Source organism: Dromiciops gliroides, chromosome 3 (assembly GCF_019393635.1).
Source record: "Dromiciops gliroides isolate mDroGli1 chromosome 3, mDroGli1.pri, whole genome shotgun sequence".
NCBI classification, from domain to species: domain Eukaryota; kingdom Metazoa; phylum Chordata; class Mammalia; order Microbiotheria; family Microbiotheriidae; genus Dromiciops; species Dromiciops gliroides.
The window spans coordinates 528,635,741-528,779,919 of record NC_057863.1 but is presented as its reverse complement, the minus strand read 5'-3'; the positions used below and the strand labels follow the sequence as shown (position 1 = coordinate 528,779,919).

The 144,179-nt window shown below is 37.7% G+C and overlaps 2 protein-coding genes and 1 pseudogene across 4 annotated transcripts in view; 2 read left to right on the top strand and 1 right to left on the bottom strand.

Moving 5' to 3' along the window:
• SLN (sarcolipin) overlaps positions 1–2,716 on the top strand; it is a 4,394-nt gene extending 1,678 nt beyond the window's left edge. The window contains exon 2 of the mRNA XM_043997075.1: positions 1,923–2,716. Coding sequence (XP_043853010.1) covers positions 1,987–2,082 — 96 coding nt within the window. The 5' untranslated portion in view covers positions 1,923–1,986 and the 3' untranslated portion in view covers positions 2,083–2,716. The remainder of the gene's footprint in view (positions 1–1,922) is intronic.
• Positions 2,717–46,360: 43,644 nt separating this feature from the next.
• Positions 46,361–126,853, bottom strand: ELMOD1 (ELMO domain containing 1). Of its 3 annotated transcripts, XM_043994715.1 has the most exons (13): positions 126,473–126,853; positions 114,510–114,590; positions 101,281–101,383; positions 81,148–81,293; positions 80,774–80,802; positions 80,069–80,166; positions 72,824–72,953; positions 67,129–67,262; positions 64,201–64,269; positions 63,564–63,587; positions 60,215–60,265; positions 59,404–59,537; positions 46,361–51,220 (listed from the first exon to the last, which is right to left on the bottom strand). In XM_043994715.1, exons 3-13 carry the CDS (start codon positions 101,295–101,297, stop codon positions 51,048–51,050), a joined length of 1,005 nt encoding a protein of 334 aa, XP_043850650.1. In that variant the 5' UTR covers positions 101,298–101,383; positions 114,510–114,590; positions 126,473–126,853; the 3' UTR covers positions 46,361–51,047. The 3 variants fall into 3 exon arrangements, with proteins under 3 accessions (XP_043850650.1, XP_043850649.1, XP_043850651.1); XM_043994714.1 differs by lacking the exon at positions 114,510–114,590; XM_043994716.1 differs by lacking the exons at positions 63,564–63,587; positions 114,510–114,590 and having other exon boundaries at positions 126,473–126,852.
• On the top strand, positions 51,630–52,182 carry LOC122746179 (annotated as a pseudogene).
• Positions 126,854–144,179: the final 17,326 nt, after the last annotated feature.

Here is a 144,179-nt window from a genome sequence, read left to right as displayed (position 1 = left end):
TTACTGACTTTGCTTCATGCCACATGAGGAAAGATGGCTATGTGAAAATGACCTAAGGAGTTCTTAAAAACTGTCAGTCTGATAACTTTCAATATTTTGTTGGTTTCCAAGGAAAGTGCCCTTGCACTACATTTTCTTAGGTTTAATGATGAAAATACTTTAAAAATTGTTTTCAACTACGAGAATGCAAGATGCTTTATGATGCATAGTAATAAGTCTATTCAAGGTCACTCTCCAAAAGCAAGTAATTCTGCAAGATAAACATCAAGAAAGAGGCAATATGTCAGCCAGCCTATCAGAAGAGAATGCTCTGTTGGGAATTTACAGTTATTCTATTCTACTAAACTTGTTAATCCCAGAAGTCAGTCATCACAGCATTTCAGAGCTGGAAAGGCCCTCATAGTTTATCTGACCTCAAATCATTTTTTTAGATTGACTATTGTCATATTCAGTTCTGTTCAAGAAATGGGCTTGGTTAAAGCTCAGTGCTTGTATTCAAGATCTAGAGCTGAAAGGGACCTTAGAAATAATTTATCTAGCCCCATTCATTTTACAGTGGAGGAAACTGAGACCCAAAAAAGCAAAGTGATTTGCCCAAGGTCATCCAGGTCCTCTGACATCAAATCCAGTTCTCTTCCCATGTCACACTGCCTCTCTTGCTAAGTGAGTGAACTTTAGACCAATTATTCAATCTCTCTCAGACTCTGTTTTCTCAATTGGAAACCTGGGATGATACTTACACAGCCTGCATTATAAGGTTGTCATGAGTATTAAATGAGATGAGTATGTAAAAATTCTCTGAAAACTATAAATTGCCCCCACACATCTAAGGTATTAGAATGATTACCTTTGCCTCCAAGAAGTTCAACTAACCCACTGCTATCTTTAAGATGACAGAATAAAAATGGCAGCAGATATTCAGTAGAACTTTACAAATATGTTCTTATTTGATCCATACAACCACCCGGTTAGGTAGGAAGGGTAGGTCTTATCATTCTTAATTTGCAACTGAAAAATGAAGGCTTACAGAGTTCAAGTGTTGGGACTTAGGTCATGTAGTTTGTAAAATGGAATGGTGGGATTTGAACCTAGGTCTTCTGACTTCAAATCCAATATTCTTTCCCTTTCATTCTTCTATTAGTTAGTTGAGCAGAAAAATAAATCTAATGAAGATGTTAATTTAACTGTTATTTTTAAAATAAATTTTTATTGATATCTTCTATTTTTACATTGCTTTACCTTATAAGTTGCCCTTGTATTCCTTTATCTAACGGATTTTAAAAAAAACAACAACAGAATTGACTTTTTGGTTTTTGTTATTTTTGGTGGCCTATAGAGAGAGTAATCATGGTTCTGGACTCAGAGGATTTGGATTCAGGTCTTGCCTTTAACATTGCCTAATTATAGCTGTCCCAATTTATTTGGTTTATGTGGAGAGACTATATAGCCATCGTGTCATCTACATCATGTGTGGTTAGTAAGTGATTGGATATGATCAAATGCATAAAGTGTGTTAGTATGATACTATCCTTTAATATTTCTTAAGCACCCCCAAAATACATCAGACACTGTGCAACATGTGACATCAAGATAAAGCCCCACCCCCAACCTTGTTTGAGAAGCTTGTAATCTTAATGCAATATGGCTAAAATTAGGTGGCACAAACTCTTATTAAAATAGGAGTGCAATCCAAATTTAGCACTTACTCCCTAGGATTGGCTATTCTGTGAGAGGTGTTTTCAGGATTATATGGATGTGATGTTTGCAAAATCTCAGACATTGGAGAAGGTGGGAAACTGTTCTGTACTCCCGGCTTTGGAACTGCATCCATAAACTTCTAAGAAAGAAATAGCATTCACTCCAAGCAATCTAAGGGGCTCTAGAGTCTCAGTGTGTGTGTTTCTTTCTTTGTTTACATACAGGAGGCAAAGGACAGGCAGTTGCCCAGGAAGGTTCTGTCCAGATTCCTGTTGATCCATTTTGAGCATGGAGAGATCCACGAGGGAGCTGTTTCTCAACTTCACAGTGGTTCTCATAACTGTGATCCTCATGTGGCTGCTGGTGAGATCGTATCAATACTAAGAGGCTGAAGCTGGAGTCTCTGGGATTGGCCAGCACAGAAGAACCCTCAAGAACATGGGAGCTCTCCTGTGCTGCTGTATGCCTTAGGGTGCCCTTGCCTGCGATTACGTATACCTGGATGTCACTAGGATAGGTCGAGTGTTTTCCCACTGCAGAATCATCTCTGTCCCGTGCTAATGCTGTGGTCTAGGGCTCTAGGGCTGTGATCCAGGCTTCTTTTGATCTGTGGCAATGTGATTTATTTTTCCCAAAATTCCTTTGACAAAAGTTTGGCCAAAGTTGTTTTCAAGTGAGCATTGGTTGTTTCCTGAAACCACGGATATTGATAAAAACTACCTGTTTGAAGTGGGGATCATTGTGAAACTGGATTGTACCATGTGCCATTTCCGTCCCTCCACAGCTCCCTATGCGTCAGCCCCTTTGCCAGCCTCTCTCCCCAATGCTGTTTCTAAATCAAATTAAGAATCAACTCTCTGGTAGAAAAAAAGTGATGTAATTAGTCACTATGGCTTCCATTTAAATAAAAATTGAAAAACTTGAAAAACATCATTTGCCATTCTCTTTACTTTCTACTAACATCATATCTTCTGACTACAACCTGGGATTAGTCAGTGGAGAGGGATCTACACTGGGAAGAGAACCGGGATCTGGTCCTGAGTGGGCATGGACAAGTCACTTCTGCTAAATTTAAAAACAAAGCCAACAGACCTTGTATTAAGTATCTACTACTTAAAAAAATCTTCAATGACTCCCTATTCAATCAATAAACCAATAAGCATTTATTAAGCATCTTCTGTGTCAGGCACTTATTTATTCAACACCCAGTACTGATTAAGCACCTACTTTGTGACTTTATTGTATTATGTGCCAATGATGAAAAAACCAAAAAGGAGATAATCCCAACCCTCAGGGAGCTTATATTTAATAGGCAGATACAATCAATCAATTAATAAACATTTTTTTAAGTGAGGCAATTGGGGTTAAGTGACTTGCCCAGGGTCACACAGCTAGTAAGTGTTAAGTGTCTGAGGCTGGATTTGAACTCAGGTACTCCTGACTCCAGAGCCGGTGCTCTATCCACTATGCCACCTAGCTGCCCCAATTAATAAATATTTAAATACTATATATTGGGTCTGCCAGCTAGGTGGTGCAATGGATAGAGTGCCAGGCCTGGAGTCAGGAAGACTCATCTTCTTGAGTTCAAGTTTGACCCCAGACATTTACTAGCTGTGTGACCATGGGCAAGTCACTTAACAGTGTATACCTCAGTTTCTTCATCTGTAAAATGAGCTGGAGAAGGAAATGGCAAACTATTCTAGTATCCTTGCCAAGAAAGCTCCAAATGTCGTCACAAAGAATCAGATATGACTTGAAACAACTGAACAACAACAATGCATTAGGCAAGTTGCTAAGTGCTGGGGATAAGAAAAGAGAGGTGAAAATATATTAATAATTAGGTACATACAAAATATGCGCAGTAGATGGAGGATAACTTTGGAGGGGAAGCCTCTAGCATCTGGAGGGTGAGGGGCTGGTTCAGAGGAAGGTTTCCTATATAAGGTGGAGTTTTGAAAGAAAGCTAGAGATTCTAAGATGTGGAGAGGAAGAAGCAGAGGATCCTAGTGCAAAAGCACCTAGTTGGAAGAGGGAGTGTGAGAAATGGAGAGCACCTTCATTTTACAGAACTGAGGCCCAGAGAGGTTGCTTACAGTCACATGGGCAGTGAGTGGCAGAACCAGGCTTCAAACTCATGTCCTCTGATTTCAACTTCAACATTTTCCCCGCTATACCACACTGCTAGTCAAAACACAAAGAACATAGTACTTTCCCTCTGTTAATTATTCCTGTTTATCCTTTATATAGCTTGTCTGTACATATTTGTTTGCTTGTTGTCTCCCATCACATTGTGAGCTCCTTGAGGAGAGTATCTTTTGCTTCTTTTTGTATCCGCAACACTTAGCACAGTGCCTGACACATAGTAAGTGCTTAATAAATGCTTATTGACTGACCAATGGATTGAAGTAATTTCATGATGTAATGAGAACTAAAAACTGGAAGAATAAGGACAGGGTTTTTGGGGTTTTTTTGTATGAAATAAGACTGTAGGGGGAAGCTAGGTGGCACAGTGGATAAAGCACTGGCCCTGGATTCAGGAGGACCTGAGTTCAAATCCGGCCTCAGACACTTGACACTTACTTACTAGCTGTATGACTGAGCAAGTCACTTAACCCTCATTGCCCTGAAAAACAAAAGACTGTAAAGGTAGGTGGGAGCTAGACTGTGGAGGGCATTAAATGCCAAGGTTTTGAATTTTATTCTATTGGCAATAAAATGCAAATAGAATGTAGCTCCTAATAGGCATGCATTATTCCCCTTTTGTCTTTGTATGCTGGGTGACAAAGGAGAGAGAGGGAATAAGCATTTATTAAGTTTCTACTATGAGCCAGGAACTATATTAAGTACTTTGCAAATATTATCTCATTTGATCCTTAACAAAAACTGTGAAGCAGGTACTATTATTATCTCCGTTTAACAGTTGAGGAAACCAAGGCAAGCAGAGTTTTAGTGATTTGCCCAGTGTTTCAGAGCTCCTGAGCATCTGAGGCTGGATTTGAACTCAGATGTTTGTAACCCTAGACCCAGAGTTATATCCATTAGCTGCCTCCTAAGTCACTTTCACAGTGACTTTCACATATTAGATACTTAATCAATGCTTTTTGATTATTGAGTGAATTAGTGAATTTTAGTTAGTGAATTTTTGAGTAGGAAAAGGACATTATTGGTTCTGTGTTTTAAGAAAATAATTTCTTTTGACATCATATTCTTTATTTTTTCTTTTTAAATTATTATCATTATTATTATTATTATTATCATCATCATCATCAGGGCAATGAGGGTTAAGTGAGTTGCCCAGGGTCACACAGTTAGTGTCAAGTGTCTGAGGCTGGATTTGAACTCAGGTCCTCCTGAATCCAGGGCCAGTGCTTTATCCACTGTGCCATCTAATTGCCCCCAGCATTGTATTCTTTAACTCTAAAATGACAAGATTAGACCAGATGATCTCTAAGCTTCCTTTCTAGCTCTAGATTTTATCATTCTATGGTCCACTATGCAATATAACATTTGACATCAGTTAAGTTTTGCCAGCTACCCAGGATTTAAGCTGAGGCCAACTTGGAGTGTCAGGACTACACTTCTATTAATTTATGTGTGTGTATTTTAGTATTTTAAAAATTTATGCTCATGGTTATTTGCTATCATTATGCAAATAAAGTTAATCACTAGCTGAATAAAAGTCTAAAAACTGGGATTGATCCCTTCTATATGGTGTAGCCAAAGCACAGAGAACACATTTATTAGTTTTACTTGACTCTTGGGCTTGACTAAAGACACAACTCGAGGATCATTAGATTTCTTCTTCCATTTGAGAAATAGCCTTTCCACAGGACGGCTAGGTGGCACAGTGGATGGAGTGCCAGGCCTGGAATCAGGAAGACTCATCTTCCTGAGTTCAAAACTGACCTCAGACACTTACTAGCTGTGTGACCCTAGGCAAGTCACTTAATCTTGTTTGTCTCAGTTTCCTCATCTGTAAAATGAGCTGGAGAAGAAAATTGCAAACCAGTGCAGTACTTTTGCCAGGAAAACCCCAAAATGAAGTCACAAAGAATCAAACGCAACTGAAATGATTCAAAAACAACAGCAACATTGCTGAGAATTATCAATAAGGCCATATCTACATAGACAAAATAGAAAAAAAAATCAAGAAATTACATAGATAATTCAGGTCTCAAAGTATGCTATTAGAGGCAAAACAAACCCTGAAATACTTCAGATTGGCTATCCACAATGATCCAGTCCACTAGTCAGTTGCTCAGGGCAGTTTTTCTCTGTCTATTAGACACAGCTAAAGTTTCACAGAAAAGCTTATAGAGAGTATTAGTATCTTTTGTTGTCCATGGTAGTTCCTGCCACTGTGTCACTACATTTTAAACATTTTCTTCCCTTCCCCCAAATACTTCAGTCTCTTTCTTTTCTGAAAAAATATGCCCAATTCTTTCACTGAATAATTCTGTCTTAATTTTTCAGTTACCCTTAGGGACCATTCAATCTACCCTTCATCTCCAAATGTATTTTTCCTCTATCTCCTCTAATTTTTTTTATTACCTAATATCTCCCTTTGCTCTACTCCAGCACAATTCCATCTGGGTAATATTATCTTGAAATAAGCAGTTGATAAAAAAAGGAAAAAGTTCCTACTTATACAAAAATATTTATATCGGCTCTTTTTTGTGATGGCAAAGAAATGGAAAGTGAGGGTATGTCTATCAATTGGGGAATGACTGATCAAGTTGTGGTATGCAAATGTAATGGAACACTATTGTGTTAAAAGAAATGATGAACAGGTGGATTTCAGAACAATCTGGACTTACATGAACTGATGCTGAGTGAAGTGAGCAGAACCAGGAGAACATTGTACACAGTAACAGCAACATTGTGCAATGATCAACTATGAATGTCTTAGCTATTTTCATCAATGTAATGATCAAAGACAATTCCAAAAGTCTCATGAGGAAAAATGCTATTAATATTTAGAGAAAGAGCTAATGGAGCCTTAATGCAGAGTGAAGCATATTATTTTCATTTTATTTTTCATGTTTTTTTCCTTTTGTTTGGTTCCTTCTTTCACAACATGACTAATATGGAAATATGTTTTACATGATTGCACATATGTAACCTATGTCAAATTGCTTAGCATCTTAGGAAGGGGGAGGGGAGAGAGGGAGAGAATTTGGAACTCAAATTTTTTAAATGAATGTTAAAATTTTAAATGTAAATGTAAATGTAAAATGTAATTAGAAAAAATAAAATGCTTAAAAAAAAAAGCAGTTGATGGCATATCCAGGGAAACTGACTTGGTTCCTTCTTTATCCTAAATTTATTTATCCCCATCCTGGGTTGTTTTTGTTGTTTTATTGCCTGTGGAGATGCATAGATATTTTGGAAGTACTTTCATTTGTTTAGGGCCAAGATACATGGTCTGTGCTGGGGCACACAATTAATGCTGTTGGACAGTAACAATAAAGGAGGGATTGCTTGCCTTATTCTTAAAGGCAGTGGAAAGATAATCAGATGCTGCCTTCTCATTTAATCATTGGAAAAGAAAGACAGTTTGTATATCTAACAGCTATTTCTTCATGAAATATGAATTGTTTCACTTTCTTTTGATCTCTCAAGTCATTATCAGCCTTCCTAGCATTGCGAGTGTTTATAAAACTATTCAACATTGCCTGATGAGTTGGGCATGCTTTGAAGGTTAGCCATCAAAAAAGTACAATGAGTGGAGCTGGACTATTGTACTAAACTAGGGTCAAATTACTGCTATAAAGCAGACTGGGCAATTTTTGCCTATGTCGGAGTCCAGACTTTCCTAATCTTAATTGTATATTGTTCTAAAAGGACACAAAGTTTGATTTATTTATTTCAGAGTAACAAATTCAATTCAACAAACATCTTTTCTTTTTAAAAATTTGATTGATGATTTGGCTTTCTATATCATTCACTTACCAACTAAAACACAGTTAAGCAAAAACAAGAACACAGTGACCACACTGGGATAATATGCCATCGTCTATCATTTTCTCCCCTCCCCTCTTTGCGAAGATCTCTTGAAATACCATGGAACAAGTGATTTTACCCAAGGACATACTTCTTTTTTTTTTAAATCACCAATTTATTTTATTTTCAATTCATGGAGCAAAACAAACATTTTCATAACATAGTACAATAAAAATGATGACTATAATAAAACCGTAAATCTACCATGTACAACTTTGTGTTCCTTTTAAGCATATAATAATATTATCATGTAATTTCTTTCTTTTTTCTTCCCTCCCCTGCCCTAGAAATGGCTACTATTAGACATATAGGTATATATACATATATATGTATATGTAAAATTATTCTATACATATTTATATTTATCAGTTCTTTCTCTGTATACAGATAGCATCTTTCTTCATATGTCCAAGGACATACTTCCAATGTGTACTTTTCTGTATTACATTAAAAAATGTGTGCATTGTAGAAGAGGCTATGTGTTTAGACTACATTGGATTCATGAAATCAGCTTGGGGGATACTTGCTATACCGTGCAAATGATAGCTCATTTATGCCTTTTCTTTTTGTGAGATTCTTGTCCATATCTTCTCACAGTTTCTTTAAAGGACAACCACCTAATGTGCTGGGGCCTCCCTTTAAGGGTCTTTTAGTATTATATGGATATTAATAGGACACTTGGACTGTTCAACTGTGGTCCCTTCCTTTTGAAATAGGACTGCTCCACCTCCTTTCCTAGGCATCTAGACCTTTTAAACAACATGTTGAACTTAAGTCTTCCTTGGTAAAGATACCCAGCATGGTAAATACTTGGACATGATGTTTTCAAGGAAGTTGTTAGCTCTGACATTCAGAATCAGTGCCTCAGTAGCTTTAGGAACTGATAAAAACCAATAGTTCTTCCAGGCTCCTGGAAGACCTCAGTTTTCCCTCTCTACCTTTTTTATCATGTACTTTATGGAGTCCACTCTGTACCTAAGGATTGGAAACTTGACATTACAAGTCATTTTAATGTAGTCCCAGTCCCAGGTGGGTTTGGAAGTCCCCTGAAGAATAGACCCATGACCCTGTATATGTGAAATTATATGCTACTGTCTTGATTGGCTGAGATTCTTTCTGGTATGGAGAAGTGAAGGAAGAGAGAGAGAGAGAGAGAGAGAGAGAGAGAGAGAGAGAGAGAGAGAGAGAGAGAGAGAGAGAGAGAGAGAGAGAAGGCATTGACTTTGAATAGCAAATGGGCTACAGGTATTTGGGGAAAAGCCAGCAATCAACATGTCCCTCGATTGACAGTGTGTACTCCAGAGACTAAGAGTGGACACCTTGGGTAAGCTATCTCTCTCTCTATTTGAGCTGAGATTTTGTTTCACTTGTGGGTCAGAGCCCCCTAATTCTTTTGTATTTTATCACTTAAACCAGTCTTCATGGCTTGCTCAAGTAATATTTTACTTGCTTTGATAAATATATTTGCTCATTATTTGTGATTGTCTTTTGAGTAATAAATGTGGTAATTTTGTTGTTGTTCAGTTGTGTCCAACTCTTCATAACCCCATTTGGGGTTTTCTTGGCAAAGATACTGGAGGGGTTTGCCATTTCCTTCTCCAGCTCATTTTACCAATATGGCAGAGATTAGATCAATTTATCCCAACGTCTGAGGCAGAAACACTTCTCTCCCTAAAGTAACCAAGGAAAGTGGTTTCTATCCTAAAACCACCAAAGAATCATTCCTCTATACTTCAAATATCTGATATGTATTGGATGGATATAATTCTAAGCCCAATACCCCCTCTTAAAGATAGAAAAGTGAGGAAGTGATTGCTTAGCTAGGGCCATTTATCTGCTTCCCACAAAGGTAGAACTAAAGTCTCCCTGAGAGGTCTGGTAGGGCATTCCAGATCTACCTCTCTCTCTGTCTGTCTCTGTCTCTCCCAATGAGCCATGGACCACCTGTTCTAGCTCTTTAGGAAAAAAAGATTATGGGTGTTTTTTTTCTGAGAAAATAAAATGAAAATTACTTTTAGTAGCAGCTATACTCTATATAGTTCATGCATGAAAGGACAGTAGCATATAACTCAAACTCTAGCCAATGGCATCTGATAGAGATCTTGCTTGTAAATTGCCTGATTTCCATTCATTTACACACTTTATATTCAAATGCAGAAATGAGATTCACAGACAAATCCTGGAATATGATGGAAAAACATCTATTTTCAGCACACTGAATATTGTATCTATGTGGTACCAGACCTCTAGTTACAAATGAACAATAGTAACAAAAACCAATGACAAAAAAGCAAGATATTTTGTTTACACTTACTTCTGGAGGTGGTACGTTTTAAGGACATTGCGGGGCAGGTAGGTGGTGCAGTGGATAGAGCACCAGCCCTGGAGTCAGGAGGACCTGAGTTCAAATCTGGCCTCAGACACTTAACACTTACTAGCTGCGTGACCCTGGGCAAGTCACTTAACCCCAATTGCCTCACTAAAAAAAAAAAACAAACAAACAAAACCAAAAAACAAACAAAACAAAAAAGAAGGACATCGATAAGCTACAAATTTCCAGGGGAGGGTGAGAAAGATACTGAAAGATCTCAAGATCATCCCATGTGAGAATTGGTTGAAAGAAGTGAGAATGGTTATCCTGGTGTAGTGAAAACTGGGATCGGAGGGGAAGGGGGAAGGATATGATGGCCATGTTTAGTTCTTGAAAGCTGTCATATAGAAGAGAAATCAGGCTTGTTCTTCTTGGCCCTAGAGGGCAGAAGTAGTCATTAAAGAGGCAAACTTAGACTTCATATAAGGGAAAACTACCCAACAACTAGAGCTCAAGTGGAATGTGCTGCCTCAGGAGGCAGTGGGTTGCCACTCTTAGGAAGTCTTTAATCAAAGACTAGGTGATAACTTGTTGGGGATGTCATAGCACAGCTTCTTGTTCAGACTTGATTGACAGTTGAACTAGATTGACAGTTCTAACTCTGAAATTCTGTTACTGTGACATCATCACTGTGTTTATTTCCTTCACTAATGCTGATCATGGCCCAACTGTGCCTACTCATTTTGTGTGTTTCTTGCTCAAGACATATTGCAAATACCTTTAGAGCAGAGGTTCTTAACCTTGGTCTGTGAGCTTTTAAAAAATTAATAAATATATTTAATAATTAATACGTTTCAATATAATTGAATTCCTCTGCAATTTTATGTCTTTCATTTTGTGCATTTAAAAACATTCTGAAAGGGGTCCATGGTCCTCATTGGCCAGATCATCAAAGAAAAGGTGAGGAATCTCAGTTAAAAGAATCTACCCAAAGCATCAGGGAAGCTAGGTGGTACATTGGATAAAGCACTGGCCATGAAGTTGGGAGGACCTGAGTTCAAATCTGACCTCAGACACTTACTATCTGTGTGACTCTGCGCAAGCCATTTAACCCCAATTGCCTTAAACATCTGAGGACATTTCCAGTTTTTCTGATATATATCTTGCCCTGTACCCAGATGGCTCTGGAGGAGAGAGTGAGGTTAGTGACTTTGCACAGCCCTCCTTCACTTAAATACAATTCAGTGCAAGTCATGACGTCTCCTCCAAATGTCACAGTCCTCTTCAAGAATGAAGGACAAATACAACAACCCAAAGCATCTGGGGTCCTCCTTTGATTCTTTGACTAGTTCATGGCTTGATCTCAGTGTTCTACTCAGACTGTCTATCTGTTATCTCACTCTTGCTATATGACTGGCTTGCTTTCTTTTGCACGTTTGTCCTTAATGATACCATTTATACTACTTCCAGATGGTAACATGCTCTAGTTGCCCAGCTTCCCACGACTCTTTGAGTTGCCAGAAATTTTGATTCCTATGAAGTCACAGCAATCTACAATTCATAGGCATAGAATTATCAATCAATCAATTCACTGGTCAACAAGCATTTACTAAGCACCTATTAGGTGCTAGGCACTGCTATAGGTATTAAAGTTACAAAAACAAAAATGAAAGGTTTCTGCCCCAGGGGACTGTTCTACATCCAATAGTAGGAGATAATATATACATATTTTGTACACATGTAAGTATACAAAATATAATTATATAGAAAATAAATGCAAATTCTGAATTGTCTCCCTTCCCTTTCCCTCCCATATAAATTGAAAAGGCAAGAAAAATAAAACCTAAGTATATGTGTGTGTGTGAAATAAATTTCCACATTAGCCATGTCTAAAAGAAAGAAAGGGAAGAAAGAAAAAGGGAGAAAGAAAGAGAAGGAAGAAAAAGAAAGAACAGGAAGAAAGAAAAAGAAAGAGAGGGAAATATGCTTCAGTTTTTAATCCGACTCCATCGGCTTTCTATCTCAAGGTGTACAGCACATTTCCCAAGGTCTTTTCATGAATATTCTGGAATTATGGTTGGTCATCATGTTGATGAGCTACTAGGTCTTTCAAAGCTGATTATCTTTACAACATTGCTGTTGTATGAATTGTTCTCCTGGTTCTGCTCACTTCATTTTGCATCAATTCATACACGTTTTTCCATATTTTTCTGAAGCCATCCCTTTCATTATTTCTTATGGCACAATAGTGTTCCATCATATTAATTCATTATATTATAATTTGTTCAGCCATTCCTCAATTGATGGGCATTGCTTCGCTGCCCTGAGTATTGTATAATGAGACTGGAAAGGTAGGCTGGAGTTAGGTTACCAAGGGTTTAAATGCCAGATGGAAGAGTTTTTATTTAATTTTTACAGGTAATAGGGAATCACTGGTGTTTATTGGATAGGGGAGTGGCATGGTCAGATTTGTTCCTTAGGAATATCACTTTGGCAATAGGGTGGAGGATGTATTGGAATGGGGAGCAGAGGCAAGGATGCTAAATATGATACTAGAGCAATAAACTGGGCAAGAAGTAATGAGGACCTGAACTATGGTGATGGCCCTGTGAGAAGAATTTTTTTTTTAACTACAGCTGTGATTTTCTCAGTATAAGGATGCGCAGTGAGGAAGCTCCTTTGATCAATGCAGACTGGCCTGTATTCTTCAATTTGTAGTCTTAGAGAACTGCCTGAGGACACTGAGAGGTTGGGTCTTGCTTGACCAGGGTCACACTGCTTGTATTTGTCAGAATTGGGGCTTGGACCTATTTGGGAATTCTCTCAAATGAGAGAAAGGGGATCATTTCCAAGAAGTATACCTGTAGGTAGTGGGGTCCAGTGATTGTGGATCAAAGATAGAAGACCAAACTGAAAGCAGAGAAATTTATTACCATGCTAAAGAAAACTATTCATACTGAATAATTTGTGTTTCTTATAGTACAGATTTTATTTTTGTAACCTTCCAGGCCTTCTTAGAGAACGCCACAAATCATCAGCATTGTGCAGCAACTTGGAATGGATAAGTAAAGTACTTCATTGGAGGGGGTGGAGAGTAGAAAATGACTTATCAGCCAAGGGGGAAAGAGGAACTATTTGGAATTCAATTGGTGGAATTTATTATCAGAATAAGAAAACAGTCCCTGTTCAAGGGCAGAAGATGAGGCAAAGTTATCAAGTACTCATAATTGTGGAAGAAATCCTTTTAGACAAAAGTGCAGGTTCTCTCATCCAAGGACAAGTATATGTTACAATAGGAGATGGGACTGTCTGCTTTAACATGCCCTTGTATAGTCTGTCAATGTGGTTTTTTTTTTCTCCTTCAGTAGGAGTTGGGTACTTTCTAGTATTAGGCCACCATGTGGTTGGGAGTTTAGCACATTAAACGCATTGTCATTCCTATTTTTCCCCTACAAACCCAAGTTCATGCTAAAAAGATTGGCTTTTGTGGGGCAGCTAGGTGGCACAGTGGATAAAGCAGTGGCCCTGGATTCAGGAGGACCTGAGTTCAAATCTGGCCTGAGACACTTGACACTTACTAGCTGTGTGACCCTGGGCAAGTCACTTAACCCTCATTGCCCCACCAAAAAAAAAAAAAAAAGAAAAAGAAACAAAAAAAAAAGATTGGCTCTTATAACAGAGATCATGTTAGGTTCATTGAAAATGCTATGTCCTTTCCCACAACACTCCAGCCTGTCTTCCTCTTATTTAGTTATGGAATCTATTTGGTACCTTTCTGCAGTAACTGAACCATATGGACTAACTCAATGGCCTATTCTTCTGAGAGAATGCCATAATCTAGGCAACAAGTTTTTTCATTTGGTTTATTTTTCCAATGTGGATGACTAAACTGACCTATTTTGACTGTGTATTTCACTGGTAGGCATTCCAATGTTCTAGTGTTTGATGAAATTAACATGCTGTTATCCCAGTGCAGATAGAATAATAATAACAACAACAACAACAACATTGTAGCTCATTTTCCTATGACTTTAAGGTTTACAAAGTGATTTTCCCCCCCACAGTGACCCTATGAGGCAGGTATTAGTATTGTTGTTGTTGTCGTCACTGTTGCCGTTTTATATATGAAGAGTCTGAGGTTCAGAGAAATTAAGTAACTCATCCAGGATCACACAACTAGCAATGTTTGAAGTAAGACCTAATATGCACAGGTCTTTAAATTCAAAGACCTTGTTCTTTCCACTCTACTATGCTGACTTTCATGCCACTGCTAAATATTTCATGTCTCCCTGCTTTATGCCTCGATTGATGTTTGTACTCAGTGGATTGTTAAGATTATTTCCATGGTTGCACCTGTCATGGAAGCCTGCATGATGTTAATATGTGCATATTAGCCATCTTTCAAGAAAGGTTTTAAGGTTGAATTTTGTTTGGCTATGTTAAAGTTAATTTAAAATCAACAAATAACAGACAGTGAGATTCTATAGTCTCTACACCTCTAAGAGAGTTGTGAAATTTAAAAGATTTCAAGAGAATATAAGCATCTTGCAGCAAGGGTACCCACAATAAATGAATAGGTCATTCTCATAAAGATTGTATAGAGAAGAATAAGCAGTCACATAGGTTCATAATTACTGATGTCCTTTTAATCACCTTTTGTTGTTGTTGATAGTACCATGCATGACCTTTTCTGTTCTTTTCATTTTTTTTCCTCTTGGAGATATACTGAGAATTAATTGCCTTTGATTCAAGATTCTTTAAAATGTGTATCATCCAGCACAGATTTCTGCTGTTTATTTTGAATGTATGTAGTAGAATTAAAAAAAAATAGTTGCTTATTCTACTACAAAAAGAACTGCTATAAATATTTTTGGACATATGGATCCCTTTCTTCTTTCTTTGATCTCCTTGGTATATTGATGTAGTAGTGGCATTTCTAGGTTAAAGAATATGCACAGTTTAGTGAATTTGGGGGTATAGTTCCAATTTGCTTTCCACAAGAGCTTAATTAATTCACAGTAGTATATCTATTTTTTTGCAACCCTTCTAACATTTGTCATTTTCTTTTTATATCATCTTTGCCAAACTGATGTGTATGAGATAGAAACTCAGAGTTGCTTTAATTCACATTTCTCTAATTACTTGGGATTTGGAGCATTTTACAATTTGGTTATTGATAGCTTGAATTTCTTCCTCTGAAGACTGTCCATTGGTATTCTTTGATCATTTATCTATTGGGGAATGGATCTTGTTTTTTTTATAAATCTGAAGCAGTTTCTTTTAGTTCCTTACATGTAACGCATACTTCTGAAATAAGATTTGCACATCAAAATACATTTCCTTAAGGTCCTTTGCGCTTATTGACTTCTTTCCGTCTCTCTCTTTTCTTTCATCACCCTGACATTTCAGTTGCCCTAAATATGTTTACTCTAATACCACAGGGGTTAAAAGTGCCTTTAACTGGATCTCCTTTCAAGCCAAGATTCTTTTATCCGCAGCCAATTGGCTCTCCAAAATAAATATGCATTCTTTCCAACTTCTTAACCTACTGTACAAAGTAAGAGCACAAGTCTTCTAGTCTGAGTTATATAAATACATGGGCACTGACCTACAAGATTCTGGAATAAGGCACTTCTACAAAAAAGCATTAGGATTTGGGGAAAATCAAAAGGAACTTGGGGTCCAACATGATGGAAAACCAATCTATTGGTCTATTTATTGGCCATTGGATTTGGCATTTAAAAGGTCATTGGTTACTTAGAAGAAGGTAGCTTCAGTTGAAGCATGAGGTTGGAAGCCAGATAGTTTAGAATAGAGTGAAAGAAGAAAAAGTAAAGGTCAAAGGTATTTTTTTTCCTAGAAATTTTGCTGTGATAGGAATGGGAGATATACTATTTCTTGAGGAAATGTTAGGAGTACTATGGCCAAGTAAATGGTTTGGTTTTGTTTTTAAGGAAAGGAGAAGTAATAGAGATAAGGAGTATAGACAGTTTTTTCTAGGAGTTTGGCTGTGGAAAGGAAAAGTCATCTAGAATAATAGCTTGAGGGGGTGGTGAGGGCAAATGAAAGTTTCTTAAGGATAGGAGATAGGAAATCTAATCTGTTTTCAGGCCTACACTTGAAGTCTTTCTGGTTTAGTAGACATTTTCAAAGCTTACTCTTAACTGGCACAGCATCTGAAAATCTGTGAGCTTTCATGGAATAGTAGAAAAAACTCTAATTGGGAGTCAGAGGATATGTGTTCAACTCTCAGCTCTATTATTTGCTACCTGTGTGACCTTGGGTAAGCCATCTACCTTCTTTGGACCCCAGCTTTCTCATCTGTAAAATGAAGGGGTTGAGGGGCACCTAGGTGGTGCGGTGGATAAAGCACTAGCCCTGGATTCAGGAGGACCTGAGTTCAAATTTGACCTCAGACACTTGACACTTACTAGTTTTGTGACCCTGAACAAGCCACTTAACCATCATTGCCCCGAAAAAAAAATGAAGGGGTTGGACTAGATTTAGGATTCTTAAACTTGGATCCCTGAACTAGCTAGATGGTGCAGTGGATAGAATGCTGGACCTGAGGTCAAAAAGATATGAGTTCAAATGTGGCCTCAGACACTTATTGTGGAACCCTGGGACAATCCTTTAACTTCTGTCCACCTCTGTTTACTCATTTTTAAAATGAGGGTAACATAGCACTTCCCTCCCAGGATTGTTACAAGGATAAAATGAGATATTTGTAAAGCACTATGCAAACCTTAAAACACTATGTAAAATGCTATCATAGAAATTGGCTTAAAAAGTTAATAACTATATTTCAGCATAATTAGTTCTATTTTATGCACTTAAAAACATTATTTGGAGAAGGGATCCATATGATTTAGCACACTGCCAGAGGGATCCATGATACAAAAAAAGGTTAAGAACTTGGGGATGGTCTCTAAGGTTTCTCCCAACTCTAAGTATGGTGATTATGAGAATGCATTCCAGGTAAGCAGGGCAGCCTGTCAAAGACAGAAGCCACATATACCAAGGAGACAGGAGAGAGTGGAGTATATCTGGAAAGATACTTCTCTTTTAAACTCCTATTCCTTTCTTCCCTATAACTATTTTGTTTTGTTTTGGTTTTGGTGAGGCAATTGGGGTTAAGTGACTTGCCCAGGGTCACAAAGCTAATAAGTTGTCAAGTGTTTGAGGCTGGATTTGAACTCAGGTCCTCCTGACTCCAGGGCTGGTGCCCTATCCACTGTGCCACGTAGCTGCCCTCTCTTCCCTATAACTATTAAAGGCACCACCATCCTCCCAGGTACCCAGGTGTGTGACCTAGGCATCATCTTTGACTTTTCATTCTCCCCCCCCCCACCCCACCAGCTAATCAATGGTCAAATCCTGTTGCATCTACATTTGCAATATCCCCTATACATGCTCCCTCTCTCCTCTGTCACTGCCATCACCCTGGCCCTTCATCACCTCACACCTGTAGTATTGTAATAGCAAACTGGCTGACCTCCTTACTTCCTCTCTCCCCAGTCCAGTCCATCTTTCATTCAACTGTCATATTGTTGTTTCTAAGGGGCAGATCTGACCATGTCACCCCCATTCAATAGACTCCAGGGACTCCCTATTACCTCTGGAGTCACATATAAAATCCCCTGCTTCACTTTTTTTTTTTTTTAATGGCAGGGCAATGAGAGTTAAGTGAATTGCCCAGAGTCACACAGCTAGTAAGTGTTAAGTGTCTGAGGCTGGATTTGAACTCAGGTCCTCCTGAATCCAAGGCCGGTGCTCTATCCACTGCGCCACCTAGCTGCCCCCCTTCACTTTTAATACCCATTACAACCTGTTCCCTTCCTACTTTTCTTGTCTTCTTAAACCTTATTACCCTGCACATGCTGTATGAGCAAGTGATGCAGGGCTCCTTGCTGTTCCTCACACAAGACAATCCAGCTCTCAACTCTGCATTTTTATTGGTCGTTTCCCATGCTAGAGTGATCTCTTCCTTCATCTCTGACTCCTGGATTTCCTGGTTTCTTTTAAGGCACAACGACTAAAACCCCACCTTCTGTAAGAGGCCTTTCCCAGTTTCCCTAAATACTATTTCTCTCTGGGATTGCCTCTGTTTTGCCCTGTCTATATCCTGTTTGTCCCTATTGTTCACATCTTGTCTCTCCCATTAGATTTCGAGCTCCTAGGTAAGAGGGACAGTTTTTTCCCTTTCTTCATATTCGTGGCATTTAGCATGGAACTTGGCACAAAGTAAGGCCTTAATTGTTTGTTTTCTTGAGTTGTTGAATTGTATGGTGTCTTTCACAAATTAGGTACTCAGAAAGACTGTTAAATTGAATTGAATGAACTTTTCTGACTTCTTCCCATTGCCTGCGAATAAACTAAAGCTCCCCTTATCTCAAAAGAATCCTTCCGCCCCCTCCAGCTATCAGCCTAAATCTCTCTTCCTCCTGCTAAGCTTCCTTAATGACTAGTCTGTGTTTTCTGCCTCCTCTTATTCATCGCCCACTCATTCCTTAACTGGGATTCTGTACTGCTAAACTTTCTAGTGAAAGTTTCTGTGGAAATTATTCTCTCCAGTCACCACTTTCCTTGTGACTTCCAGGCCAAATCCAATTACCTTTTTCAGTCTCCATTCTACTTGACCTGTCTTCACTATTTGCTAGTATTGATGGAACCTTAAAATTCTTATGGTACTTCTCTTGGTTCCCTTCTATCTACTTGTCTATTTCTTCCATATTTTTCTTATCTTTCCTTCCAACTATGGATTTTCCCCAAGGTGGTGTCTTGGGCACTCTAATTTTATTACACTCTCCTTTAGTGAGGAAGTTAGGGTTCAATGGAGAATTCTGCCAGGATCCGAAGGCAGAGGACCTAGCTTCTGATCCTGCCTTTGACACTAGCTATCTGACCTTGGATAAGTCACTGCAACTTGTTACACTTCAATTTCTTAATCTGTAAAATCCGAGGAGTGAACTAGATGACGTTCAGACTCCCTTCTGGTTCTAAAACTAGAATTTGAGCTCCTTGAGAGTGGGGTTCCTTTCATTCTTTCTTTTTTCTTTTTTGTATTTATATTCCCAGTGCCTAGCATGGTGACCCTGAGCAAGCCACTTAACTGTCATTGCCCTGGAAAAAAAATGAAGGGGTTGGACTAGATTTGGGATTCTTAAACTTGGATCCCTGAACTAGCTAGATGGTGCAATGGATAGAATGCTGGCACATAGTGGGAATTTAATGTGTTTGTTGATTGATGATCCTGTGATCTTTTTCATTCTCATGATTTCAATTATTATCTCTATTTGGATGAAAAGCTGCCCATGAGGAATTTAAGCCTACTAGCCCAGATAACTACATCTTTTAGTATTAACAATAACAATGATAATACTAAATAACTAGCATTTATATAGAGCTTTAAGGTTTATTAAATACTTTATGGTATTCTCTCATTTGATCCTTACTACAACCCTGTAAGCAGGTGCTATTATTTTCACTTTACAGAAAAAGGAACTGAGGCCCAGAATGGTCCTGACTTGCCCAGATTCACAGCCAGTAAATATCTAAGGTAAGATTTGAATTCAGTTCTTTGTGGACCCCCTATGATGCCTAGAATTGCCAGATTTGATTGTTAAGTCATCACTAGAGATCTTGGAAACATCACGGAAAATGGAAGATTTATTGCAGAATTGGAGAAGGGCAAATGTTGACCCAATTTGTTTAAAGTTACACAACTACTCAGTGTCACAATTTGGATCAGGGTCCAGCTCTCCTGACTCACAGCTCTTAGATTAAGTTACTAAATGAAGATATTCCTAGCAGAAAGGGTGATATGAAAGAGGGTTTTCTGGAAGGGATACTAGAGACCATCTAATTTAACCCCCTTCTTTTTCAGATGAAGAAATGGAAACTTAAATGAAATTAAATGACTGACTCAAAGTCCCATCACAGAAGAAAGAGGCCCTTCCCTCCAATGCCTGTATTCCCCCCCCCCCCCATTTGTTTGTTTAACACACAGGACGTCAGAAAATTGGGTTGTTTTGGAGGGGGAGGAAGAGGAAGGAGATGGCTATATTTTTACAAATTGCAGGTGCTCACATTGTTAGCTAGTAGCTGTTTATCTCCCCCTCCCCCTTGCTCTCAAGGAATATGATCTAAATGTGAACTATTTGGAGCCTTGTAGTCTTGGCCAAGCATGCTTCCCAAATGAAATAGTATCCTTCTCCCTTAAGGAGCCAAAGGAATTCTTTCCACAGCTTCCCTTTACTGAAGAGTGGAAAATGGACTTGACTGCCAGAATGAAGCCTCACTTCCCTGCTGACACTTCCTCTCCTTTCACCATGCAGGAATCTATGAATTCAATCAATCCTGAACATAATCTGACCTTAATAAATATTTTTATTTATAGTTTGGGGTTCCAATTTTTATCCCTCTTTCCCTCCCTCCCCTCCCCACTTCCTGAGGTGGCAAACAGTCAGATATGGATTATACCATGTATGATTATGTAAAACATTACCATATTTGTCATTTTGTACAAGAAAACTTGATTAAAGGGAAAAATGAAAGAGTGAAAAATAGCCTGCTTCAGTCTGTTCCATCAATATCAGTTCTTTCTTTAGAGGAGGATAGTATGTTTCATCAATAGTCCTTTGGGATTGTCTTGGATCATCTATATTGTTGAGAATTGTCAAGTCATTCACAGTTCTTCATCAAACAATATTGCTGTCTCTGTGTACAATGTTCTCTTGGTTCTGCTCACTTCACTATACATCATTTCATACATGTCTTTCCAGGCTTTTATAAAGTCATCCTGAGGGGCAGCTAGGTGGTGCAGTGGATAAAGCACCGGCCCTGGATTCAGGACTCCCTGAGTTCAAATCTGGCCTCAGCCACTTGACACTTAACTAGCTGTGTGACCATGGGCAAGTCACTTAACCCTCATTCTCCTGCAAAAAATAAAGTCATCCTGCTTGTCATTTTTTATAGCACAATAATATTCCTTCACCATCATAAAACACAACTTGTTTATCCATTCCCCAGTGGATGGGCATTCCTTTGATTTCCAATTCTTAGCCACCACAAAAAGAGCTGCTATAAATATTTTTGTACAAATAGATCTTTTTCTCTTTTTGGAGGTGTCTTTGGGATATAAACCTAGGAATGGTATTGCTAGATCAAAGGGTATTGTGTAATTTAAGATTCTAAATGTGGGTTCTAATCTGTTCCCCCAGTTTGGGGGGAAACTGACTAAAATCACTGATAAAACGAGTTTAGGTTTTGTAATGATTGGAATGACGCCACCTACTGGAGACTTGCTGTGGAAAGCTCCACCATGAGGAAAATGCCTCAGAGGCATTGTGGCTTTTCCTTGGTGTCAGGAAATGACGTTTGCTCATGGATGCTGTCTATCAAGGCTACCAGTCAATCAACTTGAGAAGCCTCCTATGGTCTGGGAGGAGACAGGAAGGAGGAAAGGGAGCCTGCGCAGAGAGCGCTGGCCTTTTTTGGCTTCCTGACTTGATGGTGGTGGCGGCAGAGGACTTCACAGGAAATTTGAGGAAAGATAGGAATGCCAGGCTGTTAGAATTCTGTTCTCAATCTTTTTCTTTCTATTTTCCAATAAACCCTTAAAAACCTAAACTCGTTTTATCAGTGATTTTTAGTCAGTTTCCCCCAAACTGGGGGAACAGATTAGAATCCACATTTAGAATCTTAAATTACACAGTTTTTAAGGGTTTATTGAAAGATAGAAAGAGAAATATTGAGAACAGAATTCCAACAGCCTGGCATTCCTATCTTTCCTCAAATTTCCTGTGATGTCCTCTGCTGCCACCACCACCATCAAGTCAGGAACCCAAAAGAGACAGCCCTCTCCATGCAGGCCCTCCTTCCTCCTTCCTGTCCCCTCCCAGAAAATGGGAGGCTCCTCAAGTTGATTGGCTGGTAGCCTTGGTGGACAGTACCCATGCGCAAACGTTACTTCCTGACACCAAGGAAAAGCCGCATGGCCTTGCTCTCTGAGGCATTCTCCTCATGGTGGAGCTTTCCTATAGTAAGTCTCCAGTAGGTGGCGGCATTCCAATCATTACAGTATGCACAGTTCAATAGCCCTTTGGGCACAGTTCCAAATTGCTCTCCAGAATGGTTATGTCTTTTCACAGCTCCACCAACAGTGAATTAGCATCCCAGCTTTCTCACATCCCCTCCAACATCCAATATTTTCCATTTTTGTTATATTTGCCACTCTGATAATTGTGAAGTGACACCTCAGAATTCTTTTAATTTGCACTTCTCTGACTGAGTGATCTAGAGCATTTTTTTCATATGATTATAGATAGCTTTGATTTCTTTATCTGAAAACTGCTTGTTCCTATCCTTTGACCATTTATCAATTGGGAAATGACTTGTATTTTTATAAATTTGACTCAGTTCTCTATATATTTGAGAAATGAAGTCTTTGGCAGAGATATTTGTTTGAAAAATTCTTTCCCAGTTTTCTATTTCCCTTGTAATCTTGGTTACATTAGTTTTGTTTCTGCAAAAGTTTTTTAATTTTATATAATCCAAATGATCTATTTTATATTTAATTTTACTCTCTAGATCTTCTTTGATCCTAAATTCTTCCTCTGCCCATTAATCTGACAGATAAATTATTCCATACTCTCTTAATTTGCTTATGGTATCATCCTTTTATGTATAAATCATGTACCCATTTTGACCTTAATTTAGTATATGGTGTGAGATGTTGATCTATGCCTAGTTTCTGCCATACTGTTTTCCAATTTTCCCAGCAGTTTTTGTCAGATAATGAATTTTTGTTCCAAAAGGTTGGATTTGGGGGTTTATAATATACTAGATTACTATAGTCATTTACTCTAGTGTAATTTATATCTATTCTTTTCCACTGATCTACCTCTCTATTTCTTAGCCAGTACCAGATTGTTTTGATAATTACCACTTTATAATACAGTATGAGATCTAGTACTGCTAGACCACCTTCTTTCTTATTTTTTTTTCACTGATTCCCATGATATCCTTGAACTTTTGTTTTTCAGATGAATTTTTTTTTTGTGGGTGCAATGAGGGTTAAATGACTTGCCCAGGGTCACACAGCTAGTAAGTGTCAAGTGTTCCAGTCTAGATTTGAACTCAGGTCCTCCTGAATCCAGGGCTGATGCTTTATCCACTGCGCCACCTAGCTGCCCCCATCAGATGAATTTTGTTATTATTTTTTCTAGCTCTATAAAATATTTTTAATAGTTTGATTGTTATAGCACTAAATAAATAAATTAGGTAGGATTGTCATTTTTATTATATTGGCTCTGCCTATCCATGAGCATTTAATATTTTCCCAATTGTTTAGATCTGACTTTATTTCTGTGAAAAGTGTTTTGTAGTTCTGGTCATATAGTTGTTGGGCTTGTCTTGGGAGGTAGACTCCCAAGTATTTTATATTGCCCATAGTTATTTTAAATGGAATTTCTCTATCTGTTGTTGCTGGACTTTATTGGTAATATATAGAAATGCTGATGATTTCTGTGGGTTTATTTTGTATCCTGCAACTTTGCTAAAGTTGTTCATAATTTCAAGTAGCTTTTTAGTTGATACTCTAGGATTTTTAAAGTATAACATCATATCATCTGCAAAGAGTGATATTTTTGTTTCCTCATTACCTATTCTAATTCCTTTAATTTCTTTTTCTTCTCTTATTGCTATAGCTAACATTTCTAATACATTATTAAATAATAGAGGTGATAATGAGCATATTTGCTTTACTCCTGATTGTATTGGGAAAGCTTAGGTTATCCCCATTACAGATTATGCTTGTTGATGGTTTTAGATAAATAGTACTTATCATTTTAAGGTAAGTTCCTTTTATTCCTATGCTTTCTAGTGTTTTTAATAGGAATGTGTGATGTATTTTGTCAAAGACCTTTTCTGCATCTTTTGAGATAATTATATTATTTCTGTTGTTGTTGTTATTTATATGGTCGATTATGCTGATAGTTTTCCTAATATTGAACCAGCCCTGCATTCCTGGTATAAATATAGCCTGCCCTTAAGCAGGAAGATAAACAAATAGTTTGGGACAGCTAGGTGGCACAGTAGATAGAGCACTGGGCCTGGAGTCAGGAAGAAATAAGTTCATATCTGGCCTCAGACATTTACTAGGTGTGTGACCCTGAGCAAGTCACTTAACCTTTGGCCTCAGTTTTCTCATCTGTTAAATGAGGGTAATAATAGCACTTATCTCCCAGGGTTGTTGTGAGGATCAAATGAGGTAACTTATGTAAAGTGCTTAGCATAGTGCCTAGTACATAGTAGGTGCTGTATAAATGCTACCTATTATTGTTTTATTTAAGTCAACATTTTTCAGTAGTGGCAAATTTGCCTTTGCACATTGATTTCTGTTTATATTGACTTGATTACATTAGAAAAGTCTTTGCTTGTTTCTAGGTAGCTTGAATATACTGTCTGGAAGCCAAACTTTATTCTGGTCATCTTTCCAACAATACAATTCAATAAACAACTACTGTTTCTAAGGAATAGAGTGGGAGTATATTGTATTGAGGAAGAAACTGGCTTCAGAGTCAGGAAGACCTTGGTACAAGAGTCCTTCCTCAGTCCCATGTTGGTTGTGTGACTCTGGGCAAGTCACTTAACCTCTTAACAATCTTAATTGGTTATATGACCCAGACAAATCTCTAAATTACTGAGTAATTGACAGTTTGCATTGGGAGAGGGAGTTTCTTATATCAATAAAATCACAGGTCTAACTGCACCCTCCACTCCTCACCCCCCCACCCCCCGCCAAATGTAGGAAGTATTGAGGATAAAAAGACAAAATGAAAAATAGTCCCTCTATAATTCTACCTGTCCCCATCCACAGGGAGCTCAAATTCTACAGGAACATAATTTTCTCACTTTGCTTTCTTGGTAGTTTGGTGTGTGTGTGTGTGTGTGTGTGTGTGTGTGTGTGTGTGTGTGTGTGTGTGTGTGTGTGTGATGCTGTTTTGGTTGTGTTCAACTCCCATGAATCCATTTGAGATTTTCTTAATAAAGATACTGGAGTGATTTGCCACTTCCTTTAGCTCATTTTACAGATAAGGAAATTGAGGCAAACAGGGTTAAGTGACTTGCCAAGGTTCACTAGTAAGTATATGAGGCTGAATTTGAAATCACGTCTTTTTTACTCCAGACGTGGCACTCCATCCACTGCACCACCTAGCTACCTTTCAGTAGTTTGCTTTGGACCCATTTAACTCTCTTTGTGCTTCTGTTTCATCTGTTTGCCTCAATTCCACTTGCCCTGCTGGGTCTGAAAATAATTCTTCTCAAAGCCCTGTCACTCAGCTCAGAGAATGATTAAAAAAACCTAAACACAAAAACAAAAGAACCCCAATCTGCTACTGCAGTTATTAACCTTCCACTATTTCCTAGCTGGCACAAGCTGTCAATTCTTGTCAAAACAACTGTAGGAAATCTGTCGTACAATTCTAGCAGGAATAGAGAAGAAGAAAGGGACTAATTCCTGCAGAAATTGCAAACGTCTGTAACTGGGTCATCTCAGTTTCTACTTTTTGCTCTTAAAGACATAGTATAGCTTTACTCTTGCTACAAGTGCACAGCAAGCCATTTCCACTAAAACTTCATCTGTTGCAAAGATGTAAACAGAGCATTTAAGAAATATTGTTTGCAGAACACCTTAAGTGTCACCTAGGCAGATATAAAGATCATTTGACCCCATCTTCATGGAGCTGACAATCTAATTGTCCTTCTGGGCTCTCACCTATGAGAGTCATGAGTTTTCAGGCTGGGTCTTCAGAAAGGTGACTATACTCCAAAATTCCATGGTTTAGAGATACTCTGTGGGTCCACATTCCAAAAACTATAGTTGATGTGCCCCTCACCAGTAAGTTTATCTGAAATAGTCAGCCAATAGATATAATTAGCTCAAAGCAAAAACTTTTCCTAAGATGACCTAGTAAGAACAATAGCTACACAGCATTTCCCCTATAAAACTGGGGTATACTCTCCCACAAATATATACAGTATCAATTGGCCCAATGAGTATAAACTCAAAGTATACTGGTAGAGAGGCAAATGTGTAGGGGACACATGTGGCCAAGAAAACTCATTCCTTTTGCACTGAAGGGGCCCCAATTTCCTTTCCCTTCTCATTCTGTCCTTATTCTGCTCCATGCTGGGAGCAACATTTTTGCTAGGTGTGTCAACTGGCTGGGCTCCCTGGGACTGCTTCTCTCCATAGCTCTACTCTCACTGCCAGGGGAAGATATCTTGAATCTAAAGTCAGTTATCTTCTGATATTCTCTGTTGCTGATACCCACCTATGAAGTTCTGTGTCTGTATCTCCTTAGAATGTCTTGTCTTTTTAAAAAGGTACCATGGATGTTGCTTATTTTTATCCAGTTAGTAGATAGCTTGGCAGCTAGGTGGTACAATATATGGAGTACTGGGTGTGGAGTCAGGAAGATTAGAGTTCAAATCTTGTCTCAAACATTGACTAGCTGTGTGACTCAGGCAAGTTACTTAACCCCTATTTGTCTCAGTTTTCTCATCTCTAAAATGGTGATAATAATAGCACCTACCTCCCAGAGTTATTGTGAAGATCAAAGGCGTTGACAATTGTAAAGTGCTTTGTACATACTATGTACTATATAAATGTTAGCTATTGTTGTTAATTATTATTATTATTATTTTTTTAATGGGGCAATGGGGGTTAAGTGACTTGCCCAGGGTCACACAGCTAGTACATGCCAAGTGTCTGAGGCCGGATTTGAACTCAGGTACTCCTGAATCCAGGGCTGGTGCTTTATCCACTGCGCCACCTAGACGCCCCTGTTAATTATTATTATAGTTGTTCTCTAATGGCTTCAAAATTCTTATTTTTCTTTAAATCAAAGTACATGTTTTGAAAAGGGCAGAAACATATCTTCGCATTAAATTTTTTCTCCTCTCCGTAGATTCAGAGAAATCGGCATTTAATTTGGGTCTTAAAACTGATTTCGAATCAGAAGACCAAAGTTTGAATGATGCACTGAGTGACTTTGGATTGAGTCACTTTGTTTTTCTGAGGTCCTTTTCAGGTCTAAGTGCTATCTTATATTTAAGTAAGAATTGGGTAGATGATATTTATGGGGAAAGGGAACTTTAGGTAAAGAGAATCCTGAGAGTAGAGACAATGAAAACACAAGGTACATATGGTGAATAGCAAATTTAGTAATTATCACAGGTGAGAGGTGCTGGTCCTTAGGTATCCTTTAATAAAGAATTACACTTTTGCACACAGTCCAATTAGAATTAAAATAGTTTTATTTATTTGGCATGAGGGAAAGTGACCAAGAAGAAGGTCCAATACCTAGCCTCCCAGGGAAGAAGAATTGGAAAGCACTTCCTCAAAAGATAGTGGGAAGGGCAAGGCTTTTTATAGAGTATGGATGTGTGTGTGTGTGTGGGGGGGGGGGGTCACTTGAAAACTTGAAAACCCTTTTAGGGTGAGGTGGGGAAAGCTTGGATACTTGTCATATTCCTGAGAGTCAAGGGAGATTCTTTTGAAATGTTGTCCTGACCTTCATTCATTTCTGTCTCCTGGCTCCAGCCAGGTTTGTAGGCACACCCAGCCAGCATTCCTGATATAAATTATTGTCTCCCCTTGCTTCCTCAGCATGTCTGTCCTGCTATCTGGTTATCTTTGAGTTCACTTCTCACAGCAGAAGCCCCCTCTGATTCCAAGCCCATGTAATTCTAAGCCTGTGTCAATAATAATAACCAATATAAGCACTTTTAAGTTTGCAAAATACAAACATACATTATTTCATTTGAACTTTATAACACCACTCTGAAGTAGGTACTATGGAGATTATTAATCCCATTTTACAGATGAGGAAAGCAAGGCTGAGAGACTTTAAGTTATTTGCCCAAGTTCACACAGTTATTATGAGAGATTTTGATCCTAGGTTTTCTTACTCAATCTATCAGTGCAGCACTCTACCTGACAATTTGGCTAGAATAATCTCCTAAAGGAGAACTGTGGGAAATAAGGCTTTCAGGGTAGATGGGGAAAGATTTTGGAAGGCTATATATAGAGCTTGGACTGTATTCAGTAGTATATAGTGGATCATTGAAGATTTTCAAGTAAAAGAGTGACATGATCAGAACTATGTATTAGGAAGAGTCATCTGGCAATTATGGATGGATTGTAGGACAAGAGACATTAGGCAGGGAGGTAAATTGTAAGGCTGCTGAAGTAATTGTTTGTTGTTGTGAATGTTGTTTGTCCTTCATTTTTTTGTGTGTTTTTAGTGAGGCAACTGGGATTAAGTGACTTGCCCAGGGTCACATGGCTAGTAAGTGTTAAGTGTCTGAGGCCAGATTTGAACTCAGGTCCTCTTGAATCCAGGACCAGTGCTCTATCCACTGCGCCACCTAGCTGCGCCTGTTTGTCCTTCATTTTCAAAGAAAACCAATGACATCAAGAAGGGGATATCATGACTTGCAAGTGAATTAAATTTAATTGAGGTGGGGGTGTGCAAAATCACCAGCCTCATTCTCTCTTCTAGAGTTATCTGGGTCCAGTGGCAAGATATAGGTCAGGATTGCAGATTGCCCCCATGCAGTGGGAGACCTTGGTCTTTTTAGACTAAGGTCTTCCCTAGGTCTCAGTTTGTCTAAGGCAAAACCCATTCAGTCATTAAGCCTAGGTAAGTAATGAGACAAAAATGGCTTCTTTTACCTCATTTAAAAAAAACCAATCTGGGAGGGGAAGACCCTCAGGGTTTCTGGCCAAACAGAAACAATTACTATTAACTCTCACTCTGAGCTGTCAGAACCCAAACAATGACCAAGTGAGGCTTGGGCTAGGACGTATTGTTGGCCAATATGTGAGAGCCAGAGACATTTGCGTTTAAGGCATGATCCTTAAAAGGAAATCTAGGGGGCAGCCAGGTGGCACAGTGGATAAAGCACTGGCCCTGGATTCAGGAGGACTTGAGTTCAAATCTGGCCTCAGACATTTGACACTTACTAATTGTGTGACCCTGGACAAGTCACTTAACCCTCATTGCCCCACAAAAAAAATATATATATATAGCCCATAAGCCCCAAGGTGTCTTTTGAGGTTTCAGTGATAAAAATTTATATTTCTTTGGGCAGAGCACCCACAGGTAAGGGCATCATTCCCTATCTGGACAGAAGGAGAGGAAGAAGAGGAGGGAAGAGAGGAAGGGAAATACTTAACAATGAAATTCTGAAGATACAAGGAGGAACAATTCCAATAAAGAGGAAAAATTGAATTTTTCTGAGGAAAAAAAACCTGTTATGAATGCCTAGGGAACTCAATAATCAACCCAGTTTTTAAAAAGAAATATATAGACATTATGAGAAGCAAAGTCAGGTAACAAAAAATAGGCATAAGAGCCAGGCTTGATGTGATCTTGTAAAAAATAGTGTCAGAAACATTAAATCTCAGAGTAAGTGTAGGCTGTGGAGGGAATCTAAGGGCAAAACTAAGTTAAGGTTTTAGATATAATGTGATAAAAAGAGAATCAAATAAGGAATTTGACTTTCGGGTAGATAAGGTGATGATAACTGAAAACAGAAAGAAGGTGGAATTGGTCAATTTTTAATTTTCACTGTAAGGAAAATAAAAACTTTAATTGTTCTTTCCATCCCTACTAATTATTCCCTATATCTCTTCTGCCATATGTGGCTAAACTCCTTGAAAAGGCCATCCATAATAGGTGTCTCCAGTTTCTCTCCTCTCACTCATTTATTAATCCTTTACAATCTGACTTTTGACCTAATTATTTCACTGAAACTTCTTTCTCCAAAGGTATCAGTGGTCTCTTAATTGTCAAGTCCAATTGTATTGTTGCAATTCTTGTTCTCCTTGACCTTTTTGCAGCCTATGACATTGTTGATCATTCTCTCCTCCCCGAGACTCTCTTCTCTCTAGGTTTTTAGGATACCACTTTCTCCTGCTTCTCCTACCTATCTGACTGCTTCTCTGTTTCCGTTGCTGGATCTTTTACCAAATCATGCCCTTTAACTGTAGATATGACATAGGGTTCTGTCTTGGACCCACTTCTTTGTTTCCTCTATTCCATTTCACTTGGTGATCTCAGCAGCTCCTATGAATCTAATTATCGTCTCTATCCTGTCCCACTCTCTCCCTCCCCTGATCTCTAATCTCACATTTCCAACTGCCTTTCATACATCTCAAACTGGACATCCAGCAGACATCTTAAACTCAATATCTGAAGTCATTATCTTTCCTCCTAAACCCGTCCCCTCCCTACCTTCTCAATTACTGTAGAGGGCAAAAACATTTTCCCAGTCCCCCAGGATCACAACCTAGGTGTTATCCTTGATTCCTCACTATATCTTGCCTCACATATCCAAACAGTTGCCAAGGCCAGCTGATTTCACCTTTGAAACCTCTCTTGAATATGCCCTTTTCTTTCTTCTGAAACCATTCTGGTGCATGCCCTCATCAGCTCATTCCTGGAGTATACTGAGTTGCAAATTTGATTTGACTAGGCATTTGTTTGAACAATAAGTGTTTTCTGAGGAATAATAAAAACACATTTCTATCGTGCCTTATGATTTTATAAAAAAACTTTGTGATATAGGTAATATCAGCATGATTATTCCCATTTTATAGATGAGACAATGAGGTTCAAAGAAATGAAGTGACCTAGTGACTAGAGTACAATTATCAAGGAAATAGTAGGGAGGGCTAGAGTTTGGTCTTCCATTTCCAATTGGTTTTCATTCCATGGTGTCATAAAAGATCACATTTATGTAACACTGTACAGTTTCCAAAGTGTTCTAAAATATATAATCTCCTTGGATCTTCCAAACAACCAATGAGGTAAATACTGCTTTTATTATTCCCATTTTATAAATGAAGAAACTGAGGCTCTGAGAAGTTAAACAGTTCACCCAGGTCACCCAGCAGGTTTTTTTTTTTTTAGTGAGGCAATTGGGGTTAAGTGACTTGCCCAGGGTCACACAGCTAGTTAAGTGTTAAGTGTCTGAGGCCGGATTTGAATGTGATCTTGTAAGAAATAGTGTCAGAAACATTAAATCTCAGAGTAAGTGTAGGCTGTGGAGGGAATCTAAGGGCAAAACTAAGTTAAGGTTTTAGATATAATGTGATAAAAAGAGAATCAAATAAGGAATTTGACTTTTGGGTAGATAAGGTGATGATAACTGGAAACTTCTGATAATGATGCCTCCATCCTCCTCCATATGTCCTCCCCAAGCAAGTATATAGTCTTTGATAGTCTTCAATGCTCAAGTACATTCTCAGGTAATCTGTTAAATGAATCCATGTCAATGTGAATGCACATACTAGTAGATTGGCCTATTTTCAGTCTTCTTGATATATGAGGCTCTGTGCAGAAAAGTTCCATTATATAGAGAAGTCCTTGGTATGGGGGCACTATAATGGAAGTTAGATTTGGGGTGGGGTTTGGGGAGTTAGACACTGCAGCTAGGGCTCTGATCATTAAGCAGTCAGCGGAAGGGTCAGGGACCTGGAAAGTGGTTAAGATGCACTGAGATAGGGGCAGCTAGGTGGCGCAGTGGATAGAGCACCGGCCCTGGAGTCAGGAGTACCTGGGTTCAAATCTGGCCTCCAACACTTAACACTTACTAGCTGTGTGACCCTGGGCAAGTCACTTAACCCCAATTGCCTCACTAAAAAAAAAAAAAAAAAAAGAGGCATTGAGATAAAAAACCCCAAATGGAAGTATTTGGGTGGCCAAAATTAATGAAAGCAATTTTATAGATATCATAGATATCACAGCAGTGACTGTAAAGGGACACAGGTTTATTTCCTTAGTAACTCTTTACAAAGTGCTATCTGATAGTTACCCATTGGGTAACTTTTTGTTTACATATGAGGTTATCCAGGGACACCCCCAAAGTCCTGCCTAAAATTTGTGGATGATGATAATAGCTTAGTGGTGGATCATAGCTTGGAGGCAGATCAGATGTCTGCAGGATGTGCTACGGATACCTATCTTCATCCTTTCCACTTCTTTCAAGTTATGATTCCTTATACTCATCCTCCAAAAAAATTTTTTTAATTGCTTCATGAAAATGTCACTGTTATATGAAATAACACAGAGTCCCTATACTTTTCCCATGGAGATAATCCTTCTAACAGCAAGAATATTCAGGAATGGCCTATTATCTGTACAAGGGTCCTGGGTTTTGTTTGTAGTTATTATTATGAGTCACACTTGTGAATATTTTTTATAGTAGATAGAGTGCTGGACTTGTAATCAGGAAGACCCAATTACTTCTAACCTGCTTCTAAATGAACAGCTGTGTGACCATGGGCAAGTCATGTAATAATTTTAAACCTCAAATTCCTCAACTATGAAATAGAGATAACAATAGCAGCTACTTCACAGGGTTGCTGTGAGGATCAAATGAAGTAATCCATACTAGGAGCTTTACAAACTTCAAAGTACTCCATAAATATCAGTTATTATTGTTATTATTATCATAATCTTGAAACCTTCTCACATAGACCTTTTCCTGTCTTCTGAATGGCTGTAGTTAGCCTGGAAGGAAGGAAGGAAGCAAGCAAACAAGCAAAGAAAGAAACAAGCATTAATTAGCACTCACTATATACCAGGCACTATATGCCATCTCATCTGACCCTCACAACCACCCTGGGAGGTAGGTGCTGTTATTATCCTTATTTTACAGAGGGGGTAACTGAAGTAAACAGAAGTTAAATGACTCACCCACAGTCATACAGCTAGTAAGTGTCTGTGGCTGGATTTGAGCTCAGATCACCTAAACTCCAGGCACATAGCTCTATTCATTGTGCCAACTAGCTGCACGGACCATTCTTCTCCTCTAGGTCCTAGAGTCCATGGGAATAGAAAGAAGTCTCTTAATAAAGAGCATAGTAGGGCAGCTAGATGGTGCAGCGGTAAAGCACCGGCCCTGGATTCAGGAGTACCTGAGTTCAGATCCGGCCTCAGACACTTAACACTTACTAGCTGTGTGACCCTGGGCAAGTCACTTAACCCCAATTGCCTCACTAAAAACAAACAAACAAAAAAAAAATAAAGAGCATAGGGCATATAATCTTAATGGTATAGAGGGAAGAGAAGTGGATTTGGAGTCAAAAGGTCAAGATTCAGATCCTGCTTCTGATGATTACTCCCTGGGTGACCTTGGTCGAGTCAATTAACCTTTCTGGGCCTCAGTTTCCTCATTTCTAAAACAAGGGGATTGAATTAGATTATTTTTGAGGCTCCTTCCAGCTCTAAAGTCTATGTAGTAGGGAAATCTTCTTATATAACTAAACCTCAACTGCTCAGAATGGTGAAATGACAGGATTGAACAGTGAGAAAGAAATGAATAGGGTCATGTGCTAGAACAGGTTCTCTTGGCAGTAGTGAAAGTATGAAAGCAATAAATATTTGTGGTGCCATTTTTCATAGAATCTTAGATTTAGAGTTGGAAGGAACTTTAGAGGCTATCTCATTTTATGGATGGGGAAAATGAGGATCAGGGAGTTTAAATGATTTTCCATGTTTACACAGGTATTAAGTGGCAGAGGAAAGATTTATACTCCTTTCTCTTATGTGATGTTTAAAATCTAGTGTGTGTGTCCTTATCTCCCCTCACCCCCACAGTGTGGGGGGAGAATTAGCTAAGGTTTACTTATAAATTCAGCAATAGTTTAGGCTTTTAAGCTTTTATTAAAGTATATTAGGGGTTAGCAAAAAGAGAGAGAGAAAGCCACCTTCACCTAGCTATCCAAGAGAGTAAATTTCCAAAAGTTTAGGAAACCTGGCTACCTTCCTCCTTCTTCTGCCACCATGAGCTCCTTTCCAAATCAAAGAGACAGTTTCTCAGTCTGTTCAAGTGGAAGGTCCCCACACACAGCTCCAAGCTAATTGGCTGGTAGCATTGATTGACATGACTTACAGGCGGTTCTATGAATAGAGGCAACTTCTGGGTGCCAGGCAATTTCTGGGATGCTAGTCACATGCTTCTCATCAGGGGGCAGTGCCCTGGTTCTCACAATGTCTTTTTCAGCAGGGGGTGGCACCCTGGTTCTCACACTTAGCACCAGGTTGTCTGATTCCAAATCAAGAATTTTTACATAGTACTTTAAAGTTTGCAAAATGCTTTACAAAAACTATCTTATTTGACCTTCACAAAAACCCTGGGACATAGGTTCCATTATTCTCATGTTTATAGATGAGGAAACTGACTCAGACTGAGGTTAAGGGACTTGTCCAACATCATACAACTAGTAAGTGTCATAGGCTAGATTTGAACTCAAGTCTTCTTGATTTCAGATCTAGTTCTCTATCTAATGTGCCACCTACCCTCAAGAAGCTTGCCATGTAATTTTGTTGGTAATAGTTTTAGAAAAACCTAATTGTTTCTGGAAGGAATGACAGGTTATGAGAAAAATTGCAATTCTCTGTGAATGACTAGTTGAAAGGAGGGAACTGCACATCAAACATGTTTGTGCTGGTACCTATAGTATATCAACATGATCTACAAAGGCATTACTCACTGGGAGTATAGTTAAGCTTTCTCATACCTTCTTGGTAACTGGGTCTGGTTATTTAAATCATATTGCTCACTCCTGTCAAAGAACATGAATATAGTTTAGATTCTTGGTCAATTCCTATCCCCCCACAATTGGTCTAATTTGGCCAATTTTAGCTAAGTGGTACAGTGGAGCAGAGTCTGGACAACCTGAGTTCAAATTCTGCCTCAGATACCTACTAGCTGTGTGACCCTGAACGAGTCCCTTAATCTCTCTGTCTCTCAGTTTCCTCATCTGCAGAGTGGGGAGAACAATAGCACTCACCTCATAAGGCTTATATGAGGATCAATTGATTTGATATATTTAAGGTGCTTTGCAAACCTTAAAGCATTATATAAATGTTAGCTATTATTGTTTTTCTCCTGGAACCACAAATGTAAGCCAGGAACAGAGGTAATAACACTTTACCAGCCTCCTCTCAGACATAAGCCAAATCATACCTTTATTTAAAGAAGGCATTATATAATCTCTGATAAAGGATGAGAACACCAGCAAGAATTCATGGCTTGTATAATGAAAAAACCTACAAGCACTTAAAACCCCTCCAAACATATTGGTTGAAGAGCAAATAGGGTATGCCAAAAAGTCCCTGGAGCGTAAAGAGAATCTTATTGTTCATTCTGCAATTATTGAACGAGTTGATCTCAAACCTGATGACATATGTACTACCTTTGTTGATTATCACAAAGCCTTTGACACAGTTCCATTCTCAGTGCTTAACCACAAGTTGCAAGTTTATAAAATAGATTCAGGCATAGAGTGCTAAGAGTATTTCTCTGATGTTCACGTGGAAAATGATTTCATATATAAAACACGCTACCAATATAATAATGTCAAAAACAATTCATATAAAATGTGGAATTCTTCACAAAGATACTTTAAGCCCATCATGGGGTAGTCTTAAATCTGCTATCATTTCCCCTAGATAGAACTAAGTATGTCTTTTGAATATGAAGTAGTTAGACTAATACCTACAGTCAGAATTATATAGTAGGTAGTATACTGGCCCTGGAATTAGGAAGACCTGGGTCCAAATCCCACTTAGGACACTCACTTACCATGTGATTCTGAGCAAGTCATCTAAGTTCTCTGTTTTGGTTTCCTCATCTATTAAAATAAAATTTAAAAAAATATTGTACTCAATAACCTCTAAGGTCTCTTACATCTAAATCTGTTATCCTGTGATATCATTAACCAGTTGAACAGGTATAGCATCAAGCTATATGATTCTACTGAAAGGCAAATTAAGTAAGTCCATCTTGTGGAATCTTTCTCCAATTCTATCAAAATATCATTTGGACTCAAAAAAGTACACAATTCATAATGTATGCCAAAGAAAGATAGAGATTAAAGGCTTTAATCTTGAATTCACAGTGAGGTCATACTGAATCAATAATAAAGGTTGTGAGATTTAAAATTGGATATTAGATCATAAATCTCCCCTACTTAACCTTTCCATTAATTTATCTCCCAGACTAGTAAGTGGAAGAAGCTTCTGGTTTTCTAGTTAGAGCTTTTATTGTATGGTAGTCACAAGGTGATGTTGATTAGAAGGTTAGGAAAGTAGAAATACAATACAAATTGTCTTAAGTCTAAGCTTAGTCTATATTCCGTATAAAACTCACCAAAACCCAAGGCCACCTTTGGGGAGAGAGAGAGACTGTGTCAAGGCGTGCTGTTGCTAACCACGAGCCGGGCCGTTTCGAACTCCAGTCAGTGTCTGTCTGTGCAGCGTAGCCAGGAGACCAGTGGAGCAGGAAAAAGTTCCCACTCCCGTTCTCTCCTTGCCTTTTAAGCTCGCACCCCAGAAGTCAAGTGCTCAGTAGGCAATCTGGCGTGCGTCGCAGGCGGGCTGGTGTGCGTAGCTCATGCTGTTGGTCTCCTCCCCAAAAGGGTGGTCCTAAAAAAAACTGGTGGCTCTCCATTATCTAACCGACTATTAAAACTTTTTACCACAAGGTGATGCCTACAGGTAGTTTGATCTCCTCCAGGAAAGAGATATCTAGCACAATCATATCAAGGAGAAGTTTGTGGTTGAATTTACTAAGAGAATAGCTGGCACATGGGAATCAAAGTTGAATGGAAAGAACATATTCAAAGCTATTAACACATATACAATACCAGGCTTAATATACATCTCCAGAGCTATAAAATGTCTCACATTATATTTGGAAAGTATTTCAATAAAAACCCACATAATAGAAATATAACATAGGATCCATCTCCTTGGGGCAGCTATGGAAAAAACAATACTTCCATAACAAAGAAAGGAAGAAAATGATTGACAAAAAGAAAAGCACATGACAAACAGGTCAAAATCCCTTCAGAAATATTTTTGCCATAAGCAAACATCAGTTTGCTTTTAACTTTTCAACTTTGGAACTCTTTCCCTTTTCCCTATACCATCTCCTGATGGGTGAATTTCTTATGTTGTCCTTAATATCTGGTGGGCCTCAGACTTGATCCATATTGATAGCCATCTTTCCTTCTTATCCACACCTCTCAATTTCCAGCCATGGAGCCATATTAAAATCATTACTGTCATTTCTACTTGGGACCTTGTTTCAATCCACTCATCATCTCATAATTTTTCAAACCAAAGAACTCCACTTTACCCTCAGGGAGTTATCACCCTCATTGAGATATAAACTCTTTGGGAATAGGGACTATCTCTGATTTTGTATTTGTATCTCCAGCACTTAGCATTATGCTTGGCACATAGTATGTGTTTGGTACATTTTTTAGTAATTATTCATTCATACTTTCTTTCACTGAGCAACATACCATTGCATTTGTCAAAGGTAGTCCGAAATGGGTTACTTCCAGATGGTGCCCAAGAAATGACTAAGATCCAGGAGCGGACTCAAAAGGTCCCTTTAAAACAAGATGTGAGTAAATTTAGCCAACAACCAATGTGTTGACAATTGAAGCATTGAATAATTGGCTGAGTCATGTGGATTGGCTTGTGGAAATGGAGGAGTTTATGATGGCAATTCAGCACCAGGTCCTTGCTACCAGAAATGATAGTAGGGTTAATATTAAGGAACCCAGGCTTAGTGATCAATACAGATTATGCAAGGATAATGATTGGGACAGTGCAATATATAACTGCAGGCTACCAAAATTTGGCACTACTACTACTTACTACTACTACTACTACTACTACTACTACTACTACTACTACTACTACTACTACTACTACTACTACTACTACTACTACTACTACTATTACTACTACCACCTGAGACATGACCTGGTGGATAGGATTAGACATCAGAAACCCACTGTCTGACAAAGAAATCAATACTACAAATATAGACCCCCAAAATATCTTGGAGTAACCAACCAATAAACTGTATTGGGACCAGACTCACTGGCCAAAGTCTGTCTCATAATTGACTGCATATAACATTGATTCATAAAACTTAAGTCCAATGTTTTTAATAGATACCATCTCCCAAATACTCAATCTCCAAGCTACATGAAATGAAAAACTTTCAAAAAGTAAAGACTTGGTTGAGGAGATCAAGGTTATGAGGAAACAGAATGAGAGGCATATCATCTCCATGGTCCTGTCTGCTACCAAAACTGTACCAAGGATACTTTGAGCCTGTGGAGAAGGAGCTTACATCTGAATAGTTTTAGTCGACTCTAAAGAGCAGCTTATCTTATCTATCTGTGTAATAGCCCATAGAACAGTGAATATAAAAGAATAATAGCAAGGTAACTTACTCTACAATTTCTATATGAACTTCACTGAAAAGGCTGAGAATGAGAAGACAATGGTTGGTATTTTTATAATGCTTTAAGTTTTGCAAAGCACTTTAATGTATTATTTCCTTTTGTCTTCACAACACTCCCTCTTGGGCAGAGGTCACAGGTATTGTCTTCTTTGTAAAGATGAGAAAGCTGAGGTTGTATGGAGAGGTCAAGTGACTTGTCAAGTCATTTAACACAATAAGAAAGTAAGATGGGATTTGAATCTGGTCTTCTAACTTTGAGGCTAGCTTTCCATCTACTATGTCAGACTAAAAGAGGTCTTCTTACTTATGCTAGAAAACTAGCTCTCTGACTTAAGAGTTTTACAATTGGGAAGATACATCTATTCCAAAGCTCTGTGGTTGTGTATAGTATTCCTGTTATTTCCATTCTCACTGATCAATTCTCCAAACTGACTTGAATGAATTATCTTTGTACTAGGTAATTGAAGAAATGTTCAATTCAGCTAGTTGTTGCCTTGTGTTCAACCAATTTCTCTATTGATTTAAGGATTGGCTCTGCTTCAGTCTCCAAATTTACTAATTACTTTCTTGAAATAGAGGCAGAGGGGGCAGCTAGGTGGCACAGTGGATAAAGCACTGGCCCTTGATTCAGGAGTACCTGAGTTCAAATCCGGCCTCAGACACTTGACACTTACTAGCTGTGTGACCCTGGGCAAGTCACTTAACTCCCATTGCCAGGCAAAAAAAAAAAAAGAAAAGAAAAAAAAAAGAAAGAGGTAGAAACTGCATGTGCAGATGGCCAGGGCTCCCAAGATAGATATACTTGGTTCCATTAATTTTGGGGGTGTTTTCTTGGAAGAACAGTCTGGGATCACAGGACTATCAACTCCAAACCTGACCCCCTTAGCAAAATCTCCAGATTTTAAACAGGACTTTTATGGGGAAGGCCACAGAAGTTCAGTCCTGAGGCTCAACATTGTCAGAATGAAAAAAAATTAAGTAATTCATTCCTTCAGCATTTGTTGGATGCCTACTATATGTAACACATCGCACATGTTGGGTGGGTTTCATGATGAGTCCTCCAAAAGTGTCTCTTTCTTGATCAAAGTTGACAAGGGCCTGGAAAGGGTAAGGCTGTAGCCTTGCCTATTAGAATAAAGGTAAAATTCTTTTTTTTTTTTTTTTTTGTGAGGCAATTGGGGTTAAGTGACTTGCCGAGGGTCACACAGCTAGTAAATGTCAAGGGTCTGAGGCCAGATCCGAACCCAGGTCCTCTTGAATCCAGGGCAGGTGCTCTATCCACTGCACCACCTAGCTGCCCCGGTAAATTTTTTTTTTTTTTTTTTGCGGGGCAATGGGGGTTAAGTGACTTGCCCAGGGTCACACAACCAGTTAGTATCAAGTGTCTGAGGTCAGATTTGAACTCAGGAACTCCTGAATCCAGGGCCGGTGCTCTATCCACTGCGCCACCTAGCCACCCCCTGGTAAAATTCTTAATATGTAATCTGCCATAAAAAAATGAGAGTTCTTTCCACCAGGGTCAGAAGGATACAGGAAATCCCAGTTTCTGCAGCTCAGTTCAGATATGCCAATTTGTGTTGAAGACTAGTTTTGAGAGCATTGGTGGTGTGGGCCCCAAATTTGGATTTATAAGATATGACCTCAATTCCTCGGTCTGCCACTTGCTTCCCAGACTCTATTCCTCATCTGTGAAATGGAGCTAATAATCCCTATACTACCTTCATTGTTATGAAGACCACAACTAAGATAGTTGTAATATGCCATTACAAGCACAAAGAACTACACAAATGTAAGGTATTATTATTATTCAAATTGATTAGAAGTTAACACCCAGTAAATACTCATAGTCTAGGAAACCTCATTGAAATTCATATCACCTGGAATCAGGTGGTCTAGGCTATAAGTAACAAAACAATACCCCATCCTCCAGAGTTGTATCATATTCAGATGGCTGGTGATGAGATCTTGTTACTCAGAGTGTAGTGGTATTCATTCATTCAGTAAACATTTATTAAACACTTGTCTATATGAGGCTCTATGAGGAGCAAACCTCACTCTCAGGAAACTCACAATATATGTGTGTGGTAGCTATAGGAGCACAAGTGTATTTGGGTTTCTTTTGGATCTCAAAAAAAAATTTATATATATAAAATACCTTCTAAGTACCAGACACTGTGCTAAATGTTGAAGATGCAGGAAAAAAAAGGCAAAACATAGTCCCTGCTCCCAAGGAACTCTTGCAGTTTATGATTCTATCTGTTATCTAGAAATCTCTTTAGGAATAGCAGATTCCATGTCTATTCCACTGTGGAGGTTGTCCATGAGCTCAGGACTTTCTCATTAATGGGCCAAGTTCACAGAGGATGACTCACTACTTTTCCCTTCTGGGTTGTGGATCTCACAGGAAGATACCTCATGAATGGGACCCAGGAAGTAAAATTTTAGTCCTGGGGATATTCTAGATCATGGTTTTTAAGTGTTTCAATTAAGTTAGCTGCTCAGCTGTCAGCTCTCATCCCAAGTGGAGAGAAAGCACACTAATGGCATGGGAAGAAGGGGAAGAATTCTTTGAAGTCTGATCTTAGTGTTTTGGTTACCCCTTAGACTTGAAGAAGGAACTGTGAGTTGTGACCTCTAGTGACAGAAGTAACACCCACCCCAATGAATAACAGGTCTTTGAAGTATTGAATTAAATATAAAATCTATAGCTTTTTATCATTTGGGGTTATTGGTCGTCCTATTGCCATCTCTAAACTTGTTGAAAGTGTTGAAAGGGCTAATGGGAAATTAACAACTTTTCAAGTTGTGTATTTGTGGGAATATTGACATTATAATTAAGTTCTTCCCTATCTTTCATTACCCTTGTAGATTATGTTTTTTCTTTTTTCTCACTAGAATTCTATGTCCATCTAACTCATAAATCCACATGAGGAATGGATTTTCTTCCCATCTTTTATTAAAATTCTCACTCATCCCTTTGAGTAGCGAGGGATTATAACATTATAAATTGAACAGGTAGCTCGCTCACCCCATTTTTTTAGCACATTGTCACAAAATATCCTTAAAATTATCTGAGCACATAGAATTGTGAGGGTGGTGTGACTTTTCTATGTTCCTGAAGGACAATTCCATGGGTCATAGTTGACAACTTCAGACCCTGTGCTTGAATGTTTTCTTTGTGTCAAAGGAAAAAAAGTTCTTTTTGTCCCTGTGAATAGGAAAATGGACCATTCTAGCCACTTCACTGGTCTGTTAGTGTTGCTCTCCTATGCCTTGTTAGACTCACCAGTACATATCTACTCAATGACCACATTAATTTCCAAGAAGGGAATCCTCAGAGAAACCTGCAAGGATTTACATGAACTGATGCTGAGTGAGTTGAGCAGAACCAGGAGAACATTTTACACAGTAAAATCAACTGTGGTAGACTTGGCTTTTCCAAAAACAATTTCAAAGAACTCATGATAGAAAATGTTCTCAACATCCAGAAAAAAGAACTGTGGATTCTGAATGCAGATTGAACCATACGGTTTCTACTTTTTGGCTGTTTTCTTCTTCTTTTTTTGAGGTTTTCCCCTTGTGTTCTGATTCTTCTTTCACAATATAACTAATGCAGAAATATGTTTAATGAGATTATACATATATAACCTATAACAGGTTGCTTTTTGTCTTGGAGAGGGGGGAGGGAAGGGAGGGTGGGAGAAAAATTTGGAAGTAAAAATCCTATGAAAACAAATGTTGAAAACTATCTTTACATGTAACTGGAAAATAACAAAATACTTTAAAAAATAAAATAAAAAAATAAAGTGAAAACAAAAATACCAAACAAACAAAAAAGGGAATCCTCCAACCCCCTGGACTAAAAAATCTCATTTCCACTTGAACTAAATCTACTGGATACCTTTTTTTTTTTTTTTTTTTTTTTTTTTTTTTTTTTTTTTTTTAGTGAGGCAATTGGGGTTAAGTGACTTGCCCAGGGTCACACAGCTAGTAAGTGTTAAGTGTCTGAGGCCGGATTTGAACTCAGGTACTCCTGACTCCAAGGCCAGTGCTCTATCCACTGCGCCGTCTAGCTGCCCCTGGATACCTTTTTAACTCACTCTTAAGGCTGAAGTTTTGTTGTGGGAACATCTTACTTTACTGATATTTTGTGCTATAGTTAGAGGGAAATTAATCTTTCTTTTTTAAAAAAAAGTATTTAAATTTCCCCCAGTTACATGTTATAGACAATTTTAACATTTTTAAAAATAATTTTGAGCTACAAATTTTTTCCTTCCCTCCCTTCCCTGAGATGGTACCATATTAGTCATGGTGTAAAAGAAGACACAGACCCAAAGGGAAAAACACACAAAAAATTGAAGTGAAAAATAGTATTCTTTGCTCCGCATTCAGACTCCATCAGTTCTTTTTCTGGAGGTAGATAGCATTTTTCAACATGAGTCCTTTGGAAATGTACTGGATCACTTTATTGGTGAGAATAGCTAAGTCATTCACAGTTTACCATCAACCAAGTATTGCTGTTACTGTGTACAATGTTCTCCTGGTTCTGCTCAATCACTTTGCATCAGTTTGTGTTAGTCTTTCCAGGTTTTTCTGAAATCAACCTGCTCATCATTTCTTATAGGCCAGTAGAATTCCATTAAAATCTATACCACAACTTGTTCAGGCATTTGATGGGCATCCCTTCAATTTCCAATTCTTTGCTATCAGCAAGCATTTCTCAAGTACCTCTTATAATCATCACTCTGTGCTAGGTACTAAGGAGACTAAGATAAATAAAGTGTGATCTCTGCTGTCAAGGGGTTGATGAGGGTGATGATATTTATATAAAAACCAGTGACTATAATTCAAAATAAAATATGGAGTAGTAGTGTGATATACTGAAAAGAGTACATGATTTGGAGCCAGAAAACCTGGGTTTGAACTCCACTTATACGTACTATGAGTCACTTCTTTATGCCTCAGTACATCATTTGTAAAATGAGGAGATGGGATTAGTTTACTTCTAAGGTCCCTTCTGGCTTTAAATCTATGATACCATGAAACTATGATTTGACTAGATGGTCTCTGAGTTTCCTTAAACTCTAAATCTTTGTTCCTATTTTCACAGTTCTTGCCCCCAGCATGTGTGGTAATCTATTTGACCATGTGGGAACTTGGGGAGTTGGTTGTGGGATTCATCCATTCCAGGATTTACCAATGACCTATAACAAAAGGGGCAACATATTCCTTTTATTTATTTTTTTTCCTTACTAGTATTTTATTTTTTCCAGTTACATGTAAAGATAATTTACAACATTCATTTTTATAAGATTTTGAACTCCAAATTTTTCTCCCTCCCTCCCTTCCCACCCCCCTCCCCCAGATGGAAAACAATCTGAAAAAGGTTATATATGTACAATCACATTAAATACATTTCTACATTAGTCATGTTGTAAAAGAAGAATCAGAACAAAAGGGAAAAACTTCAAGAAAAAAAAGTAAAAATAGTATGGTTCTATCTGCATTCATATTCCACAGTTCCTTTTCTGGATGTGGAGAGCATTTTCCATCATGGGTCCCTTGGAATTGTCTTGGATTATTGCATTGCTGAGAAGAGCTACATCCATCACAGCTGATCATAACACAATGGGAGTAACATATTCCATGCCATTCTCTTTATTTCCTATTTTCAAAGCATATGGACCTCTTGGACCTGTGATTAATAGATCAGCCTCAAGCACTATACATCTTAGCAAGTCTGTGCCTGGGATGGGACCATCTCTCTATTTCTCTCCATCTCTGTCTTTCTTTTTCTCTGTCTCCTCCTCTTCCATCACTTTCTCCTCCTTCTCCTCCTCTTTCTGTTTCTCTCTCTCTTTGGTGGTCTCTGTTTCTCTCAGTTTCTGTTTCTCTATCTGTCTCCTGCCCTCCTTTCACAACAAAGTGGCTGGACAACTGCATTTAACACAAGCCAAAACCCCCCCAGTACCATATTCTCTCTAAGAAAGAACACATGGACCCAAGCACAGTTCAGAAGTCCTACATTACCTAGAGAGAGGGCTACTGGACAGCCTTTCTCACCTAGACTGTTTTCTGGAAATTAATCTATTTTATGCCTCCTGAGGAGGGGGGGAGTTCAATTCAATTTAATTCATATTTCTTGAGTGTTAGTTCCTGAGGATACAAATATGGAACAATTCCAGGGTCTTCTTTTCCCCAACTAGCACTCTCATTTGTGGGCCAAGTACCCAGGGGATGATGCAGTACTTTTGCCCTTGGGTTTCTAGAGGTAACCCTAAGAGAGTAGGGGCTATTATTGTTCATGAACCCAATCCAGTGTACTCTCCACTGATTTTTTATCCAGAGTTAACTACCTTTTAGCAAAAGGTATTTACCAAGCAGGTATAGCAGGGCTACTTTTTATAAAAATATTCCCCCAGACCTGGCTTACAATCTCCCCTTGTATAAAAGTTCTCTGGGGAGAGAGGATCTCAACTTTGAGAGCACATCTGGCCAAAAGGTAAACACACAGCTCCCAGTAATTGGGCATCTTTTTCTCCTTTCATGGAGTCCTTATAAAGTTTCCTTTGGGTCTCATTCTCGCTGAGCTCTGAGGGTTGGAGCTCTGGTAGAATTCTGCAGCTGCCTTTCTAAGTGTGTTTAATCTGTCTGCAGTGTTTCTCTCAGTGTCAGATACAGAAGCTGTGACCAGCCATTTCTGCTGTGCGGACATTGCTACTGACTCCCATTGATAATGAGACCTATGATGGCTCCAAAGAATCACCTTCCTTCCCTTCAGGGGCTTGGTTAGAGCTGGTCTACTACTGTTGGAATGTTTGCTTATGAACTAGATTGGTGTGTTCAAGATAGGCCCAGGGGTATGTCTGATTTTTTTTCCAGACAATCCTAAGAAATTTCCCATCGAATGTCATTTCCCTTTATCCAATGATAAAAGCACTTCATTCCTCCCAAGTTGATTAAAGACTTGTTTGTACCTAATTTAGGCCTTGTATTGATTCAATGAAGAATTCTATCTCTTCTGTACTTTCTTTGGTGGGGGGTGGGGTAGAAGCCAGCATCCTTACACAGAGATGGAAAAGTGCTTAACCCAATCTTTCAAGAAACTTATAGTTCAGGGGGAGTAGATACAACATATACTCTGATACAAGGTAGGTGATAGGAGAAAATGAGAGCTCAAAACAAAATGATCTAAGGAAATTTGGCAGGCGTTATAGTACAATAAATTTGCAGTTGGGAAGCTCTGGATTCCAATTCTGCCTCGGATACTCACTAGAGCTGTGATCACAGAAAAATCACTTTCCTTCTCTTAATCTCAGTTTTCTCATATGCAAATGGGGATAATAACTAATACTTGTAGTACTTGGCTTATTGGATTGTCCCAAAATTCAAATAAGATGGTATATGTAAAACTCTTTGTCACAGATACCATTTATTATTAACTGATCACTTGAGCTGGCATGACTGGGGAAGGCTTCATGGAGGAGATGGCACCTAAGCTGGGACTTGAAGGAAGCTAAGGATTTCAACAGGCAGAGGTGAGGAGAGAGGATTCTACTACAAGAGATGTGCGCTATAGGAATGCATCAAGATGGGAAGGGCCAGAACAAGATCCAGCAAGAGTTAGTACCCCCATTTGCCTACAATATTCCATGTGTGAAGGAGAGAAGCCTAGTATAAGAATAGAAAGGTAGGTGGGAATCATATTGTAGGGGACCTTAGCTGCCAAATTAAGAAGTTTGTATTTTATTCTATAAATAGTAGGGAAGCACTGATGGTGTTTGAGCAAAAGAATGATAGATATGGTTAGACCTGTGCAGTAGGCAGGTAGGCAGGAAACAAGCATTTATTAAACACCCACTGTGTGCCAGGTAGTGTGCTAAGCACTTTATAAATATAATCTCATTTTATTCCCTCAACAACCCTGGGAGGTAGGAGCTATTATTATACCAACTTTACAGTTGAGATAACTGAGGCAAAAAGAGATTAAGTGACTTGCCCAGGACCACACAGTGTTTGAGGCTGGATTTGAACACAGGTTTTACTACCTCCAACCCTGGCACTCACTGTGCCACCTAGTTGCAGGAAAACTACAGGAAGATTATTTTGGCAGCTGTATGAAAGAAGCATTGGAAAGTTGGAAGACCAGAGGCAAGGAAGCCAATGAGGAGGCTATTGCAATAGGACTTTCACAAAAGAAGTGGGCTGGCCAGCAATGCTAATAGCAATAGTCCTTTATTTGGGGTTTGTTTTAACTCTCACAAGGGAAAAGCATAAGGCCAAATCTTGCCCTACCCCGGAAGCAGGGGCAGTCAGGGATACTACAGACACCTAACACAGGGCTGATTGAAATGCCACAGTATTGATGTATCTGTGTCTGAAGTGTAATACTTATGCAAGCTCTTTGCCTCAGGGAATGTACAGGAAAGAGAACATTAAGGACAGAGTCTGAAGTAAACTCTTCTCTGCTTCCTCTGGCCCTAACAATATTATATGCAGATAGGGCAGAAGACTGGGGAGAAGTTAAAGTAGCATTCAAACTCTTTCATCTTATAGACAATGGATAATTCCTGAGGAATCCAGGATGCATCTAAAACTTCATATTCAAGCTAAGCCCATGTTTTGATAATTTCATAAAGTCTCAGGTGCTTGCCTTTCCTGGTCTTTAAGGTAAAACTTGAGCCTCTGCAGGCCTCCCTCCTCCCCACTTCTACCAGTCCTACTAGGGGTTAGGAAGTGAAAAATGTGCTTCATAGAAATGAAAACCCTCTGTTTTCTGTATCTAGTGTGGGTAGGCCTGCAATCAACCCAACTTGGTGCCTGTGAAAATGCCTATATCAGTCAAGAAGCAGAGCTGTTCCCTTGCCAGAGGATAGAGGAGTAGAATGGCTTTTGCTTGAGATGAATGAGCTTGCACAGAGAATTGAGAAGGATATTACTTGCTTGTCTCCAGTTGATGGAGGAGCCTAAAAGGGTTAACAGACTTGAGTCATCAATAGTAGTCAGAAGGGTTAACAGAGAAACTAAGGTTTATATTCTTATCAATATGCACAAAATGACCAAATATGTCCTTAGGTTCACCTTATGATGTTTAAACCCCCAAAACACACCTCCAGGGGAAAAGGTACCTGCCTCGGGGGATGTCTTAGGACCCCAAGAATTCCAAATTAAGATATGAACCTCCCTAAGGAGGAGATTAAGATAATGAGGAGATAACCTACTTTTTCTCACTATAAATATAACCATTTTCCTTGAATTCTCCCTGTGGCCACCAGTCTTCTAACAAAACTTGGGAAACTGAGTCATTGAGTCTTGTGATTCTTTGGGACGCCTCACAATTAATTTGATCGATTCAACCAATCCCCCACATCACAGTGGCATAAAGAACAAAACAAGCTGAATGATCTGCTGTGAATTTAGTCCCTAAGAAATCAAATGCAATAAATGATGACCAGGTCAGTGGTATGGTGGTATATGCCTGAAACCTAGACCTAATGAGGAAGTCAAGATTGGTGAAGCATTTATACCAAGAAGTTCTGAGCCGCAGTAGGTCTAAAGCTGATTAGGTGTCTATACTAAAGCTGGTACTAATATTTTAAGCACCAGACAACAGTGAGGCCACCAGGCTGCCTGAGGAGGGGGTGAACCAGCCTTGGTCAGGAATAGAACAGGTAAAAGCTTCCATGCAGATCAGTAAAGAGATCAGGTCTGTGAGTGGTCACTGCACTTCCAGCCTGGGTGAGATGGGGAGACTTAATCTCAACCCCCTCCCCAAAACAAACAAATAAACAAATACACAAAAACTACTCAAGCTATTAGGTAAGCACAAAATCTTAACTCACTCTGATATCTGATGGCTCTACCCTGTCATAATGTTCAATAACCATGGATCCAAATGAATAAAATGATTGATAATGACTATCTAGGAGGCAGGGACTGCCTCAAAGTCTGGTTATATTTGTCTTTCTGCACACATGGGAGGCCTGCAATGCAAGAAGACCTTTACTAAAGAACAAATGTGTTCATCTTCCATAGAGAGAGATGGAATATGCTTATAGTATAGCTAGGGGTGTTTGGGTAGAACTCTCCTTCTTTGGCCCATAGTTACAATTTTAAGTGGCCATCCTCCACTAAGAGAGAATGTGGCCACAGAAGCAGAGCAACTCATTCAGGATGCTGGGGAAGAACAAAGTTACACATTTTCTTTCTTTTTTTTTAAACTTTTTTTTTTTTTTAATGAGGCAATTGGGGTCAAGTGACTTGCCCAGGGTCACACAGCTAGTAAGTGTTAAGTGTCTGAGGCCGGATCCGAACCCAGGTACTCCTGACTCCAGGGCCGGTGCTTTATCCACTGCGCCACCTAGCTGCCCCCTAAAGTTACACATTTTCAATGCTTTTCACCTTTTACATTCCTCTCCCTCCCGGTCCCCGAAGTGTTGTTGATGAAAATGCACGTTCCCCAAAAAGGTGTGAATGAGGATTCTAATAATTCTAATTATACACCTGGAGTCAGTCAGTCTCCATTCATCTCAAAATATGCACAGCCTTGTTAAGGAACAATAGAAAGGTCCCACTCATGGAGCCAGAGGAAAAAATGGGAATGAACTTGAGTCTTTCATGTCATCAGCTATAGAAATCTGAATAGAGAAAGACAAGAACTTGTTGAAGTGACAAACAAGATAAGAAGCATTTCACACTGAAACAGGCCAGCGAGAAATTGGAAAGGACAATAGACACATATGACTGTCAAGAGCTGAATGTGTGTATGAAGTGATACCTTAGTTCTCACAGGGAGGTTAAAGGAATTAGAGATACTGAGGAAATGAGCTCCCAAGATGGATCATTTGCAGTGTGCACCAGCTTTCCCAATTACCTCCTATCTGTGCTGGGCTACTCAGGTATCAGTGCATATTACTGCCTCCTTCTCTTACCCACTCTCAGAAGGTCACAGAGCAGGCAGTAACAGATGTGATGAAAAATAAAGCCACCTGGTGTTTGAATGATACTAAGAAGAGAACCTAAGAGACTTGGAAAAGGTAAAGCAGCCAGGAAGCAGATAAATGTTCACTAAGGGCCATAGCAGTGCCCAGCTCAGTTGTGGAGGAGAATAAGGTTTTTCTGCTACATCCTCATTCACTCTTTCCCCCTACATGAGATAATCTTGGTAGATATTAAGAAAAACAGACTGAATTCCATTCCTTCATTAAAACACCACCTGGCCTAGATAATAGTTGGAACAGAGAGCTTCTCTCTGAAACAAAGATATTTTGTCTCTAAGAATTACTATATGATGTATAATCGACTCCCATTTTCCTTCTTTTGAACCTCTCACTCACTTCCCACATGCATATCCAGGAATCCTATGTGAACAAATGAAGAAAAAACAAACCCACTAAGCTCTCTTTTAGAATGACATGTAATTTATTCATATAACTGACAATTACTTGGTCAGTACTCAAAAGTCATTTTCATATGCTATTGATTACACAAACTTCTAATAATACTAAAATTGATAGAAGGTATAAAATACCATGGGTATGAAATGCCATGGTAAACACCAGTTGACAGACTATACAGTCATCGTTCCAAACTAAATGGGGGAAGGTGGGATTTTTTGTTTGTTTGGGTTTTTTTCCAAAAGATTTTACTTTATTTTCTCCTTTTAATTGTTACCAGTTTGGGAATCTGGTTTTTCCCTTCTTTTAAGGAACATCATGATAGAGGATTAAACTTTTAATTTAAAGCAAAATCTGCAGAAAGGATACTTCTAGGTTTCTCCTTTGCCACCAATTTCCACACACAATATTAGCATGTGCTCCCTCCCTCCCAACACAGTAAGCTGTCCCATTCAGCACTCAGTTCCCCAAACACAGGAGTGTGGATCAGAACCAGGCTGTAGACTAACCCTAAGTGTCAACAGGAGTCAGGCAGTGGAAAAAATCCTTTAGAAGGGATCCATCTTTTGTTAGTGTTCAGGCATCACAGATGGATTTAGGCCTCTCAGCCGATGAAATAATGGAAGTAAGATAATTTGATATTTAGATGGCTACGATGCGGATCATGACTAGGAGACGTCACAATGGAATTCTGCCTTCTTTTGAATGAGCAGCCCCTACAAAAGCTTGTATCTGGTAAGCCTCATTACATTTTCATGAAGCGCAACTAAGCTTGCAAGGAAGAGTTTGGCTTATCATGTGTCTGCCTGCATTACATTAAAGTGATATACATCATTGGAATGAGGCCCAAGCATGGACTTGGCTTGAAATGTCAATAGCAGCAGTCAAAAAAAAAATATCAATAAGTTAAAAGGCTTTCACAGTACAAGATTCAGCTAGTTATTTCACATATACAAAACACAGCTATAGAGAAATACAATTCTTTGATGATGAATTATGAGGGGGGATAATCTAAAAAAATAGAAAAAACTCTCTTCGTACCTGGATGTCAAGATGTAACACTGCAAATTGCCACAATATGAGCACGAATTTGATGGCAGATGCCCCAGAAATAGTATCTGGGGATCTGATACATATAATAACCAAAAGAGATAAAAATACTGCACCAAAAAGCATGCATACAATTGCCATGTTCATTCAGTATGGGAGTTGTGACTTAAGCAGAGCTCTAACACAGGAAGTGAGGCAGTGTCCCAAGTATTTTCCAGTAGAATAATAAGGATTGACTACATATTGATTAAACCTTCTGAGGCAGCAAAGTGGGGGCATAATGCCATGTCTGGATTCTGCAGCTGTTTTAAGATCCTCTTGCGGAATTTTTCCCGCACGCGATTGAACTCCATTATATCCATGGGGTCCTCTTCAATCCAGAACTTGTGAAATTCATGCATCAAATAACCTGGGAGAGAGAAAACAATGTTAAGAAAATGGGGTGGGGGGAATCCCCTCATTAATCTCTAATTCAGAATCACCTTGTTTGTCAGAAAAGGGGGATAAAATCCCAATGACAGCATACTTCTTTCATAGAATGGGACTTATTCATATAATGGATCAGAATGGAAGGGATCGGAATGGATCAGAAAGGAATGAAGAGTTACTGTTGGACTGGCCTATGATAGATCCATGAATTCATGAGAATGGATACTGGCCTTCTACTATTACTGATAATGCCTACCCATTCTATCTATACACGTCTTATTCATGGGTTCCCTATCAATCCTCTAAAGAAACTCTACTAAAGCTATTGAAGGTCTTTTATTGAAAAAAATTTTGCTCTTCCCTTGAGCCATCCCAGGTAATCAGTTAAAATGGTGAGGTATTCTCTTGATCCAGAGAACCCCACAAAATCATGCAAGTCAAGGGGTTCAAATCTCCGGGTCCACTTCAAGAATACCCGTGAAAAGCTCAAGCTATCAAGAGCATGCATATCTGAAAAGCTGCCAAGTATTTGAAAGATGTCACATTGAAGAAACAATGTGTTCCCTTCCATCAATACAATGGTGGAGTTGGCAGGTGTACCTAGGCTAAGCAGTGGGGTTGGACATGGGTTGTTGGCCCCCAAAGAGTGCTAAGTTCTTGCTGCATATGTTTAAAAATGCAGAAAGTAATGCTGAACTGAAGGGTTTGGATGTGGATTTTCTTGTCATTGAGCATATCCAGGTTAACAAGGCCCCCAAAATGCGACGGCGTACTTAGAGGGCTCATGGTTGAATCAACCCATACATGAGGTCCCCTTGCCATATTGAGATGATACTGACTGAAAAGGAATAAACCAGGCCTAAACCAGAAGAGGAGGTTGCTCAAAAGAAAAAGATATCCCAAAAGAAGCTGAAGACACAAAAGCTTATGGCATGGAGGTAAATGTGACATTAATATGCAAATAAAAATGAAATTAAGCCATCTGTTACAATAAAGAATAAATAAATATAAAACATCTCATGGGATACCAGATACAACTTTATGAGCCTTTAAATGGAACTGTGATCTCATAGATGTGGGTAGTTCCTCCAAAGGTGCAGAATACAATTAATCCATGTCTTCATCCTATGTGACTTGTCTATGTCCTCCCACAAACGATCCATTGTAGACCTTCCTCTATACCAAACTTTTTGGTCCCAGGACCTCTTTACATATTTAAAATTACTGAGCACCCCAAAGAACTTCTGCTTATATGTTTTATAACCATTGATATTTACTACATTAGAAATTTAAACTAATGGCATTAAAATATTTATAAATTCATATAAAATAATAACAAACTCTTTACATGTTAACTAAAATAACATAGTTTAATTTAAAAATAACTATGTTTACCAAAACAAAAAAATAGCAAGAAGAGTGGCATTGTTTTATATATGTGGTACAGTGAGTAAGAATGTTGGACTTCATGGAAGAAAATAAATGAAAAAAAGAATGTTGGACTTGGAATCAGAAAGACGAGTTCAAATTCAGCCTCAGATATTTATTCTCTGTGTGACCCTGGACAAGTCACTTATTCTCTCTCAGCCTCAATCTCTCATCTGTAAAATGGGGATAATAATAACACTTACCCCATAGGATTGTTATAAAGATCAACTAAGATAACATATATATATATATATATATATATATATATATATATATATATGTGTGTGTGTGTGTGTATGTACAGTGCTTTGCAAATCTTAAAGTACTATATAAATGATAGCTGTTTATTATTATTATTATTATTATTGTACTTTTGCAAATCTCTTTAATGTCTGGATTAAGAAAAGACAGATTCTCATATCTGCTTCTAGATACAATCTGTTGCTATATATTGTTTTGGTTGAAGTATATGAAGAAAATCTGGCCTTGTATAGATACGTAGTTGGAAAAGGGAAGATTATATTAATAGGTAAATAACATCTTAGCATTATTATGAAAATGCTCTTGACCTTGTGGACTCCCTGAAAGGATCTTAGGGACACTTTAAGAGCCTGTCCAAGATATATGTACTGATGAAATATTTCTACGGACTCTATCCATATGTATCTCATATTCTCAACAATACACACTGTTCATTCACTTTTTTTTTTTTTTAGAGAGAGGTCAAACTCTTTAGTGATCATGAATTTCAATTTAGGAGGCTCTGCAGTGTTCTATAGCTTTATGCAATCAACACAATGTTTTCAACAAAAAGAAGCATTGGGAAGACCTCCCCATAGACAGGGAATCCTTCCATTTGTACTCTGTACTAGATATTCTCCATGATAGTGGCAAATGCTTCTGAGCTTCACTTAATGTTAATATTTAGAGGGATGTAAAGTAAAATTATCATTGTTATTATAGTTTTCAAGGAATCTTGTATGAACTTATTACATACACATGGGAAGCCCCTTTTTGGAAGAAAGCCATTAGGGAACATTTTGTGCTACTTAATCAAATTTTAAAAGAAAAAAAGAAGCTCCCAAACAATAAACTCCATGTGATTTCCTTTTTTTCTAAACCTTTCAGCAAATTTCAGCATAAATATGTGATCTGTTATAAATGTCATTTGCAAACATCTACCTATTCCTTTTTCATACTTTTATTAGATGTTCTTGATATATGTAGAGACTATCACCATAAAGATCTTATAGAGATGGAAAGTATGCATGCAGTTCATTGGTTAAGGATATTCTCTTGGCTACCCTTTTAAGGTAAAAATGAGATCCATGATTGTTCCCAAGTGTATTGTACTCCCCAGTCCCATTTCAGATATCTTGTGAATTAACTCCTCAATTCTCTTAAAATTACGTTACCTCCCCCCATGGATTTATCTAACTGCTTAGCCCATCTTTCTTTTCTTTTCTTTTTCTTTTTTTGGTGGGGCAATGAGGGTTGTGACTTGCCCAGGGTCACACAGCTAGTAATTATCAAGTGTCTGAGGCTGGATTTGAACTCAGGTCCTCCTGAATCCAGGGACAGTGCTTTATCCACTGCTCCACCTAGCTGCCCCCATCTTTATTTTCTTTAATGGAAATTAATTTCCTTTAAGGAAAACCCTTCATGTATTGTAGTGTTTAGAGTCCAACTGTGGTAACCCTACTATTATTGATGGTGAGATGAGTTGCTATATAAATATTTACAGATCTTTCTATTATTATTTTGTTCATTATCATTCTAATTTCATTATTAAATGTTTTCTTGAAGATCTGGTTTAATTCAGTCTCTTCTCAAGTTTTCTATAAACTTTTTTTCCCTTTGAGCATTCTCACTTTTTTGGTAAGGTGGTATTGCTAATAGTCTTTCATCATCCTCTTTAATAGGTTTAAATTCTAAACTGGTGTTGCCCTTGGCTGCCATATATCTGTGTTTGGCAAGGAGATAAAATGTTAGTTGGTTGATGTAATTTTTTTTTATGAGGCAATTGGGGTTAAGTGACTTGCCTAGGGTCACACAGCTACTAATTGTTAAGTGTCTGAAGCCGGATTTGAACTCAGGTCCTCCTGAATCCAGGGCTGATGCTCTATTCACTGTGCCACCTAGCTGCTCCGGTTGATGTAATTAAAATTTTTTTTGCTGTTATCTCTGTGTTGATTTTTATCCATTTAATTCCCTTAGGAAATGATTATGGTCTGTGTCAATGTCTGTTTTGATATCTATTTCCCATTTTTTTTTTTACTGCCAACAACTTATTTAAGCAGGCCAAATTAGAGTCATATCACCTGCATGCCATATCTTAGATTCTTTTTATATTGTTTTTTTTTCTAACTAAATATTAATTTTAATCTTTGCTCTAATAAAGTGGTAGTCTGGTGGCAAACCAACAGCTTTATTGGAAAAGACTACCACATTGATAACCAGTTATTTACTGTCCATTAAAATATAATCAATATAATTTTTTGTGATAAATTTGGTACTATATTCAGTGACTCTTGACAAAAATATTTATGACATATATTCATGTGGCTTCTGAATTGTTCACAAACACTTGTCCTCTCATTTCTCATTCCTAAAACATGATTTTCATTGTATCTTTCACCATCCTCCCCTATGCCCATCTTTGCATTGAAGTAATTGAGTTTCAGTGAATTTATTAATATAATTTAGAGGTTCTTTCGGGGGGGGCTGGGCAATGAGGGTTAAGTGACTTGCCCAAGGTCACACAGCTAGTAAATGTCAAGTGTCTGAGGCCAGATTTGAATTCAGGTACTCCTGAATCCAGGGCTGGTGCTTTATCCATTGCACCACCTAGCTGCCCCCTAATTTAGAGGTTCTTATTAAGTTCCTCATAGAATTTCTCTTTCTCCTTACCCTCTGCATCAGATATTGGCATAAGCTACCATTATTTTCATAGTGGCTTTTGAAGCAAATAGTTATGAACATTGCAATATGATACAACTAAATGTCCATGAAATGTCTCTTGTTGACTTTAGATTCAAGATATGATCAACTACACCAACTCCTCTATTTTCCTCTCTAGGAGAAGCTGTGAATCATCCTTCCATTTAGTGGAAACTCTCTTCTGGCCTTCTGGTTTCATTTATAGCAAGAATGCAAAGATCGATAAAATTCTGTTTTTGCAGTAATGTTTCCACTTATTAAACAAAGTTCTCACACTTAGAATACCAATGGTTAAATTAATGTTGAGAGAAATAATTACCTCTCTCAAATATTAATAACCAATCACTGAGTTAGGACTAAGGTTTTTCCTCTTTCTATTTTCTCATTCAGAAATCAGCCCCTTTGTAGGTTACTCAGCCAGCATCTGAAGGACATTGCAGATGATGATATTGGATTAACTTCCTCTTCAATCTTGTTCAGACCCCACCCTATTAGGGAAGACCATTGTGTTCTCCTCAGGTGTGAGTGGGGGGTAGATCCTTTGTCTAGACTGCCTAAGGCTGGGGGTGGTCTGGGAGTAAAAGTGACACAAAATCATGGTTTCCCCCAGCCCCTCATTAGAATAGGTCCATATCTCATAATATTAATTATTCTCTTTAATTAATTGTTATCCAAACAGAATTGATTGCTACCTCTTCCAAAAGCATATGTGTCAAGAAGCTGCCATGGTCTACTTTTGGTTCACAAGAGATGGCCAACTGACTAATCCTTTTATTAATTATTCACTAGGCATAATTAATAAAATGATGAATTATCCAGAAATTGTCTCTCGAACTTTTCATTCATCACATATTTATATATGATTTTAAAACTGTGATTCTTAGCATTCTCTGTTCCCTTTACTGATATTTTGCTGTGATCACTACAGAAGCAAAAGGTGACTACAACAGATCTGAGGATCATTTTGTATTTTTTATAGGTTGCCTACGCTAAAGAATTCATCACTCGATCATTGGTCTACTGGTGATAAGTCTCTCCATACATGTGCTCAGAAAGTACTCTGTTTTGGGGATCATGCTTGAAGACTCTGCAGTGGTATTTGTGTTCTGTTGGCATAGTCAATGAGAACTCAGGGTAAACTTCCTGAAAGGAGACAACAGAGTATGAAGACCTTTAAACAATTATTTAAAATGTAGGCTCTTTAAATAAAATTGAACATTGTCTTTAGAGGAGGTTGTAAGATTAGTACAATTTCTTTTATAGTAGAAGGACACATATATTTTGTAACTTCTGGATTATGGATTATGTTTGGGATAACTTTTGAGGGACCAACAACCCTATTTCACCTTTTTCATCATAATTAAATTAACATAATGGTCTAATTTTTCAAAATTACTCAGTTTTCTCTCTTGACATTTGCTTGATTGAAATTTTAAATTATACTCAGACAGATAAAAAACATTCATTCTGACAATTTATTAAGAGAAAATAAGAAAGATGTTTCCATTATGAACAATACAGTCATTATGAAACATAATTGTTAGTAAGACATAATCACTATAAAGCATCATTTGTTCATTGTCAATTACCCTTGTGATCCAAAAAAGTTACTTATAAAATCATGATCTAGATTAGAAAATCTCTTAGAAGAATAAATTCTAAATACTTAATAAAATAGACCTTTCATTTTATTCCTTTTAAAACTTAAAATTCACATTTAAGTAGTTAAAATAAAGATGAAGGCATTTTACTTAGTAAACTTACAGAAAACTGAAGTAATTTAAAGCACTCCACAATTTTAATGTTGAGAGAAATAATTACCTCTCTCATATATTAATAACTAATCACTGAGTTAGGGCTAAGGTTTTTCCCCTTTCTAGTTCCTCATTCATAAATCAGCCGCTTTTAAGAAATTATCCTAGCTAGTATTTCCAAGGACCTACCATGATACAGAAGTGACTTTGAATTCTCAAAGACTATATATATTCTAGTGCAGTGGTTCTTAAATGTGGACTGTGGAGCTTTAGGAATCCTTTTCAGGGGGATCTCTGAGGTAAAAACATTTTCATAATAATATTAAGATGTTTTAATTTCTAAGATGGTAAATATTGATAGATATTGCTGACATAAACAAAAGTTCTGTGAGGTGGTTCTCCATAATTTTTATGTGTGTAAAGGAAAACCAAAAATTTTGAGAAGTGCTGTTCTAGTAGAAGCCTGGCTTAGGCAGCTTTCACTATGTTGGAAAGGTTTCCATTAGAGTCCTTGAGACTGTCTGCTGTCCAATGAGAAGCCTTGGATAGATATAGATAGATAGATGATAGATGATAGATGATAGATAGATAGATAGATAATATTACTGAATGAAACAAACCATACCATTATGGACAGAATCACCAAAGTCATTCCCCAATTGATGGGTATTCCTTTGATTTCTAATTCTCATCCACCACAAAAAGAGCTGCTATAAATATTTTTGTATAAATAGGTATTTTTTCTCTATTGGGGGATGTCTTTGGGATATAAACCTAGCAGTGGTATTGCTGGATCAAAGGTTATACACAGTTCTATAGCCCTTTAAGGATAGTTCCAAATTGCTCTCCAGAGTGGTTATATCTTTTCACAACTCCACCAACAGTGGATTAACATTCCAGCTTTCCCATATCCCCTCCAACATCCAACATTTTCCTTTTTTATTATATTTGCCACTCTGATAGGTGTGAGGTGATACCTCAAAGTTATTTTAATTTGCATTTCTCTGATCAATAGTGATCTAGAGCATTTTTTCATATGACCATAGATAGCTTTGATTTCTTGGTCTAAAAACTGCCTGTTCATATCCTTCTACCATTTATCAATTGGGGAATGACTTGTATTTTTATAAATTTGACTCAGTTCTCTATATATTTAAGAAATGAGACCTTTAGCAGAGAAATTTTTTCAATCTTTCCCAGTTTTCTACTTCCCTTGTAATCTTGGTTACATTCATTTTGTTTTTGCAAAAGCTTTTTAATTTTATATAATCAAAATGATCTATTTTGCATTTAATTTTACTCTATGCCAATAAATCTGACAGATAAACAATTCCATATCTTAATTTGCTTATGGTATCATTCTTTATGTGTAAATCATGTACCCATTTTGACTTTAATTTAGTATATGGTATAAGGATGTTGGTCTCTACCTAGTTTCTGCCAGTTAGTATATCTTTTAAAAAATGCTTTTAGGGCAGCTAGGTGGCACAGTGGATAGAGCACTGGCCCTGGAGCCAGGAGGACCTGAGTTCAAACCTGGCCTCAGACACTTGACACTTACTAGCTGTGTGACCTTGGGCAGGTCACTTAACCCCAATTGCCTCACAAAAAAACAAAAATGCTTTTAGAACAGAAGTTCTCAACCTATGGTCCATGGAATATTTAAAAATATATTTTAATAACTGTATTTCAGTATAATTTCTTTCCTTTGCAATCATATGTATTTAAAATTTATTCATTTAAAAACAATACTCTAAGAAGGGGTCCATAGTCTTCACCAGACTCCCAAAGGGGTCCAAGATAGAAAGAAAAGATTAAGAATTCCTGTTTAAGAATAAAAACAGAAAACTGAAGACCAGAGGCATCTGGAAAAAGGCTAATGCTCCTCTCCTTTTGGGAGCTATTCAGTTCTGGTCTACAGTACTTAGTGGCTTTTGCTTAATGCCCAACTTGGAGGCTAGTCCCTAACAAATGGTTTTAAGCGATAGGCTCAAATAAAGTAACAGACAACATTAATAAGTAGCATAAAAAGTCAACTTACAGAAAGTTTGCTGGAAGTGAGACAAAGTTGGGGCTTCAGGTGCAACATTGTAGAAATGGGTTTTCAGAGCGCCGCTTACCAGAAGGTTATAGGCCAGGTCAGTAATATTAATTCCCACAATGGCAAAAGAATACCTGTAAAAAGCCAACCACATTATCTATCTTACATTAAATACCAGGGCTTAGCACATCAGAAAATGATAGTGTGATATTTTTTCCCCTTTAAGGCAATATTCAGTTAAACTTATTTCTCAGGTAGACAGATCCCTCCTTTCATAAACACTATGGATTTAATAAACAGGCCTTGTTCCAACATGCCTGCCAAGAACTTGTTTTTGATCCTTGGCCTCTGTCCATTGAAATTAAAAGGGAACTAACCTTAAGACCCTATCAGCCCTACATAAGACAAGACTTTCCCTTTGGAAATAACTTTAGAGTTAAGGACTATTCCAGAGTCATTGTAATCAAAGCCTAATAGCCCAGCAACCTCTTGAAAAGAATTTTTCAAGAAGTCCACTGTTATTTACTAGCAACCTAACATTTGAGTTATGCAAATTCAAAAAGTAGTTTTTTAAAAAGTCAATGTCCATTGATCACTTTCTATATATTTCTACCTAACCAAAGGAAAAGGAATATACTATTCAAAATGTTTTCAAAATCTTTAAATGGACTTTTGTAATTCTTTTAGTTTCTGAAGGCCAAGACCTGGTTTTGAACTTTTAAAAAATCTCTATAGTTAGGTTCTCAACAAAGAACCATGTAGTTTTTTAATTTCATAAGCTGACAACTTTTGTACAAAATTACAGACTTACCCAATTGCTTTATCCAACCTTTTCTTTTCCCATTCTGCTTTGCTGAATTTGCTGAAAAAATTAAATTGTCTCAAATTGATATATGCCCTTTTCCAATGTTCTTCACATTAAAATATTAACCAGAGTACTCTTGTGGTCTCTGCGACCCAACTATGAAATCTTTCATTTTCCATTTGGAATTGAGTGCACTTTAAAATTCATGATTAATTTCTATGGAAATCAGCAATGAGATACATTTCACACTTCTAACATGGACAATTAATTCACTCTAGTGTGGGATAAAAGACCCAATCCTGATGTCTACCTACTAAGTTATTCTCTCAGAAGATGAAAATTTGTTCTGTAGCATCTAACAGCATGCATGGCACATAGTAGGCACTTGATAAATGCTTGGTGGCTTGAATTGAATTATTGTAGTTGAACAAAACAATCGTGCATAGCTTTTACTTAGTGTTGAGAAGGCATGGAATTGGTACCATTCTCTGAAACAATCTAGTATTTTAACACAACTGTTATTTCACTGGTATGGGTATTCCTTCAAACAACATTTCTTTATGTCTTAATAGATGTTTTCATGAGTTGCTTTGGCCAAAATAATTAATCACCTATTAGCTTTCCTTATGGTGATAATGAATCTTTTTGGACTTAACTAGACTGGTCTTTGGATGACCAATCACTGGGCATATAGTCTCAGGAATAATAGGATCATTGATTAGAGTTGGAAGGGACCACTAGAAATGATCTAGTGCAAACACATGGCTTTATAGGTGAGGAAATTGAGACCTAGGGAGGTTAAAGTGACTCATTCAAGTCCACAGTTATTAAGTCCAAGACTAGTATTTGATTCCAGGCCCATTTATTCCGAATCTGCCCTTCTTTCCTTTCATTAGAAAGTTTTTCTGGTAAGGTTTGCCTTAGTTTGCATTCTTCTGGCTCTGAAAACACAAGGTCACCCTCTATCACAATAAGGCATTAGAAGATGGTATCAGCAGAGTCTCTTAAACATGCTGCATTTTAGAACATATGCATACATACACACACATATACACACAAACATACATATACATACACAAATGCCCCCACCCACATATACAATATACCCACATACAAACACCTATGCACCCCCATACAGGCACACACATACAAGATCCTGCAAACACAAACCAGCAGCACCACACTCTCAAGTGGTGAGTAAAGCAATATTTTGTCACTCTACCTTAATGTATTCACTTTCTATTCCTGTGAGCGAACTGCTAACTACAATTTAAAGTAAATTTATAATGCATGTCAAAACATGCTATAGCTTTTCAGAGCAGAAGCACCTACATCGTAAACAGAAAACGAGCAAAGGAAGCTCTTCTTCTAAGTTAAATAAAAAATAAGATAAATTTTGGCTGAAAGTTAGACAAGCATTTTGGGTAAAGATTTGTATAAGTGGTTTCCTTCCTCTGCGACAAAATCATATAAATAAATAATCATATAAATAAGCACCATGCTTATCAGAGTGAAATTCTGTTAACACTAGAAAAACAAGAAAACGTCATTTACCAAGCTTAGAAAATCCATTGTACAACTCTAAGATGCCATAAACCAAATGTTAGGGTCAGTCAGGAGGAATATCTTTTGATTTCTCTCATCCTTATTCAATACAACAACCAAATAATGACTAGGAGGAAAATTTCCTCCTGAAGGATATAAATCTATTATTCCTGTTCCTCAAGTTAAAGTAGAATCTGAGGAATGGAAATAAAAGGAGCAGTCTTGCACAATGCCTACTCACTAAGGACCATGTGCATTTGAAGCAATGCTTTTTCATGGCTAGACTGTCTAAAACCCTCATGGTTAGGGACCTGACACTAGTTGTGTTGACAACCTGGATACCCTTACTCCCATTGTTAACAAAAACGTAGTGACTCTTCAAAGGCAATCTTCTGTTTTGTATTGGGTAATATCCAGCAACCTGTCTACAAAATTCATACATTACTTTCCATATATATATATATATATATATATATATATATATAAAATGCAGGATTTCCGTAAAAATTGAGATCAGAGGAAAGAGATTTTGACCAGTACACACACACACACACACACACACACACACATACACAAGACTATATGTGTGTATGTGTGTGTGTGTGTGTGTGTGTGCATATGTATGTATGTCTATAGCAGCCGACTGAAGGCTTAGGTGACACAACTGAAGATGCCTTGCTATGTGAATGACTTACACACAAAACAATAAAACCCAAATAGGGCTATTTAAAAAATATATTTATAATGTATTTTCCATTATTCCCCCCACAAACCATAACATGTTCTTCGCTTTCTGTCAGATGCTCCCTTTGGCAATGCCCGCCATGTGCTCACAGAACGCATCCCTGATTAGTTTTATCATTGGGTCATTTAGAATCCTTATGTTCCAATAACAACATATAATTTAGAATGCATTCTACAGAAGTGGCTAGATCTTGGTCACATGAGGTTAAGAGAAAGCTACATTTTTATAGAGTTTTTCCTAAAGGGAGCAGAAGAGAAGGACAGTAATTCTCTATGGCTTTTTATATTTGTGAAATGCCATATAATTTAATGAACCCAGGCCAGTTAGATCCATTAGTCAGACTCAAACTAAAATGAGTATTATACTGAGGAAATAAAAATACTCCATCCATGCACTTAGGAGAAAATGCTATGGTGTCATTTGATTTTGTTTAACAAACACAAATTGTCAGCTCCTTTAAGAGATAGATCAGGAAAAAAATGGGCAATTTCGTGGTCATAAAACAATGGAGTTTCTTTTAAATGCAGTGACCAGTATCTATAACCACTCTTTAGTTTCTATAAAGATTACTGACACATTAACTTATTAGTAGTTCTTTTGAAGAATATGAAACAGATTCCATTTGGGCATCACTTGAATAAGAGAATTCCGCAGGGAGGGCAGATACACGTAAATATTTACATATTCCCCACCTCTGTACTGTCCTTCACCTCCCCCCCCCCAACTACCATAACTTTCAGAATTTATTCATTAATTTGGGTTGGGCCATGGCAACAAATGGTGGGATATTCATTCTTCTAGAGGAGATTTTTTTTAAATGCTATCTTTCATTTTGAATTAAGGTTGTGTAAAATATTTTTGACATATTTTCTGCCAGTCCCTTGAATTTCATCTTAAGCAAGCTTGCCAAATATGCTAAGCTCAAGATAAATGATATGTTAAACAAGCAATTTGGAACTACTTGCTTTTAAGATTTTTAATCAGACAATTTAAAAAATCTAGATGTAGATAAAATGTCTAGAAATGAGATAAAATAAATATAACTTAAAATGCAAAGAAAAATACCTTATTTCTTCTTTAGTGACCTCCCTTTATGTGTACAAGAAAAGAAAATTTTTAAAAGGTAAATTAAAAAAATACAAATGAACCAAAAAAAGGAATATTTAATAAAATGAAAGCAAGCAAACTCATGACTCTCTGACCCTCTTTCCATTACCTCTATTCTCCTAGCCGTTCTATTCTTTTTGCTCTGGTCAAATTCACTCTTTCTCAGACTTTGTTGCTCCCTTTCTTATCCACCTCTAGGCTACCATCCACAACAACTGGGAATCTATGAACATTTCAAATTGCTCCTTTCTTTCAGAAGATGCTGGTGAAGCTCCAGAGAATCACAGAAGAGTGTCTATAGCTTTATCTGAATTTTATCTGAAATTGGCCTTATGCTATTTCTACCTAGTTTTAGACCTACCCCAAGCCCACCCATGGTTCCAGACACTGCTGTAGTTTTTGTGGAGGTAGATAAGCCACAGGCACCTACACAGGCTAGGTACTTCTAGCTCTAGATAAATTCGCAATTTCAATCTGCTAGATACTTCTTAACTAAATTAGTCAAGTGTACAAGCCACACAAGAACAAAATTATGACCAAAGTTTGTGATAAAACAATAGCATCAATTCCAAGTATCTTTGACCTCAAGAATCACCTGTATTTTGGATGAAGAGAATCAGAGAGCACCTGTTGAGCTGTTACGACATCCCATTCAGCAAAATACCTGTTGTTGAAGAAAAATATTGAGTGAATGTGCACTTCACATACTTTAAGGACATTTCAATTTTAGTGATTGATGTTCACACAAGAGTTTCATCCACTTTTGCTTCTTTAAAGAGTAGTTTTTCAGGAGGACAATGATAATTACCTTTAAATACAGTATTAAAATAGGCTATTTGGGCCATGTAGATTTAGGAATTTCTCCAATATTTTGAAATATATAACATAAAATGTGTTATTCCTTAGAGATGAAAGGGAATTTGTTCTACTCGGGTTTATAGATTAGATGAAGGGAAGGAGGACTAGGTCAAGTTTCACGTGATCCATAATCTATATTCAAATTTCATACTGTGACTGAAGCACTGAGTAATCTTCTCTCTTTGAACTTTGGTTGAGTAGTCCTGAGGACATTTTTTTTCTTCTGAGGCAAGTGGGGTTAAGTGATTTGCCCAGGGTCACACAGCTAGTAAGTGTCCAGTGTCTGAAGATGGATTTGAACTCAGGTCATCCTGACTCCCAGGTTGGTGCTCTCTCCACTGCACCACTTACCTGCCCCTGAGAACATTTCTTGAACCATATGCATTGATCATTTGAACTCTAGAACAAAAGTGGAAAAGAGCTAGAAATATTTCAAAATATACACTTTATGATGGGAGTGGCATTGTATCAAAACTTCATCATTTAGATCATACAAATATGTGAAATGCTTCCAACCTTCCAAATATTCAAAATAAATCTTTCATGAACAGATTTTAAAAATAAAATATTATATAATATTTAATTCTGTTTGCTCCATAGCTATTCCTTTATGTAATTGGGGGAGGAAAACAGATGAATCTTTTTATAATTTACATAAAGATGTCTATCTCTCATTATACAGATCTCTATTATATCTCTTTTACATAGAGATGCAGCTATTTAATATCTGTTTCATGCGCATATTTAGCTGAGTGAAAAAGGTAAGAAATATTTTTGAGTTTTCCAAAAGCTGGGAATGATTTCAACAGAATTTAGAGATTATGATTCAAAGATTTAGCTAGATTGAGGGAATTTGTTTTACACGACTATACATATTTGCAATAGTTTTTTTTTTTCTTGCCTCTTAGAGGGCAGGGAGAGGCTGAGGAGGAAGGGAGACAATTCAGAACTGAAAATAAAATAGTATCAAATTAATTAAAAAACATATATAGCCAGATGCTATATTGCTTTCCTTCCAGATATTGAAGGAAAAGGGATAATGACAGAAGATTAGGAAATATAACTGGTTACAGCTCAAAACTAGGCTCAGAAAACAGTCATCAGGTGGCACTAGATCTTCTCCTTTTCTCCTCTCTCCCATTTCTTACCTGTAGACCAGGAGGCTTTTTAGACATGTTCTTGGTGGGAGTACCATTAACAAGATTGTAGTGACAGTCCTGAACACCAGAGGGTGCCATGTAGAATGCCAGAAACCTATGTGTCTCTTAGTAACTGATGTTTACATGTAGGAGAAAAGGAGGAGGTTGCATATACCACTTTAGGCAATTTCATTCCTTTGGGTTCCTGGAACCTTGAGGGCCATATTCTAGGGGGGATCATAGTCTAAATATCTATAGTTTTTGTAGACCACAGTCTGGGGCAGATGTAAGATTCCTGGTGGGATGAGAAAATGGGTAAGAGGATTCTTTCATCCCAATTTTTGGTGTTAGCCAGGGCTCCACTCTTGTCCCTTGGGCCAGACCTCTCTCCTGGGTCCCAGCAATTAAAGCTAGTTCTATATAACCATAATGATAAACAATGTAAACTTATCCTTTATATTGCTTTAGATACATTATCTCACAGATTCCCACAGCCACCCTTTCATACCTATTACATGAATTCTACAGATGGCAAAACAGAGAAGGAAACAGGTGATCCTCAAAGAAGTGAAATAATTTGTCCAGGTCACACAACTAGTTATGAAAGATCACGTACAGAAATAGAACCATAGCTAAAAATGAAACTGGCCTCATTTACCGGGAATCTAAATGAATGATGGTATTGTTATGTCTAGGTCTCCATTTTACAGCTTTGCTGAGAAAATTAACCTCAAAAACTAGGACTAATTATTTTGCCATTTAGTCTGATGGGGCTGCAGACATGTAGGTGCAGCCTGAGTGTGATTTACAAGTGATGCTAAGGTTCAGGTGCTGTTTGTTTTATACTTTTATTTTTGAATCTTAAAGTGCTAGAAAAAAAGTGATTTATTCCAAGATAGGTTATATTTTCATGTCACTTCTATGGATCCTTTGTTTCTTGTTTATTTTTCATATTACATTCTAATCTGTCATAAACAATTTATAACATGGTCTGTGATTTAAAAACCCTCAGATATACAATATGAAAAAAGTTCAAGATGAAAAGATGTCATTAAAAATAAGAGAGAAAGACATTTTAAAACCCAGAAACACATTGAGGGGGTTGAGTTTCACAGGTATCCACTCATTATATAGGGAATTGAGACTGGTCAGAAAATCAGGAGCCTTAGGTTCTAGACTCAATTTTGCTAATAACTAGCTGTGGGAACCTGGGCAGATCATTTGACTTCTAATGGGCTTTAGTTTTCTGTAAAATGAAAAGGTTGGATTGGATAATTTCTAAGATTTCTCCCACTAAGATTCAGTCAATCAGATGGGATATGCAACAATAAAGGAAGGAAAGGTATGGCCAGTTGTGCAATTAAAACAGAAGTCTAAATGTTTTCCTACGTGTTCTCCAAGAAACACCCTAAATTTGTATTAAGAAGTACTTGAACTACTCAAGTTTGCTCAAGTAAACATTTCAAAAATAGAATCGTGGGGCCATCATTTTACTTTTAAATTCAGCTGACCCTCCACATACTTACTCCAAATTATACAGTCCCAGAAGTCCCATCCCTCGAAAATCTGTTTTAGGATCATCACCTTGGAAACCAATTTCACACCATTGCTTAGAAATCCGAGCTTCCAGAGGAGTATCAGGCTTTAAGAATTTCCATAACTGGAGATGAGAGACCAACATAACTTGTTGATAAGTATATGTAACATATACTTTGGGAACGTTTTTCAAAGACTTAAACCTTCTTTATTGAGATTTTTAAAAAAACTACTGTATTTAAAAGGGTTATATATAGCTGATTATATTTTTCTTGAGAAGAATTACATTTAGCTATTTATAGTACTGGCAAAGCAATATAGGGTAGGAAACCTATAAGTATGGATAATTGATATCTACAGATAATCTTCAAATCTCTCTTTAGCCAGTAGTCAAAAGCTCTTACCCTAAACCGGTTAGTAGAGGTGTGAAAAAAATGAAAAAAAAAAAAGACCTACTTGATTTTTATTTCTCTGATGCTGCTGCTATTGATTTGGTCAGGGATTTTGTCAGAGTACAAAGGGAAGGAAAGTAAAGATAATGAATAAGCCTCAAATGATATACTAGCTTCCTCATATATCAAGGGTTGTAGAGAGAAACAATGATAATTACTCATTTTTACATTAATAAAAAATAAACTCCAAGAAGAACTACCATTTTAAATGTGACTCTCTTCATAGTTTTGAGAAATAGTTTTTAAATTTTCTACTTATTTTCTCTTGCATTTAAATTTAAAGACATGTTATCACATTTACAATGAAATAATTACAACATAATGCAGAAAAGTTCAAAATAAAAACAGGAAAAATTAATGATCATTACTTTGAGGGTTCTGGTCATCCAAATCATCTTTGTCAATCAAGGAAATCAAGCAATATGTAATTCCCTTAACATGTGATTAGTTGCCAAGGCAATTGACACAGGAAGAGTTGCCTATCCCTCAGCTACCTGAGCTGAAAATGATAATATTGTAACATTTGTGCCCTAATACAAATGAAGGCCTTTCAAAGCACTGCTCCTTTTCTAACCTTTCTTTATCCATCTTCTCCCTTTGCTGATGAATGACCTGGATCACATGCCAACTGTCTCAGTATGGTTGTTCCCCAGTCTTCCAGCCTAAGCCCTCTATTCTGATCTCATCAGCTCTCGTGGGTTTAATTGTCTCTACGATGATGATTCTCTGATCTTTGTATCCAGACTCAGTCTCTACTCTTAGAATCAGTCTAGCATGACCAGTTGCTCATTGTACATTTCAAACTGGATGGATATGTCTTAAATTCAACATGTCCCAAACGAAACTCATTATCTTTTCCCTAAAATCCTTCCCTTTCCAGACTTCCTCATTTCCAATAGAAGGCATTGCCATTTTTATAGTCTTTCAGGTCTACAACTTTAATTTAGACTCCTTATTCTTCTTCTCCCCACATAGCAATCGATCCATATTAAGCACCTATATCCAATTAGCTTTCAAGTTTTACCATTTTAATATATACAACTTCTCTCACATCCAACCTCTTCTCCCTACTCATACAACTACAACCTTAGTTCAGGCCATCATCACCTGTCAGATTAAAGGGTCTCCCTGCTTCAAGTCTTTTCCCACTCCATTCCATCCTTTGCATTGCTCCCAAGGTGATTTACCTTAAATATATATGTTATCATGTCACTCTCATACTCAGTACATGACACTGGTTTCCCACTGAGTCTGGGCTAAAGCATAAACTCCTCTGTTTAGCTTTTAAAGCCCTTCACAACCTGGCCCCAATCACACTGGATATTACTTCCCCTCCTTCACTCTGTGATCCAGCCAAACTGGTCTCCTCTCTTTCTATGCCTTTGCAATGGCTGTCCAGGCCTGGAATGCATTCCTATCCCACCTCTCCTTCAAAGATTCTATTCTTTCGAAACAAAATCCAAGTAGCACCATCATTATAAAGCCTTTTCAGAAGTTCTAATGTCCTCACTTTCAAACTAGCTTTTATTTAAATACTTTGCATTTATTTGTATTCATCCTCTTTATATATTCTGTATATACTTACATATGTCCTTATGGTCTTCTCCATTAGAATTTAAACTCCTTGTGAACAGAAACTGTTTCATTTTGGCCTTTCTATATCCAGGATCTAAAACCAAGTGCCTGGCACATAACAGATGCTTAATATATGTGTATTGATTGACTGAAGAAACATTTTCCCTTCTACTATTTATTCCTTCACCAATCTCCCCCTCTGCATCACTCCTATGCCTCCTCTTTGGAAATAATTATTCATTTTCATGTTAAAGTACAATTTCAAGCACAAACTGTATTTGAATACTTCAAGGATCTGTGTATGTGGCTACTTACTCCATGCTCTATGGTTTCCTTAATAGTGAATACTTTGGTGTGGAAATCAATTCATCCTCCTGAAGCAAATATGGTGATGAACCTCTCTGAAGTTAGCTAATTTGGTTTTTGGATGACTGACAGATATGACAGTGGGACAAGACATCTAGTTCATATGGAGTTCATAAGAACTCAGGACTTATGTTCCACTGGTGTAGCTTTTGAGGACCCACATCATTGTCACAAGGTGACATAAGAGATGGACTTACCATGCAGAAAGCACACGTAATTCTAATAAAAAATCTTGATCTACAGTTAAGTGCTACAAAATAATCTCATACATGACATTTATGTGAATATGATATTCAGTTATATGAATATGATATTCAACTAATGAAAATTCAAATTTAAAAAAAGTTGTAAATTGTCCCAGTTATTCTGGGACCTACTCCAAAAAATTCATCTAATATGATATTTTATCTTTCTGGCATATATGGTAAATATAATGTGCCTAGAAAATGGCAGAAATACAAGGTATTCAAAATAAAATAGTTTTATCATGCTCAAAGTAAACTCTTATGTGTTGGTATGAGAAAATACCTTTGGACCTTAGTCTCCACAATTAACCAGTTTTTCACATTCATCAAAACAGAAATTAGACCCCAGTTCAGTAGAACCCTCAGGTAGATAATTATTGAATGTTGTTTTCGTTTTTCAGTCATTTCAGTCATGTTTGATTCCTTGTGACCCCATTTGGGGTTTTCTTAGCAAAGATACTGGAGTGTTTTGCCATTATTGAATAGGCAGCCACTTCTGCTCTAGTAAAAGTAATCTCAATTTCTCATCTATAAAAAACTAAGAGAACTAACTAATTGAACATCTACATTGGGAAAACAAAGTCAAACAGGAATAAAGAACATAAAAAACCTTGTCATATCAATTTTCTAAATTGTATTAAAACTGTTAATAGTCTAAACAATCTTAAGATGATCTTTTCCCAGTGAATCAGTGTGTCAAATGCAGGAATTTCTTTTCTGCATGTAGCTCGCATGCCAACATTTTTGTGCTCTAAGGAAACCATGTACATTAGATTGCAAGGGAATAAAAATGTATGACTGGAAGAGACTTTATAGCTCCCACATTCACTTTTCATAAATAAGGCCATCGAAGACCAAAGAGGCTTAAGAACATAATTAAGTTCATACAGATAAAAAGTAGCAGAGTCGGGATTTGAACCCTCGTCCTCTTGCCACTACAAATCCATGGTTCAGCTTAAAGAGTGCTAGATTTGGCATTAAAAGACTTGGGTTTGAATCCTGACTCTGCCACTTAATTTCCCTGTGAACTTCATTATTGTGCCCTCTCTGGATCTCAATTTCCCCATCTGTAAAATGGAAGATTGAGTTAAACGGCCTTTAAGGTATTTTCCAGCTTTAATCATACATGAAACATGATATTTACTATAATAATAATTTTTGAACCTTTTGAAATTCTACATTGACAAGTTATGCGACTAGAGAGCCTGGGTCTATTGGGAGCTATTCTAAATTGTGCCGGCAAGAACCATTTTTACTTTATAATCAAATTGTTCATGAGGGCATACCTGTAAGTATACATTTTACAAGTACTCAGATCCATGCTAGTCTTTCTCTTCCCTAAGTTCCTACTGTAATTCTTGCTACTATGACATAGTTTGAAATGCTTCCTGTCTGTAAGTATTGTTGCTTCAACTAGCCTGCAGGCTTGTTGAGGACAAGAACCATATCTTATATATAGTTTTTGTATCCCACAAATCATTCAGTACATTATGGAAGCATAGAATAAATATGCATTGAATAATTTAAATATTTTTAGCTTAATAATAAGTGAGCCTTGGGGCAGCTAGGTGGTGCAGTGGATAGAGCACCAGCCCTGGATTCAGGAGGACCTGAGTTCAAATCTGGCCTCAGACACTTAACACTTACTAGCTGTGTGACCCTGGGCAAGTCACTTAACCCCAATTGCCCAGCAAAATAATAATAATAATAATAAGTGAGCCTTTATTTGGACTTTGATTTATCTGTCTAAAGGTAGGCCATTGGCACTTGTATTTATACCTCATTAAAGATGAGTGATCGAATCTCAGTGACTAGGAATGTACTGATTGGCCTGTGATATTACAGATCAGTTGGGGACAGAATGGTGGGCTCACATTCTTGGAGCTTGGAGTTATTTCTTTGTGGTGAACATATAAAAGGGTGTCAGTTGCAGAGACAGCTTTCCTCTGAGGGACTACAGTAGAGTCAAACACAAACCAGCAGCAGAAATCATAAGAATAATGGACCTTCTTCCAAGGTAAGAATGGACCTACTTCCAAGGGAGGAAAACCTGTGTATGCAAATAACTTTGTTGTCCCACTCAGAAAGCTCCAGTGGATTTTCTGGAACAGAGAACAAAGGGATGGCTATGCTCTCTCACAGAAGCCTGACTGGAGCTCCTGAACTCCGATTTCTTGGATAGTATTTAATAATCTACATCATACCCAATATACATTATCATGGACAACTGTCAGCCCTGTATGTCTACATACTCACAGTCACAAAGAAAATTGCAAAAGGATCAATATTTTGAAATTTTAGATTCCTATTGTTTTTTCAATTCAACAAATTTAAGGCTGATAAAAAAATTTCTTCTATCCTCTTTTCATTATTTATTCTAGGATATGTCATTAGAGGCCCAATTGCTCCATTTATTTTTAAAAAATCAACTTATATTACACAAACAATTTTCAGAAGCCACACTTTACCTTCTTCTAGGAAATCACTATTTTAGTGCAAAATTTAATATTTGAAAGCATAATTTATTAATGTTTCATATTCCATTCTGGTCATACACTGCTCAAACACTGTCCAATGCTATTTTGTACCTCTACAATATTTCTCCAACAGTTCAAACATACCAGAAACGAATTGTGACTTCCTCCTTTAATATCTTTCTAGTTGCATGAATAAATAATCACCATTAAGATCTTGGGTAATTTCCCAGGGGAGCTATTGCTTAAGGCAGAAACCAACTTCATCTTCTTTGATGTGTATAAAGAGTGATAAATGAAAATCCCAGGCTACTACTTGGCAAACAGTATTTCTTGTTTTAGCATTTAAAACCGTTTAACTAGTCTGAGCTTCAGTCAAGTGTTCAAGACTAAGAGAAATGACTGGTAGGTTTAATCATTAAAAACTAGGCCCTATTCTTGAGAAAATTAATGGGAAAAGAAAGTTGGGAAAGAAATATAAAATTTTTTTCCAACAGTTAAACCAGCAGGAAAATGACTGGAAATCATAAAAGGCTTATTATAACAGGTTCCAAATGCCATCCAAGTACTAACCTTCAAAAGCATTTCTTCATGTTGGGGATTATCTGAATCATATGGCTCTCTACGTAGCTTTTCAACCTCTGCAATGAGGTTTCGATACCCTACAATTTGCAGAAGACAAGCCTGGAGAGAGATCCCCAACCTAAAGAATTCACAAATAAAAAAAGGAACAATAAGGAACAAGAGAGGCTGGTATCCTGGTGACATCTGTTCATTAAATTCATCTTCAGTAGCATCATTTTCATAAAAAAATAAACTATCAGAAGAACGTTTCACATAGTTTGAATTTGTTATTTTAACTACTTTAGCACATATGAAAAATGATTAAAAAGTACATCTAATTTTGACTTTCAAGGTGTCTCAAGTGATTGATCTTATAGAAAAAAAAAGACAGCTTGAAAAACACTGTTGCTGGTTTTGTTGGTCCATTCTACAATGTTCTTGGGATGTTACACTAATGATAGAATCAGAAAATCTTAGAGGCAGAAAATTCTAAATTAGCCATGTTGTCCAACCACCTACCAGATGCAGAAATTTCTTGAATAGCAAACATGACAGACATTTATCCAGATTTTGTGCAAATACTTTTAATAATTGGGAATTCACTATCCAATAATTAATTAATAAAATTAATTAATTAATTAATAAAAGTCTATTCCATTGGTGGACAGCTATGGTTACAAGAAAGGTCTTTTTGGATTTTATAATCCCCAATTGGTTGTACTATGTTTCTGTCCTTTGGACCAAGAGATATTGCCACATTCTATGTGACAGGCGTTAATTACTTGAAGACAGATATCATGTCTCCCCTCAGTTTTCTCTCCTTCAGATTAATTCCACTAACTATTACTCATAATTCACGATTTTGAGTCTCATCTTCCTATTCAGTTCCCTTATGTATGTTTGTTTGCCAATTTCCCTTTCAAAATGTGACTTGTTGAATTGAATACAAGATTTAAAATATGGCAAGTAAAGTGAGATAATTACTTCCTGAGATTTTTTTTTTTACTAATGCAGCCCCAAATTGTGTAAGCTTTTTAATTAACTGTTTTGTTCATATCAGTTAAGTTCAATTAAAACTCCTATATATTTTTCTTGTAAACAGCTGCCAAACCAGGCAGATCTCTTCTATTACACATTCTTTTTAAAAAATAGGTTTTTATAGATATTTTCATTTGTACTTTGCCTAGTTTTGTCTATATAAATATCTCTTTGCCCTCCCCAAGAAAGCCATCCCTTAAAACAAAGGTTTTTTACAGAAAAAAAGGAAGAGAAAAAATTCAGTAGACTGATCAATACACCAAGAAAATCTGGTTATATGCATCATTTCTCGTTCATAGACCACAACCTCTGCAAAGAAGCCATAAATAGTGTCTTCTTCTACCTCTTCTTTAGGGAAAATCTTGCTTTTTACAGTTTCACAAAATTCATTTTAGTTTTGTGTGTGTGGTTGCCTTTCCATTTATTTTGTTGAAGTCATTATGTATATTGTTTTCCTATTTCCATTTATTGCACTTTGTCTCAGTTTAGGACATTCTTTAAAAAAAAAAATAAACCAACCCTATACATAGGACTTTATATTCAGCCCTGCTAAATTTCACCATCTTGGTTTCAAGCCCATTTTGTAGTCTTTTGAAATCATTTGGTTCATTTATTTATCCATAAAACTGGCTGTCTTTTTTTGTCCTCTTCCAAGTTACTGATAAAATTGTTGAGCATAGGGGCAGCTAGATGGCGCAGTGGTTAAAGCACTGGCCCTGGATTCAGGAGTACCTGAGTTCAAATCCGGCCTCAGACACTTGACACTTACTAGCTGTGTGACCCTGGGCAAGTCACTTAACCCCCTATTGCCTGCAAAAACAAACAACAACAAAAAAAATTATTGAGCATAGGGGGCAGCTAGGTGGCACAGTGGATAAAGCACTGGCCTTGGATTCAGGAGGACCTGAGTTCAAATCCAGCCTTAGACACTTGACACTTACTAGTTGTGTGACCCTGGGCAAGTCATTTAACCCTCATTGCCCTACCCCCCCCCAAAAAAAATTGTTGAGCATGACAGGACAAAGGGCAGAACTCTGTGGTACTACAATAGGAATCTCCACTTAGGATGACATAGACCCATCAATGGATGATACAGGTTTAATATTCTACCACTAATAAGACGAAACTAAATAGAGATAAATGTCAAGTCTAGCACTTAGGTTCAAAACCCATCTATGCTAAAACAGGATGAGAAAGATGTGGCTAGACAGCAGTTCACATAGAAATACATAGATATTTTAGTGGATTGCAAGTCCCACATGAGTCAATCATGTGAAATCGCCATTTTAAAAAGTTCCCATCTTACATTGCATTAAAGTATAATATCTACAGCAAGGACAATAATGGTCCTCCTGAGCTCTGCTCTGACCAGATTAGATCTGGAATGTTTTGTTTAGCCCCAGGATGGCATCCAAGGAGTAACACATCCAAAGAAAACTGAACTATCAAATGTGTAAGCTACTTAAAACAACGTGTTATACAAAGATCTGTTGAGGGAATTTGGGATGTTTAACTTGGAGAAGGTAAGATTTAGGGAGGATATGGTAGTCACCTTCAACAATCTGAAGGGTTGTCACAAGGAAGAAGGGCTGGACATTCCTTTTGGCTTCAGTGGGTAAAAATTACAAGGAATTAGGTTTCAGCTTGATATTAAAATAATTTCCAAAAAAACAGAGCGTTTCAAAAATGGAACAGGTTTCCTTTGGAAAGCATGCATTACCCATCACTTAAGAACTTTAAGTAAATTTTGCATGACAATTTTTTGGTTATATTATGGATGTAGGTTGATATTATCAGGTAGAAGCATAACTATCTGACATCAAAGGTCCTTTACCATTTTGCAATTTGCTTGTTTACTCAGATGGTATGTGCTTATGAATATTAATTCACATAAAAAGGAGAGAGATGTCAGCATCATTTAGCAATTCTGTACAGCCATCAAACACTTTAATCCTGAACATTCTCTAACTCACTATCTCATTTGAATTACTACTGGCAATAATAATGATAATATCTGACGTGGGGAATTAAAATTTGCAATGTGCTTTAAAGACATTGTCTCATTTTGGTCTCACAGTGATATCCTAATTTGAGGGCAGAAATGGAATAAAATTCATTCCTCTCATTGTCTGTACTATTCCCAAGCCACTGAACTGCCACACTACCCAAAATTCCTAGGATAGTGCCATCTGTAGCTGTTGGGGAACAGAAGGCAGAGTCAGAAGACCTGGGTTTGAATTTAGCTATTCCACTTAAAAGTTCTGTGACTTTAGATAAATTGCTTCTTCTCTTTGAGTTTATCTCATCTATAAAATGGAGACATCTCCCACCTTCCAGGGTTCTTTGAGCATCAAATAAGACTGTATATGCCCAAAGCTTTGTAAGCTGTGAAACAATGAACAAATTGGCACAGTGGATAAAGCACTGGCCCTGGATTCAGGAGGACCTTAATTCAAATCCAGTCTCAGACACTTGACACTTACTAGCTATGTGACCCTGAGTAAGTCACTTAATCCTCATTGCCCCACCAAAAAAAAAACCAACAAAAAACCAGTGAATAAATATCAGTCATTCCTATTATTGTTATTTATCCTTGTGGGGAGTCCATCAATATTTAATTGATTGATATTCATGTTCATTTGTATGACAGTGGAAAAATTTCCAAATTATGGACAAGTCACAGACTGACAGTATTTAGCCAGGAAATGTACTGAGAGTACCGAGCTGTGTGGGGTCCATGATTAAAACATGAAGTTTACATTTGCATTTATATAATACTTTATGGTTACAATACCCTCTCATATCCTGTCTCCTTAGATCCTCATAACAGAGCTGTGAGGAATGTGATACAAATATTATCATTCTTATTTTTTATATGAGAAAAATAAGGTTCAGGGAAATTAAATGACTTGTGCAAGGTCTTACAATCACTTACAAGTGATAAGGTCAGGGCTTAAATCTAGGCCCCTTATTCCATATCCAGGACTCTTTGTGCTTTGACTCATGACTTTTCTGCAAGGGGGGGAAAAGTAGACTTGGCAGGAAAAAGCAACAAAGGAATCAACTCTGATTACATGAATTTATACCCTTGTAAGCTATCCTCCCAATATCTTTCAATAAAAGGGCTAGCAAGGGATCATGTGTACACACACATATGTGCATATACATATATATGTATGTACACACATCTGTATTTGTTGTCCCTATTAGATTGTAATCTCCTTGTAAGAATTGTTTCTTTTGTTGTATATGTATTCTTTGTGCCTAGCACAATGCACATAATGTAGTAAATACTCGTTGACTGATTGATTCATACAATAATTTCCACAGACTAGATATGGTAAGGATCCACTCAATCTAATCCAATCTCTGTCAGTACCAATTGGGCCATTATATACCTGCAGGCCCAGTTATTGTCTTGTGTCTTATATTCTTAGTCCAACTTGTTTGAAAATGAATTGAGATCCTCCTAAATTTCTTCAGGAAAAAATATCAGCCATACAGTTTTAATATAGCACATACCATATTATAATAATGAAGGAAGGAAACAAACATTTATTAAGTACCCACTATGTGCTAGGGACTATCCTTTCATAGTTGATCCTCCTTTCATAGTTGAGGAAACTGAAGCAAGCAGAGGTTAAGTGACTTGCCCAGGGTCACACAGCTAGGAAGTGTCTGAGTTAAGATTTGAACTCAAGTCTTCCTGATTCTAGGCCCAGTATTCTCTCTGTTGTTGTTCAGTCATTTCAGTCATGTCTGACTCTTTGTGACCCAATTTGAGGTTTTCTTGGCAAAGATACTCAAGTGTTTGCCACTTCCTTATCCATCTCATTTTATAGAAACTGTAGCAAACAGGGTTAAGTGACTTGCTCAGGGTTACACAGCTAGTAAGTATTTGAGGCTCAATCTGAACTCAGGTCTTCCTGACTCTAGGCCCAGTACTCTATCCACTGTGCCATCTAGCTGCCACAGTATGCTCTCTATGACATTAAGTCACTGTTTATAAGTATATATAAGGAAAAGGAAGAAAGGCAGCATGATAGTATATAAAGAAGGCTGGAATCAGGAAGACCTGGGTTCAAATCCTGTCTCTGACATATAATAGCTATGTGACCACAAACATTTAACTTTCCAAGCATACTCTAAGACCACAGGTTGCAGAAATGTTGTCTAGATTGCTAGCAGGAATTTCTGCCCAAGGAGTTGAAATGATAAAATAATAGATTTGGACCAGAAAGAATAAAAAAGGAAAAGGAAATGAATGACGTGAAAGGATGAAAAATGACCAAGACCAAGCATTATTGTAATTCTGAGGGGTTTTTTGTGGGGCAATGGGGGTTAAGTGACTTGCCCAGGGTCACACAGCTAGTGTGACCAAGTGTCTGAGGCTAGATTTGAACTCAGGTACTCCTGAATCCAGGGCCAGTGCTTTATCCACTGCACCACCTAGCTGCCCGTGTAATTGTTTTAAAACAAAACAAAACAAAAAAGCCCCAGCACAGTAAATGACTCCAAAACCAATCTTTAAAAAAAAAAAAAAAAGCTCTCTCAAATCTCCATTGACTGGAACTCTTAGGTGTTGTTGCTTGTCATTTTCCCCACTTGCAAGTACTTAAAGTTGTACTGTCTATACTCCAATTTAACGATATTGGGCTCTTTCTGCAACTGAAACTCCATTTCTCAAATATACTTGTCAAAATCTGACTTAGAAGTCAAGGAAAATGAGGAGTTAACGTGAAGTAACCAAGACTGAGAATCAAGCAGCTCTCCAGGCAGTGACTTGGAAGTAAGTGCTCATGAAGCATGGGGAGCTGTCCACCAGATTATCTGCTTCTCCTGAACTAAAGGCTCATTCCTTGACAGAGCCGAGGGCAATCAGGTGCATTGACAGTGGGAGCACTCACTGTTAACGAGAAGCAGATACCAGATAAAGAAGTCATCCAAGTGTCCTTACCCCCCTGGCTGTGTATGAAGTTCACTGTGTGACATCTTTCTATGTCAGAAGCACTAGTGCTCACTGTGAAATCACTCATCCATTTTAAACTTTCAATCTTAAGCAACTGCCCAGAGTACTAAGAACCGAAAACCAAGTTTTCCTGATTTTATCCACTCTGCCCCACTGCCAATTATGAAACCACATCAGTGAAATGTATTAATTTTCAATGGCCTGCTGGGACTATTTGATTTGACAATCAGAACACTGTGGCTCATCTTTGTAGCCTTAAAAAGAAATGGAAAGTTAATAAGTCAATTTTCTATTTTGAGAGGCAGCATAATGTCATGTAGTGGTGTCAAACTCAAATAGAAATGACATAAGGATCCTTGTGGGTGCATATTCACTTAGGAAAGCACATGTTAACTTTGTCTATATTATATTGTATTTTTATTTATTTTGTTAAATATTTCCCAATTACACTGTAATCTGATTCAGGCAGTAATCTGGGAGTGAATATAATCAGAGGGCACCTCTCCTGTAAGGGATAAAGTGGCCTATATGGAACCATAAAGATCTGGGTTTTAATCCTGTCTATGACAATAGCTGTGTGATCAAGAACAAGTCACTTAATCTTTCTGAGTTTCAGTTTCCTCATCTATAAAATGAAAATGATAAAAGCTAGAGCAACTATGTCACAAGGTTGTAGTGAGGCTAGGTGGCAAAATGTATAGAGCAGGGGCAGCTAGGTGGCGCAGTGGATAGAGCACTAGCCCTGGAGTCAGGAGTACCTGAATTCAAATCCGGCCTCAGACACTTAACATGTACTAGCTGTGTGACCCTGGGCAAGTCACTTAACCCCAATTGCCTCACAAAAAAAAATGTATGGAGCACTGAGCCTGGTGTCAGAAAGATCTGTGTACAAATAGGATCTGAAGCACTTACTGGTGTGATCCTAGACAAGTCACCCAATCTCTGCCTACCTCAACTTCCTCATTTGTAAAATGGGAATAATGGCAGCACCTACCTCCCAGGATTGTTGTGAGAATCAAATGAGATAATATTTTTAAAGTACTTGCAAACTTTAAAGCACTATATAGATACTAGTTATCTTATACAAAACACATTGCAAATCTAAAGGTGCCACATATATGTGTTATTAATATGAGTATGAATGAAATAAATGAATAAATGAAAAGCATTTGAGAAGATGCTTGACGTCATTTATGCAGATGAATATAGTAAACATCTTTTACATTTCTGATACAACAAATACTTACTGTGGATTTATGTCAGGATTGATTTTTTTCAGTTCCATGATATCATCAACAGTCTTTTCAATTGCATCCGGGTGAACACTTACTGAAGTCTGCAACAGCTGAAAACCATGTTGAAACATTACTTCTAATGTTCCTTACAGTTCTAAATTCTATGATCCCGTATACACAACCAAACTTTCCAAAACTAATGATTTATCTTCTAAACAAAAATGGCTTCTAATAGAACTATAATACTTAATATTTTAAAAAAGAGACATATGGGAAAGCTCATTCAACAGATGCTTAAATTAGAGTATGGGATAAAAATTAAGATTCACAAGTGAAAAAAAACAGAAGAGATTCAGAAGTCATCTTTTAAAAAGAAATCATTGATTTCTTGCTTCACAAGGAGTGGTAAACTCTGTGTTTAAAAGGGCAGTGGCTTGTTTACAGGTAAAGTTGTTATTACTGAGAAATTCTGATTATGTAATAAATGAATTTGAATGTAAAGGAAATTCCAGATAGACCAAAAAAACTGCCTCCTATTAGACACAGTGCTGTGGTTTGAAGCAGGCAGACATCTTTGTTGAGTCCAGGTGGTCATTCATAATACAGCTCTGAATGTTTCTTAGTCATGTCCCATTTTTAAGTCTGGGAATGAGCATCAAGTGAAAGTCTGCCTGGAACTCCACAAAGAGATATATATATATATAAAATGTGACTCACCTTACTTTTGGAATCCCTCAATGATGATTCTGTTAAAGCAATAAATGAAAATGTGATTCAACAATACTTTTTTCTGAGATATCTTATACACTCCAGGTGTAAAATTACTTGGACATGACTCTGTGTAACTCCTTCTACCCTCCCTAACCCTGTCGTGCTTTGTCTATCATTTATTTATTTATTTATTTATTTATTTATTTATTTATTTATTTTTTGCAGGGCAATTGGGGTTAAGTGACTTGCCCAGGGTCACACAGCTAGTAAGTGTTAAGTGTCTAAGTCTGTATTTGAACTCAGGTCCTCTTGACTCCAGGGCCGGTGTTCTATCCACTGCACCACCTAGCTGCCCCATATCTTTAAAAAAAATTACTTACCTATTTTCATGGTTCTGCCAGCTCCTGGCTTGTTATTGTAACAGATTCTTTGTAGCTCACACCGTCCTGTTAGTTTCCTCACCACAAATTTCATACAGCGCCACAGGCACTTGCAGTAAAAATACACGCAAACCTGAATCAGCATCCTAGAAAAAAGGGGGAAAAATCCCAGACTTCAAATGAAACAGTAGGACCATAATGATTCCTGTGGAAAAGCACCACCACCAAGAGGAAAACAAGCCACTACTTCTAGGAAGGCCAAACATGAGACATGAGGATTTCTAAGCATGTCAAATCAACAATTGCAGGGGGAAAGGACCTCAGAGGACCCCTGGCCTACCCCTTAGCTCAGAAAGAATCCCAAATGCAACAAGTTGTCAGTTTCAGCTTCAGCTCACATGTGATGGGAAATCCAGTAGCCTTGGAAATAGCTCAACACACTTCTAGATGGCTCTAATTATCATGCAGCTTTCTTTCCATCATGCCTAAATCTATTTTGGAAATATCCATTTTTTTATCATAAATCTGCCTCACAGGGGCTTGGCAGAACAAGTCCAATTCTGCCAAGTGCTAGAAGATTGATAACATGTTCCCATTCACCCCAAGCCTTCTCTTCTTCAGGGTAATGTCCACAATTTCTTCAAATGATCTTCTTATGTCATTTGTTCTTGAGGTGTTGAGTTGTAGATTTTTCTTAGATGCTATCTTGCTTGGAAGGGTCCTTAATTCCACATTCCACCATAACCACAAATCCCTTTTGCCACTCTTGGAAAGGTGGTCATCAGACTTCTTAGGAAAGCTAGGTGCTGTAGCAGATAGAGTGCCAGACCAGTTGTCAGGAAAACTCATCTTTCTGAGTTCAAATCTGGTTTCAGACACTTACTAGCTGTATGACCCTGGGCAAGTCACTTAACCCTGTTTGCCTCAGTTTACTCACTCTAAAATGAGCTGGAAAAGGAAATGGCAAATCACTCCAGTATCTTTGCCAAGAAATGTGGTCATGAAGAGTTAAACACAACTGAAACAATAACATCAGGTTTCTGCTCTTATCTTTCTCTTCAACTATATACCAACTTATACAGCTAAAACCCCACCAACTGCAAGGCATTTAAATATGCATGGGTACACCAGGCAAACCAGTACCTAGGATTCAATTACCAGTGGTCTGAGGGAATTAAGGACAAAAACAGTGCCCTATAGGAGTGAAGGATGTATCTGTGCTTGAGGAAGGGACCAGCTCTGGTTCAGAAAGTCTTTTTCTGCCAACCTTGGGATGGTGATTTATATAGAATAGCATCACTACTAATAGGCCAAGCACTTGTCAACCCTGTGGGAAAGAACTATTTCATTTCTGTATCATTGACACTTGGTGCAATGGTAGGAAAGATTGTATACCAAGAAAGCACATTCTTCCACAGAGATAACAAACTAGATTGTGAAAACATGGTATCTCTACTATGCATTTAAGTGAAGATAAAAGAAAGGAGAAACATAAGCAATATTATAATGGACTCAGAGTACTGACCATCCAGTCAGAAAAAAGAAATGGATAACGAGTTGGAGAAGCAGTTAACAAGATAACAGGGTATAGTATTGATAACAATAGGGACTGAACCTGTGAGTTCTTTGGTGGAGAACTCCCAAATGAGGATGTTCCCATGTGACTCAGAGCCTTCTCTGCAACTTATAGTTTTATAGAATTTCCTAGACCACTAAGACATTAAATGATATGTCTAGGAATATACCAGAATGAAGATTTGAACTGTGGTCTTCCTGGTTCCAAGGCTGGCTCTCTATCTAGTATGCCAGAGAATTTCAATTAAAGATACATATTTAGAGCTGGAAGCGGCTTCAGAGGTCATCTAACTCAACTGCTTTAATTTTGAAAATGAGGAATCTGGGGCCTAGTGACATGCCCAAAGTCACACAGTAAGGACTTACTCTATGGTGAATACAATCTCATAGAAAGATTCTGTGTGTGCATATGTGTGTGTGTTACAGTATATTGATTGATCATGTTACAGCAATACTTTATGGTATAAGTTGATTGAGAAAAAGCTGACAGACTAGCTTAAAAGACTGCAACAAATTCATATCTTCAAGTATGAATCACAATTTATTTTTATTGACAAAATCTGTTTTCAAGAGAAGAATGCTTAAGTCTACTGGTTTAAATTAGGTAATATATCTTTCAAATATGTTATTGGCTTTAGGGAATGGTAAATGAGGATAAACTATTCTAGCCTCTGGTCCTTTGGGAGGCCTTGTATGTTGCTAGGAGCAAAACAGTTACGTAGGAAGGCAGCTAGTGAGGAAGAAGGAAATAATGATTATGTAAGTTGCTCCTGTTAAAAACAACAACAAATAACTGGTCTTCTTACCTATCTATCCATCTATCTATCTATCTATCTATCTATCTATCTATCTATCTATCTATCTATCTATCTATCTATCTATCTATAGCCCATAAAAACCTCTCATTACTAAATCATTTGAACAAATGCTGATAAAGCACTACGTGCAAGGCTTTTTGCTAGGAAGTAGGGATAGAAAGAAGCAATAGTTTTTGCCCTCAAGGAGCTCACATTCTACATTTACTAAGACAAGGAAATGAGACTGTACTTTCCTACTTCTACAAACCCCTCAAGCTGCCTTTGTGACTCATTTTCTTTTCTTTTTTCTTCTTTTTTTTGTGGGGCAATGAGGGTTAAGTGACTTGCCCAGGGTCACACAGCTAGCAAGTGTCAAGTGTCTGATGCTGAATCCAGGGCCGGTGGTTTATCCACTGTGCCACCTAGCTGTCCCCTCTTATGATTCATTTAACCTAATCTCACTTTTTGTGTTGCCGAGTAAGTTCAGTATGGTTTGTTCTTGCTCTGCATCCCATTAAGATTGGTCATGAGTCATTTGGGGGATTGTGACAAAATGACCCTCTCACTATTAATGTCTGCATTAACACTACATGAGAAATGGCAAAATTGTAAAGATGGGATTCTGGGAGACCATTCCCTGGGGATGAGGGAGGCATTTAACAGAAAAGCTATCAAAACATAACTTGGGAAAATGGGCAGAGCCAATGACAAGAGCTGACAACTCTTCCCTCTTTGTCCTACTATTAGTCACATCTTGCCAACTTCCCCAAGTACATTCTCGACTCCCATCTGTGCTCCTGGAAGAAGTCACAGAATCCTGTCAACTGGGCAAATGTGTTCTTTTAAATTTTATTTGGATCCTCACTGCTTCGTGGCAGCAACACATATTGTTTGATGATGACTGTCACTCTCCACAACAGGTATTCCAAACTTTTTCTTCTCTCCTTATATCATCTATCCCACTAATATCTCTCCTAGAAGTAGACCCCTCCTCCTAGTTTACTGAGAATATAGACATCATTTGTCATGAACTCCTTCCTTAATCCAGCTTTTGAAACCCCACTGCATTATCACCCATTCTCTTCTAATTTCCTCTAGTCTTTAAAGAAAAAATTGTCCTTACCTTTACCCAGACCAACCTCTACTTGTGCTCTTGATCCCATCCTTCCTGGAAACTTTTCTTCCCCATAATTCCTTCCCTTTCATCTTCAAACTATCCTTATCCACTGTCTTCTTCCCTGTTGCTACAAACATGCCCTATTCTCAACCATCCTTAAAAGGAAACCAACAAAATACTCCTTCACTTAACCTTTCCATCTTTTCAAACCATTTTCTCTTTTCTCATACTCAAACTCCTAGAAAGAATCATTTACATTCATTGGCTCCATTTCCCTGCCTCCCATTGACTTCTGAATTCCTCATCAACTGAATTCTGACCCCAACATTACAATGAAACATCTCTGCCCATGCTCATCAATGATTCCATAACTACAAAATCAAATGGACTCTTCTTGGTTCTAATGGATTTTTCTACAGCTTTTAACATTGTTGATCTTTCTTTCTTTTGATATATCTTCTTTCTTAGTTTCTGTGACTTTCCTCTTACTTGGCTCTCTTCCTACTGACCGGATCACTCTGAGGTTTCCTCTTCTGGGTAATTTCCTTATTATAAAGAATGATGTCCCCTAAGGACCTGGTCTTTGTCCTTCTTTTCTCTACACAGTCCTGTCTTGGTAAGCTTATCAGCTCCTATGTATTTGTCATTTCTATTCAAAAGACTCGCAACTATTTAACCAGTCCTAAACTCTTAAAATCCTACTCAACACCTTTCTTGATTCCCTTCCACTAGTCCTTACTATTTCCTGAAATTATCTTGTATTTATTCATCTTTGTTTGTGTTGTATTTAACTATCAGGGTGGGGGCTTCCTGAGAGCAAGGACCATTTCATTTCTGTCTCTTTTCCTCCAGAACCTAGCACAACACCTGGTACTTAATTGCAGATCTTTAGTTATGTTTATTTAATTTGAATTGATCAGGCAGCTAGGTGGCACAGTGGATAAAACACCTACCCTGAATTCAGGAGGACCTGAATTCAAATCCAGCCTCAGACACTTGACACTAGCTGTGTTACCCTAGGCAAGTCACTTAACCCTTACTGCCCCACAAAAAAAATGAATGTAATTTGAATTGATCACTTATTCTTGGCAAAGGCACCTACCTTGAGCAAAGCAAATCAGATGAATCTTCTAATGCCATTAGAAGGAAAAGTTGTTTTTTTTTTTTTAATTGTGCTCATACATTCTCTCCATCTGGATTCTTTAGGCACACATAAAACCATAAGCTCAAAAGACATGTCTTGTACATCCAGTAAGCGGTGCTTAATAAATGTTGATTTCATTCACTTACTTCCCCATTCTTTTCTTCTTCTACCTCTACTCTACACACTGATTCCACCATTCTAAACACAAACATGAGATAAATGGCTGCCTCTTCCTAGTAGTGCAGTAGATAGAGTGCTGGACCTGGAGTCCACAAGACCTTGGTTCAAATTTGACCTCAGTCACTTACTAGCTATGTGATCATGGGCAAGTCACTTAACATTTGTTTGCCTCCGTTTCATGAGGATAATAACAGCACCTGTTTCCTAGAGTTGTTGTGAGTATCAAATGGGATATCTATAAAATGTGCTTAGCACACAATGCCTGGCACATGATAGGCATTATATAAATGTGCATTCTCTTCTCTTCCTCATTGCCCTGATTACTACTTCTAGTCAGTCAGGTATATACATATATACATACATACAGGTGTATATGTATGTATACACATATTAATTTATGTATGTGTATATTGTGAATATACATATACATGTGTATCTATGTAACATAGCTATATAAAATATTTATTTTATATGCACACATATATGTGTAATTTTCAGGTTTAGTTGTTTTTCATTTCTCAATTCTAGGCTTAAGCTTCTTAGTTCTCACTTGAGATTCTCACTTAACTCACTAAAATATTCCGTGTGATGCCAGGATTATATATAAGTGCTCAATGTCCAAGGAGAAAATGCTTAGCTATCTTATATTCCCATATTAAAACCACACATGGGAAGGCTGCTATAATGGAGTAGAAAAAGCAGTGACTTTCTGAATGTTATGGCCTGAGATCGAAACCTAACTTTGTTCTTTCCTAGCTGTGTGACTGGGCAAACCACTTAAACTTTTTAGTTCTCAACTTCCTCATTCGTAAAATTGGGCATAAAACAACCTATACTTATAGGTCTGTCACATTCAGAAAGTAGTAAATGTGAAGTGTGTTGTTAACCAAAAAAATTGTGTAAATGTCAAATTAAGTATATGTCAAAATATAAGAAAGTTCTGTGATTTTGAAACTGTACATCCAACCTATGACTTATCATGTGAGTTCCAGAAAGTTGCCTGAGGTACACAGAGATTAAGTGCCTTGTTCCTGGCTTATGCAGTGTCAGAGGCTTGATTTGAACTCAGGTCTTCTTGACTCCAAGACCAGTACTCTCGATATTATGCCATGCTATACATATCTAGGTCTAGACTTGGGATTTCATTGTTTATGAAGAAACTCCCACCAGCAATAGAGATCAGCGATTGTTCTTCCCCTGAGAGTCACAAGAGGTACCTGAGGCAATAAGCAGTTGTGACTTTTCCCAAAGTCACACAACCAGTATCAGAGAGACTTGAACCCAGGCCTTCCCGATTTCAAGGCTGGTTCTCTCTCCACTTTGCCACCCTGCTCACATATAAACAAAACAATTTGGAAAACCACTGCTCTAAATGCTGTGACAACGTTATTAAGAAAAAATAAAAAGAACTGCTGTCTATCCCTCCGGGGTCTACCTTAATTATGTATTAGCAGAGTCTGATTTGATGTATTTTTTTTTCTTTGAATCCAGGAAAAACTCTATTGGAATGCTATGTTCCTGTTGTATATTCTCAGAAGGTGCAGCTCAGTCAAGATGACTTATGGCTCTATCAGGAGGTCCCAGCAGGGTTCTGTGGTCATCATGATGTTCATTTTTATTATTTAACATTCATTCTCCAGCTTGTACCTAAAATAGCTACCCAAAGCAAATTATTCAAAAGGGATCCTACAACTGCTACAAAATAAGAGACAAGCTAATCTTCGGTGAAGTGCTTAGTTCAGGTGGCGCATTCTGCAAGAATGAGTCTGTTGAAAAGGAGAAGACAGCAAAAGCCAGAGCTAATAGCAAGTGCGGGGGTGCGGGTGGAGGCAGGAAGAGGGAAGGGAGGTGCTGGTACCTGTAATGGAGTACTACGCCTCCACCTTATGTGTGGGTGAGTGGCATCGCCTTTTGCGATGTCAGAAGAAAAATGGCTTATTTTGAACAGTTTCAATAAATGTGCTAATGGAAATTAACTCTTGCTTGAAGAAATCCTGTAATAAATAAAATGCAAACTATTGAAGAGAAGGGTTAACGCTAGAGAAAAAACAAACAGATACGGTAAAACGCAGGTGACAAGGAGGAATTTTCATTGCGTTTCCATAACCACCAGAATTTCCACAATGAAATCACTCTGCATATAGAGGGCAAGAGGAAATATCACCCTCCCCAGGGTCTTCATTGTTTCATACAGTGTTCTGAAATCACCATGTTATTTTAGTTACAGGGAAGCTGTCTTCCACTTTAGCTCTTCATTAAGTGATGCTGGCAACTCAGCATGAACTAACTTCTCCAGTGTGAGCCTAGCTTAGTGCACTGACTCTAATGAGGTTTCCTTGTGAGGAAAGATGCTGGGAGAAGACTATGCATGAGTCTCTTAATGGAACACTAGGCAGTGTCTCCTGGCAAAAGGTTGCATCTTCTCACAAGGGCAAGGATAGAAAGTTTCAATTAAAATGTAGAAGTCAGAGTAGTAGCATGGAAAAGTCAGAAGTTCAGGTGGTTGCACCTCAGACATAAATGATTTGTGCAAACATGGGCAAGTCACTTACCATGGGGAAGGAATACCAGAAAAGAGTTCCAGAGATAATAGAAGGAATTTTGTTGGTGTTTGTCCTTCATTCTTGAAGAGGACCATGACATCAAGAGATAATGTCATGACTTGCAGTGAATTGGATTTAAGTGAGGAAGGGCTCTACAAAGTCACCAGCCAGGGGCAGCTAGGTGGTACAGTGGATAAAGCACCAGCCCAGGATTCAGGAAGACCTGAGTTCAAATCTGACCTCAGACACTTGATGCTTACTAGCTGTGTGACCCTGGGCAAGTCACTTAACCCTTATTGCCCCACCAGCAACAAAACAAAACAAAGTCATCAGCCTCACTCTATACTCTAGAGCCATCTGGGTCCAGTAGCAAGATATATATCAAGATGACTAGAAGGAATTTAGGATATGGGCCAAGTTATGAATTCCAGGATTATTTATCTGAGGACAGTCTGAAACCATCTTCATTATTATTACTATTTTAGGATTAATTATCTTTTATGGAGTTTTTAATCTAACAGTTTCAATGTCCTGAACTGTAGAGAAGGGGTATATCATACACTATTGAGTTCCAATAAGTTCATTCTATGACTCCGGCAAAACACAAAGATGAAAGACAGATCCTTGTGAAGGTCAGAAACATGCCCTTTTCTAAATCTGCAATACCCCTCCCCTATTCCATTTCTTTCCTTTTCCTGCACTGATTGCCAAACTGTTGTGCTATGACAAATGTTAGCTTGGGTGATCAGAGTATACTTACCTAATGTGCTCCCCAAATTGCAATTTTAAAAGTTAACATTTAGGGGCAGCTAGGTGGCACAGTGGATAAAGCACCAGCCCTGGAGTCAGGAGTACCTGAGTTCAAATCCGACCTCAGACACTTGACACTTACTAGCTGTGTGACCCTGGGCAAGTCACTTAACCCCCATTGCCCCCCAAAAAAAAAAGTTAACATTTTTTCTGTTTATAAAAACAGAATAGGGGCAGCTAGGTGGCGCAGTGGATAGAGCACCGGCCCTGGAGTCAGGAGTACCTGAGTTCAAATCCGGCCTCAGACACTTAACACTCACTAGTTGTGTGACCCTGGGCAAGTCACTTAACCCCAATTGCCTCACTAAAAAAAAAAAAACCAAATAAAAAGCAGAATATATTAAAGCAATCTTGAGTTCAATTCCAATAAATTCATTCACCACATTTTTATTAAATATGGGTGCCTCTTCCTTTCCCTTAAGGAGAGATATGGCACTTTTTGCCCCAAGGGAATACCTTTACAGTCAGTCATTATAGTTGACATTATGGGAGATATTTTGCTAGGTGTAAATCTCAAGGTTTCTGGAAGTTACCGGTCTATAGTTTATGAGATCCATCATCTTCCCTCAGAAGTTTTATTACTACAATACTGGGAAATATATGAAGGATTAGTGAAAAGTAATTTTGTATTAGATAATACAAAGAAGACTATGTCACGGCCACTTCTGTCACAAGCTTTATAGTTAACATAGATATTTTTAAAGTATCCTGATATAGAACATAACAAATAAAAATTCACTAACCTTTCTCATCTTTCTCATTGTTGTAGCAATAGTACATCTGGGGTAAGAAGATGGATTCCATAAATAACAGACCAATGAACTCGACATTCATATATAGAACAATTCTACAATGGATTGTTGACCGGAGCACTTATATATGCTTAGAAAAGAGTGGTCGTTAGAAGTCAGAATGACTTTTCTAAGGAGTCAGGCCAGATGAACCTCATTTCCTAAAATCAGGGGAATATTATAGCCATGGCATATTTGGATTTCAGCAAAACAGATGACAGAGTTTTAGAATATCCTTATGGATAAATGTGGGCTGAATGATAGAAGAGTAAGATGAATTCAAAATTGGTTGAATGATTGAACCCAAAGATTGTTTATTAATGGATTAATGCCAGCATCATGGCATATTTCTAGGGATGTGTCACAGGGCTCTAATCTCTTTCCTGTTCTACCCAAATATTTTTTTATCAATGATTTAGATGAAGACTCAGGAATCAGTCATCCTTATCAAATTACCAAGTGACACAAAACTAGAAGGGAGAGCTAACACTTTGGATGATAGAATCAGGATCCAACATGATAAATGGATTAGAATGATATGTCAGATGTAACAAGATGAAATATAATCAGGATGAAATGTGGAATCCTGCATTTAATTTTAAAAGAATCAACTGCACAAGCAAAAATGAGAGAGACAAGAGTCCATATCAAAGTACCTAAGGTTTCCCTTTCTCATGCTGGCTCTCCCTCTCAATCCCTGGCTTCTTTTAGGACTCAGTCCAAGTGCTACCTCCTCTAGGAGGCCGTTCCTGGTCTCTCTTTCTGCTGGTGGCATCCCCTCTCAGGTTACCTCCCATCTACCCTATGCTTATCTCATGTGTTCTACTTTATACAATCTCTCCCATTAAAATGTAAGCTCCTTGAATACAGGGAACATTTTTTTTTTGCTTTTTCTTTGAATTTCCAGTACTCAGCACAGTGCCTACCACCTAGTAAGTGCTTAATAAATGCTTGTTGATTGTTGAATGATTGACTACAAGCTTCCTATGATCAACAGTACTGCTTTATTGTTCAAAAAGTCAAAGCAGTGTTGGACTGCCTTTACAAAAGTACAGTGTCTACCATACTCTGTTCTGTTTAGACCACATCTTGAGATTAAATTCAATTGTATGCTTCATATTTTATAAAAGATATGGGGGCAACTAGGTGGCTCAATGGATAAAGCACCAACCCTGGATTCAGGAGGACCTGAGTTCAAATCTTGCCTCAGACACTTGATACTTACTAGCTGTGTGACCCTGGGCAAGTCACTTAAACTTCATTGCCCTGCCCCCCCCAAAAAATTCAAAAAAGAAATCCTCTTTAATGGGGCAGTTAGGTGGTACAGTGGATAAAGCACCAGCCCTGGATTCAGGAGAACCTGAGTTCAAATCCAGCCCCAGACACTTGACACTTACTAGCTGTATGGCACTGGGCAAGTCACTTAATCCCAATTGCCTTGCCAAAAAAAGAAAACAAAGGACATGGACAAACCAAAACTACTCCATCCCTTCATTTACCAGAGGAGGCTGACCAGAATGATGCAGGATCTCAAAATTAATTATATTTGTTTGGAGGAGGTAGAGATATTTATCTTGGAGAAGGACAGGCTTTGGGGATACATGAGAATTCTCAATAAAGACCTAAGGGGATATCACATGGGAGGGGTTTCTCCTATGTACTTCCAGAGCTAAATTTTACTTCAGTTTAAGAATGAACTTTCTAGGGGGCAGCTAGATGGCACAGTAGATAAAGCACCGGTGCTGGATTCAGGAGGACCTGAATTCAAATCCGACCCCAGACACTTGACACTGTAATGATTGGAATGATGCCACCTACTGGAGACTTACTATAGGAAAGCTCCACCATTCTTTCCATAACATTTTTCAGGTGTCATGAACACATACTAAATTTGGCTTTGATCCAGACACATGGTGGTAAAAAGTGTTATAGATTGCATAACTTTATCAAAAAGAAATAAGACTTCAATTAGCAAGATTCTATATTCAATGTTTTCAGTGAGGTATCAAGCAATAGAGTTCAATAACCCTCTTTTTTAAACAGAATACCATAAAAGAGAAAAAAAACTCATTAGAACTCATAGTTCTCTCAAAAAGAAAGAGTAAAAAAAGAATTCTGGTAGCTTCTGAGGCCCGATGGCCTCACCCACAGCATATACTTAAAATGTCTTTGAAAAGTCACTTAGTTTATAAAATTGAGTTTTAAAGAAAAGCAAAAGAAACAAAAGTCAAAAAACAAAGCAAAACCAAAACCAAAAATAAAAAGCAAAAGATTTGTTAAGCACTCTTTTGTGCTCTTAAAGAACTTAAAGGTGTGGTAAATTCCAGGTCTTTTCAGTGCCTTTCAAAAGCCAAAACAAAAAACAAAAAGGATTACAAAAAAAAAAAATAGGTATAGGGAAGGTGGGGGAGTTGAGGTAGTTATGCAATCTATAACACTTTTTACCACCATGTGTCTGGATCAAAGCCAAATTTAGTATGTGTTCATGACACCTGAAAAATGTTATGGAAAGAATGGTGGAGCTTTCCTATAGTAAGTCTCCAGTAGGTGGCATCATTCCAATCATTACAACACTTACTAGCTGTATGACCCTGGGCAAGTCACTTATCCTTATCCCTCATTGCCCCCCCCCCAAAAAAAGAATTAACTTTCTTTTTTATTTTTTTTTTACTTTCTTCTTTTTTTTTTTTTTGGTGGGGCAATGGGGGTTAAGTGACTTGCCCAGGGTCACACAGCCAGTAAATTCACACAGCCAGTAAGTCAGAATGAACTTTCTAACAACTTAGAGGAGTCCAGAACTGGAATGAAGTGACTGATGTGTTGGTAGATTCTTGTCCTTGTAGGTTTTTAAGTGGGATAACCACTTGCCTGGGGTTTTCTTAAAGAAGTATTCATGCATTAGCTTGAGGTTTGAATTAAACGATCTTCAAAAATCTCTTCCAGCTCCAAGAATCTGTGAGTCTACCAAGGCAGTGAATGATAATTATACTGAAGATAAATAGTGTTAATGCTATAGTTTGCATTTTTGCTCCCAGCCTGGTTTCTTTTGAAGACTAGCCCTTGCTTAGGAATTTTGGATTTCTCCCACATCTAAAAGCATCTTAGAGTTCAAGGAATCATTAGACTCTCTAGATAATGTTGCTTCTTTTGGGTGGAAGCCCAAGACTAATCCTTCACAAGGTACCTTCTGAACACTTGACTCATTCAGGATATAGCTATTAGCCTTCCTTTTTACAAGAGAAAGACTTCTAAAATTGTCTATTTGTGATAAGATACAGTATAGTAGATACTGGAGTGGGTTGCCATTTCTTTCTCTAATTCATTTTACAGATGAGGAAACTGAGGCAAACAGAGTGAAGTGGCTTGACAAGGGCACAGCCAGTAAGGATCTGAGGCCAAATTTGAACCCAGGATGATGAGGCTTCCTTACTTCAGGCCCAGCGCTCTATCCACTGCACCACCTAGATGTTCCTGTAGGGTATAGAGGCCAACCTATTAAATGGGATGTGTAAGATCAATGCCATATGATCAGTTCTTTTTGTTATTGTTATTGTTTGTTTGTTTGTTTGTGGGGTTTTTTTGCAGGGCAATGAGGGTTAAGTGACTTGCCCAAGGTCACAGAGCTAGTAAAGGTCAAGTGTCTGAGGCTGGATTTGAACTCAGGTCCTCCTGAATTCAGGGCTGGTGCTTTATCCACTGTGCCACCTAGCTGCCCCTGATCAGTTCTTCTTTCTTAGATTTTTTTAGAACTTCAAAAACCATAGCATGTATTAATACATATTTATTGATGCTTATATGAGAGGTAGATTGGAGTAGTGGATAGAGAGCTGATCTTGGAACTAGGAAGAAATAGGTTCAAATCCCACTGCCAACACATACTAGCTATACAAACCTGGAGAAATCACTTAAGCTTTCAATGTTTTGAGCAACTCTGAGGATGTAAGTTGTGGAGAAGGTGCTGACCTGGATCTGTAGAGGGAGTTTCCTCTCTCAGACATTCCATATGCCAAGGTAATCATGGGTCCGGTCCCTATTCCTCTTGGTATACCATATATGCATATACATGTATATATGCATATACATGTATACATACCATATATGCATATACATGTATACATACCATATATGCATATACATGTATATATGCATATACATGTATACATACCATATATGCATATACATGTATACATACCATATATGCATATACATGTATATATGCATATACATGTGCCTTCCCAGGTCAATAAGTCAATATCTATAATAATAGGTAGCATTTATGTGGCACTTTGAGGTTTGCAAAGTGTTTTCTATCAATTCACATAAGAGGCAAAAACTCCCAATGAAGTAGCTACTTTAGTCTTGAGTACATTTAGATATCATTGACATTTTACAGTTAGGAAACAGATTCAGAGGGGGTGAAATGGTCACGCATCTAGTTAATGTGAAAGGTGAGAGCTGAACCCAGTTGTTCCTGGGCCTCAACTTCAGCACACTTTCCAGTATGAGATATTGCTTCTCTGTAAGCATCAAAGGTTGAATTCATTGAATGTGCTTTTAGTCTGATACCCAACAGCAATGTCTAAATTTAGGTCCTTTTACCATTTTAATATGAAATCTTAATGCAAATGCCAAAATATCTTGCTTATTGTGCTAACCTGGTTTTCTTGTTCCATGTTTTTAAACAAATAGCCAATTTCAAGATAAAAGGAAAAGAAATGGCTAAGGATGAAATGAGCTCATCATTCTTCCTACCAGAACATAAAGTATCACAATGATGGATGTTCATTCACTGTGCCAAGATTAAATCATTGTATTCTAATTGGTTCAAATATACTGTGGTCTCCTGCTAAGGAACAACCGTGAATCTTTTCAGTTCAGAAATAGAAGCTAAGAGTTGGAAGTTATCTCACACAGAGATCAATTGGTTCCACCTGCTCCCCTACCAGAACAGTAATCCTTTCTACTCCATGACTAAAATTAAATTTCCGGGGCAGCTAGGTGGCGCAGTGGATAAAGCACTGGTCTTGGATTCAGGAGGACCTGAGTTCAAATCCAGCCGCAGACACTTGACACTTAACTAGCTGTATGACCCTGGGCAAATCACTTAACCCTCATTGCCCTGCAAAAACAAACAAAAAACAAAATTAAATATCCTTTACTGTTTATGATGTAAAAATATGTGTCAATTCAGTTTTAATTTAGAGGCTGGGTCTCCCTATGTTGCCCAGACTGGAAATGTAAGGCTATTCATGGTCCAATCCCACTATTATTCAGCTTTGACCTGCTCAACCTGGGTGGACTCATCTCTCCTTAGGTAGGCTGTCTGTACTGGAGGGTAGAACTCCCCATATTGGTGTGGGTTTTAATGCAGATACCTAACTGACTTAGCCTTACTGCAGCTTAGAATTCCCATGCTTAAAGGATTCCCCAACCTCATCCTCTCCCAGTAGCAGGGATTATAGGAGTGTGTCACCATGCCCAGCTCAAAGTTGATTAAACTTACAAAGGATGCAAAAAGGGAGCAATCTACACAAGCACTGATGATAGTACAATATTAGACATAGTATGGCTTAGTGAAGAGAACACTGGATATAGAATGGGGAAGATCTAGGCTCAAATTTCACTTTAGATGCCAACTACCATTGCGACCCTGAACAAATAAATGCCTTTATTTCTTGGAGCCCATTTCCTCATCTCTAAAATGGCATCTGCCTCACAGAAATATGCTGAAAATCAAATGCGATAGATAAAGCATATAAAGTGCTTTGCCAATCTGAAAGTACTATGGGATAGAAAGAAAGTTAACTGTAAGGGATCCACAACTTGGCTGTATGAAGGGAAAAAAAAAAGTCGAATATCATTTCCAGCACTTACCTTAACACTGTGTCTGGCACACAGTAGGCACTTAATAAATGTTTATTGATTGGTTGATTGAATCCTGCTGCACACAGCTGTGGCCTTTTGATTTTGTGAATTTTCCTCTGGTACACAGCAGGCTGTATAGTGATACTGCCAGAAACCACTTTATAACTTTTGCTCACAACTAGGTTGGTTACAAGGTGGCTCAGTTTTAAAAGAAAATAAAAACCAAACAACTCCACAGGAGGAAAACATTTTTAAGGTTTGTCATACACTCTGTTGAAGGTCCTGAATTTATTTCTGAGCTTCATCTTTAGACACTAAGGCTTTCTGTTAACCTGATATTGCCATGGAAGGGGACTAGGATCACATTTAGAAGGAATTGAAAAATACCAAATTTTCAATGAGAGAAAAACCATCTGGAGTAATTACCATAGCAACCCAAGAACATACATATCAGGGCATGTTCTATCTTGTCAAATATTTCCATGATCATTTAAAAAAAATTTCCCACAGCTGACACAATCAGATTGAGACATGCTCTGTTTAACAAAAATAATACCAAACCCTATAAGCCTATTGAATAAATGACATCATAAGGTGTTCTATAATTCTCAGATTTTATGAACATGTCAAAGAGACATCTTCACTCTATAAAGCAGAGCATCAGTGAATTCTGAGGGCTCCAAAGAGGCATAACACAAAGAAACAAACATAAAGGAACTGTGGGAAAGAGGGAAAAGAATCCTAAAATAGAAGCTATTGAAATAATATTTCCCAAAGTAATTGAGGTCATCTCAGGTGCTTAACTAGAGAAACCTAATGAGGGCTGGGAAGTAGAGTGTACATTGTGTTCAGGAATCTTAGAAGAAAGACTCTGACTCTTTTCAGATTTATTCCATCTTCTAATTCTATGCCTAGATCGAGATCATCAATAATATGGGTTATGATAGGACACTCTTCTAAAAGATTTAGAAATGAGAAAATGCAAGGCAGAATCAGTGAATCAGATGTGCTTGCATCAAGGTCTATCCACATTTTTTGAAAGCAAGGTGAATAGATCAACACATTCTTATTGAGGACCTACTATGTGCAAGGCACTATGGGCAAAGAAGTATTTAAACTATAGATAAAAAAGATCAGCCATAGTTTAGTAATTCTATTTCTAAAGAAGTTATGGTGTTATGTAGAATGCCATGCCTTACCTCATCCATCCCTCCTGTTCCCCAACCCCAAGCCATTGCTGTTGAAAGCATCTTCCAATGTCCAGCTTAAATGATACATCCTCCAAAAAGGTTTCCTGAATTCTCCCATTAGAAAATAATCATTCCTTCCTCAAGCCTCACAAAAAATTTTCTTTGTATCTTTCTTATACATTTATGCTCTATTTATATTATGGTTATTTGTGTGTATAATTTCTCCTACTATAAGTCCCTTGAAGGTATATAAATTATCTTTGAATCTCCCCAAATCCATCTTAATATTTTTTGTATATAGGTGGTCATTCTCTTAGGCCTCTTTAGTTTTTTACATCATTGACTATACTCTTCTACTAATTGAGTATTCACTCCTCACTTAGTTTTAGTGACACCATATTTGATTGATCTTTCTGCTAACCTTTTTAACCATTCCTCTGAACCTTATGATGGCTCCTCACTCTTTTCTCAATTCCTTGATTTGGATGTTTTCCTCATGGTTTTGCCTTCACCCTCTTATCTTCAATTTTTCACATTTTGTCCCTTAACAATTTCATTTGCTCCTTCAGCTTCAGCTTCCATCTTTGTGACTTTCAAATCTATACCTTTAGTCCCGACATCTCTTTTGAACCACTGACATATATCCCCACTTTTGCTACAAACTCACTCCTGGATGCTACAATAAAACTTTAAACCAAACCATGTAATTCTGACCAAAGATAGCCAACCAAATTGGAGACTTGCCAGGATACTCATCTCCCATATTCTGGCAAAAACCTTGGTTTACAATGGACTGAATAATAATCAAGAAATCCACTATAGTAAGCTACTTGTTTTACTCCAGAATGATGCAAAAAGTCATTCAGAAGCCTGAAGGCAATTCCCACCAGTAAAAGGTGTATTAAAAAAAAAAAAGGTGTATTAAACATGTTCCCATAAGTGTAGGGGGGTAGACTTTCACAATGATCAGAGGTGGTCTAGGGGCACATTTAACTTAAAAGACTCTGAATCCAGAGACAGAAAAATCAGAGAGCTCCCCCAAGAAAGCCTGAGGGTGGGAACCTTAGAAGCTCTGGGACATGCTAGTGGCTACTGCATCATGCAACCCTCACACAGGACATACTGGGTTTTGAGGTCCTTAACACTCTATCCATGTCTATACTGAAACTCCAGAGAGGGCCCTGAAGATTGAGCCTTCTGAACCTCAAAGATACATGGAAGCCTTAACTCAGGAGGTGTAGTATCAGTACAGAAACCTAGGGGACCCAGGGCAAGATCCAGCAGGGTAAACTACTCCATCCAAAGTGCAGCATGACCCTGGCACAAAGCTTTACTTCAGTAGCTAAAGCTGGAGGTATAAACGAAACAAAGAAAAGATTAGCCAGTATTTTTTTTAAACTGTAAATCTAGAGATCTCCTGAAAGAAGGAACAAATATTTTGTAATAATTGCTAACTTAGATTCATAGAAAAAAATGACTTTACGCAAGCACTATATGAATTCCTAGAAGAAATGAAGCAAAATATAAAAGATGAAATAAAAGCACTGTAGGAAAGAATTGAAAGGAGAAAGTAAAAACCTCACCCAAGAAATGGACTTGAAAACTACAATAGACCAATCAGAAATCAATGACACCATGGGACAACGAGACATATTAGAACAAAGTCAAAAGACTGAAAATGATAAAAAAAAAAAGAGTAAGCTATCTGATATAAAAAACAACCAAGCTAGAAACAGATCAAAGAGGAATAATTTAAAAATCACTGGACTCCCTAACAATCATTATTTTTAAAAAGGACTGTGACATATTTCAAGAAATCATGAATAAAAGCCGAACAGACCTATTAGAACTAGAGGACAAAATGAAGGTAGAATTACCCATCACCTCCTAAAAGGGATACTAAAAGGAAAAATTACAGGAATGTCATTAAAAAATCAAGAGCACACATGTCAAAGAAAGCATATTTAAAGCATCTAGAGAGAAGTCCATGTGCCAAGGAACCAGTGTCATGATCACATAAGACTTGTCAGCTTTTACTAAAGAACAGATCTTGGAATACAATATTCTAAAAGGTAAAAAATATAGGCTTACAAAAAGCTGAAGTATAATCCTATGGGGGGGGGGGAATGGATCTTTAGAGGAAGAGAGGATTTCTAAGTATTTCTGTTGAAAAGGGTAGCAATAAATAAAAATTTTGAAAAACAAACACAAAAGTCTAGAGAAACTTAGAAAGGTAAAGTTATTTGAACAATAGCAAGGTACTGTATGATGATGTACTGCTAACTTTCCAAAGCAGGAAAAGAATCAAGTGACTCTTCAGAACCTTAATAGCTTTAATGGGTATTGAGGGAATTAAATATGAAAAACAGAGGTCCTAGGGAATGGATTGGTTCTGTTTTGAGGGTTTGAAGAGGTTAAAGTAAAGGGATGGTAAGAGAAATGCAACAGTAATACCAAAAAGAAAAAGGGACACAAATTTTTTCTAAAATGCACAAAAGAGAACAGAAATTCAAAAGGAAGCAGAGACAAACAAAAGAGTTTTGAAAGTAATACAGTATGTAGAATTTATGGCATACTTTTATAAAAGCAAGAAACTTAAATAGATTCACAGTTTCATAGAGCATCCTCTTTTTGTGTTCTGTTACATGTTTGACAATGCTCTGTATTGTTGTTTAAGTTCAGAATTTTAAAAACCTAAACTCAACATTGTCCCAAATCAAGCTTCTTATCTTTCCCCCTCAACTCATTCTTATTTCTGATTTTACTATTTCTGTCTGTGTCACTACTATTCATTGGTTATCCTAGAGTCCTAACCTTGGGGTTATTTTTGAATCTTTCTTTTCTCTTGACTCTCATATCCAATCGGCATTATGGGTCTTGTCAATTATGCTTTCACAATTTCTCTCATCCATCCCCTCTTCTCATTTCTCAAAGTCATCAACCTAATAGATCTCATTATCATCTTCTTGGACTAATAAAATTCCCAGACTAATAATGTGGTACTGTCCTATCAGATCTTCAAAGCTCCTCTCTCTGCCCTTTCCAATCCAAATCATTGCTACAATAAACTTTCACTGGAATGAATCTGTTCATGTTATTACTCTGCTCAAAAATTTTCAAGGACTTCCTATTAACCTCCAAGTCAAGTCCAAACCTCTCTGCCCTCCATAATTTGTAACCATAATACCTTTCCAGCCCTACCTCATATTATTCCTTTCAATACAGTGAAAGCAGTGTGCTCCAAAGTCCAACATACAATTCCTTGTGTCCTGAACCCTCCACATGTTGTTACACAAAGCTTTCCCTAAGCCCCTCAGTAGATAACAACCTTTCTCCTTAGACCTAATGTAGCATTTGTTGTGTTTCTACTATGTCTTTTATGCATGGTGTCCCCAAAGTCTTAGTGCAGCCTTAAGCTTTAATGTTAAGATTTAAAGCTTAATAAAAGTACAGTTTTTAGCTATTAAAACTTAAAATTTCACCAAGACTTTTGGGACATCCTATATTACATAGTGTATTATAAATATATGCATAAACTCTATTGGGTAGGGACCCCATTTTTTCATTTCCTCCAGTGCCCAACACTGCTCTATACACAGTAGATCCTCAATAAATGTTGGTTGGTTAGCAAATATTTTCAGAATTGAACAGAAGTAGCTGTGGAATAAAAAGACACCAAGAAAATCTTGTGACTGAAAAGGAACAGAAGCCTAAATGGGTTATCTAGTAAGTACGAACCCTAAATTTAAGATATTTTAAATTGCTGAATTCAGGAAAAGCATTCAACATAAAACTTCACTACTTTAAACATAGCAACATCTTTCCCCCACTAATTTCCATAGTGTCATCTTCTATGAAATAGGAGACATGCATAGGACCGAGGTTTTATTCTTTTGTTCCTTCATATTTGTGATTTCTGTTCCTTCTGGTTCTCTTTTCATCTACAAAAACTCCCAAGGAGAGTTAAAATAGAATCAAGGTGCAGTACTTTACAACTGATAAAAAATAGTATCTATCCAAAAACACAATCCAATTTAACTTAAATATTGAGTGACCTGGAGACAAGATAATAGTAACTGGTGCACGCCAGTATGTGTCATTAAGTTAAAAAAAATACTTACCTCAGGAAGTGCTTCATTATGGCGTTAATGACTTCCCAGATATTACACAGGATCTTCTTCAAATAATCACTTGCCAATTATTTTGGGCAGAAGTTTATTTAAGCTGTAGAAACAAATGTAGAAACAAATTTACCATCAGGAGAAAACCCAGCTGAAGGAGCTCCCAATACATACACACACAAACACAGAGTATATGTATATTAGTATATAATATATAATATATATTAGTATAAATTTGAGTATATTAGTATATGCTCTATATACTAATCATGAAATAAAAATGCTAATGCAACTCAATGTACTTTTACCTATCTAAAAAAAAATTGTTTTTTTTAACTATGTGACTTTATGGTGCATGTTCATGGAATTACTGCTATCCTCTAAGGATATTTATCTATTATCTATCTATCTATTATCTATTTATATTTGGAGTGTCTTCACTACAACCTGAGGAGAAAGAAAGGCAAGACAAATAAAACACCAAAGTAGAAAGCTATTGAGCTGTGTGACCCTGAGCAAGTCATTTAACCCTCTTTGCGAAAAGAAGGATTGGACAAGATACTCCCTAAGGCTTCCTAATTCTAAGATTCCATGATTCTATACATGAAGCAATGTGTCTGAGGCACTGGATTAGGAGTCAGAAGGTTTGGATTCATGCCATGGCTTTGGCACTTTACTAGCTGGCTGTATGGCCTTAGACAAATTACCCAACCTTTCTGAGCCTCAGCAGTCCCACCTGTAACATGGGAATGCATTTTTATAATGAAAGCATTATGTAAGTGTGAGCTATTTTTATCTGGTCCTAAGCAGGCAACCTCAACCTTCCAAATTAGATGAAAAGCAATCTGGAAACAAGCAATAAAGCATCTAAGACCAACAAAAGTAATTCTTATAAAACTCAGCAATTTAGTCAATATGGGAGGTAAAGAAGGACGAGTCCTACCTTCTCAAGCATATCTTCTCAGGAAGATATTTGACTTAATTTTTACACATAATGTTTTATTACTGGTCAGGGGGAAGCCTTAAGCTTTATCATCAATTACCATCAAAGATGAAGGACGTGAATAGCTAAGATGTAAAAAGGTTAGTGGTCCTAAGGAAATAGACAGAAAAGTACCCACTGACAAAAGTCCTCATGGAATGATATGGCAATTGAATGTAGAAGTGCTTATGCAGGATAAGGTAGAGGGTACAGTAAAGAAATCTGGGACCATTTAGAACAGGAACAAAAAGTATCTGCCTCTGAAGGAAAGTTCCTAAGGAGGGAAATGACAAAATCAACTGTTTCAGTGATTTCAAGAATTTCAGCAAAGGAGCAATATTATGCTCCATATCAGGACTTATTATGCCAAATTTTTCCACAACCTCCACATTCAGTTATGCAATTGTATATGGGGTCACAACTCACAGTTTAAGATGCTTTCCTCTATATATTTCACTAGTCTTTAAGTGATCACTATACAGTACAATAACTGATATTTACAACAATTCTGAGCCATTAAAGGATAAATTATATTCAATATTCTCCATTTATTAAGGCAGGAAGCATGTAATATATTTTAGTTTTTTCTTTTGGGATGATTAAAATAAACTTTTTCAATGTAAAGGGTTAATTCACAATTATCTGAAAATAAACTCACAGATCTAGTCCTTATCCCAAACCCTTTCCTGGAAATTATCTTGGCTTTTTTGTTTTTTTAAGATCTGAAAGGGACCTTATAGATCATCATAATTTTAATCTCCTCTTCTTATAGATGAGCAAGAAGAACCTCAAGGAAATTAAATGACTTCCCCCCAGTCGCAAAATAGGCACTTAATGAAATTGCTACATTGTTTGAATGTATGAGCTATAGAGTCCTTAATGCTGGTTCCTCACTTCCAGCCCCAGTACTCCTATCATATCATAGATCCCTGCAGAATAGTGAATTTCCCAATTATATTAGTCCAGTCCTGTCAAACAAATAGAAAAAGGGCATACATAAGTATTCCTGCCGGTCTCATATTGACTGAAAAAGCAACATTGATATTATCTATGCTTCATGTATAGCCTATTATCTGATTGCTTACCATCCCAGGCAGGAGGGAGGGAGAGGATAGAATTTGGAACTCGAAACTTTTTTTAAAAATGTTTAAAAATTGTTTTAACATGAAAATGGAGGGTATTTATATATATATATATATATATACACACACACACACATATACACACATATATGTATATACATACACATAAACACATATACGTATATGTATATGTGTATACATATACACATCTATATTATCTATTCTTTATTTTATTTTATTTTTTTATTTTGTGAAAGATTCCCCAATCAGATTTTTGTTTTGGTTTTTTTGTTGTTGTTGTTGTTTTGTGAGGCAATTGGGGTTAAGTGACTTGCCCAGGGTCACACAGACAGTAAGTGTCAAGTGTCTGAGGCCAGGTTTGAACTGAGAGAGAGCAATGAAATGAGGTCTGGCCATGGAATAAGAAAGACTTTGGTTAAAGCCTTTTTCTCTAACCAATGTGAGCTGCATGGACATAGACGTGGTGCTTAAATTGTCAATGCTCAAGGTCACTCTTTTTTTTTTTTTTGCAGGGCAATGAGGGTTAAGTGACTTGCCCAAGGTCACACAGCTAGTAAGGGTCCCGTGTCTGAGGCCGGATTTGAACTGAGGTCCTCCTGAATCCAGGGCCGGTGCTCTATCCACTGTGCCACCTAACTGCCCCCCCACGCCCCCCAATTAGATTTTAATCTGGTTTCAGGCTGCACTCAGGAGAGTTGTAGGCTGCAGGAGGCTGCATATTTGACATCTCTGTGCTAGATAAATAAAACCCCTTTACATTTCTTCAGTAAGCATAGGATACATAGGATTTAGAGCTTACAGGGCCCTGAGAGTACAACCCCCTCATTTTACAGGAGACAGATTTATGCTGGTAGCAGCAAGCACTAGAACTGGGATTTAAACCAGCTTTCCTAACTCCCAATCCAGAATTCTTTCTATTGTAACAGGGCAGGCATTCTCTGGTAAACCGAACTTGTCAATCAAACCGAACAATCAATAAAAATCATTCTTGAATGTCTAGATTCACAGCACTGTCTAAGCAGTATATCCATATTTTAAATACACTGGGAATGCTCATCATTTTAAAGGAATATTTCATGAATTCTTCAATAAAGTAAAGAATAATTTTATAAAATGAAGAACACTCAAGTTCCATATGAGTGTTTCCCTCCACCCCCATTTCAAGCCAATTCAGTATACTAAAGTGCATACCATACGCCAGTTCCCCCAGGAATAAAAAAAGTAACAAAACACTTCTTGTTTTCAAGGAACTCACATTCTACTGGGTGGGTGGGCACAAAACAGATAACATTCAAAATACCCCATTTGCAAAGTAAATAAAAAGTAACTGGCTATGGGGAGGAACACTAACAACTGAGAAATCTAGCAAGGAGTTGTGTAGTACCTAGCTTCTTAAACTGTGGGTCAAAAAATTTGGCAACAGTAAAAGGTTATGTATACCTTTTATATACCTGTATATCTGGAGCTGCGTAAAAAGGGTTGCAAGTGGAAAAAGTTTAAGAAGCCCTGGTGTAGGAGTTAGCACTTGGGCGGAGGCTTGAGTGGAGAAAAGTGGTCCAAGAAGTGGGTATGAAGAAGGAAAGCATTCCAGGTTTGAGAACAGCCTATGCAAAGGCATACAGGAAGGAGATGGAATGTGTATAGGAAGGAGAACCGCAAGTTGACTAGTTTGACTATTCGAAGGAGAGTAACTTGAACCCTGTCTTCAAAGATAGGCTGGATTCAGATTTTGAAGGTCTTTACTAGTGTTGCACTAGGTATGGGGGACCCACAGGCATGGAATTTTTCCCAAACCTCATCTGTAATTCATAGTCGTCAAGAGCGACCTTGTGGGGGCAGCTAGGAGGCACAGTGGATAAAGCACCAGCCCTGGATTCAGGAGGACCTCAGTTCAAATCCAGCCTCAGACACCTGACCCTTACTAGCTGTGTTACCTTGGGCAAGTCACTTAACCCTCATTGCCCTGCAAAAAAAAAAAAAAAAAAGAGTGACCTTGAGCATTGACAATGTAAGCACCACGTCTATGTCCATGCAGCTCACATTGGTTAGAGAAAAAGGCTTTAACCAAAATCTTTCTTATTCCATGGCCAGACCTCATTTCATTGCTCTCTCTCAGAATATCCTAAGTGGAGAATAACTAGCTATTTGCTGTTTCTTGACAATTTCCATCAACTATAACACTTTTAATTTTTTCACCTTTTTTATTTTTGTTTTTAAAAATAACATATATTTTAATTAAAGTTTTGAGTTCTAAATTTTATCTCTTCTTCCCTCCATCCCCTCTCCCTTCCCAAGGCAATAAGTAATCAGATATAGGTTATTTGGGGTGGGGAGCGATGAGGGTTAAGTGTCTTGCCCAGGGTCACACAACTAGTGTCAAGTATCTGAGGCCTGATTTGAATTCAGGTCCTCCTGAATCTAGAGCCAGTGCTTTATCCACTGTGCCACCTAGCTGCCCACAGATACAGGTTACACATGTGGAGTTATGAAAAACATTATTACCATATTAGTCATTTTGTATAAGAAAACTTGGATAAAAGAAAAAATGAAATAAAGTGAAAAATAGCATGCTTCAGTCTGTGTTCAATCAATATCAGTTCTTTCTTTGGAGGCGGATGCATGCTTCATCATTAGACCTTTGGGATTGTCTTGGATCATTATACTGCTGAGAATAGTTGAAATTCACAGTTCTCCATCAAACAATATTGCTGTCACTGTGCACAACATTTTAGACAATTTCCATAAACTATAGGACTTTTTAACAAAATTCCAGGATATCTTTGTTGGCCTTTCTAACCCAAGTTTAATAGAATATGAACTTTGAGTTGTGTTTTTTTCCCCAAGGATCCTGAATATTCTGAGTCAAGCACAATCTCTCACTGGCCTGTCATGATCAACAGCAACATTATAAGATGTCTAGATATGAATGCCCAGAAATACAATGTGAGATCACACAACAGATGATTTGATTGTCCCATGAGAAGATCAAACCCATGACCTTGACCTAATTAGCACAGTTCTCTGACCGAAAGGGCTAACAGCCTCCAACATGGCTATGTATTTAGATTCACTTGCAGTGGACAGATCCTATGAACTTGGTGATATTGTGTAACTTGTTTATACATTTCACTCTGTAAATGCTGATTTCTTTCTTGACAAGTACTTCATGAAAATGCTAAGAGACTGTGAAAAAGTGCTTTGAGCTCAGGTAAAAATTATTAAACCTTAACCATACTAAAAAGGCATGGAGAACAATAGGATTATTTTTATAGGAGTGATAAAGTGTCATGGGTTTGCAAGAATGACAAAACAAAAGAATAAGACCTGGGAGGAATGCTGAAACTCTTGGGCTGTATTTTAATGGGAGGGGGAACACATATTTTTGAAACCAGTGACAAGATCATATCTCAAGCTTCTTATCAGTGAAAACATTTAACTAAATTACCTGTAATCTCCCATTTCTAGATCATACCCTGTTCCATTCACATATTCCTGACAATTTCTTATTTTAGAAAATCACCACAAAATGCCATATAAACTACATTTTCCCTTCCTGTTGCTTAGTCCTAAGAAACACAGGTAATTTCTGAGGAAATCCACATTTTTTCTCAAATGGAAAATTATAAGGATTTTTTTAAATTAAAGGAGCATGGTTATATAATAGGTATCTCCATTATCTATCATAATATCTAGTGGCATTGTCATAAACTTGCTAAAATACCTTTGTACAGGCTGATACTAATATAACAGTATAGTGGACAATCCCAGAAGTCAACTGGATGGTTCCTTGGTATACTATAGAGCCATCTTCCCTGTTTGTGTTTTTCTAGCTCATTGGGATTGGGGGAAACATAAAGGAGAGGGGGTTGCTTCTGGCAACTGCCCAGTGACCTGGCAACATGGGAATTTGTCTTCATGTCATGAGGATTATATATGACATTGAAATTCAGTGTCTTGAGAGAGTTCATGAATGTCCTTCCTTGTTACTTTATTTATTTTTTAATGTAATAAACATTTTTATTTATAGTTTTGGCTTCCATTTTTTATCCCTCCTTCCCTCCTCCCCTTCTACCTCCCTGAGGCAGCAAGCAATCAGATATGGATTACACATGTATGATAATGTGGTAAAACATCACCATATTTGTCATTTTGTATGAGAAAACTTGATTAAAAGGAAAAAATGAAAGAAAGTGAAAAACAGCATGCTTCCATCTGTTCCATCAATATCAGTTCTTTCTTTGGAGGTGGATAGTATGTTTCATCAATAGTCCTTTGGGATTGTCTTGGATCATTGTATTGTGGTGAATAGTCAAGTCATTCACAGTTCATCAAATATATGCCAAGAAAACTCCAAATGGGGTCACAAAGAGTCAGACACAACCGAAACAAATGAACAACAACAAATGCTTATTTTATTTGTATTTATACTTTTATATGAATCCTTGTTGTCTCCCCCTTTAGAATACAAATGACTTCTGAGAAGGGATCGTTTTACTTATTGTATTTGTTTCCCTGGCACTTAGCACAATGCCTGACATATAGCAGTAGGTGCTGAATAGATGTTGGTTGATGTGATTCTTATGGAAAAGCTGTCTTGATATGGCCTAGATCAGGGCAGTTGTACGTGCTGGTCCACCAGCCACATGTGACTCACAACATTCCCAAATGCAGTCCAAACCAGATGAAAATGTAATTCCTATTTTTCTTTAATGTGTGGATATATTATTATACAAATAAATATATAAACGTGTGGTTTTCTAACTCGATATGTGGCCTGCAAGATTCTTTATGTATGATTTGTGGATCCCATTTCTATGAAAGTTTGACATTACTGAACTAGATATTGTTAGGACTAGATAGACTAGATATGGTGGGTGTGGATGAGTAGTTGGGTCCAAAGATTCGTCGTTAATGATTCAATGTCAAATTAGGTCATCCCCAGGAGAATGTCTCAGGGACCTGTGCCTATTAGCCCTGTGCTACTGAACTTTTTTTTAAAATTAAAGACAATTTAGAGTTTGATGTACAGGAACATTTCTTAACAATTAGAGCTCTCTGAGAGTTAAATAGGCTTCCTTGGATGGTAATTGGGTTCCTCTGGAGAGGAGCTTCGTCTATAATCAAGGATTGGATAATAACTTGTCAGGTATATCATAGACATTATTCATGCTGAGGTATAGACTTGGTTCCTTCCAATACTGAGATTCAGGGATTCTATATTATTCTGTCACTGATTTGTGCTCCTGTCTTTTTTGATGTGGCACAATTGAATCATGGCTGTAACATTTGTACATAAAAATAAAAACTGATAACAAACTGAATATTCCCAGTGAGTGATTCTCATTTGAGCTTTAATTTGTTTGATGTTACAAAATTCCAACCTTTAAAACAAGTGCTATATAGCATACATTGATTTTTTTTTTCTTTTTCTTTTTTTTTTTTCAGGGCAATGGGGGTTAAGTGACTTGCCCAGGGTCACACAGCTTGATTTTTTTTAACTAATGTTAAGATGTTTTAATTTAAAAATTAATTTTGTTTTTTATAACTTGAGACACCCACGCCTACCCTAGGGATAGACCCACACTTAGCTATCAGAAAACCATGGCTGGAAACTACTAAAATAAATTTTTGAATTGGCAGACAAGCAATTAGAATAATCCTGGAAGCACCGGTATAAGTTATATTCCATGAGAATTAAAGCAACAGAGACTGCTGAAAGCAAACTTTAAATCTGGAACTGCACATATACATTTAGTTTATACCTATGAATTTGTGGCAGGACCCAAGGATGAAGAGCTGTTATACCAATGGAAGTAAATCTCTTCCTTTCACTAGAATAAATAGGCTAACCTTCGTGGCACAGCATCTTGGTAAATTCCTAGGCATGATAAAAGCAAGCATGATCACCGTAAGCATGTTTTCATAATGGCGTGAATCCTTATAGGCATAATATTGAAGCAATATGGTTGTGTCAGTAATAAATTTTAGAAAAGAGGTCCCCTAAAGTAAAAATTTAAAGCTACTCATGGAATATAATAATAATAGTATCTACTTCACAGGGCTTTTGTGAGGATCAAATGAGATACTCTACATAAAATGCTTAGCAAACAATATAGTGTTATATTAAAGCTAGTTATTATTATTATGCACCTACTCTATACAAGGAATGGTGCTAGGTAGGTGTTCACTTTGCTGACACTAACCAAAAAGATAAATTAAAAGCCTTTCCCCACTTTAGGCATAAAATACTAGCCCACAATCTATATTTGTAATTTATAGCTTCAGAGCCATTGGGAATTCACTTTGGTGCCAACTGCAGACCTCAGGACTAGAAGCATATTTATGATCTGTAGCAAAAGTACATTGGTTTTTCTGGCCAGGAAGTTGTCCATGTCAGGAAAAAGTAGGTTCAAATATGTGATCTTTGGTTTACGAGACAGTCTTAATATCTTGTCGCTATACCAAGTGATGGCATTCTAATAATATTATTAGATCATATAGTATATTTATTAGCATTCCAATATACAATATATAATCTTTCTCTTTTAGGGTCTGGTAAAATTGAAATATATCTATGTATTGATATGTAGATATCTATTTCTATGAGGTAGGTATGTAAGAATCCAAAAGAGTGATAAGTATCACTTTGTTTTGGCCATAGTGCTATCCCTTTATAGTACAGAGTTGAAAAAAAAAGATAAATAATCATGGAAAATAATGGCCTCAAAAGACCCTTCAAACAGCAGAAATGTTGTCATATGAAAGAAGGATCAGATTTATTCCGGTTGGCCCCAGAGGACATAATTATAGAATAGTGGAAATTTACAGGAATTTTCAAGCTGCTAGCTGCTGACATTTTCAACAAAAAAATTATGCTGCTCTAGTCAGTCTATAAACAGTTATTATGTACCAACTATATTTCAGGCATTGGGCTAAGTGCTAGGATACAAAAGGGGGCAAAAAGACAGTTCCTGCCCTCAAGGAGCTCATAATCTAATGGGAGAAAAGAAAACAAGTAAACAAATATGTACACACAAGCTATATACAGGACAAAAAGGAAATAGGTAAGAGAGGGAAGGCACTAGACTTAAAAGGGGTTGGGAAAGACTTCCTGTAAAAGAGATTACTTAAAGTCAGGGAAGCCAGGAGGGAGAGATTTCAGGCATGAAGTAGCCAGAGAAAAGGCACAGAGCAGAGAGATGGGTTGTCTTGTTCTTGGAACAGTAAGGAGACCAATGGCACTGGATGGAAGACTATGTGCCAGAGGAATAAAATCTAAAAAAGCTGGGAAAGTAGGAGAGGGTTAGTTTGCAAAGGGATCGAAGGCCAACCAGAGGATTTTGCACTTAATACTAGAGGGAGGGAGTCACTTGAGCAGGATAGGGTTGGGCCTGTGCTTGAGGAAAAGCCCTTTGGTATTTGAGTGGAGGATGACTCCACCAAGACAGGTTGTATAAGAACCCCACCCCCTTCCCCTAACCCAATCCTTCCATGCATAGATTCTTTTTTCTTTTAATTAGAAATTCAGCTACAGGAGGCAGAGCTAAAGGAGTTAAGTAAGCTTGCTCAAATAGAAGAATGAAATGGGGCATTGACTGCAAAACTCAGGGCAGCAAAGTATCAATTTTTTTCTTAATAGTATTTTCCCCCAATTACATGTAAATATAGTTTTCAACATTCATTTTGGTGAGATTTTGAGTTCCGAATTTTTCTCCTTCCTCCTTCTCAAGACAGCAAGAAATCTGATATAGGTTATACAGTACAATCATGTTAAACATATTTTCACATTAGTCATGTTGTAAAAGAAGAATCAGAACAAAAAGAAAAAACCACAAGAAAGAAAAAGAAGTGAAAATAGTATGCTTCAATCAGCATTCAGACTCCATAGTTCTTTTTCTGATTGTTGAGAGCATTTTCCATCATAAGTCTTTCGGAATTGTCTTGAATCATTGCAAGCAAAGTATCCATTTCAAAAAAGAAGATCCCATTCATTGAGCTATTCTGAATGAAGAGAACTCAGGTGATGTCTTATTGGTCATTATGAATATGCCTCATATTTCATAACACCTACAAGTGGTCTGTTCAGTTGTTTTTCAATCATGTCTGACTCTTCATGACTCCATTTGAGGTTTTCTTGGTAGACACTAGAGTGGTTTGCCAGTTCCTTCTCCCCCTCATTTTACAGACCAGGAAACTAAGGCAACAGGGATATGGATCACACAGCTAGTAAGTGTCTGAGGCCAGGTCTTCCTGACTCCAGGTCCAGCACTCTATGCCTCACCTAGCAGCCCACCAGTGTTCTGCATTGATGTAATGCCTTTCCAGAATGAGAAATTAAGGCAGATGAAGGATTCACAGCTAAGAACAAGTGAGGTAGCATAATGGAAAGAGACTAGGTTTGGAGTCAGGCTACCTTGGTTCCAATATCATCTCATTAATATTTAGTAATACTTAGTAATTCTGTGACTAAGGGGGTCACAAGTTCTTAGACCCTTAGTTTAAGCATTTGAAAATATTTGGTTCATTCCTGTCATATGTAAAACAGTGATATTAATGATTACTCTACTTACCTTCCAGTGATATAGAAATATGAAGTATTATTATATGAGAAACCAAGGACCTATACTCCCCAAACTTCACAAAGCTTACCATGATAATAACAATAACAATAGCATATGGTTTTACGAAGTGCTTTGCAAATATCATCTCATTTTCTTTCAATAACGACCTTGAAAGGGAGATATTACTATTATCCTCATTTTATACATGAGGAAATTGAGGCAAAGGTTAAGCAACTTGCTCAAGGGATGTGTAAGGCGAAATTTGAACTTAGGTCTTTCTGAGTCCAGGTCCAGTCCTGCATCCACAATGCCACCTAGCTTCCTATCAAACTTTACCACATGTAAAAGTTCTAGATTTATCTAAGTATATTCATCTACATGCAAAGAATAAAAGTAAGCAATATTTGTAAAATCTTAGAATAATGAATACACTTTTTTTTGGGTAAGGCAATTGGGGTTAAGTGACCCAGGGTCACACAGCTAGTAAGTGTTAAGTGTCTGACGCCAGATTTGAACTCAGGTCCTTCTGAATCCAGGGCCTGTGCTCTATCCACTGCACCACCTAGCTGCCCCATGAATACACTGTAAATCATCTATGCAAATTCTGTACCTGTTATCCATCCCACTCTATAACATACACATTCATTCATAAAGAATTTCCTAGGGCTAAATTCTGACACTCTTTTCCTCTTCCAGTGTTTAGCCTGAAGAAAAGACACCTAGATGACGCTGACTGAAAGGACAAATAAAAAGTCTCTCCCCACTGTAGACATAAAATATAAGCCTAAGAATCTCTTTAACATGTATAGCATTAGCTATACATGGGAATTTAGGTTGGTGCCAGCAGCAGAGCTCAAGAAATGAGTTGGAAACCTAGTTCTGCTCTACAGCAAAAGTACATTGGCTTTCTGGGTTTTCTGGAGACTTTCCCCCTCCATCTTGTATCTTACTCTTACGGGAGAAAGAAGAGAGGAGTAAATTATCTCTCAGAAACGCAGCTAAAAATAGCTCACCTGGCAAGGCAAGAATTAAGGAAAGATTGTCTTTATTGGCACTAAAACAGATTGCTGTGTGTTTGAAGTGAATTCATAGTTATGGTTTAGTGTTTTGAACCTAATCTTCAGGGATTGTTTTTTTACATCAAAATTGGAATAGCCTGTTTCTTTGGGGGCAAAAGTTACAATCAAATTTTTTTTGACAGGACATCATGATGTTTATGTCTATATCTCTATTATGAAAACATCCATCAGGAAAAGTCTAAGGAAATTGTCATAATATCCAGGAACCAGGAGTGAGTCTGAAAAGAGAATATTACTCCTAAAATAGGTGGTGTTCCTGACTGCCCATCAATGATATGGGAGAATTTGGTTGATTTAGGTAATGAAGAATTTCAGTCAATTAAGATTTAGGCAGTGTTGGTGTAATGGGTAGACATTATGATAATGGGTTTGGCATCAAGAAGAATTTGGTTCAAATCTTGATTCTGACATTTACCACCTCTGTGACCAAAGGTATATAATTTCACTTGAGCCTCAGGTTCTTCATATGTAAAATGGGCATAATAACATACCTATAGATACCTACCTCACAGGGATGCCATGAGGCTCAAATGGAGTAATATATATAAAATATTTTACAAATTTCAAAACAGTAAATAAATGTCATTATTTTTATTAGGTCTATGCTACAGAGAATATTGAAAAGCAACAACAAAAAAGCTCACATTAGAGCAAACATTGTGCACACAATTAAAATATTTGTTGGAAGACTTCCATTTTAACCCACTAAGTCTAAAGTCCCACTGGTTTCATATTCCTTACTGGATGGGCTATACAAATGTAAGACCATCCTGAGGGTTAAGCCATAAAGTTATATGGAGCCCAAGGCAAATTACCAGATAAGTCCTCAGCACTTGTATATGGGTGAAATCAGGATAAAACAAACACATGATGCATTTATTCATGTCCTGTGAGCCTGAGGTCTTTCTTGGCTCTTGGGAGCCACCTTATTTTCACCCACTGGCTGCCTGCCTGAGCACCTCCAGGTGCCTGGTTTCTCTTCCACTGTGAGGAGGCCCTAAAATGTGGGGCTTGGGAAAATGTGCTATACTGTACCCTAGGGCTGGTTATAAAGGTAGAGACCCTGGGAAATGCGGGAGGAAAGCATGGAGGGAAACTAGGGGGAAAATGCTATTTTGTCTTTTGATATCCCAAAGTAAGACAGCTATCCCTTACTCTGAGACACAAAACATTCCTTGACTCAAGGTCAAAAAGAGGAATAACACCAATAATAGCTGACCAAAGGTTTTTAAGTTTGTGAAATGTTTTTATGCATTAGTTCATTCAAATCTCCCGACAATTTTTCTAGTTAGGTATTATTATCCCCAGGTCTTTCTGACTCCAAGTCTCGGACTTTGTCTAGCATGACAGTCAGTCAATCAACAAGCATTTATTAAGTGACTACTACTTGCCAGGAATTGTGCTATGTGCTAAGGGTACATAGAGAGGTAAAAATGTGATACCTGCCTTTGAGGAGATCACACCTGAAAGAGGAAACATGACATGCAAATAACTATGTACCTACCAGATATATAATTGGAGATATCAGAGGGAAGGCACTAGCAAATGTAGGGTTTAAATTGATTCTTGAAGGAATCCAAGGAATCTAGAAGGGTGAGGTGTAGAAGAAAGCCAAAAAACCAAGATATTCTTAATAAACACAATAAGCAGGAAATGCAAATAATAACTCATTTCCTTATTTTATAGGTGAAGGAAAAACTTTAGAAAATTTTAAAAGAAATTTTTCACCCTTTTGAGAGAGGCAGAAACTTCCTTGATCACACAGAAATGGCTGCTGGTCCCTGGACAAGCAGAATAGGATAGGATTATTACTTCCCAAGATGCATCACTGTGTTCTGCTCCAATAGATAAAGCTTATCTCATTCAGGTCATACTGGCTCAGGTTACAATGGCTCTCATTTCTTTTTTTTTTTTTTTTTGGCTCTCATTTCTAGTGACCTTTGGGTTCTAGGTTATATTGCTTCTAACATTTCTTAGCCTAGCATATTAAAATGAAGTTATGGTATGGAATAGTGGAAAAGCAATAAATTTAGAGCCAGAGGACTAGGATTCAAAACCCAGTTGTGACTCTAACCCCTTTGGATAATTCTTCATCTTTCTGAGCCTGTCTCCTCATCTATAAAATAAGGGAGCTGGACTATATGACCTACACTTACGGTGTAAAGAAGTAGCAGGGAATTCCTATCTGTGTCAGTACACATGGGTGCTCATTAGCACCCATATCAAGGAATATATCTATCGAGTCTTGAGGAATGGATGATCAGCCAAGATTTCACCGAAACCTCCCTTGAACCTATACTGACCAAGACTTTTAAAATCAAAGAATCATAAACTTAAGAAGCAAAGGAAGCTTCGATGTTATCTAAACTAATCCCTTCATTTTACAGTTGAGAAAACTGGGATCTAGACAAGTTAAGTAAGTTGCCCAAAGTCACACAGGTACTAAATGGCAGAGCCCATATTTGAACCCAGTTCTTTTGACTCTGAATCCAGTGTTCTTTCCACTGTACCATAATGCAGATAACGAAGTAAATTTCAAGGGGTGACACTTAATATATATATATATATGTATATATATATATGTATGTATGTATAAATATCAATCATAAACGACATGTTCAACAAAAGCTGTATTTTTTTAGCTAACTCTCTCTCATCCCACTCACCTAATTAGTTGCAAAATCCTGTGTATTCCCTCCATCTGCTAGAATAAAATCATCTCTTCATTTTTAAACACATACAGACTATATTAAATAGAAAATATAAACTTTGTGGATCCCCAACTCTCAGCTAATTTGAAGAGCACTGATGATTGTGAAATCCTGAGGACCCATGAGTGAGCATGTCTTTCCTGGCTCAGATGAACAGCTTTATCCACTTATCCATAATAATTCCTCTCAATATACCCTACAGGAGGAGAGTTTTCCAGAACCATATCCTTATTTCTTTGCAATATCAAGAATACTTTGCATATACATTATGTTATCAGATAATTTCCAACAACTGTAAGATGGAAATGGCTTCTTTATATGCTTTATGAGTTAAAATGATTTTATTTCAGGGTTTTTTTATGCAATTACCTCTAACATGTATTGGACATACTTTCTTGATTCTTAAGTAGAGACAGTACATGGAACCTAAAATCTGACTCTGATTCCTCCTCATAGTATTAGTCTGGTCCTGGATTCTCAGAGGCTATTGCAGTGCATGCCATGACAACCCATGAAACAAAGAAGAGCACTAGAACATCCCCAGTATAGTTCAGTGTTCTTCACAAACATCTCCAAATATATCACCATGAAGATAATTGCTGCTTAAGTGCCAACATCTGTTATAGAAGACAAGAAGACAGTGATGTTATATGAATAACTTGATAAAAAAATCCTCTAGAGAAATAAAAATAAAATAAAATAAAAAGGGGGCAGGTAGGTGGCGTAGTGGATAAAGCACTGGCCCTGGATTCAGGAGGACCTGAATTCAAATCTGGCCTCCAACACTTGACACGTACTAGCTGTGTGTCCCTGGGAAAGTCACTTAACTCCCATTGCTCTGAAAAATAAAAATAAAATAAAAATCCTCTATAGAAAATAAGCATATATTTTGGTACCTTGTGATTTCAATGCAAAGGTGAGCATAGAAAAGGAAAGAGAAAAACATTTTGGAAAATATGGTTCAGAAGAAATGAGGGAAGACAAAAGATTGTATTTTAAATAGAAACCAAATAACTATGTATCATGAATACTTTCTCCAAGAAACATATTGGGAGGTGCTAGACAAGATGAGCACCAAATAACAAAAAATGAAACAGATTATATTTTGACAGAGAGGAAATTATTCATTAGTGATATTGGTAGTGGTTGTTGTGGTTGTGGCTGTTGTTGAATCATTTCAGTCATGGCTAACTATTGGTGACCCATTTGGGATTTTCTTGCCAAAGATCCTGGAGTGGTTTGCCATTTCCATCTCCAGCTCATTTTATAGATGAGGAAACTGAAGCAGAGTTAAGTGACTTGTCCAGGATTACATAGCTAATAAGTGTCTGAGGTCAGATATGAACTCCCATAGATGAGTCTTCCTGACTTCAGGTCAGGCACTCTATCCGTTGTGCCACCTAGCTGCCCCTACTGATATGGGAGATATACTTAAATCAGCTCTCTGTGTAATAAGACTGTCAATATATTAAGGGCAAAGATCACAAAACTAGAAATATCAAAATGAGAAGAAAGACCTAGTGAACAATGGCAAATCCAACCTAAAATAGTCAAACAAACTGAGAATGAAAAAAAAAAGGGGAAATGGATGGAGGAACAAACATAGACCTAAATCATAACTAAATCATTTCCTAAAGAAGTTTAACCAATGTAGAACAACTGCCATAACAAGACCAAAAGAGCCTTTAAACTATCTCATCCAATCAGTCAACAAATATTATTAAGTCCTTAATCTGTGCCAAGAACTGTGCTAAACAATGAAAAGAAACTGCAAACCTCTATATCAAGAATAAACACAGGGGCAGCTAGGTGGCACAGTGGATAAAACACCGGCCCCGGATTCAGGAGTACCTGAGTTCAAATCCGGCCTCAGACACTTAACACTTACTAGCTGTGTGACCCTGGGCAAGTCACTTAACCCCCCTTGCCCCACCAAAAAAAAAAAAGAATAAACACAAATATGTAATGTAAATTCATTTGCAAAACAAATAAGCAAACATAATATTGCCTCAAAGAACAATGAGAAGCACCAAAGGTGAAAACAAGTTTAATAAAAGCTTGGTAAGATACTCAACTTTGCAAAATCATCCTGAGGGCATTTAAGAATGAAACTGGAAGAACAATAAAAGATATTTCCTTCTGTTAATATTCTTTATTATACTTCTGCACAATTCTTCATCATAATATGCTGCAGTTTATTCATGTCTACTGTGAGCGTTCTCCATTGTAATTTAGTTGACATGCAATTATAATTCTTTGGGTATTATGATATTGGACCACACTGGCAGCCAGTCATAAAGCATTACCAAAAGGATGTGAATATCAGAAGGGGGAAAAAAAGGTGGGCCTTTGTTTAAGGAAGAAGTTAGGGGTCATAAAAAAGTACTCTACTATATTTCCCTAAGGAAATCTTGCCAGCTCTCCTTCTCTTATTCAATTTAGAAGTCAGTTTACTCTCCATCCATGTTAGATGTTTGAGCTACTTGTACAGATGAGTTCTACAGATTGTCCATACAAATGCATATCATAATTTCAACAATAGTCATGTTATCCACTTGGTTTTTCTGGTGTAATTAGATAGGTGGATCTCTTTTGGATGATTCTATATCTCATTTACAAAGCTCTACAGTATTCTTTATTGATTATAAATATACAAAGTAGTAAATTGATACATATATTGTCAGAATTAATATCTTGATCTTATATAAAAGAAAAATGAAAACCAAATGAAATTGCTGATAATCATTTTTCAATAATGAATAATTATTATAGCTAACATGCATCTCTTTTCAAACTGCTTTGACATAACTTCTTAAAATAGTCAGTCATTTAAACTTTCTATTTCAGAAAAAGTGTCTGATATATTCTGCCAACTTAGATTTATTCTAGAACTAAAAAAGATTTAGTATTAAGTTTTATCTTGAAAAATAAAATCTTAGAAAATTGGCTCCTAAATTCTGAAAAGAATTTCTGAAGAATTCTTTTTCACCTGAAAAGATAAGGGGACTGCATTTTAATTAATTTTGGAGATTTAGCAATCTATAAATATTTATTATGTTAATTGGGTAATGAAATAAGGTGAATTTTGGAGCAGAGAATAATATCATTGAAAACATTTATAAAAATCAAACAACATCTATGGGAAAAGAAGAAAGCAATGTTTTAACAGGGACAAAATCTCAGCATCTTTTCATTATTTATACAAAAGAATATTCCCTGCAAAGGTTACTCAATTCAGATAAATTCATATATCAAACAGTCTAATTAACCAAACAACCACTCCAAGAATTAGTACTAACAAAAATTATTTTCAAATTATATGAAAAGTTACAATCAAATGACCTTGAAATTTTGGTACATAGGTCTGTTGAAACTTTTTTAAATAGAGAAATAAAAGTCCTTAAGCATCTATCTGCTTCAGCATTAAAAGAATAAAAAGGCAAATGTAACAAAACACCATGAAATTATATGGAAAGTTTTGTCTGAAGGACTCTGGAGCAGAAAGATGTCATTCAAACTTAATCCAGTCCTATTAAGGATGATGTTAGTCATATCACAAAGCATCAGGGGTTACAGTTTATTTCATAGATATATAGATATAGATATATACGTGTACAATGGGTATTTTAGAGGGGAAAATGTTTACCTTCCATTTTATGAATGAAAACATGGATTTAAAAATAAATAGCTCACCCAAGATGACCAACTTAGATTTATTCTGGAAAAGCTAGACCTCATTAGCTTTCTCACTCCCAAATATGAATTAGGAAGCAAAAAAGGAACAGAGCATTGTAAATACTATTTAATTTTCAGCTCAATGAATATTTACTATTTACTATAAGATTTCTTTGTATGGATCTACTTTCACTATCCTTTCAAAAAGGATATGAGTCATTAAAAAGGATATGAGTCTGTTTCGGTTAGCCTTAGAAATATTGCTATGTTAAATTTTACTTTTATTAAGATCTAGAGCACAGATTTGTTTTAAAATAATTTCTTCAATATTTTTCAATACAGCCAACAAATTAAACAAATGAATAAGTTAAGTCTTGGTTGCTTATCTTTTACATTCATGCATAACTAGATTATTTTTTATAACCAAATCATAAGGCATGAAAAGATTTCTCAAATTGTCTAGTCCCAGTGATAAAAAGCTAATTGCCACATGGGAAAGTCAACTGACACAATTATGAATTAAGCTTCCATTTCTAATTTGAAGGAAAGTTATTTGTTAACTTAAGACCCTCCTTTTAACTTCAGATGCTTAAGATATGTCTTAGCTTAAAATTCCTTTGAATGTGTCAACATGTGATACTTATAATACTGAATGAGCATGAGTTCTTACTGTGAATTGCACAATTTGTTGAAAATCAAACACATTATACTTTACTGATGGGCACTAATGAAGTCAAAAGTGCTGAGAGTCAGAAGAGCTGAGATCCACAAAGATTATTAGAGTTGAGGACAGAAATGCAATAAGAAGGCTGATGAATTTACTAATTGTTCTTTCCTGCCTGGACAGTCACTGAAATTTAGCTTTTTTGGAAATTTTCCTTCTCTCATCAACATAGTGACAGTGCCTGCTGTGGTTTTGAAGTACAGCATGCTATTTTTTTTTTTTTAGAACTAATTGTGTTTATGCATTCTGAGTGGGTACTCTCTGGTACTACAAGCATATGCTCATTTTCACAAACCACTACTTCTGCAAAACCTACATTGCTTTCCCTTCCCTACCATCGGTATCTTCCTTCCAAGGAACAGGACCAAACTGGAAATTTGGGCTAAACCAGTGTCTCATTTGCTGTTGAAAAGACAACACACCCACTATCTCTGTTGATGTCTCCACCATCTCTTAGGCACCCAGGCTTTCAGTCTACAACTCATTTTTTCTCTTCTCTCTCCCCTGCATTCCCCGTATCTAATCAGTTGTCCCATTCTATCCATTCTTTATCTGCAGTCTCATTATATATATATATATACACACACACACACACATACATATATGAGTGTGTGTGTGTGTGTGTGTGTGTGTGTGTGTGTATCCTCTCCTTCCACTCATATTGTCACCAATTTACTTTGGGCCTTCATTACCTCCAATCTGGTGTACTGTAATAGTCTCCTGCCTAGTATTCCTGCTTCTAGTATCTCCCCTCTTCAACCTTCACACAGCTATGAAATAATCTTACTAAAGCACAGGGCTGACCTTGAACTTCCTGCTCAAAATCCTTCAATAGCTAATCACTGCAAATAGGAAAAAAATATAAACTCCTAAACCTGTCATTTAAGGCCCAGAAAAATCTTACTCTAAATTACCCTTTTTCTTTTAATAACAGTTTATTTTCTCCCAATTGCATGTAAAGACAATTTTTAACATTCATTTCAAAAAATTTTAAATTCCAAATTTTTTCCCTCCCCCACTTCCCTCCCTCCCTAAGACAATAAGCAATTTGATATAGCTAACCTACCCTTTCATGTTACTTCCCTACATACACTCTGCATACTCACCAAAGGACTGCCAGATATTCCCAGAACTAAACATACCATCTCTCAGTGTCTTATTGCAGGCCATCTTCCATATCAGGAATTCACTCCCTCCCCCCACCCCCATTTTTTTTTTTTGCAGGGCAATTGGGGTTAAGTGACTTGCCCAGGGTCACACAGCTAGTAAGTGTCAAGTGTCTGAGGCCGGATTTGAACTCAGGTACTCCTGAATCCAGGGCCGGTGCTATATCCACTGTGCCACCTAGTTGCCCCCCCCACCCCCATTTTTTAACTGTTAAAAGCCTTTTCTTGCTTCAAGGCACAGTTCAGGTATCACTTTGTGAAGACTTCTTTAATGCAACAGCTGAAAGTGTGGTCTAAAAATTACCCACCTAAGAAATTTCTTAAATTGTTTTGTTTGTACTCCTCCTTTGCACTAACCAAAATCCATCTCATATCATACTTAATATGTGTGTGTGTGTATATATATATATATATGTATATGTATATTATATGTATGTATGTATGTATCTTATCCCTGTTCCCTGAATTAAATTTTAGGATCCTTGAAGGCAGGAATTGTGTCATCCCCTCCCCTCCCCCATCCAGAATTTGAACCAATAACTTGAATATATTAAGCACTTTATAGGTTTTTATTGATTTGGGGGCATCCAGGTGGTGCAGTGGATAGAGCTGTGGGCCTAGAGCTAGGAATATCTGCATTCAAATCCTGCCTCAGGCACTTACTAGATGTATGAGTCTGGGTAAGATATTTAATCCTAATTGCCTCAATTTCCTCTCTGTAAAATGGGGATAATTGGGACAGCTATGTGGTACAGTAGATAAAGCACTGGCCCTGGATTCAGGAGGACCTAAGTTCAAATCTGGCCTTAAGACACTTGACACTAGCTGTGTGACCCTAGGCAAGTCACTTTTAACCCTCATTGCCCTGCAAAAAAAAAAATGGGGATAATAATAGCACCTACCTCCCTGGGTTGTAGTGAGGATCAAACAAGATATATTTGTAAAGTACTTAACACAGTGCCTGGCACAAAATAGACAATATAGAAATGTTTGCTCTCCTCATCATTTGAACATTAAACATGCTAGCACTCACCTTGTCTCTGTACTTAAAATAGATGAAATCCATTCTGATAACTCCCTCAAACAAATAGCTATAATATTATATTTGATTGACTTTTTTCAAAATTGAATACAAAAATGCATTTATACATATAAAAACTATTTTTCTTGAAGAAATGGAGGCATCTAATATTAATCAATATTTAACTTGCCTATTTTTAAGGACTGAAATGAATCCATCCAAACACAATTGTAATGGTTTGAACTGCCCAAATTAATTCCAGTTCAGCAGTGATTTCTGCTCTAGCCAAGTCCCTACAACCTGACCATGTCCTTCAAAGGAGGAAGGACACATTTCTGATGAGTTGGTAAAGACTTAAATGGAATCTGATGGAAGAATGTTGGGATACCTGGTAGCTTGTATAGAAGTGCCTTCAAATAGATGATTGCTAGAGACACACAGGGTAGGGATTGATCAGAGGAGCTCCTTGTTTACCTTGATGAGCTATAGCTTAGGGAGCCTTTGTTTAGGATTTTGAGACCAGTGGACATGCCCATTGTTACCTCTTTTTTTTTCGGGACAATGTGGGTTAAGTGACTTGCCCAGGGTCACACAGCTACTAAGTGTCAAGTGTCTGAGGCCGGATTTGAATTCAGGTCCTCCTGACTCTAGGGCCAGTGCCTCATCCACTGCACCACCTAGCTGCCCCACATTGTTACCTCTTTTGAGGGGTCTCTTGACAACTCTTGGAAGTTACTCAGATAGTTCCTGATCAACTTGATCTTAATAGATGGCTTTTGTTTGGTGTTGCTGATGATGGGATTAAGAGAATACAGATTAATTTTGTGATTTAGATTTTTGTGGGTCAGACTATTATGGGAGAAGGTATCTCCTTTGTACTGGCTTACAAAAGGGAAATTTTCAGTCATAAAGTTGGGGACTTTTCTCCATTTCTAAGGCAAGACTGGAACACAACAGAATGGACCTGAATTCTTAGATTGATGGTAATTAGAGTTAGGTGTTCTCCACCTAAGAGTCAGCAACGGCTGCCTTAAGACATAGCCACATGGAAGCTGTGTGGGCCCAAGACCGAGGAGTTCAGGACCTAGAATTCCTAGCCCTAGACTTGGAAAGGACTAAGTATAACCTTTCAAACCAAGAGGTAGTAGCCAGAGAGAGGAGAACCTCACTAGCAACTACAAATCATTTTCTTTCTGAGAAGAGTTCAGACCATGGGTTGGATAACTATCAAACTAGAATGAAGTGGGACTCACTGGAATGTCACCCTGAGGTCATTTCTCTTCCAAGAGGATTCTGAACCCTGGACTTGAAAACTTGAAGACAGGGGAAAGATAGCTCCAAATGGGACTTATATTGATAGTTTGTGGGCTTCTGAGAGTCCTTTATGTATTTTCTACATTTTCTATGGGGTGGAATAAAATCTATCCAGTGCCCAATATATGCATTGTTATGTTGAATGCTTGTATAGGGTCTGGAAACTTTTACCTAAATATGTAAAGGCATAAGAACAAGCTATGCTCAAGATATATTCTGAGATTTTCCACAGGCAATATCAAATGAGGCTATACAAGCTATAGAAAGAAACAGGATAGGAAGGAGGGGTTGGTCCTGAGATATAACCCAATCCTTTTAAGTTTAAAGCTTGAAGTGCTGGACTATGGGTTATACAAATAAAGAGTTCACCAGATGAGACTATAATCACGAGGAGTCGAAGAAAGCTGGGCAAGATATTTGGGGTTTTGGGTTGCATTGGTTTATTTTTAATGTCTTTTTGGAGGCAGTGGCTCCGTGATGAAAGTATTAGACTCTGAATGACCAGCTCTAATATTTTTACTAGCTGTGTGACTCTGGGCAAGTCACTTACCCTCTCTGAGTCTGTTTCCTCATCTATAAAATGGGGGTAATAATACTTTACCTATCTTACACAGTTGTTGCATGGAAAATTAAGACAAAAGTCTTTGGCTAACACTGTTTAATATGCAGCCCTTTCATACACACACTGCTAATTCCACAGAATTCCTGTCTAATAACACCCTCTTGGCTGCAGAAGCAGAAACAGGACTAAGATTTTTATCAACATTATTTTGAAAGCCAAAAATTTTATGAAGTGATTAAAATGCATAATTTCTTTTCTGATTATTCTACATTTGGACAGCAGCCATTCATCAAGATGACATTATTCAATATTTATTTATAATCTGGAAGGTTCTTATTTTAAAATTCACTCTAAATATGACTACCCTAAGTGTTTTCCTCATAGAAAATCATTCCAGCAATTTTGTCTTCCCAATAGAACCTATGCAGGATATCTTCATTTATCAAGATTGATGATCTATGTTATAGGTACTAACAGGTTGGGAAGGGGGGAAAGCAGCCAAGGAAACATCATATCTTTTATTATCACTGGTCTTTGTTGGGAGATGGGTCTCTTAACAAGGACATCTGTAAATTGAGAGCAGACGGGGCTATTTCTGTATTATCATATTTAACCAGAGACAACATCAAGAACAACAAAAAACAGGTCTTCTGGGAGGTTGTGTACCTACCTTTCTGAAAGAAAAACCCAAATCCTTTCATGGTAAGGTCACCATTAAGAAAAGAGAGCATCCGCATTTGTCTGTTTGCTAATTGATTCATAGCAATGGTGCAACGGAAATTAAGGCAAACAGAAGAAAATATGCCCTACAGCCCTTTGTTTCTAACATAAAGGTCCTTGGCATTAATTGGCCACTCCTGCACTATTTAGACAGAACAATCCATGCAATTACTGAGAAGGATGGTATTTCTCATTCCTGTCCAAATACATTTAGACTCTGTCACCAAAGTAAAAGAGATGGGGCGGAAGAACCCTCCCAAGGTTCCTGTCTGGTTAACTGTGGAACAACTTCTGAGCTGAATATGACTTAGTCACATTGTAACCATATGATATCAGAAGAAAAACATGCCTGAAAAAAGATGTTGATCTGGTCAGAAACATTTACCACACACTACCTGCTTTCCACCATGTTGGCAGCTCTTGTTTAGGATGGTTGTCAAGCTAGCAACACAAACACACACACACTGCGGAGCTGCGGAGCAGCCCCTGGAGATCAGCCCAGAACTTGCCTCCTCTTAATTTGCCTATTAGGATAGGATTTGGAGGAGGGGGTTACTGGTAAGCAGTATCTCCCTTTCCTTAACCTCGGAGTATCTCCGAATTCGGGGAGCTGAAAACCCTGGGGAGAAGTTGACCCTGACTATTATTCAGTGCAGAAATATGGGCAGAAATCTATTGATTCAAATCTTCCAAAGCTAGAAAGCCAGAGAGGGCGTTCCTGCAATATTTATAGGGTGTCTTCCAGGGTGCACCACATAGAGGATTAGCAATTCCACCGTGAGTATGCTTTAAAAATACGTCCGCCCAACAATAAAACTCAACGCGTACCAAATACACAGCTCTGCTTTAAGGAGCAGTCATCCGGCTCTAGTCACAAGCCTCTTCCAATTCTACCTGCCCTAGGAAAGAAGAGATGGCATCCCCAGACAGGGGTTTTCCCAGCAGGTAGTTTCAGCCTTGAAACTCATTATGCAGATAACCTCATAAACCACAAGCTTGAGGGCCGAAAGCCAACTAGCTTCTCCCGGTCCTCTTCCTTCACCAACTGCTGGCGGACTTAGCAGCCTAGGAAACCTCTGATGGGGGGGGGGGGGGGGTTTGCTGAAGGACCCTGGGTCCGGCCACGCCCCCTTGCCCTCCTTTCACCCTGTTATCTCTTCTTGTCTCCACACCCTGCCTGCCCCTTCAGGATCCTTTAGTGTCCTGTCGCTAGGCGACCTGCACTCTGGCTGAGCTAGAAACAAGCTGGTACCCCAACCTGCAGACGGCGTTGGGGGAGCGAAGTGCGTGATCTTCGGGAGTCTCAGGGTGCTCGCTCCTGCCAGCGAAGGCAGTCTGCGGAGCAGATAAACCCAGCAATTCCCCCACCCATCCCATTCAGAAGCTGGCTCTCACCCTATTATGCCTTCTCCCTCCGCACCCCTTTTGCAATTTGTGCTGCGCCCCAGTTTTGCTGCAGCTCCTTCCTTCTCCCCGCCCCCCTCCTCGCCTTCTCTCTTTCTTGGGTATTCGCTTTCTTGCCCTTGCCTCCTTCCCGCATCTCCGGCTCTGGGCTCCAGAGCTCCGTCACTCACCTGTGTTCTGACGGCTGCTGCTGGTTAAATTGGTCCCATAGAGCGGCAGCCCTGTCTCCATCCCTCCTTCCCCAGCCTCCCCAGCCTGCACGCCCTCCCGCTGCCTTCTATAAGCAGCTGGCTCGGCTCTCCGCGGTGGCAGTAGCAGAGAACAACTCTGTCACCGGGCGCCCGAGGCACGGGAAGAGCAGCCGCCTCAGATGCCGCACTGGATCCAGGCTGGCTGGGCGGGGGCGAGAATCTGGGTCAGGCTGAGGAGAGCAGCTCTGGGCTGCAACCTGGGTGGCTCCTGGCGGGGAGGGAGCCGACAGAGGCACGGGGAGTGCAAAGGCTTCCCACTGGGCGACCAAAGCCTGCCCAGCTACTGAGCATGCCCAGTCTGAGGGGGGTAGAGTCACTGAGGGTGCAGGATGCTCCAAACAGGGAGTGAGGTAGAGAGTGTCAGGAGCAACTCAGAGACATCAACCAGCAAAGGGGTCAAGATAATGAGAAGATAGTATTACTGCTCAGGCCAATCTTGATTTATGTCTCCTTCCCCTTCTACTCCCATGCCAAAGAAATAGGCTTGTGTAATGGTATTCCGTGGGTAGGTGGGTCTGACGTTGGGGCCATCACTTGGTGAGATTCTGTAGGATCCTAGAATCACTGGAGTTCCGACTGGCAAATTACCCCCTAACCATCAAAACTACCCTGGGCAAAAACTGGACCACTCCCACTGTCTACTGCTCTCTTACTACCATTCCCCTTGTTGTTGGAGTAACTTACCTAGGCCTGCTTCCCTGACAGCAGCCTCTGCTCAGAATTTTCCTGACCTCTCATGAAAACCTGGGACAGATAGGTGGCACAATGAATAGAGAGACCATTGGGCTTGGAATTAGGAAGACTCATCTTCCTGAATTCAAGTTTGGCCTCAGACACTTACTAGCTGTGTAACCCTGGGCAAGTCACTGAAATCCTGTTTGTCTCAGTTGTCTCATCTGTCAAATGAGTTGGAGAAGGAAATAGCAAACCACTCCAGTATCTTTGCCAAGAAAACTCCAAATGGGGTCACAAAGAGTTGGACATGACTGAACAACAACATGAAAACCTATATGCCCATGTCATATTACTTGAAGGTCTTCTTTCCTTTAATGTGTAAATAGAGAAAAGGGTTAGTATATTGTGTATTTTTCTAGGAAATAATTTCTTAGCCTCCAAAAGAATTCTGAGGCAAGATTTCATCTATAGTGAAAGATCAGTGGAAATGATATTGGAGAGGACAGGGAGGGAAACTTTTGGTCTTTCTGAATCTCTCAAAGCAAGCTACCTGGGTACCTTTTCCAAAATCTAAATTGTGGTCGCCTTAAATTAGAAGCTTTAGCACCAGTCCTTGGGCATTAAACATTTATTAAAGCATACAGATATTCCCATGGAGTTCAGAAAGTTAAGAAAAAAGCCTATTTAGCCTAGAGTTCCAGCCTGGTCTGATTCCTCAAGTCCTCTGCCACAAGCCTGCTTCAATCACGAACTCTCTCTCTAGCAAGCTGATTGTGGAAGTTTTTTATAGTTCTGGAACAGAGGCCGTCCTTATACACAGCTTCAAGCTGATTGGTTGGCGTCATCCAAATCCATTGGTTCTGAAGGTGTTCTCAAGGTGTGATTACAATCCAGTTAACTTGAAGTAGGCTAATCAGCCGTTAATCACTCTCACTTGATTCAATCAGTCTAGATTAATCTCCAGGTGGCTGTTTGAGTATCTGCTAAATCTCATTATTTCATCACACCTGGAACTAACAACAAAAGTGACTTAACATCACTGTGCCTCAATTTCCTCACATGTCAAATGAAAGATTTGGACTAGAGGTGGATTTGGGTTCAAATCCTGCCTCTCATGTGGAGACCTTGGGCAAAAATTTTAACTTCCCTCAACATCATTTTCCTCAATTGTATGATGAGGAAGTTGGATTTGATTGCCTTAAAAGGTACCTTTGAACTCTTGCTCTATTATCTATGATAGTTAAGGTCCATTATACAGCTCTATGACCTATAGAAAAACAAAAGAAACTCTATCATTCTAACCTTAAAGGTCTTTATCCATCAGGATGTCAGTGACTTCCCTTAGTCACCTTATTCACACTTGACAGATAAGATTTTCTGTGTATCTATGACCTGGCAAATCATTTGTCCTTTAGGTCTCAGTTTCCTCATCCATAAAATAAAAATGTTGGAATAGAGTATTTTGAAGTCTTTTTCAGCTCTAAAATTCTGAGTTTCTTTAAAGTATCGTATCATTAGTTAAATCTCTTTGTTCTTGTGATTGAAAATAACTGCATTAAAGCATGAACGAAGGTATACCCATATAACTCAATTGTTGTTTTGAAAAGGACTGATGGCATCATGGGCGATGTCTTGACTTCCATTAGAATTGGATTGAAGTGAGACAGAGTTACACAAAGTCATCAGCCTTGAATCTCTCTTCCAGAGTCATCTAAGTTCAGCAGCAAGACAAAAGTCAGGATGACTGGGGATGGCCCAGGATGCAGTGGATGAACTTGACATCGTCAATGTCTGACCAAGTTCTGAATGCTACAGTCTCTCTTAAATGAATCATGTGTCATGTTACATTTGAAAAAAAAATATGTAGAATTACATTATATATTTATTCAGTTTATTCCCCATAATGATCCCCAAGTCTTTTTTGCATTGTGGCATCTGCAGAAACCCATGTAGTATGTTGTTTTTCTTCTTTCTTTGTCTCTTCACTTGAATTTTATTTCTTGCTTGATCAATCATTTCTCACAAAAAAGTGCACTAGGAATTCTATTCCTATTATTGTGTGATGACAACAACCCTCCCCAATTTCGCGTCATTCCCTCAAATTAATCAGAATGATCTTAATTGCTTCATCCAAGTAACTAATAAGAACAGTGATGCTGGTCCCAGGACAAACCTCCCTACAACTGAAGTAACATGGACCCTGCTATCCACGGCCAACTCTGCCTGGAGGTTGATTGAGAGACTTTCTATCGAAGCACAAATACAGGTTGCCTAGTAACAGTACAATGAAGGATCCTGGTAGACCACGAAGGTAAAATGAGAACCTAAGGGTGAAAGACATGCAAGGGAGTTACCCTACCACAGAAGGACCACTTTCTCCTGCCTTTGCTTTGTCCATTGGGTCAATGGGTTATGATGGTATGAGGAAAAAAAAAAGTTTGTGGGGAGCAGCTAGGTGGCACAGTGGATAGAGCACTGGCCCTGGAGTCAGGAGTACCTGAGTTCAAATCCGACCTCAGACACTTAACACTTACTAGCTGTGTGACCCTGGGCAAGTCACTTAACCCCAATTGCCTTACTAAAAAAGAAAAAAAAAAGTTTGTGAATGGCCCCAGAGTTTATAGTTTCTTTGATTATCTACTCACTCTGGAAGGATTGAAACAAGTGATTTTAGCTATGTAGCAAGCAGTACTCTATCAGCTGAAGACTAATATATACAACATAGGACAGCAACAATGTAAATGAAAAAATAGCTAGAAGGAAGTTGAACTCTGAGTAACTGAAATACCAGTAATGGTCCTGAAGGGTAGAATGTTGTATACCTTGTAGACATTGTTTGTTACTGCATCCAACATTTTGCTTAACTTTTCTCTTTCAATTCAGGGATGAGAGGGGAATAGGGTATATTTCCAAAAATGACAATAACATAAAAACAAAATTCATCCACACATTTTATTTCTGTGGCATCAACAATGTTCTTTATGGGATATATTTAATACTTTATACCCCCCACACACACACACACACAATTTTGGTGCTAAAATGCTGACCACTAGTTTTTGTGGACTGATTCTTTTAGCCAGCTGTATACACATTTAGAATATTACAGCAGAAGGGAACTTTGTAGCCCATCTAATCCAGTTTTCTCATTTTACAGATAAACAAACTGGAGCCTGGAGAAGACAATTGACTCATCCAAGGTCACATAGCTAGCTGGTGGCAGAAACCAGATTGCCTGACTTTTAGCCCAGTAATATTTTAGTGCACCGTATTTCTTCTCCCAATATATCTTCTTGCAGAAACCTAACACATCTGTACTATTATTCATTTCTGCTCTAACTTTCCCATTATCCTGAACTCAACACACTCATGCCAACCTCATGTTTTCAGCAGCACTCATCTCAACTCACCCCAGCTACATGTGTCAACTGTGAAACTTAGCCATATGGTCTTCTGTTCATATCTATCTTCTTCCATGGACTTTGGACAAACTTACTTTCATCTTATTCAAGACCTGTCTCCTCCCCATCAAAAAAAAAAAAATCTGGATTTCTCCTAATAACAATCCCAGTGGATTGGTCCTTTTATATACTCCACAGGGCACCTAGAAATTTGCTACTATTACAAATAATTTGGAGACGAATAGGGCAGGAGCATGTGTGGCAATATATCCATAACAATATTGTTGAGACCCTTCAATTCCTACCAGGTCTGAAAGTCTGGACCAGGAATCTATACCTTTAATAACCATTGGGAAAAGAGGGGGAAAGGAGAAGGGATAGAGAGGTCAATGTATAGATCAGTTTATCTCCTTTCCTAGAGGGTGTACTCTGACAATGTGGGAGGGAATCTGTCTAAAAACTAGATCCCACAGATTTTTATACTGGAATTCTATTCCTTGATTCCTCAGTTCTACTTTCAGGCTCTTACCACTTCTATCCTTCATTTTCTCATTCTCAAATAGTCAATTATTCTAACAACCTTGCTAGTGTCTACTAAGTCCCAAATCGACTTCTACTTTCCTAAATGACTTGAGCATTTCATTAATTTCTTTTATCCATCCAGCCTTCTAGCCACCTTTTTCAGAGTTTCCAATATTAATATTGATAGGGTCCCAGAATTCCTCTCTTTCCTGGACTCTGATGCGTTTTTAATCCAGCCCACATCATTTATTCACCAAATGAGACACATCTTGAATGTAATTGTTACAAGATGCCACTTCCTCTCTGAGCTCACCAATAGAACATATCATGTACTTAACTCTACTTTTCCAACCACTCTTTCTTATCATGCCAAGCTCCATGGAGCCTGTTTTTATCTATTCCATGTTATCTCCAGCATGACTTCAAAATGAGGGGGGTCATTACATAGCAAGCAAATAGAAGAGTATGAAAAGTACATCATGATCTCTGAAATATTAAAGGAAAAAGAGACAGGTCTCAACTGTGTTGGAATGAGTTCTCTATAAAGGATTTATGGGAAAATGCAGATAAAAACTTAATAGCATTGAAGGCCATGGCATAGAAACTGATGCAAAGTAAAATAAACAGAACCAGAAAAACAATACACACAATGGCTGGAAGAATGTAAATTAACAACAACAATGACAATCAAAATTCCATGTCATGAAATTAAAATCACCAAACCTAGCCCAAAGAAGAGATATGGGTAGATACCTCTCTCCAATCATTTGCAGAAGTAGGGACATGGAGATGATGTAAAAACAAGACAGCAATACCTCTAATAATATATAATACACACATCTATTGCTAGTTTTGTTTTATATGTACATGTACATATATGATACGTCATATACACACACACATATATGCTACTTTTGTTCTTATTTATGTTTCTCCACTTCCCAAAAATCCATTTTTATGAACATTTAAAAAGAAAGAAAAATAGTTCAGCAAAACTAAGCAATGCATTAAAAGTCTGATGTTACATATATATGTATATATGTGTGTATATATACATATATTTATACAAATACAAACACACACATATATGGCATGGAAAGTCTGGAACCTATCCTGGCAATGGTAACATCCATGTTCTTGAAATTATAGACCCATAAATATTTCCAGGTTCTCATTTCCACACAATATAACTCTTCCTTTCCCTATAGTCTTTTTCTCTGTTAGATTCCACAGTAAATTAATTTAATATCAGCCCACCAATATACATTCCTTTTGCCCCACTACTTTGCTTTCTTCCTTAATATTCAAATCTTCTCCACATATAGATCAACATCTTCTTTCATTTGTATTTTTTTTTTTTGCGGGGCAATGAGGTTAAGTGACTTGCCCAGAGTCACAAAGCTAATAAGTGTCAAGTGTCTGAGGCTGGATTTGAACTCAGGTCCTCCTGAATCCAGGGCCGGTACTTTATTCACTGTGCCACATAGCTGCCCTCCTTCTTTCATTTGTATTAATGGACTTTAGAATATTGTTGAGAAACACTTCAAATCTAAACTAACCTGACCCACTATACTTTTATCCTACAACTGTGCCCTTGACACACCTAGGTGACACAGTTGGGCCTGGAGGCAAGAAGACCTGAGTTCAAAATCAGCCTTAGACACTTGGTAGGTGTGTGTCCTTGGGCCAGTAGCTTAATGTCTATTTGCCTCAATTTCTTCAAATATAAAATGGGGATAATAATTGTACCTACCTCTCAGGATTCTTGTGAAGATCGAGTAAGTTATTATAAAATGCTTAGCACAATGACTGGCACATAGTAGGAATCATATAAATGCTATATCCTTGTTCGTTGTTGTCCTTCATAATCAAAGCAGACTAAAATGACATGATGTTGGGGTCAATGTACTTTGTGCCCAACTATGGCTGATCAAACCAATAGAAATTCTACCACAGGTCAGGCACAAATAGTCTATATGAACATTTGGGAAAGCAATGTCTCTAAATTTGTACAGCTCACGTTTCTTTTGAGCGATGATAATTCTACTTCATTCATAGAGCACAGCGCCTATTTGATGCAGGCACACCATGCTGAGTGGTCCTGTGTCAGTGTCTCCCTTGTCTCACAATCGATACAAATACTCATTATTATTATTATTATTATTATTATTATTATTATTATTATTATTATTATTATTATACCACAACCTTATAATTTCTTCTCCCAAACCATATTCTGCTTCAAACTATCAGGTCTCTCTAAAGTCTCTCACCTACCCAACTCTATCAGCCTTCTCCCTGCCTTAACAGCTAACAATGACTCTGCAATTCAGCAAACATTTATACAACAGCCAGCACACCCGAAATTCTGAACAAGGGGCACCAAGGGTACAAAACAAAAAGGAAATAATACTCATCCAAAAGGAACTTGTACTTTAGAGATCTAGGGCATCAGTTCTCATGGTTTTTGGTCTCAGGACCCCCTTAAAATCCTTATAGTTTTTGTTAATGTGGATTATATCTATCAATACATGTCATATTAAAAATTAAAACTGATAAAATTTTAAAATATTAATTAAAACAATAATAATATACCTAATGTGTGTTAATATGAATAACATTTTAATGAAAAATAACTATATTTTCCAAAACACAAAAATATCAGGGAAGAGTGACAATGTTTTTATGTATTTTTGAAAATCTCTTTACTCTCTGGCTTAATAGAAGCTAGCTGGATTCTCATATATGATTCTGCCCTCAGTCTGTTGTGATATGTTGTTTTGACTAAATAATAAGAAGAAAATCTAGCCTCACACAGATATGTAGTTGGAAAGGGGGGGGGGAAGTATTTTACTAGGTAAATATATCTTACTATTATTATGAAAATCATTTTGACCTCCTAGACCCCCCGATAAGGTTGCAGGGACTCCCTGGGGTCAACACTTTAAGAACAACTGATCTAGGCCTTTAGTGAATAACTTCTAGGAAAATTTTCTATCTTCAAAACATATTATACCTACATTAATTTGTGTATGTGTGTGTGTGTGTGTGTGTGAACTTTTCTCTTCCTTTCTCTTTTAAACACACAGGATTTTCTAGCTCTAAAGGAATTATCTCTTAGTTTCTATTGGGCCTTTAAGCTACACAACATTATGCTGCCTGATCAGTGATTTTTAGGGTTGACATTTTATCTCTAACTCAGTTACCTTCTTTTATTTTCTCGCATTTCTCTTATATTTCATATGAATTAAATACTAACTAAAGACTACAAGTTTTGAACTTGAATTAAGAGTTCCGGTTAAGCCACTTGTTAAGGGGTCTGGACTAAGATACCTTCTACCTGTAATTTTCTAAAATTCTGAAATCCTCAAAGTTGTAGCTCAACATTATTAATTTAAAGATGCTTTTCCTAAGTAAACATGATCATAAAAAATCATTTTCTATCAAAAATCACAGTGCTAGGAGACTTCCAAGGCGGAGCCAAGATGGTGGAGGAAAGGCAGTGAACTCCCGAACTCATGACATGATCGCTACAAAAAACATCCAAATAACGCCATAGGAAAATGCCTGGAGCAGCAAAAAATCACAGTGCTAGAATGGTCTTCAGAGGTACGTAAACAAGAATCCTCTCAATACCACTCCCCAGTTGATGGTCTTCAATCTTTACTTGATGATTTCCAAGGAATAGGGCCATGCTGTCTCTGAAGGCAGCCCATTTCACTTTGGGATTGTTACTATATTAAGGACATTTTCCTTTACATCACACTTAAATATATGTTTGGGAACATCCCTTCATTATTCTAATTCTGCTCTAGTTCATCTTTACTGCCAAATAAAATAAATCTAATCCTTCTTGCATGTAATAGCTTTTCAAAAACTTGAAAACAGCATTGTGTCAATTTTATTCAACTCAGCAAACATTTATTGAGCTGCTGCTATGTGCTAGGCACCAACCATGTTTCCTGTTCTCCAGAATAAAGATTCCCAGTTCTGTCAACCTAGTAAGATCCTTGAATGTAGGGCATGGTGTCTAGGCCCTTCACCATCCTTCTTGGTCACCTATTAAATTGGAAATATCTCAGTTCACCAATTTCCTTTCTAAAGTGTAGCATTCAGAGAAGATAACAATATTTTAGATATGCTCTTACCAGAGCAAAGGACAGTAGACACATTATCTCTCCTATTTTGGATACTCTGCATCCATTGATATAGCTATTGTTGTTGTTGTTCAGTAGTGTTTGACGTTTTGTGACCCCATTTGGAGTTTTCTTGGCAAAGATACTGGAGTGGTTGGCCATTTCCTTCTCCTCATTTTAACAGAACAGGAAAGTGAGGCAAACAGGATTAAGTGACTTTCCCAGAGTCACACAACTAGTGTCTGAGGCTGGATTTGAACTCAGAAAGAGGAATCTAGGCCTAGAACTCGTTTGTTGTTTGTCCTTCATTATCTAAGAGGACCATGACATCAGTGAATTGGATTTAAGTGAAGAAGGGCTGTGCAAGGTCACCAATCTCATTCTTTCCTCCAGAGCCATCTTGGTCCAGTGGCAAGATATAGATCAGGACAACTGGAGATGGCCCTGGATGTTTTAAGGCAACTGGGATTAAGTGGCTTACTCAGGGTCACACAACTAGTAAGTTTCTGAGGTGAGATTTGAACTCCAGTTCTCCTGACTCCAGAGCTAGTGCTTTATCCACTATGCCTTCTAACTGCCTTCTTAATGCAGCTTAAGATCTCATTAAGCTATTTGGCTTCAGTGATGCACTGTTGACTCATAGACAACTTGCAGTCCCTTAAAACTCCTAGATCTTTTCCCTATAAAAAGATGTCATACTTTCTGCAGCTTGTCCTTGTGCAATGATTCTGAATTCAAATGTAAGGCTACTTTTATGCCTGTTAAATTTCATTTTGACAGACAGCATGATGTAATGAAAAACACAAAATACTTAGAACAGAAAGACCCAAGTACGTACCCTGGCTGTGACACTGATTATATGTGTAACATCGGCAAGTAATTTAACTTCTTGGAGCCCATTTTCTTTTTTCTTGTTATGCATTTTATAATCACCAGCAAATGTGAACATTTTAATGTTCAACAAACATCAAAATGTGCATTTTAATATGTAAGAAGAACCAAAGTGAAAATAATGTATGAAACATTGCATTTCTACTATCTACAGTTTTAAGTGTATATGTTAAATTGAATGCCAAAATAACATAATTGATAATTGTACCTTTTATTTGTGTCCTCCTCTCTGGACTATATTCTGAGTATTTAACAATGTTTTATTAATGCTCTTTTCTTCTTTTTTTTAGATCTCCATAACTCTCTATTAACTCATACCTCCCCCAACCTCCCAGAAGTCTTTCTTAGTATCAAACAGTCAAGTAAAACAAATCAATATCTTAACCTTTAATTTTCTCTTTGATAATTAAAGGTAATATTGAATGTACTTCCACCTTCCCAGGGCTGTTGTGAGGAAAGTGCTTTAAAAACTTTTGAGGTTAAATAAATAAAACAAACTCTATAACAGGGACAGCTAGGTGGCACCATGAATAAAGAACTGGCCCTGGATTCAGGAGGACCTGAGTTCAAATTTGATCTCAGACACTTGACACGTACTAGCTGTGTGAACCTGGGCAAGTCGCTTAACTCTCATTGCCCTGCAAATAAATAAATTTAAAAAACCATTGAGGCTTATGAATATTTGTTATTTTTTCATTAGATTTGGCCTGTTGTTCTAATTGGTGGAACTCTTTTAGGATCTTGACACTTTCACAGCACAATGCTGAACACTGCTTAATGAGAATTACCCTGACATAAAACATAGGTACTATAGTACACATAAAAGACACACAGCTATACAGAGAATAGACAGTGTGTCTATGGATGGGTCTATGGAAAGCACCAAGCACATTCATGGGGCAGTGTGAGTTGGGAAGGGATGTGTTTCATGTTGCCAATGAATGGATTAGGGGTTATTGCTATTCTTCTGATAGGTCCAGGAAGACTTCATGGAAGATTTCCTTTTTGAATGAAGGAAGGGAAATAGTTTTTGGAGGTTTGTGGCAAAGGGCACTATAGATACTGCTATACTATGAGAGAATGATCAGACACAGGACTGAGATGGTTGGTTAATGGGCTTATTTAAGACTTAGCCAAAGAGAAGCAAAAAAAAATTGAGGAAGAATTAGGAGAAACTGTGGGAATTAAGATGGCCCTGGTGAAGACCTTTGAAGCAGAGGGTAAAGATATTGAACTTGATCTATATGGCATGATGGGAGCTACCACAAAATTTTTTTAAAAATTTGTTTTCAAAATTAAGTGAGGGATCCGTTTAAGAAATTACACTTGTCTGGGCATGAAGTGATTAAGGTCCAAATCAATATTTATAGAACAGAAGAGAAAAAAGATGTTGTGAAATGTTCCACCATTTCCCCCTGTATTTTAATTTGAATTCCTACCATTGCATCATGGTTGACACACTCTGGGCATCTTTCTTAGTCAGGTAAAAATTATTCCTTGCTCAGAAGAATTTCTTACTGAATATCATTCTAGGTATTAATTGCAGGAAGTAAGCCTCACCCAGGGCTCCTTGAGCAAGGTTAAATTGATCAAAAGGAATGCAGTCCACCTACAGAGAGAGAACTGCTGGTGTCTGGATACAGACTGAAGCATAAGGGTTTTTTTTGTTAGTTCCTTTATCTGAAGTTTCATTTTTGTCTGTTTTCTTTCACAACCTGGCTAATGTGGAAATGTTTTGCATGACTGTTCATGTATAGCTTGTATTGAATTGCCTGAGTTTAGTGGGAAGGAGGGAGAAGGAGGGGGAAGAGAATTTGGAACACAAAGTTTTTTTAAAAATTGATATCAAAATTCGTATTTACATGTAAAATTGATCAAAAGGGCAAAGAAGTATTTCCCAATTAGACAATTTTGTAGGTGGGGTTGCAGTGTTTTTTCTCTGGAATCATGATCCATTATTATTCTCAAACTTCTCTGGCCCTTAGAAATGTAACTCTGAAGAACTGTGCTGTGGAAGTAAACTTTTCACTTCAGGTGACTAGATGGAGTAAAATCAGGAGGGATTTCTGTACAAAACCAAATCTAAACAGAACTGCTCCTTCTAATATGGCTTCCTGATAAGGTAATTTTTAGAAATAAAAATCTTCCTTTCCCAATTCCTGGGGATTGGTACCAATGAAAGCATATTCATTTCTTAAAAAAAATTTCCCAGCCTCTATCTCAGTGCTCTGTACACAGTAATAATTTAATAAATGCTCATCAATTGTTTTTTTTTTTCACTGCTGGTGATTGGTTTAGGAAATTGGATTGGTAGCCAAATACAAAATGCTTATAAATACATTCCATATTCATCTCAAATTTAACATGTCCAAAACAGAACTCATAACAAATCTTCCTTCTTCCTCTTCCTTCTTCCTCCCTTCCATCCCTTCTCTCAGCTTCCCCATTTCAGTTGAAGGTACTAGCATCCTTCAGTTCACCCAGATTTACAACCTTGCACAGCTTGGCACGTATGACCATTTCCAATATGAATCTTACCCACCTTTCTAGACTTGTTTCATATTTTCCCCCTTCATCTTCTTCATTCTTGTAAAACTTACCAGCTAGCTCACTCCATTCACGACATTCCATCTGCAGTGTCCAAACTTTTGCACAGGTGGTCTCCATGTCTGCAACATACTCTTAGAACTCCTAGATCTTTCAAGTCAGAGGCCTTCCACTGGAGATCTTTCCCAATCCCTCTCATCTTTTATTGGAATTATTCTTTATAAATACTTATCTGTGTGCAGGTTGTGCCCATCCAATAGATTTTAAGTTTCTTAATTAAGGGTAAGGCCTATTTTTTTTCAGATTTTTGTATCCTCTTGTGTACAGAGCAGAGCCTTTCATATAGCAGAAACTTATATATCAAATTTAATTGAGTAAGAAAGGAAGTATCAGTGAATGTTAAAAATCTGATGGCAGAGAGGCCCTTTCCAACAAAGGGATTAAGATATCCCTCCCCAGTATTCTCACATGATGGTAGGTACATAAATTATCAAATGCAGAGGGTTTTCTAGGTAAGCCAAAGGCTGGTCCAACACACAATCCACATAAAATGGTCCCTTATGCTTTTGTGTAATGTTATTTCCCAGCACTTATTTGGAAATACATTAAAAATCATCTAAATTAACACTTAAAAACAGATAGAGAAAATTATAAAAGTTAAAAATAGACAATTTTTACTATAATTAAACATTTTTGCAAGAATTAAATCAGTGAAGACAGACACAAAAGAAATTATATGACAGGAAAATATTTGAATCAAACATCACTAATAAAATTTTGATATCCAAAATATTCTGGGAATTGAAATAAATATACAACACTAAGATCCATTACCTAATTAAGAAATTTAAAAGTAATTAATAATTAACAATAAGGGGCACATGGGGTGTTCAAAGAGAATTAGCCTCTCTGGTGTGAGGGCTTGCTGAGCCTTTTTCAGGGCTCCTCATCCACCTTTGGTATCCACCTATCACCCACTAGTGGCTCTGAGCAGCTATAGCATGTGCAATGGCCACACCCTGGTAAAACTGGCTTGCCAGACAGGCTAAACCAGGTTGAGGGTAAGAGACAGTCCTCAAACAAGTCAGTGACTTAGAAGGATGTCCACCCCAAGCATGTAAAGACTTCTCCCAGTGGAATGGGTGGATGAGAACAATGAAGGTGGCTGAAGCACTTAGAGTATGGATAGACATTGAAGATGGCAAGGTCATCCACTGTATCCTAAACCATCACCGGTTGTTTTTATGTTTATCTTGTTCCTGGACTTCAATGACTCTGGAAGAGAGTGAGACTGATGACTATGAGCAGTTTTGCCTCACAAATTTAACTCATGAGCAAATCAAGACATCACCCTCATGATGCCATTGGTCTTCTTTGAAAATGAAGAAGGAGGGGCAGCTAGATGGCGCCGTGGATAGAGCACCGGCCCTGGAGTCAGGAGGACCTGAGTTCAAGTCCGGCCTCAGACACTTAACACTTACTAGCTGTGTGACCCTGGGCAAGTCACTTAACCCCAATTGCCTCACCAAAAAAAAAAAAAGAAGAAGAAGAAGAAGAAGTATAGCCATGGGGGCAGCTAGGTGGCACAGTGGATAGAGCACCAGCCCTGGAGTCAGGAGTACCTGAGTTCAAATCCGGCCTCAGACACTTAACACTTACTAGCTGTGTGACCCTGGGCAAGTCACTTAACCCCAATTGCCTCACCAAAAAAAAAAAAAGAAGAAGAAGAAGAAGAAGTATAGCCATGGGGGCAGCTAGGTGGCACAGTGGATAGAGCACCAGCCCTGGAGTCAGGAGTACCTGAGTTCAAATCCGGCCTCAGACACTTAACACTTACTAGCTGTGTGACCCTGGGCAAGTCACTTAACCCCAATTGCCTCACTAAAAAAAACAAACAAACAAACAAACAAAAAGAAAATGAAGAAGGAACAATTAATAAGTAGTCAAAGTTATGAATAGTTTTCAAAAGAAAATTTGCAAATTATAAGTAACTACTTGAAAACATGCTTTCAAACTCCAATAGGGAGAGAACTACAAATTCAAGAAACTCTTAGGTTTTACCTCATTCTAAGCGAATTGGCAAAGAAAAAAAGAAGAGAACAATTAACATTGAAAGGATTTGGAGAATATAGGCGAATTGTTGCATTGTTGGTGGAGCTACAAAGTGCTCCAAACTTTCTGAATTTCAATTTGGAATTACACTAGAAAAATGACTAGTGACTCAGTCATGCTGTTATCAGGCATATATATCTAAAGAGGTCAAAGACAGAAATAAATGGCACAGTAGAGTTTATGTTTGAGAGGAGCTAAGCCACACCTCTCTTCATGCTCTGAGACCATGCAGCCTCTTCTGCATTCACCATTTTCCTCCCTGCCCTGGCATGATGCCCTCTGCACCCTTCACTTTTTTCTACCTCTTGGTCTGAGAACTATAATCAAATCAACATGCCTCTGGAAAGCATAGGTCAAATGACTTCCCTATTGTTTCACTCACCAACTTTGAGACTTCCGAAACCAGGACTCCCTTCCTTAGCAATCACTCCCCTATGTGTTGTATATAAGATCCTTGGGGCAGCTAGGTGGTGCAGTGGATAAAGCACCTGCCCTGGATTCAGGAGTACCTGAGTTCAAATCTGGCCTCAGACACTTGACACTTACTAGCTGTGTAAAAAAAATATACATAAGATCCTTGAAGTCAGGTGCTATCTCACTTTTGCTTTTATTTTCCGAGAGGTTAGCATAGTGCTTGGCTCACAAGTGCTTAATAAATATTTTTCATTCACATACTAAAATATTCATAGCAGTACTTTTTGTGGCTACAAAGGACTGAAAACAAAGTGAATGTCCATTAATTGGGGAATGGTTGAAAAATATGAATGTAATAAAATATGACAATCCAGTATGAATGCAAGGATTCAGAGAAATATTGGAAGATTTATGTGAATTGATGCAAAGTTAAAGAAGAGAACATTATACACAATGACTAAAGCAATGAAAAGAAAATATAAATTTTCACAGGATAACGTAAAGACCAATCAATGTCTGAGAAAGGAAATAAGTAAACATACCTTTGCCCTCAAAGCAGCACTGTGCCTCAATGATATGGTCTATATATTGAAAAGGCTTAGGATCACTATATTGTACTTTCCTTTTTTGAAGTACCTAAATCCAGTTAGTAGTCTTCAAGGCTTATTTATTATCTTTTTTTATTGTTATGTCATGAGAAAGCTTTGCTTTAAATGAAATGTAGGTGTGGTGTCATCCAAAATTGCTGATTTTATGTAACAGTGACTACCCTGCCTACTGATGATGTTATGTTACATTTCACCCTTCCCCTGAGGGTTCTCCTATACTCTTTTTTTTTTTAGTGAGGCAGTTGGGGTTAAGTGACTTGCCCAGGGTCACACAGCTAGTAAGTGTTAAGTGTCTGAGGCCGGATTTGAACTCAGGTACTCCTGACTCCAGGGCCGGTGCTCTATTCACTGCGCCACCTAGCCGCCCCTCTCCTATACTCTTAACGGGAGTCTAGGGGTATCCAGCCTCTCTACCACTGGGTCAAGGCCCCACCTATGGTATTCCTCCAATTTTAGAGGTCCTCTGCACCTCAGTTCCATTTAACCATTTAAAAGTCAGATTAGCAAAAGAATATTTCTTTTTTATCATAAAAGTATTTTATCATTTTCTAGTTACATGTAAAGATAGTTTTCAACATTTTAAAATAAGATTTTGAGTTTGGGGGCAGCTAGGTGGCACAGTGGATAAAGCACCAGCCCTGGATTCAGGAGGACCTGAATTCAAATCTGACCTTAGACACTTGACACTTACTAGCTGTGTGACCCTAGTTAAGTTGCTTAACCCTCATTGCCCCACCAAAAAAAAAAAAACAAAAAAAGATTATCTGTTTCAAAATTTTCTGCCTCCCTTCCTTCCTTCCCCTTTCTCCAAGACAGAAAGCAATCTGGTATAGGTTATATTTGTGCCATCACATTAAACTTATTTCTGCATTAGTAATGTTGTGAAAGAAGAATCAGAAAAAAAGGGAAAAACCACAAGAAGAAACAAAAAAAAAGTGAAAATATTATGCTTTGATCTGCATCCAGAATCCAAAGTTCTTTTTCTGGATGTTTTTTCATCATGAGTCTTTTGGAATTGTCCTGGATTCTTGTATTACTGAGAAGAGCTAAGTCTATCACAGTTGATCATCACACAATGTTGCTGTTATTGTGTATAATATTCTCCGGGTTCTGCTCACTTCACTCAGCATCAGTCCACTTAAATCTTTCCAAGTTTTTCTGAAATCTGCTTGCCCATCATTTCTTTTTTTTTTTTAAGAAGTTTTTTTTTTGGTGAGGCAATTGGGGTTAAGTGACTTGCCCAAGGTCACACAGCTAGTAAGTATTAAGTGTCTGAGGCTGGATTTGAACTCAGGTCCTCCTGAATCCAGGGCCAGTGCTTTATCCACTGTGCCATCTAGCTGCCCCCACCCATCATTTCTTATAGCACAATAGTATTCCATTATATTCATGTACCACAACTTGTTTAGCCATTCCCCAGTTGATGGGCATTCCCTCAATTTCCTATTCTTTGCCACCACAAAGAGAGCTGCTATAAATATTTTTGTGCATGCGGGTCCTTTTCCATTTTTTTATCTCTTTAGGATACAGATCTAGTAGTGGTATTACTGGGTCAAAACGTATGAACAGTCCCATAGCCCTTTGGGCATGGTTCCAAATTGCTCTCCAGAATAGTTGGATCAGTTCACAACTCTACTTAACAATGCATTAGTGTTCCAATTTCTCCAAATCTTCTCCAACATTTATTATTTTCTTTTTTTGTCATATTAGCCAAGCTGATAGTTGTGAGGTAGTACCTCAAAGTTGTTTTAATTTGCATTTCTCTAATCAATAGTGATTTAGAGCTGCTAGATGGAACAATGGATAAAGCACCAGCCCTGGATTCAGGAGGACCTGAGTTCAAATCTAGCCTCAGACACTTGACACTTCCTATCTGTGTGACCCTGGGCAAGTCACTTAACCCTTGCTGCCCTGCTTTAAAAAAAATTGTGATTTAGAGCATTTTTTCATATGGCAATAGATAGCTTTGATTTCTTCATCTGAAAACTGCCTGTTCATATCCTTTGACCATTTCTCAATTGGGAAATGACTTGCATTCTTATAAATTTGATTTAGTTCCCTATATGTTTTAGAAATGAGGCCTTTATCAGAAACACTGGTTGTAAAAAAATTTTCCCCAGCTTTCGGCTTCCCTTCTAATTCTAGCTGCATTGCTTCTGTTTGTACAAAACCTTTTTAATTTAATGTAATCAAAATCATCCATTTTGCAGGAATATTTATTTCAAAGGTATGGAAAAAATAAACATACAAACATTCCCCTAATACCTGGGATGCATAATTACCCACTGCACATCATTTCAAACTCTGGAGAAGGGAGAGG

Excerpts from the sequence above, each read along its gene's own strand:
- ELMOD1 (XM_043994715.1), bottom strand. Across the intron at positions 72,954-80,068 it reads AATCCTGACATAAATCCACA|GTTGGGGATCTCTCTCCAGG; the intron begins GTAAGTATTTGT and ends TGAATTCTTTAG. Across the intron at positions 63,588-64,200 it reads TCTCTTCATCCAAAATACAG|GGAGGTCACTAAAGAAGAAA; the intron begins GTGATTCTTGAG and ends GTACACATAAAG.